Source organism: Rhopilema esculentum, chromosome 11 (genome assembly GCF_057945365.1).
Source record: "Rhopilema esculentum isolate cy_ngs chromosome 11, ASM5794536v1, whole genome shotgun sequence".
NCBI lineage: Eukaryota > Metazoa > Cnidaria > Scyphozoa > Rhizostomeae > Rhizostomatidae > Rhopilema > Rhopilema esculentum.
In genome coordinates, this window is record NC_142825.1 from 10,534,917 (window position 1) to 10,664,162 (window position 129,246).

Genomic DNA, 129,246 nt, shown 5'->3' on the forward strand with positions numbered 1-129,246 from the left:
CCGCCAAATTCCTACAGTGTCAAACTATTTTACGCAACGCATTGAAATCTTCACCAAACGATAACATTCACTCTTTATGGAAAAATACCAGCAGTAGCACAAATATACAATATGATATATATAGGAACACGAAAGAAGCATTAAAGGCTGTCCAGCAAGAACATAAAGATCGTCTGCAAAACATTCTAACTTCCCAAGGATCTTTATTGTCACATCTTTTTAACCAGGATCTTTCACAAATAAACAAACTTTGGTCCAAGGTGCAAAGTAGCATGCCTCAGAATATTTTCAATTTCACCATAAGGTACCTAAACAATACCCTTGCTACACAGAAAAACTTGAAAAAGTGGAACTTGGGCCAGACTTCTGACTGCTCTTTCTGTTTTCTGCCAGAAATCCTCCTTCACGTTGTTGCTAGCGGCAAGACATATCTGGAACAAGGCCGATACACCTGGCTTCATAACTCTATCTTAAATTTTCTAGCTACGTCTCTTAAAGCTGTTAATGAATCTACCATCTACGCTGATATCCTGGCTTTCTTTCACCATCAATCATAACTGGAGAAAACCTTCGCCCAGATCTTCTCTTGAAGACTAACAACAATTACCTATACATCTTAGAGCTTACTGTTGGTTTTGAATCCAATCTTGACACAAATGCAACAAGAAAACACAGCAAGTATGCTCCTCTCCTATCTGACTTACAGCGAAAGTTCAAATGTGTCTCTTTTGTGAATCTTTCTTTGAGCTCTCTTGGCATCTTTGGCAATTCCTGCATCTCCTTCTTCAAAATGTGTGACTCTCTCTCCATCGATCAACAACAAAAACGGTATCTCATCTCTAAACTTTCCAACATTGCCATCCGTACTACGTACTACATATTTTGTTGCAAAAATAAACCATGGACAAATCCGGAATTACATCCGTTTTAATTTTGGTTGTTTTATTTTTCTCAGTTTTTCCTTTTATCTTACGATCGTTATAGTTTTTTTCTCTTGTAAAACCAGGCTAGCCAATTGCAAATTACCTTGTAATAGTGAGATTTGTAATTGTAGTTTAAGTTGAATTGAAAATGAAATGTTTCCATTATAAGGGATCCTCTCTTTTTGCCGATATACCTGGCTTCTCCTCACCATCCATCATAAATGGAGACAATCTGCGCCCAGATCTACTTCTGCGTACAAAGGAAAACATTCTTTATGTTTTGGAACTAACGATAGGATTTGAAACTAACCTTAACTGCAATGCAGAAAGGAAACGTTTAAAATATGCTCGCCTTGTCTCAGATCTAAGACCAAGGTTCAAATCTGTTATATTTGTAAATCTCTCCATCAGCTCTCTTGGCATCTTCGGCGACTCATGCAGCTCATTCCTTGAAATGTGTGACTCTCTTTCCATCGATGATCAACACAAACGATATCTCATTTCTAAGCTTTCTACGATATCCATTCGTACCACCTATTACATTTTTTGCTGTAGGAACAAAACATGGACTAACCCAGAGCTACTCCCCTTTTAACGTTTTTTTTTCTTTTCTCTTTACTACAATTGTAATAGTCTTATTTTGTAAAAACAGGCTAGCCAGTTACAAATTACCTTGTAATAGTGAGATTTGTAATTGTAGTTTTAACTGGAATTCAAAATGAAAAGTTTCCATTCATATTATTAATATTTTTATTATTAAATGTATCATCAGCATGTTTTGCCGATGACAAAAATGATTTCACACAAGTAAAAGTGATAAATGAACACCGAAAATAATTAAAGGGCCTCTCCAGCCAAAATTTGCAATTGCATTTTATTGGCTAATCTAAAGGAGGTGAACCTGCTGATCACGAATTCGTTATTTGTTTTTCGATATTTTGTACAGTTTGTGAGATATAAGTTCTTGCATTTCGATAATTGAATTGAATTAACCGACAAAATATTTTCGGTTTGGTGACACTGTGACGCAATTATGACGTCACAGTGTATTTCGTTAGTCTCGCCTCAAACCGAATCGCACGTCGGCGATTCGCAAATTGAACACTGCAATTGTTGGTGCTCTCAGTTCTGTTCCACTGGCTTTTAGTTTGAGCATTTCAGATATCAATTCTGAAGCCTTTAGTTGTTCATCGTTTCTGGAAAACAACTTGAAGTGTCAATTTCGATTAATTATACGCGAGGGAAGAGCTGGAACAGGAAGCCGTAGCTTTGTAGGCCTACACAGGTGATCAAAACAATGTCGTCACACAGCATGGACACTTTCCGACCCGCAAACTTAGAATAATTGTAAACATTTAATATTTTTCGATCCTAAAAAGCACCTGCTGTAGATTTAGATGCAGTTATCAACGCGTGACCATGACTCCTTCACGATTCGGTGGAAGATATAAGAAATTCATGACGAACGAGAGCCGCACACTGTGACGTCAGAATGTCACAAAACTGATTCGGCTTTTGTCGTTTTTTTCTCGGAAAGGTGCAACTTTAAAGCCTTATAACTTCTAAACTAATTGAAACTTTGCAAAAACGACAACTTTGCCATAATACACGCACCAGATGCAAACCTTTTAGTCAATAAAAAAAAAATTTTTTTTTTGGCTGGAGTGGCCCTTTTAGTATAAATAACTGATGATAAATTTATGAGAAGTTCGTTATATTGAGGGTAATTAGGAGGACCCGGGGTTCGTTTTATCGGGATTCCACTGTACTTGTTTTTCGTTTGTAAAATTGCACAATATTAATGACTCTTCGACTGATAATGATATGTGTTCATGACAAAAGAGATGCTGCCATTATCGACCTTGTTTCTAGGCTGTTATCCCCGTCGAGTCGCGTTCGTGACTTTTGTTAAAATATTATAAACTATCATACTATAAAAACCGAACAGAACTTTCTTATCTTTCGATAGCAACAGGTTAAAACCGAATTACGAGTAATCAATCACGTGTTCTCAGCGTGAAATGACCGGAAGTGAAAGCAATAGCAGTTCGAAATGTCAATCACTTAATATAACACGAGTCATAATAATCATAATCATATATTTTCGACAACTTTTAAATCAGGTAGTGGGGGGTCTAAAAAAAGTGGGAGGGGGAGCTAAAACCGTATAAAAAGAGGCTTCTCTGGTAGTTTGATACTTAATATTTGGCATTTTTTGCAAAAAGTGCTCCGCGGTGGCATTGTAGCCATTAGTTTTAATCATAAGTCATGTAGTTGTATGTAGTTTAACGTTGCCTGTTGGCCATGGGGTAGTCATTATCTTTCGCTCCCCTTGGAATCGTCCATGTGGTGTAGTACAATAACTCTAGGATAAGTATAGTGAAAAATAACAAGAAAAACATAACAGTAATATGTAATATATCATGCATTGAAAAAGAAGTCTAATTCAAACCTCACTTTGCTTCTTTTACATCTTTATTGTGTATTGTATTGAAAAATATGTTCCCTATGAATAATTCATAGGTTCAAAAGTCGGAAAATCAGATTTGGGTAGTGTTCAGAAACTTTAAAGATAAAATGAAGGAATTAAGAAACTTGAAAAACAAAAAGAAGTGAGAAAGAACGGATTAAATAAAATCTGATGGTAAAAGCATGGCAACCACGAATTTATGAATCTAGCTGACATAGGCATGTAAATTTGATTCGTCGTCATTTTGATGGTATTGTAATTTGATCTCACCGGAAAAATGTTGGAAAGATTATCTTGAATCTAAAGATCTGCACACTCGGCAGTCATTAACTTCAGGTTTTGATTCGTTTGAAAATATTTGAATGACCAAATAACCTGCTGGTATCTCGTGTGGGAATTTATTGATTTCAATCAAGACAATCAGAATCACATACTTATCGATGATTGGCTCTAGAACCAAAACTGTTGCACGTGATCAAAGCGTAAACTATGAAATTTACATATTCTGTTCAATGTATTTTTGTTGACAGTTCTTCTGCGTAGAGATAAGAAAGATATGGCGGATGCGGTGAAGTTAGACGCGAGAGCACCTCAGTATGGCAACATTACAGATGGTTTGTTCAAATTCCTTTTTCTCCCTGAAGCTAACATATATTTATGCTGTTTGACGTAGAACCCTTTTTGATTTTGAAAGCATTTTCACTTTATTCCGATTGCGTAGAAGATGAACCCAACTTTGACGAATAATTAAGACATCTTTACACTGTTTACGAAGAAATCAATTATTACCTACAAACATTTACGCCGAAATTTTGTCATATTAGGCCGTTTATTCTGAACAATACCAGGATTCAAGCTCCTGATCTCTTATAAGCACATTGAAAATTGCACGAGCAACCGCCCAGAAATTTCTCATACTGCCATTGTTTATAGCGGCCCGTTCAAGGCAGTTTACTAATTGATAGCGTGATTCTTGAGCATGAAGTTTGGTACTGAAAAATTTAAACTTGGCATGCCGATGAAACAAGGAAGAATCAGCACAGTTTTCTCAATGGTATTGTGCATGTTTATAATTGTTTGTCACAAACAATCGCTGTCAATCCCACACAGCCCAGTTTTCTTTTGAAGAATTCCTGAAATGCTTCTTAGGTGCGTTGAATAATTTCGTCATGATAATTACGTGTTGATTTGTCGAGGTAGGCAAAATTCGAAAATCTCTCAACTTCCAACGAGCCTTAAAAAAGCAGATGCAACGATCCATATTCGTCGCAGTTCTTGTTTGGAAAAAGGAGTACAGGTTTTTAATATTTCAACTAGGTTGATAAATTCCTCATTCTCAATCTCTTACAGACTGAACTTTGGTATTGTTCACGTCATTGACAATTTTATCAAATAAGCCACCTTGGAACTCAAAGATTTGCATTCGAAGAACTTGTTTATCTTAGAAGCTTTTATGGCAGTACCTCAACAGCTTAAACATCATTTTTGTATAGTAATATCATTAATATACAAGAAAGACAGTAAAGCAGAAACTTGGAAACTTTGCCTTCATACACATAGTACTAAATAGCTATTTGCAAAGCAGAGGTAATAAATACAACCACCAAATTTATAACAAAGTACTATGCTACATATATCTTACATCAAACCTCCAAAAGTTTAGGCAGATACTCAAGCAAATCTTTTTACTTTTTTTATCTCCCAGATTATGCAACTTTTGTGCTTCTGTCTGTTATTTGAATTGCAGTATAATTTGTCTGCTGAGGACAGGTTGATAAGAGGCATATCAGAATAACAAGGATTTTTACTTTTAAACAAAGTATTGTATGAAGAATACAAGTTGTTTCTAGTTTGAACACACAAGCTCAAAGATTTTGCTGTAAACCAGCTATTTGCAAGTGTCAAAGAAGAAAAGTGTCAGAAAAACAAATGCAAATTGTTGAGTTGTTAGCCCTATTAGATTTTGCATGACATTTGTGTTATGGGTGCCAAAAGTGATTTACTTTTTATTCCAATTTATTGAAGTTTGAATTAATTAAGGTCTTTTATAATCAGATAAGTGTCAAAGAAACACTGTGATATTCTTTCATTAGAAATTTGCATCAAATTTTTGTTGCTTCTCTCTATCTATGATTCAGTCAAAATGGAAAACAGCTGTTAAATATTGACAAATATATCAAACATGCCAATATTTGTCTATTTAATTTGAATCTCATTCATTAGAGAATAGAGGAACTATAAAGCATGCAATATGAGATTATGTAACTATATATTAGGTAGAGTTATGTTAAAACACAGGGGTGTCATCCTAAAATGTTGAGAAGGGGCTGTGCTGTAGGGAATTTATTGAAGCCACACCCTGGATCACACCCTATATACTTGCATTTGTGTTTAAGGTTCTCTATTGGGTGTTTAAATCATTCAAGCTATTCCAGGACACAAAAAGATTGATAAGTAACTGCTCATCCATGCTGGAAAATTCGATTTTTGCAAGCCATAGGTTTTACCCCAATAATTTTGGTTTTCAGATTCCTACCTTCAGTTTACCTAAATCCGAAAGGCATGTTATGTTAAGCAAGTCTTGAAGGACAGCATGGTATAGAATATTTGTCCAATGAGGATGTGCCATTTATCAGGGTATTGTTTTCGCTCAAATCAAATTGTTAGATATTGTATCATATTCAAATTAAAACAGTACGCAGGCATCAGTGGCATAGCCAGGCTGAGGAGGTTCTTGGCATGTATGAACCTAACAGGAGGCTTCCAAGGGTCTACCCACATGAAATGTATTGCAGACCATTTGTGAGTGACAAGTTAGCAGTTTGTGTCTTATTACATTTGCAATAAAAAAAATTTGTTTTAAGGGTGAAATGTTTATTGCCATTTTCAAATTTGTACTGTTTTTCAAAAATATGATGCCTACTACATTTGATGCCTACTACAGAAATCTTTCACTGCAAAGAGAGGATTGTAGTGGCATGATTTTCCATGATTTTCAATTAAGGGCCAGCATTTGTTTCCAGTATTTTTAGTAATGTGCTCTTTATATAATTTTTTCAGAAAAATACCTCAAAATTTGGTGTAGGTCTTGCTGAAAACCCAGGGCCTCAAAGAGGAGGGGGGCAAATGGCCTCAAGGCATAGCGGGCCTCGTAAGGTTATGAATTCTATTTTAAGTATATTTGGAATTAATCAAATGCAACATAAATTTGCTTAAAAAATAGTAAATTTTTTTGAAGTTGCAATGCTTCAAGGAAATGGCTGCAAGAAATTTTCGGGAAATGTATTTGATTCAAATTTTCTGCTTGCTTTGCTTGTAGGAGGCCTTTTCCTCCATTTTGCCACAGGGCCCTCCATGGAGAATTTGAGAAGAGCCAAGAAAGCACCATGTTCCCCTTTTATAACAATCCAAGTTGTAACACCAGAATGATGCCTGATGTCACATCAAAAACAAAGCCCATTAGTTTTGCACCACATAGATAAAGAACCGAAACCCCACTGGTTCAAGTATGATTTCACAATTAGCTGTTGGCCTTAGCTTCAACTAAAGTTATCATCTACCAAATCTAATACCCACGATCTCAAATGTATCCAATGATTTTCCATTTCCCCCTTTTTAGTGCAAGGTTGCATGGTAAAAAACAGTTAGCTTCTGGCTGTCCTTGCCAAATTTCTCTTTCCCATGACATTGTGAGGCAACATTTATTGCTGAGTATAGAAAAGCCATTGTTTCAAAAAGGGAAACATTAAGAAAATAAGGAGACGGGAGAAGCAGCTGAGATCAACACTCTATTTATATAGTATTATATATAATACTGAAAGATTTGCCCCTGTCTGTCCAATATGTTTTATCATTGAGACTGACTATTGCTTCAGACTGTATGCTGACTTTGTAAATCTTTTATTTCCAAATTGTTCACATTATCATTATGAATTATTGATAAACAGCAGGTTTGATAGCAGAACGATTTAAAATGTTTTTATTTGTGGTTCCTTCTCAATCTTAGGCCACCTGCTGAAATCTCACCTCTTGAGAAAAAGACTGTGTCTTATTTTTCCACATTTGATATAACAACATAAGTATTAAGAGAAACACAGTCCCAAGCAATTCATCCAAATTAGCTAGCAATTCAAAGTCTAGTTGTACAAACTGTGAAGTTTTTATCCCTCAATGTTTAATATTTTAGAAGATACTTAAAGACAATGACTCACTTGCGAATGTGAACCAGAGAAGTTTGAGATACTGATAATTCCATGTATATATAAAGTTAGATAAAAGGGTCTAAAATATATTATTTTTTTTAGTTGAATTAGGATAGGATAGGATACAGTTGTTCACACTTTGCCAGCGGAAATCTCTTAGTGCGGAAGTGGTGGTGGTGGCGAAAGTGCAAAGTATGTTTTGTGTGCGGGGAATTATTTTCTGCCGCTTACGCCTGCGCGGGAAAAAGTCATGTAGCAAAATAGCTGGTTAGAAGCTGCGGTAATTTTTAAATAGCATTTTAAAGCCTAGTGGCGAAGCTGTGTGCGAGATTCACTCGAAAATCGCTGCTTGAATGCACGGATTAATCTAAATTTGCAAAAAATGCGCGGACGCGATTTGAGGAAATAATTACTGCGTTCCCCGCGGCCCCGCGCAAACCCAAAATTTTACAGTCTGGGATGGGGGGGGGGGGTGTGGGGGTTAAACCCAGGTCCATTTTCCGAGTTGGCTGTGGCCTGTTTTCTGTAGTAGGTGCAGTGAGTAGGTGTATTGAGCTGAGAGGACACCTCACCCATTTCTGACATCACTGTCGTACACCTGCACGTTCCGCTGCAAAATATTCTATTCATCTTACTGGGAGAAACACTTCACTTCCGCATTTATGAAGTGAAACCAATAATAGATATGGAGGTCCCAACTGACGAACGAAGCAGTGGTTATCTTCGTAAGACTATCTTTCTTTGTTTTTATACAATTAGCTATAATCATTAGCCACAGCGAGCCATAGTTCGGAAAAATTGCTATTGGAAACGTATGTTTTTGCTTTGTTAGCTTTACTGCGGCCATTTTGCTGTCCTGTTTAGGTCTCAAATACTGTTGATATGAGCTCACATGACCGTATTGTGTTGTTTACGTCTTCGGTTATTCTGAATAAAGTCACAAATATCTTGGCACTGAACCTTTTAACGATAAAAATGTCTAGAAGCTGAAATAATACTTAATTTTATAAAGACGCGCTTTCAGAGTAATGTGTTTAGAACACGCAGTGTTCATACGCGGTAAACCATGAAGAGAAGCAGGAAGATGATATCTTATTCAGGCCCGGTGCCAGGGGGGGGGGGGCGGGGGGCTGAAATTTCCGAATTATGCCAAAACTGTTTAAAAGCTATACTTGATTTACAAAAACTATGCTAGATTTACAAAAATTATGCTAGATTTCAAATCAAGGCTATCCTGCTAAAAGAGCTAACCTATCCGCAGAATCGCAAGAGTGTCTAAATGTGTTTGACAAATAGAATATTATAATGTAACTATATATTATGAAGATAAACAGCAACACTGTACTATCAATAGATTAATACCAAATATTTTTTATAACAGCCCATATTTTTTACTCACAGAACTATCTCTGGAAATCATCTACCCCCAGATACAGACATCATTATTGAGCCTTGCAGCCTTTCAATAATTTGTTATGATAAGATGATGTCACAGTCTGCTTTCATAATAATAGTTACACACAAGGATGTTAAGTGTTTGCATGCAGTTACAATAGACAGGAGATCACTTATCAATGAAAACAATGACTTTTTTAACAAAATATTAAAATTTAGCTGGAATTAAGCTAGATTTCAGATTATGCCAGATCTTGTGCTAAAAGACGATTTTTGGCGAAAATTATGCTAAAACCATAACATTTTGCCAGCTCTTGTCACACTGGAGGTGTGCCTAATATTACCAGGACTGCAGAAAGGTAGCACAAATAGCTCACAAATGACAATTTAACAGACAAAGTTTCAGGTAGTCAACAATTTAATCAATCAAATAAATGAAAATAACTTTGAATTATCAAAATTGCTCAGGTTCTTTTTTATCTTTCAGGGCTTGACGAAAATGCCAATCTTGGAATATGTGGATGGTTTTTAACAGGGATATCAGTCCTAATAACAATCTGTACATTCCCATTTTCTCTCATGTTCTGTCTCAAGGTAAGCTTTTGATATGTATCTAAATATATATGCCAACTGCCATCCTTGCTTTCATTGAAAGTAGTGTTTCACACTTTCCATTTTCAATAACTTTGTGGTAAGGATTGCTTCATCGCTAAAGACCTGATCTGATGCACCAAAAGACAATCAAAATAAAATACCTGATTTTTGTTGATTTTTGGCTGCAGTTTTTGTTTCATTGTGTAAAGATGATTTAGAGTTACTTTTAATTTTAGAGCAAGGAACTCCTCGTTTTCAAGTTGCTGTTTTATTTAGAGATATTGAAAAGCCACAAATAAATATACAAGATAACCTAATTGAATTTTTGATCAATTATTATATTGGATCTGGTTTGAAAATCCACTGCAGTTTCCCTCATTCATTCACTCAGAGTTAATATTAAATTTCTCCTGTAAAATGTTTGATTTGATGATTGGAAGCGATGAGTTTAGAATTAATTTTGTTTATTTTATAAATTTTTTATCAGATTGTTCAAGAATATGAAAGAGCTGTCATTTTCAGGGTTGGAAGGCTTAGACCAGGAGGTGCCAAAGGCCCAGGTTTGTTGTTATCCTTGTTCCAGTTATATTCTAAATAATTGTTTTGCCTGTTGTTTTTGTGTTCAAGTTTTGATGGGTGGTTGCCTAATAAAGGTAGCCTTATAGCCTTATACCTATATAAATAAAGCTCAACATCAGAACTCATATCACCAACGCTTATAAAAGGTACAATTATAAAGTTGCTGTTATTTGCTATATTTTACTAATTCTTCAGAGGAGACAAGTTTTGCTTATATTCCTAAGTGACATACTTGTGAGGTTGCTTTCATTTACATTTTGGTGGGAACTTCACTTGTTCTTGTTTAATTTTCTTTCAGGTATCTTCTTTATTCTGCCATGTGTGGACAATTATATCAAAGTGGATTTGAGAACAGTTTCATTTGATGTGCCACCACAGGAGGTTAGTTTTTTCAAAAACTTGATCACATTCTTATAGTATGATACAAAACTTAACAAAAGTCAATCAGTGTGTGATGAAATTTTTGTAAATGGATAAAGAAATGTTAAAAAGATGGTAGTCTAAGGCAGGTATAATGGCAACAGAATTGTGATATGAACCTGTCAATGTTATAAAATTTTTGAAGAAATCTTACTCTGGGGTCTTTGTTTCTAAACCCTTCAAGCTCAGAAATCTCAGACTTGCCAAAGTCCTAAACCACTTTCTATAAAGATCTGTTTTGAAATTATCAGTCATGCCATTTTAATAACCTGCTCTTTGTGCATTCTGATGCAGTTTTCTTTGAATGGTTTGGAATTATTCTAAAACTGCAGTTATACTTTGTTAACACCACAATCCATAAACCCACATCAATAAAACTATCCGTTGCATAGAGCTTTGGTAATTTTTTGCAGTTTTTCACCAAGTTATTGCAAAACTGCAAAAAAATTGTTTAGGCTAACCGAACGTGTAATAAATCTTCAAAGTCACTAAGAGTAAATAGCCCTATAGTTTGCGTGGTAAGATTTCTCAGGAGATGATTCTGTTCAAACGTGGCTAAGTTGCTCAGTATATAGTAAATATTTAATAAAGTCAATAGATCAATTATACGATTCCCCGTCGTTTTTACACAAATACTGATCCCATCAAGCACAACAAAACTGAACAAGCTTTGCATTTCAAGATAAATCGATTTGGTATATTGCCTTTTGCACAGATCGAACTCCTCGATGGATAAGCATTGTTCATGGTGTAAGCAAATCTTTTCAGCTTCTGGCGATTAAATCTCTTTGCATGTTGTTAATCGGTTACATCTTTGGTTTCATAGGCTTGTTGATTCATACGGTAACCCTGATTCAGCTTTCTGATTCTATCGTACAGTCATTCAAGAAGCTTTAATCGCTAATAATGTAGTCAAATCGAAGATTCTCATTCAGCAATTTCAAGTTTATTAAAAAATATTATCCATAAGCATTTTTCCACACCTAAACTGTTATTCCTGATGATTTTCCTTAAGTGTTAATAATTGTTCAAGCGACTGACACGTATATTACGGCACAGACCGTCTGAAACTTTTGTATTGTAGAATGCGTATCTTGTGCAGTCATATCTCCATTTGACAATCCATGTTTTCCATGTATTTTTATTTGTTATCACTGTTTGTTTTCTCTGTTACGCAGATTCTTTCGAAAGACAGCGTAACGATTGCAGTTGATGCCGTCGTTTACTTCAAAATCTCAAACCCAATTTCATCGGTTATTAATGTTGAAGATGCTACACGTTCCACCAAGCTGTTGGCACAAACAACTCTGAGAAACGTTCTTGGGACAAAGAGCTTGAGTGAAATCTTAATGGAGAGGGAACAAATCAGCCAGTCAATTCAGGTAAGCACCTCTATTCAACGGATACTTTTCAACAACGGACAAGTATTACTGTCCCAAATGGTCAAGACGGAATCTCTATAAAACGGACACCCCTAATTTCTGTCAAAAGATGTCGAGCCGCTCTTACAGGAACCTCTATACAATGGACAATTACACTGGTCTGAACGGTGTTCATTCTATGGAGGTTCCAGGATACTTTCAAGCATATATTTAAATTACTGCGATCACGTTTTAGATTTCCAAAAGTTAAGAATAGATTAGAACCTATTTTTGTCGTAGAATCTTATATCCTTGGTTTCATTTCGTAACTTGGATTCCACGACTTGCAGTAGTTTTTTTATTTCTTTTTGGCATTTATGGATACCCCCAGCTAACTAACATTTGAAAATGCGTCTACCCTTGATGTCTTAGATAACGTTGGATGAAGCAACAGATCCTTGGGGAGTCAAGGTGGAACGTGTTGAAGTGTGAGTATCCCTTGGGATCTCATTCCATTTCTTTTTTCACTCTGACATTTCTGCAATATTTTCACCGTCAGCAAACCAATAATTCATTTTTATGAAAAGGTAAAAAATTTACTATTTGTTTGATATGTATCTAACCTGTAATTACCCGAGTAAGTGTTAAGAAGTGTTACAATGTAACCGGACCTTGCCTGCAACTCTGCGTTGCATAAACCATTAATAAAAAACCAGCAACATGAAGGGTGAAAAATACTTGAAGTTAAAAATGGTGACATAAAAGACAGTTTTAAAGTGCAATTATGCAGCATTGATTTTTTAAGTACCTAAACTGTAATTCTCATTGACTAAGAACCTGTCTAGGATAAACAGAAAAACTTCAGTTCCTCATTTGTGGGCTTCTTTTGTACCTTATACTTTGCCCTCAATGTATATGTAGATGTTTTCTTCTGTTATTTAAATTAGACAATTTTTTTAATGAATTTCAGGAAAGACGTCCGTCTGCCGCAGCAACTGCAACGTGCTATGGCTGCCGAAGCAGAGGCATCGCGTGAAGCCCGTGCCAAGGTACGTTGATGTATTGAGTCATGCTGTATTGGAAAATGATCTAATGTCCAGTAGCAAAAAGGGTTAAGGTGTCGCGCACATAGGACAGTCTTAAGTCGCTATAAATAGTCGAACAAGGACAAGAACAAATAGGCAAGCATATTTTGGGGCATACTGTGTGCACAGATTCCACGCTGATTTAACACGAAAAGTGTTTCTATCAATTTGCTTATCTTTTACCAACACAAGATTCGTTTGTTTGGCGGAATGGAGCTTCTCGTATCGTAGTCACAGCGAATTTTATTTTGACTGAAATCATTTAAAAAAATTCTACCGATGTTGACCGTTTGAGTCCAATAGAACATATGCACGAAGCTAATGAATCTACGTTTTCTTTAATGGCTAGCCTTTGGAATTTTTAATAGCTTTATCTGCAATATCATTCGCTCAAAAACCGAGTCAAGTACGTTCATTTGCATAACAGCGCATATTTTGCGATATTGCCAGTTAAGCTTCACCAATTCTTTTGTCTACTTCATGAAATTTCCTCATTGGGTTTTCATTCAACAGCTAAAATATTCAGTTTAGACGTTGCTAAAATTCAATTCTTCTGATGTTTTCTTGGATTCGCAGTTTGCAATTCATGAATTTTTTATGAGTAATCAACACTGAGTTCTTTTAATAAAAAACTAACCTAATCAAAAACTAAAATCTAGCTTCTTTTTGTTTAAAGATAATAATAACTATTTTAGGAAAGAACAAATCGATGTAGATCTTTGTAAGGGAATTTAGGCAAATAAATTGAGCATTTCATTGAATATTGTCCAACATCAACATCGAAGTCTTGTCAAAATTCCAGTGCATTTGCTAACTTAATTCAGTCGCTGAAGATTGTTAATCGCTTGATGAGCAACATTCGTGCAGTTGCATATTTAGTTTATTTGGCCACCCAACTAAACATACACAAGTCATTTATCCAGTACACGCATGCCCAGATAAAAAATTGACGGCATTTCCTGAGAATAATCAAAATGGCGCTGCAGTCATCTGGAGCTTTCTTAAATTGGTCAGTAGAATGGCCACGCGTACGGCCACTAAGTACTGTGCATAGTGTAGTGTTCAGTTGCAAGTTTACTTAAATGTTCAGTCTATTTCCTCCAAGGTCTAAAAGCCAGATACCGTGATCAAACGCAAAGGCATCAAACTAATTTGCGGATAGATTTATCGGCATTAGATTCTTATCTCGAGGAAGCCAATATGTTTTGAACGTTTTTGTTGGAACGCCCTTTCAGGAGTTTTTCGATTGATGAAAATTTGATCGGTCTTCTATACCGGCTCAGATCAAAGCAATAAGACTTGCCCAGATCACTTTTTTGACGGGTGCCCAGATCATGTTTTTCACTGTGCTGTTTCATGATACCGCAATGTTGGGCCAGCGGTTAAGAAGAGGGGATCGCCCCCCTGTCAACGCCTAAACAGGATCTATTCTTACTTCTTGCCGGTTTAAATAAATAATTTTGTGAGATTTTGTGATGTTGGTTTCATGGCACTAAAAAGGAGCTTAAAATAAGCCTCCTCGCCATATCCCCCGAAAGCTATTTTGTTACTTTTACTGAGACCGGAGTAAGTGTTAAAAACAGTTTGCATGAAAGCATGAAACTGCTGCCAAGTAATTAAAGAGATTTCTGAACCCATCCCTGTGAACTGCTTAGCTACTACTGTATAAGCGCAACTGTGTAATTAAAAGCAGCGATTGCCGATTGCGTATTAAATTACTTATTTGTGTATGCAGGTTTTTCTAACCTGGAATTGGTTGTCAAGTATTACCGCAAGTAATTTTATTATAAATTTTAGGTAATTGCTGCTCAAGGAGAGATGAATGCTGCTCGCGCCTTGAAAGAGGCTTCCGAAGTAATTAGCGAGTCACCAGGAGCATTGCAGCTTCGCTACCTACAGACGCTTCAGGCCATATCGGCAGAGAAGAATTCAACCATCATCTTCCCTTTGCCTATCGATATGATCCAAAAAGTTGCAAATAAACTATAACCTGTTCTTAAAACACTTAAAATCGATGGGGAACACTTCTTAACAGAACCATATACGCGTCTTTGATTGTTTTGCATGTTAAAATCTAAACGAGCTGGATGTATAGCTTGATTTTAAAATAATAGCATTACCACGAGCAAGAGTTGTCTACCTAGAAACAATGGCATATATTATTTATGGTGGAAAGCCGCAGTTTGACAGCTCTCAAGCTCATTGAAGGATTTTTTGATTTGAAATAATTTTTTTGCTGAAATATCAGCTTTAACACGTCATTGATTAGCTTATGTTTCGCATTTATTGTCAATTCGTCGATGATCTATTTACCCAATACCACCTGCTGTGTTTTTCTGTGCGGTTTCTCCCTATTCACAAACTTCATTATTTTGTCTCCAATAAAATCAGAAATTCATGGTACTTACGTAGCTTTACCATTTATCTGTAAGAGGCTCCAGTGTTTGGCCGAATTTTAGGCCTGACAAAGCTAGTCGTTATAAATATTTGTGGGGTGATTTGCAAATTTTTAGGCAAATGGCCTAGGGAGGAATGCCCTGATCCCATGAGTCTAAACTCTCGTTGTTGTAAATTGTCAAGTGTATTCCGAAATTCCCACCGGTGAGTATTCGACGAGCACGCGGGCGCTGAGGCGCTGTTATAAATATTTGATTGGACGCAGATCAATTGATCCTCAATAGATGTATAGATAACTAACCAAAAAACAAGATAAAGTGATTGAAGATATATACCGCCAAAGATTCACAAACAATCCTGCTCTGCTTATAAAAGGATGGCGAAAAAATCACGATATTCACCAATGCAAGAATTGGCGTCAATAAATGCTCCACGCCCAGTAAGCCGTAGTCCCGACATTTTTCAGTAGGAAGTTTTATACAAAGAAATTGGTACTTATACTTTTATGTGCCCATACCTCGTCGAGGTTGCAGGCGTGACCCCAGAATACCATATTTTGTAAACCGAAAAAAAGTTCAGAAGAATACACAGCCATAGCAAGTTTGAAGAAGTTTAGTGCATGGTCTAACAACTCATCCACGCCAAGATTGAACCGCTACTCAATAAAGTAAATCCCTTAAGGTTACGGTAAACGTTTTCTGGATGAAAACATCATTTTTTCGATTTTTTCACATTCAAGTAGCCGAACTTTCAAGGCACACAATGATACCAAATTTGAAACAAACAGAAATTTTGAAAGTGGAAAAAATCCCATGTAAACGAAGGTTTCCATAATTTCTTTATCAAAACTTTTAGTTGAGGCCTGAAAATCTCTTGACCTTTTTAGCCGATTATCGTTGCTTTGCGGTTTTGGTCGCATGTCTCATTTACAATATCGCATGGCACATCCATATATCCAATGTACGGCCGTGTTTATTTAAGCAGGCTTATTGATCTTAAATCTTCAAGTGACTTGACCCGGATTACACTGTGGTTTACGAGTGTATCTTGCAAGTGCGATCAGTAAAATCCCGTTTCCTCCGGACTCGAAATTCCTCTACATGCAGGTACGAAAAAGCTATTATGTACCCAAGGAACCAATCGAATGGCTCGAAAATTTGCACACGGCCAGGGCAGACGTTGGGCAAACAAAGTGTGTCTCAAAATTTTTTAATTTTCTCTGGTCCGTCTTTTATACCCAAATACAGCTGCGGGAGGGTGGAAAAATTATTTGCCAATTTTTGACAGGGTATAGTTTAAAGAAGAGGAGGAATTTAAAAAATCTGAGACACACTTTGGTAGCATAGGACCGGCACTTCCTGCTGGTCTAAGTCAGATTTTGTTACCTCAAACGCAAGGGTACATAATAGCTTTTGAAGGTGGTACACTTTTTGACCAGTAAATTCGCATGGAAAATAACATTTAACATTATTTGCCAATAATTTTTATCTGGCTAGATACGCCATAATCTTGTGCATCGAATGATATATAGTTTATCCAGATTCCTTAAGCCGTTTGGCCTTTAGGAAGGAAAAACCAATTTTCGTGTTCAAAACGTTTACCGTAACCTTAAAAGAAAGGAAAGATGTTCAAAACCCCGAGGCAGTTTTTCTTCGATAAAGTGTCTTTTTTTAAAAACCTTTGCTAGGCTTAGAAATTTATCATGTACCCAATATAAAACGTATCTTGAAGAAATTTTTCTCTGTTTGTCTTGCTTTCAAGCTATTTTATGTCATAGAGAAAAAAATGGATATAAAGCATTTTTATAGAAAATATTTTGCCTCTTTTCTCTGAAAACGTAAGAAATATACCCCATGGAATAAGAACCTTTGGACCTGAAAACACACCCCCTAGTAACGACATCGCTTGGTTTTGAAAATACGGCGGGAAAGCCCCAAATCATGAACTTTCGACGGGGATCACAACAATAAAAAAGGTGAAAATGTTTAACCCTGAAGGAATTTGTAATATTTTACTACAGGAAAGGAAAGATTTAGCAGGAGAAGAACAGAAACAAGTGAGGGGGTTTACAAGCCAAACATGGCGGGGCAACAAATTTTCTTGGCGGGGAAGCATTTAAGCGGGGTCGTTATTGAGTGGGGGTGTCTGAATTGACCGTAGGCACCTTTAAAATAAAACCAAACTGCAATGGAATGCAACGAAACGTATTGTTAAAATATTGTTGTGCACGACTTTATTTCGTCTGGACGACTTTCTGCAGCGCTGATTTCTCGGCAAGAGCTTTCAGAAAAACTAGGGAAGTGCTGTTCGGTACATTCTGCCGTATTTTCCACGATTTGCTCGATCGCCGTACAAAACATAAACAAGTGTTCGCGGGTTTAACTACACTACAATGCATTGCGCCATGACGTAATTAGGGAAGGTCTATTGAAAATCTTTTAATATGTTATCTAAGTTTAGCCTTGGGAATCGGAGTGTTATTTCTTAGTTGTCCTGCAGGCTCTCGCAACAAATATGGTTATTATCAGGAACATTAGAATCGACGTTGGTCGAATTGAAGAGTCTTTATTTTTGATGCTTGCTATCAAATGCACGTGTTTGCAGTCTCTGAAGGGCTGTAATGTTAGTGTTCGATCACGTTCGCCAGATTAGGTCAGCATAACGAAGATGACTCTCAACAAGGGCTTTGTATACTTGAAAAAGCATTGATTGTGGGAGAATGCCTTTAAATGTTTTATTGCTGCAAGGCCCCCAACAACCTTTTTCTCGACGGAATCGTACTGTTCTTCTCAACATAAGGGAAAATTAGTATAGTTATGTAAACCTAAGGTACCGCCAACTATTACCCTGAGATATCTTGTTTTGTTAAGTTGATTATTTTTTATCGGTTTATGTAAAGTTGCGGAATTGACTCTTTTTTTCTTCTACGAGGATGATTTAATATCACGTACTTTGTGTTTGGTGGAGTTGAGACCAATCCCCGTCCATTTTGCGATGTTAAGTAGCTCAGCTTGTGCTGTCTCTATTAGCTCTGTTTGGTTATTTGAGGATATACTTAACTCTAAACCAACCACAAAGTGAAATATTACCGGCTTTTTGCTCTTGATATAATTAATATGTTTACCAATACTTTAATAGCGTATTTTTCAACAGAAACCAACCTTCTGGCTTCTCAAGTCCCACTTTTACAGCCCAGACTCCCCGTAACAAAAATTGACGTTGAGAAAGACTACTATTCTTTCGAAAGACGTCGCTATTGGGAGTTTTAACTACTTTGCAACCATGTTCCTTAACATTTGACTTTTACCTCGATGTAGCCTTTCGATTAATCAAATTCAATTAGGTATCTTTGCAATCTTTAGATTACTTTTTGAACACAACCGAGTCACTTGCCGGCAAGTCCTGCATTAGGATCCGTGGTACATTAGCATCATTGCCGTCTTGATTTGTCGTGCGATTTGGAGACTAAAAGACCAACACTCATAAAACATAGAATTGATTAGAATGTTGTGTAGATCTTTGATTTTCCAATTTATTGTATGGAAATAGTTATAAATGGCACGGCAATTTTGTTGCTGAGCTTAGCCGTTGGTTTACTGCAATAATCACAATAAAAATAAGCCTTGTTGAGATGCGAGACTTTAAGCTAAAAAGGTGATTTCGACGTCACAAACCACAAGAAGAGAATCAGAGAGATCCGGTAAAGAACAAAACATAAAGCAAAAGAGAAATGTAACCAAACGAATCATCTCGTGACATGTCATTCTGTATGGTTGAAGGAAAATCTTTATCAAAGACGGCCTGGCCTGGCCGACGAGTCTCGTCGAGATCTATTCAATTAATTACACAGAGGGCCTCGAGCGGCAAATCACTCTAAGAAAATCTCGTACACTTTTTGTGAAAATCCTATTGTTATATCTGAAAGTCCCCAGAAATCCTTTTCTTTTAGGCAAAATCTCGTACGCTATTTGCAAGAGTGAATTGCCCCTCAGAGGGCCTGACATCTGACTTTGTCCCATAGTAGTATTCATGTTAGCAAAGAATCTACCATTATTGGCATTTATGACAGGCAGTGATTTCAGGGAGCAAAGGGCTTGGTTTCAGCCCCGATTGCTGTCCAATCAACAAGACAAATGACAAGAAAGCAGAAATCTTCCAATAACCAATGGTGGTATATTAACGATCCACTTAAATAAGTGAATATGTGCAACTTTCTATTTCATTTAAGCAAGCGAATAATACTTAATACGTTTCGTGCTGTTCTTTTTCACAATGGAAATAACAGAGGAAACTGACTGTATATGGCAGCCCTCTACAAAGTGATATTTGACTTGATTATGAAGTTCGAGCCATGCAAGGGGTATGATGAGTCGGTAGATGGGATTTTATATCGCTGTTACAGAGATTGCTTACAATATACATTTAGAGAAATGAAATGCAAGTATGAAGATAGAGCAATTAAGAGGAGGTGGGGAATGGATTGTAACCAAATGAAAGGTTCCAGGCTAGTTCCACGCAAAGCTAATCTATAAATACGTCTAAAGCAAATTCAAATATTGCCAAAAAAGGAAAAAGCGAGATAATACTAAATTTTAGAGTTAAATGCGTTAAATTTGAAAGAATAAAATGCATCAAAAGGTGGCCTATATACAATGGCGTTGTGTCAATCCGACTCATGACATTCAGTGCTAATCATTTTACAGTTTATGAGTGACTTGCTGGATCATGTCGATTGGTAGAGGGAAGATGATGGTGGAATTCTTTTCAGCAGAAATAGTCTGCAGTGTTTGCAGGTAGCGAAGCTGCAATGCTCCTGGTGACTCACTAATCACTTCTGATGCCTCCTTCAAGGCACGTGCAGCATTCATTTCTCCTTCCGCAGCAATTACCTTTAAAAAGACAGAGACGTTGAAAAACAAATGAAAAGAAAACAAAACTTCAGCCCACTAACAATCACACGAAACGAGGAGCTTAACTGTGCTGCCATGCTCACTCTACGGGACACGACAAGCGGGACCACCAAAAATGCGATCAGTCTGAAGTTTTTCATCTGCTTGGGGTCATTTCTGATGACCAGAAAAAAATCGTTAGCTTTCCGCACTTCCTTGATCATGCATAGGTTGCAATGTATACAGGCCATGCCCCTAGTTTTGTAGGACGAGATGAATGACTTTGGCATAAAACTTTTGTAGCTAGTTACTGAAGTATCCTTCTCTTATTTTAACTAGCACTGTTCTGGTACCTTTTATTGTCCGAAATCAATAGGTCAGTCGACTCCTATCGACTCTCATACATAGACCAAAGATGCTCATCGGACACAGCTAAGAAGCTTCCACAAAGCAGCAAGTTTTGTACCATGTCCTCTTGTTAATATTCAACGTACAAGCATCTCTTATATTAGCACACACTGCACAATATTATTTTTAATTATTATTAGAACTCCTCAAATGAAAGACTGACTGCAAGGGTGGATTTTAAACATACCTTTGCGCGAGCTTCCCGAGATGCTTCTGCCTCTGCTGCCATGGCACGTTGCAACTGTTGCGGCAATCGCACGTCCTTACTGAAATTGCAATCATAATCACGTCACTGAATAGGTATGGCGACGAAAGGGAATTTGATGTTTGTGTCAATCCAAAAATGATTTCTTTGGTGATGACGTCATAAAAGTATATCTTTAGATTCTCGAATAAGAGTTTTTCAAGGAATTTTTAAATTTGGCAAAAATACACGAAAGAGCCTTATGAAATACTTCTGAATGTGCCAAACCAGTTTAATTTGAAGAGATGTGGCCACGTGAGCATGGGCTTTTTCCCAATAGCTTGGTCTCGGTTCTGATAAATTTTCGAACCAAGTCAAAATCACGGTAAGCAACAAACATAAAATGTTTCATTGGCCATAACTCACATAATGTTTAACAAATTTTATGGATTTTGCAGTTTCGGTGGTATTTCATGGCGTTCTTTCAGTTTACATCTGTCTTTAAATCAAAGACAAATACATCTTTTTTGATCTCGCACTTAAGAAATCTGCTGTACTGAGAGATCCGTCGGAACTGAATAGGAATTATATTCGTTAGGTTGAATGGACAACATTACTCCATACAAGTAAACGATGGTAAAATCATGAATTTCGAAGCATGTACAATGAATGCTTAATTAAAAAGATATATATATATAAGCTGGAGATACAATCTGCTTGTTTGCAATGATTGCGCGGTCTTTGAACGACGCCACAATATATTGAATGCATCGAATTGCCTATTCTAATCCAATTGATTCGACTGATTCGAACAAGACCCTACAATAATATTCAAGTTGCTACATTGCAAAACAAACCTCCATACAGCTTGCAAATAGCTCAGAGAAGCTGGACCAGTTTTTTAATGATATCTCATGGCTGCTAAATAAAACATTTTTCGTGTCTTGGGTGCTAAGACCTATTTTGACTAAAAACAGATTCGAAAGTAGATCACGACGCAATACAAATTTGCGGCTGCACCTCAAATCGGTGGTCCATTTTGGTGATGGCTATTTTGATGCGACCATGCGAAGAAAAATATGACAATTTAGCATGTGTACCCGGCTGAAACAATTTTTTGCATCAAACCGGAATGAAAATATGTTAAGCTTGCTGTTTTGACTGGGCTTAAAAAAGGATTAGCGATCCCATAATCTCACTGTAGTTACAAAAAGAAATTGTATTTGGGTATGACATTTTAGGTTTTTTTGTTTTAGTTGGCCTTCCTCCATTTTTTCTAGGTTGAAGCTATTTTTTAGCAACAATGCTTTCTACAAGTATCTCAAGTGAAGGGAAAAAACTTACACTTCTACGCGCTCCACTTTCACACCCCACGGGTCTGTTGCCTCGTCCAGAGTTTGCTGAAAAATAAATATGAATCAGCTTTTATTACAATGAGAAACAGAAGGGATCCCTTCTATGAAGACCCGATACACCAAAGGTTCAATGGAGTGGAAATACCTTTCAAAGGTTCAATGGAACGCTATGCAACTTAGGACAACAAACCTGGATGGAATGACTGATGTTTTCTCGTTCAACCAAAATCTCGCTCAGACTCTTTGTACCAAGGACGTTTCTCAGCGTCGTCTGGGCAAGCAACTTTGTTGATCGAGTTGCATCTTCCACATTGACAACTGACGAGATCGGATTAGAGACACGGAAGTAGACAACAGCGTCCACAGCAACTGTGACACTGTCTTTGGACAAAATTTCTTGCGGTGGAACATCGAAAGAAACCGTCCTCAGGTCGACTTTGATATAGTTATCAACGCATGGTATAATGAAGAAAATTCCTAGAATTAAGGAAACAAATACTTGTGATGAGTCACATTCATTTAGCAATAGGTTTCAAACGGTGACCAGGGAGGCAAAAGATTCGTCCACATTGTAAGAATAAAGTGGAGCAGGAAAGCAGATTTGACCAACTATGACTAAAGTGTTTTATCCATTCTGGTAGCTTGCACACCAAAAATATTTTTTAAGAAACTTCTCTTTAGTGAAACAGCAGGTCAAAATAGAAGAAGAGAAGTTATTCAGTAGGAAGGTTGTCTCAGGTATTATAAAAGGTTAAAAAACTAAGTTAGATTGCATAAAAGTCTCAGTTAACTAAGGGTCATTCCATATCAAAGGGGGACAAAAATATTGGAAATGTAACCCACCCTCTCAGAATTGTCCAATTTTTTGTAGTGTTGTTCACACTAATGAGATAGGAGCTTCCTGCAAATTTCAGCTCAATACCTTCATTTGTTCCAGAATGAGAGCCACTTGAAATTTGCACCAAATTCGCTCGAACTTCTCAAATCCGCCATTTTGAATTTTTGCCGCAAGTCTTTTTGGCAAAATTTAATGTCTCTTTTGGAATTTTGCACTGAAAATGTCTCTTCTGGGTAAATCAATACTTAGGAGTTTGAAAATGACATCAGAAACCTGCTAACATCTACAGAAAAGCAATGAAATGTCTGTATCCAAGGGTTGCTTTTGTCCTTAGCAACTACGCTACCCCCATTTATGTCACTTTTTGACAATGTTGCCAAAATGTGACAAATCCCAACTTTTGTATATTGAATATATAGTGTCTTAGCTTAACAAGAGCAAAAAATCAGAGATAGTATTTTTTCTTTTTTTGAGATATCTTTGTTTCAAAATGTCAGATTTTAATGAAAAAGTTTCAAAATTTGTATGGTCTGATAAGGAGATTATTCAGAACAGAACATTTTCTTAAAAGTCCAAATACAAACTTATTGCTGGAAGTAAGTGGGAATGGTTTCAATATTGCAAAATAACTTGCCACTAATAAATTTTAATAACTAAAAGTACTTAATAAATGCTTTATTAATTAAAGTCTAACACTGGATTCAGTTGAAATATTCTTCAATTTTTACAGTGTCAGCAGTTTCTAAGGAAAAATTCTTTCCTGAGTTTGTCAGTGGAAATGGTGCACTCACTGTCATTAGAATATTCACATATGGAACCCAGCAATTAGTATCTTTAATATACTGAATTCCTCAGTCAAGCCTCTACCTGTTAATGAGGCCCCAACCCCGCGCAAGTTGGCAATAACCAATTAGTTTCTTAGATAAGACAGAATTTTGGAAGTAATGTCAGTATTTATACTTTTGTTTATATCTACCACAAAATTAAGTATGACCAACTGAATAAACCTCCTTAGAATAAGCCCTCTTGTAGAAGCCCCCTTTGAATAATAAGCCTTCTCTTGAATAAGCCCAAACTTATTTTGTAAAATTCATCCGGGGCCAATTAAAAACTTACCGTATGCAAAAAACGACAAGGTTTTATGGTATGCAAACAGTGGGTGGGGTTAGATCAGATAGTACCTTTGGGGAAATTATCTAAAAACAAAAGACAATCTGGAAGATATTTACTTTGAAACACAATAGAGTTCTAAAGTGATGACGTCATAAAATTTTTTTTTAGAATTTTCTAATTTGGATCCCATAACCTGAAAGAGCATCATGAAATACCTCTAAATTTGCAAAATCAGGCAAGTGTATTACGAAAGGTCAGAGATATGGCCACATGTTTATTGGTTCTCTCCCCATCAAACCTGTGTCTTTTGGTCTCTGTTCATAACTTCATGAACAGAGCCAAAATAACAGTGATTCGTTAGCAAACTTCAAATCTTTCATTAGCCAAATCTCAACCGATTTAAGACATATTTGGCCAATTTTGCGTATTTGAAAGTATTTCATGGTGATCTTTTACGCTATGTGGTTAAAATTCAAAAATTCTAAAAAAAGGTTTTTGATGACGTCACGCAGGTTTTTGATGACGTCTCTGTGCTGGATATTGACACTTCAGACTTGATTGAAGAGAAGGACCAATCAGAAATTTTTAAAGAGTTAAAAAGAGATTCTGAAGATTTGCAACACATGATTGAATTAATAAAAAAAAGCTGAAAGTGTGTAACAGGAGGAGACCTATACAGATTTTGACCTTGATTCCACAGTTTTGGTCAATCAGAAAAGCTGCAAGAGAATTCAAGGTGTCCAAGAAGACAATTCAAAAGGCCCAAAGACTTAAAGAAGAGAAGGGGATTCTTGAAATGCCTGATTTAGCTGCTGGGAAGACTCTCGACAATGATGTGATTGATGCTGTAGATGCAATGTATAACGATTGATGAATTTACAAGGCAGCTCCCTGGTAAAAAGGATTTTGTTAGCGTCAGCAAAAATGTCCATGTTTCTAAAAGACTGATGCTATGCAACATGAAAGAGCTTTATACAGCCTTCAAGAATAGAAATCCGCAACTGAAAATTGGTTCCTCAAAGTTTGCAAGTTTAAGACCAAAATGGTGTATCCCAGTAGGGCCTAAAGGAACGCATTCTGTGTGTGTCTGCACGATTCACCAGAACTTGAAACTGATGTTAGGTGCAGTCAATTTTGAAAAAAATTACCACGAACTAATTGATTTGATCGTTTGTGATAGGCAATCAAATATGTGCATGGTTCATCGGTGTCAGAAATGCCCTGGCATTAGCAACGTCAAAGATCTCCTTACAAGTATTTTTTTCGAAGGAGAGAAACATCGCAGTGTAGATGACAGTGATGAAGAAAGTGATGTTGAAAGGGAAAACATTGATGATATGGAAGAGTGCATAACATACAAACAATGGACCGCCACTGATCGTGCAGAATTGATTTCGGTTACTGCAACAGTGGAAGAGTTCATGGAAGTTTTGTGCGAAAAATTAGATGCAATAACAGCACACTCCTACATTGCAAAGTCGCAAGCAAATTATTTAAAAGAACTGAAAGATAATTTGGAACATACTGAGGTTATAGTGTTAGGCGATTTTGCTGAAAATTACAAGTTTCTGATTCAGGATGAAATACAAAGTTACCACTAGAATCAGAAACAATGCACACTCCATCGCATAGTGGTTTACCATTGCTTCAGTGATAGTTCTGTTCTTGTTTCGGACTCCATATGTTTCATCTCTGATGACTTGGATCATGACGTCACAATGGTTTATCAAATAATGAGCTGCACAGTGGATTATATCAAAAGAAACATTTCTGATACCATTAAATCCATTCATTATTTTTCTGATGGTTGCGCAGGGCAATATAAGAATTGTAAAAATTTCTTAAACTTGTGCCACCATCAGAATGATTTTGGAATGGATTGTAAATGGAATTTTTTTGCCACCAGTCACGGTAAATCACCTTGTGATGGCATAGGTGGTACGGTGAAAAGAATTGTGGCTAAGGCAAGTTTGCAGCGACACAAGGAGAACCAAATACTTACGGCAAGGGAAATGTTTGATTTTTGCAAGGAGGAGATTATTGGAATCCAATTTCAGTTCATAGGTAGAGGTGAAGTAGATCAAAAAAGAGAACAACTGAAGGAGCGTTTTTCGTTTTCTAGAACAGTGCCTGGTACAAGAAGCTACCACCAATTTGTTCCGCTAAGAATAAATGAAATTGGGGCAAAGAGGTTGTCTGAAGATGCCAACTATGGAATCAAGTTCAATTTCTCCAACCAGCCAGAAATAATTGAAATGCTAGATGACTTAAATCCAGGAAAATTAGTCATTTCACGATACGATGAAGCTATTTGGCTTGGTGTTGTTTGTCAAGCAGACAAGGATACCGAGGATGTCCAAATCCGTTTTATGCATCCTCAATTTCCCTCACAATATTTTGAATGGCCAAACAGAGATGATGTTTGCTGGGTTCCAAATGTGAATATTCTAATGACAGTGAGTGCACCATTTCCACTGACAAACTCAGGAAGGAATTATTCCTTAGAAACTGCTGACACTGTAAAAATTGAAGAATATTTCAACTGAATCCATTGTTAGACTTTAATTAATAAAGCATTTATTAAGTACTTTTAGTTATTAAAATTTATTAGTGGCAAGTTATTTTGCAATATTGAAACCATTCCCACTTACTTCCAGCAATAAGTTTGTATTTGGACTTTTAAGAAAATGTTCGGTTCTGAATAATCTCCTTATCAGACCATACAAATTTTGAAACTTTTTCATTAAAATCTGACATTTTGAAACAAAGATATCTCAAAAAAAGAAAAAATACTATCTCTGATTTTTTGCTCTTGTCAAGCTAAGACACTATATATTCAATATACAAAAGTTGGGATTTGTCACATTTTGGCAACATTGTCAAAAAGTGACATGAATGGGGGTAGCGCAGTTGCTAAGGACAAAAGCAACCCTTGGATACAGACATTTCATTGCTTTTCTGTAGATGTTAGCAGGTTTCTGATGTCATTTTCAAACTCCTAAGTATTGATTTACTCAGAAGAGACATTTTCAGTGCAAAATTCCAAAAGAGACATTAAATTTTGCCAAAAAGACTTGCGGCAAAAATTCAAAATGGCGGATTTGAGAAGTTCGAGCGAATTTGGTGCAAATTTCAAGTGGCTCTCATTCTGGAACAAATGAAGGTATTGAGCTGAAATTTGCAGGAAGCTCCTATCTCATTAGTGTGAACAACACTACAAAAAATTGGACATTTCTGAGAGGGTGGGTTACATTGGTGTCCCCCTTTGATATGGAATGACCCCTAAGTTAGATTGCAAGAACTTTGACAACAATACATAGTGATGGCCTAAAACATTAGGAGACAACTGGTCAAAGAGAACCAGAAACAAAAGGAGTGTCTCAGTGGGTATGTAATCTAATGTGTTTTTAACATGGCTACAAGTAGACTTGCACATAGGGTCATATCTAAGGTTAACATATGTTCATATGCAACTCACCAGGTCCTTTTGCTCCTCCTTTTTTAAGTCTACCAACCCTGAATATTACTGCCCTTTCATATTCTTGGACAATCTATAAACAAAAACAGATTTAAGCTGGTCTTGGCAACGAGAATGCTGTTAAAGTTCTAGATTGCTTTTTGTGAGGTATCTTAGCAAAAATGCTGATCCAATATATCTTGGTTTCTTATGTTTTAACAAAGTGAGCCTATATTTCTCAATGTAGCAAATAAGGAATACCATAACCTGCTGAGAACAAACAACAATAAACACAGGTAATTAACTGTGGCTAACATTTCGTCTGGGCATATGGGGCTTCAACTTCATCACAGCAAAAGTGTATATTTCCAAAGTTGCTTTTTTTGGTTGGTTGGCGATTTGCTAGCTGACTTAACTTGCAAAACATTAAATAAAAATATACAACACAAATCAAGTAAACCAAAAAATTTATGGTGAACATTTTTGGTTGGGGGAAAAGCAGCCCACAATCTAAACATAATTACATTTTTTACTCATTTTGGAATATCCATTTGATGTTTCCCACTATTGGTTCTTCAGTGTTGAGAATACTTAAAGTAGATTCTAAGATTAACTTATTGCAATTATTCTAACAAATTGTAGTTAAAAACATTTCAAGGCAGACAATATTGCCAATTTATATTTTGAAAATCAAGTGAAACCCTCTTTATGACAGAGACAAAATAATGTGGCAAATCTGGTTACCTTTATGCTGAAAAGCAAAGAAAATGGAAATGTACAGCAGATGATGAGGAACGACAGAGCCGTAAGAATCCAGCCACATATTCCAAGCTCATCATTGCCACGCTCAATTTCTAGAAAAAGAAATCACCAAAATATAGAATTTGAGATAATTTTTCTGTTCCCTGTTAAATGTCTTAAAGACTATATATATTATTTGTTAAAATATAAAGGGGAATCATTCTGTAAATGTGGCTGTGCATATAAGTAGATGTTGAGGAAAAAAAATTCACACTTGGCAGCTCAGACTTGTCCTAGCAGTATGAATATTTTGTTTTAAATATTATGGAAAAATAGAGTTTGGGAAAGTCTGTCTCTCTGTAGATACATGCTGCGAATTGCATCTACATGCAGTTGACAAATTGTATGTGGATATTCAAGAAAACTTCATTTAAAAGAATTTGTTGGTAGCAGGAAAATCTGATACCAAAAGGAAAATATAAAGTCAAATACATTCAAAAGTACTGCTCTTGGATCGCAATAATTTTCAGAAAAATGTTTATTCTCACATGATCTCAATTGATCCCTTTGTCTTCTTATTATAAGAAAACAAACAAGAATTTTCATCAAAATTTTAACAATAGTTAACCATCATGATGCTAGGCACAAAGTTTGTGTTTCTTGTTAGTTTTATAAATTCCACATTTCACATTAATTGAAACTTCGAGTGAGATTTTAAAGGGATGCCCTTTTAAAATAAAATATGCTCAGATAAACAAAAGGCAATCAAAAATCCTAAAACTTAAAACAACACTTAAAACTACTGTAGCTATAAGTGATGCTAGAACAGCCTGCTGTGGTGACTAAGCTGAGCCTGGCCTTTGTATTTCTATAGGCGAGCTGTGAATTGCTCATCACATTTGTTAAGGCAAGCCATATCAAGAACAGTGTGATTTATAATCATATTTAAAATGGCCTAGATGTCAATCAAAATTATAATAATCAATATAGTAATATTTAAAGAAGTTGTTGTTAAAGATTCCTTCAACCTCTAACATTGACATTTTTGTTTTTGTCTGTTTTCAAGTTACATCTAAACAGAACCTGCAAATGAATGGAGCTTTGTAGGAGCAAATTTCAAACAGCCAGCCCTGTTTAGCTTTTTGTAGAAAATATTGTAATCCTTAATAAAGCTATCTGATGACCTGACACACATTACTGGTTGAATTGTAATTAGCTGCTTAGTCAACAGAAAAATGGCTAGATAGAGCTACCATATAAAGAAACTCACAGAACCAATGACACAATAAATATTTATCTTTAAGGAGAAAGCACTATACAGGTGTGTACAACTGATTTTATCTTTGTTAATTACGTAAACCAACAGGTAAAACTTCTATTTTGGGAATACAAATTGTATAGTCCCCTCATTTAAGTAATTTTTCAATGGCATTCAACTTTTTATGCGTTTCAATATCTTTAATTGCAATTTCAGCAGTCAATGAATCTCATGGATAAAAATATGGGGATCTTTAACCACAAAGGTGGCCATTCTGGGCTAACATGCATGGAGATGACACTGGAAGATTCACAAAAAACTGCAAAATCTGCAATATGGTCAAACTCAGAAAAAAATGACCACAATGATGACACACATGACACAGATCATGAATGCAATAAACAATGCTAATTACGCTTTTTTGTAACCCTCCTCTTCTAAACTGCCAATAGCAACCAACTCCTATTGTAATTGGTAGGTCATATTATGTCCTTCTTCATTCATGGCCCAATTGGTTATTCCATAGCTGTCTATAGGGATAGAGCTATGAGATATCATTAACAGGTACATGGAGATACCATTTTGCTGATATTATAGTCATTGGAACATTTAATATTTTAGCAATGAAAGGAATGGTTTATATACATATATCTTAATAGTGAAGACAAAAAATAGAGAGCTTGGGCATATCCTTGCTAACAAAAATGATAAAAATTTGTCAAAGTAGTAAATTTTGACAAGAAAACAAAATCATGATATCAAAGGAGACAATTTTATTTCAACCAGGATGAGATTGAGGATTCAGATACAAACCAATCATTTTTCAGAAATTTATGACAAGCTCTTTTTTTTCTTGAAAGATGCCTTCCATGGTATTAGTGGAAATGGTGTGTACATCTTGGCATACATCTCTACACTTCTGGAAGTGTGGTTAATCATATACCTGCCTTATGTGTTATTTGTTTTTATTAGTGACAAATGAAGGGACAGAAATGCATTGATAAGCAATTGCTTATATATTTGCTAAAGTGGCAGACCTGTTAACAAGAGAACCAGGGCTAGTTGACATTTTGAAAAATTTTTAGCATTGAAAGGCTACATGATCAAAATGATTTCATAAACTTGCAAGAGGTCGAGCAATCCAATTGATTATACAAACTTGCCTAGATTCTTTTAAACAAGAATATTTTTAATCAGCATATTCAGACCCAGAATCAGCCAATTTTTAAAATTTTTATCAGATTATTGCTCAGCCTCAGCTCGCATAGGCTAGTTGTATTGCCTTTCCAGCAGTTGCCTGGTTTTGTCCTTTCATTATTAATTTTTTGTAATACAGAAAATCATCACCATTTCGGGAAAATAAAGCATTACGTGATGCCCTGTCATGTCCAGTACAAATTATCAACATTACAAGCATAGCAATCTATAAATATCGATTATCCCGTTATCTATTGTTTGCAGCAATCAACAATTGCTTACAAAGCAGAAATCCTTGTACCGTGACGACGCCTGCATCATCCAACGAATTTCTATCAATTCTAATTCTGTGAATGCAGTAATGCATGCAAATTTAGCTACCAACTTTGAATGGACGATAAATATGAATATTGTTATTGCATTGTATAGAAAGATAGCGTGCTGGTTGTGATTTCGGACATTCGTTATCCTCTCAACATCCAGTAATTCCACTTGAGTGCACTTATCCACTAACTCACACGTCTAGACGATTTGAAAAAATGAATTTTTCACCACAAATCTTTAATATCCTGTAACTCACACGTCTAGGTCAATTTGAAAAATTTATCATCATTGACTTGTTTTACCCTGTAAAAGTGGGTAAGCAAGCATCCATTTTAGCCATTAGCCAGCAGGACTTTGAAACTTGAAATAACGCCCTCAAACACAAGGGGTGGGTTAACTATGAACGGCCAAGGTAACGAATTCGTTAAAGGATAAGAAACCGACGAAAACAACTGAAAAATCTGAAAAATTATCTGCAATCAACCCCCTAATACTTAAACGATAAAAAGATCTCTTTCATTTTTTTACAACTCTACGGCATCCGAACTTTACATTAGCTGGTCACCGGCATACGAGGGTACATCCAATTCAGCTCATATCTATGCAATTATTTAATGGGTCATTTGCCAAATTACTTCGTTAGTTGGTTCTAAGAAACCTCTAGAGACTTCCTGATTTTATAGAAAAATATACTGGATACATCAGTTTTGAGGGAATATCTGTTTAAAATGAATTTCTGACAGATTTTGAACGGCGTAGGCCTTCTTGCTAATAGTGGATTATACAGCTGAGAGAAGAAAAACTTCAAAGGGATCAATTACCGTTGTCAAAAACAAAGCACCCCTAAGAAAAGACTTACCTTCTTCGTTAAATCCACCCATTTTCTCTGGCGAAACTTTAACGGATCCTATGCTTGCGTAATGTACTAACTTTTGCGTTTTGTTACGACCTTCACACCTCGGTTCCCGAATTGAAAACAGCAATAAATCTTTGTTGTCAACCACAATGTTTGATGTCTTATGCCGGAGCCGCGCGGGAAACACGCGGGAAAAAACGTTAACAATTGAAGGAACCTACATGTAGAAGACCGAAATATTTAAAGAACTTATACTAGGAAATCCCTAAGGAACTTTTCGATTTGAAATTTTTTTATAACTGCAAGCATCAAAAACTAAAAACCCGGTTCCATTCATTTGCAGCCAATACTCGCAAAAATTGTTTGCTATTCGTGTGTCGAGTGCTTCATTGAGTAGTTTCCGCATATGCTGTCTCGCTTTCGCCCCTATCTCTATTTAGTGTAAGTGTCAAAATCTGTAGTCAAAACAAATGAAGGAACTATTAAGAAACTTTTGGTACTACAATTTGATGATTTGAGGTCTACGAATAAGGAACTTTTGGAACTAGGCCTTGAGGTAGGTTCCTTATAAAAAAGCGTGTAGCCTGATATAACCAGATTATTCTAAAGGAATAATGGGCTGGTTATCATTTGATGTTCATCGGTGAGAAAGGAGTTGTACATTTCAAGGTTAAGTGACAAGAATTACTCAAGATGCTAAGAATGATAATGGAGAGATTTACAAAAAATGACATGCTTGAACCCAGGGGCGCCTACACCGGGGGGCTGGAGGGGCAGCTGCTCCTCCTGCCCTCTTCGAAGGGGGGCAGAGGGGGCGAAAAAAATATCATAGAATCTAGTCGATGATTGATGACTACTTTGACCACTCTCGTTATGTTAATTTCTGTTAGAAATGATCAGAAAGATTATAACAACAGCAAAAAACGCAAAGGTTGAAAAGTTTGCCTGTGACAAGGTGCCACAAGAGGGAGAGCGGCAAAGATAATAGTAGATAAACAAAAGACTTGTCCCCTCAGAAGTACTCCACGAACCTAAGGAGGATAAATCGGTATTGAATCTCAGCGGGCAATCAACATTTCACAACCAGTCAATTTATAACAGCCATAATTTTTATAAATCAAAATATTGTGAAAAGGTACAAGGCCATTCAATGCCCATTTCTATGTATGGATAATTTCGTCAACATTTTCTCTATGTTTAGAATCATCAAGATAAAATAAAGAACTTCTTATTTGTTTCTTTTTTCTTGTGATTCAAGTTCTTTATTTTATCTCGGAATCATTGATGGTAAAAAACCCAGCTGTATGGGCGGCACATATTCATGTTAATATGTTATTATGTTACCCCACACTCACCCCCCCCCCCCCGACCCAACCAGGAATACTCGATCATTTAAGTTGTAAAATTATACGATTTGCCCTCAGCACCAAAACTGCCCCTCCTGCCCTAATTTTGTGCAGGCATCCCTGCTTGAACCTGTAATGATGAAATAATAATAATAATAATAATAATAATAATAACATTAAGAAAAACAATAATGGTCAACCATGATTTATGATAATTGATCATTATTATTATTATTATTATTATGACTGTGAATTCTGTCTTCTTCCAGAAACACTTCTACACGTTGTTGCTGGATGCAAAGTGTACCTTGACCAAGGATGCTATACTTGGCGTCATAATTCTGCATTAAACTTTCTAGCCACTTCCTTCCAAGCAATAAATGGGTCTTCTCTCTACGCAGATTTACCAGGCTTTCTTTCCCCTTCTATCATAACTGGAGATCAACTACGCCCTGACTTACTTCTCAAAACTAAGGAAAACTGTCTGTACGTTTTAGAGCTAACCATAGGCTTTGAAACAAATCTCAACTGCAATGCTGTCAGAAAGTCAGGGAAATATGCCACCCTCGTATCTGACTTAAAACGTCAGTTTAAGTCAGTCTCGTTTGTCAATCTTTCCATCAGTTCACTTGGTATTTTGGCGACTCCTGCAGCTCATTCATCGACATGTGTGACTCTTTGTCCATTGATCATCAACAGAAACGCTACCTCATCTCCAAACTTACAAGCATCTCCATTCGCACCACATACTATATATTCTGCTGTAGAAAAAAACTTTGACTAATCCAGAGCTACACCCCTTTTAACAATTTTTTTTTCTCATTACTACGATGTAATAGTTTTTATTTTGTAAACACAGGCTAGCCAGTTACAAATTACCTTGTAATAGTGAGATTTATAATTGTAGTTTTAACAGGAATTCAAAATGAAAAGTTTCCATTATTATTATCATGAAGATGATGACGATTGATTATCATTATTATCATTATGTTGATAAAGATAAATGCTGGGAGTCATCATCATCATCATCTTTCACGCATCTAGCCATCTGCAGCATTACTAATAGCAACTAACGCGAGAATTATCTCCAAAAATATAAAAAAACACAACCTTAGACAAAAGTCAATAAATGAAAGATTGTTTGGACTGGCGGCACGAGGTATCTTGAGCTTTTTATAATCGAAAGACCTATAGAACGCATTTTCGAGGACCACAGTTGTTTTAAATATTTTATAAGAATATTTGTGCTGTTTTTGTATGGCAGGCATTTGGTTTTTGTATCAGGGCTTTTTTTAACATACTAACTGCGGGCAACGATCTTTGCTGCAGGGGCATTCGCCCTACCATCCTTCGACTTTGCCCTCGCACTCAAGAGATTTTTGACCCCAGAAAATAGTCCCTTGTTTGTCGCCACCACAACGTAGAATTGTGAGGCACACCTGCAAGAGCCATAAGTAATAGAAAAGGATTGGAATACGATATCATAAGTGTTTACATGGCAGTAATTTCATAAGTCAACATGGGAGACTTTTATGCAGTCGAAAACTAAAAAATTGAAGGAAATTAGGGGATCAAAACTAAATGAAGATGCATATTGGCACCCTTTAATATAGGACTCAAATCTTTAAAAAATAAGGCCCTTAAAACTACTGTTTAATTCCTTTATCACTGTGGTCATTCATTTCAGATTAGTTAAAGCAAAAAAATGTAAGGACTATAAAATACTTGTGATCACAAACTGAGTCATCAGTTCCATGCCACAGAAGTAGATAAAGATAAAGAAGGACCAACTTAAGGCTCAAATGGAATCTCTTTAACAACAAACCACATCCACATCAAACAAAGGAATACAGAACATATCTGAAATATAATTTCTTTTTATATTTCAAGATACGATTTGATCTTGTTTGGGAATAAATTGTTATCATTGAAAAATGATTACGAATCCCTTTTAGAAGAAAACGATCTTCGACATTACGGAAAGCGAATTGCTGATTGTGCAAAAAAGATAGCTCTCCGTTATCATCTGGAAGAGCACTTCAAAAATTATTTCCAATCTTGAAGAAAGTTCATAACAGATCTTGAAGAATTTTATAAAATGATACCATCTTTATACAGACATTAACACGATATACGCCTAACCTGATTTGCTATAAAAGAATCGTTTGGGTCTACCTATGGAACCCTAAATACAGCGGTACGTCTGATCTCTGCGGACCAATCAGAATAGTCAAACTTATGCTAAGTCCAACTTACACGTATAGAAATGTTATTGAAGTCCCAGTAAAAACTGATATTTGGGCTTTGGCGTTGAAAACTGTGTCAAGCACTAAACAACCCAAAAGGGTGTGAAAACTACCCACCCCTTTTAGAAAACGCAGAAAATTATTTCAAAAATATTTTATTTTGACCTACGGACCATAAAAGAGAAAGCCCTTAAAGTAGCTAACTAGAAAATTTGAAATGAAGGAATTTACAAAGAGAGAAGATGTATACCTTTCAAATGTCTAGCTAACTGATTCAACTCTAAGAGGTATGTTCACTGCTAGGCATCTATAATACAAAAGTTTTAAAAACCAAGCAACGCTAACAGCTGCAATTATTGTCAAGACCCAATTACCATTTTGTAGAATTAAAATTCTACAATATTGGAAATTCAGAAGGAAAACAAATTAGGATCATAAACCACAAATCAACCAAACTGAAAATAGTAACTAATGAAAATTAATATTGTTTTTAAAATGAAAGGCTTTGAATATTTAACCACTTTATGACATGCTTATTGCTGAATTTGTGTCAACATATGCACAAACGGTAAAACATTACATAGTTTACTTTTGGCATCCTATTGTCATGGTAACTGAATAACAATAATAATACATAAGATTGTGCTGAAGTATAGTGAAAACTAAACAGCATCTTGCAGCTGCTACCAACTTTGGGAGTGCCGTAAGGTATTATAGTGACATATAAATTCTATCAAAGGTAGTGTTTCCTCTTACCTTACATGCTAGAATCTAATTAGGCACCTTTATCATTTTTTGGACTTTAGGCAAAAATATTTTGCTATTATGTATATTTTCTATCTTGAGAAATCTTTACAAAGAATAGACATATTAATTGATCTCAGCTTACCAATTTTGCATTGAGGCAAGCAAACTTTAACTTTAAACTTTAAGCCCCATTCACATTTCAAAACAAGCCCAGGCCAAATAAGCTCGGGCTGAGCCTCAGTCTTTTCCATATTGAAGCAGCCCTTGTAATGATTATTCCATATTTATGAAAATATGCCTACTATGCACATGTGATGACATGCCATTATGCATGATACAAACTTAACAGCTTTTTATCTGCCATTTTCATTCCTGTTATAAAAAAATAAAGGGTGCTGCTTTCAAAGATACCTGGGAAGTTGGCGGAGAAACAATGCTTGTTCTTCTATAATGATGTTAAATCTAATTGGTCAATAATTCCCAGGAAGTTATTACAGAATTGCTTTGCAACCATTTAAACAAATGTTAAAATGTTGCCATGCAACATCACCAAGGGCCAAGATAGGTTTTGAAATATTGGTGGGGGTGGGGATCTGTTTTTATTAAACAAAGGAAAATACTGTTGCTCAAAACAAATTCTTTCAATTACATATCACAAAATAAAAACAACAAATCCTTGAAGAAATAAAACTGCTACCATGTCGCAAATGAAGTAGTTGCTCTGTGGTGTGTTGACCATAGACAGAGAAAAACTGTAGTGGTCATACTGCTTATAATTCAGTATACAGTAAACAACTGTGAACAAGCGGTAAACACATACTGGCATTTGTGGGCAAAAGGGGGGAATTACCCCCACCCAATATTATTGAAGACAATGATCTAGGGTTCTTAGACAAAAGATAAATTTGACACTATCTTATCAAAGCAATAGGCTTGCCCCCCCCTCCAATAATTGACAAAGTGTCAGCCACTGGATATAATCGTGGATATTCATCAATAAATATTTTGACTGTTTGATAAGGCTACCTTTTTCAAATAATATGTCAATGGTAGAATATGAAACTGCTTTGTGATGCTGTTGTTAAATCCTGATCAGGAATACATTAACACTTACTGAGAGAACTGTCTTTGCATTTGGCAAATTTGACTTCCTGGTGCTTTTGAAACATTGGACACACAATATCAAACTTTGAGGCTGTTGATTTTTTTAGAAAATTCTCCTCTGAAATTTCTCATTTCGCACATTTTATGTTTTGCATACATCATACTACCAAAAGACTGATTAAACATTGCACATTCTTTTAATGTAAAGACAAACCTGGACCCAATCCATGTTTAGCACAGATGCAAAAAAGGGTAATTAGCTATGTTTCTGCCAAAAATATTGACAAAAATTGATTTAAAGATTTTCAAAAATGTTCCTTTGCCAAGTTAAGCACAGTTAAGTACAGTTAAGCATGCATAACTTTCTGAAAGGACAAAAAAGAAAATTTAAATCATTCTAACCTAGGGTCAAATTATTGTAAGGTAAACAATCATTGGTACGCTGTATAAGTTTCTGTCCACATTGAAATAACATGGGTATTGATAAGGCTTGCCCTGGGCCTGTCCCACCTCAGAACCTGGGCCAAATTAACCTGTCTAGCCCAGTATTTTGGTGTCCACACTAGCCTAGGCCCAGGCTAGTTTGCATAGTGTGGATATGGCTTCAAATCTTTTCCTAGGACAATGCTGTTGGAAAAAATCATTTTGAATCATAATTATCAACAAATTAAAAGAAAACCATGTAGATAGACCAAAGACCTTTACTAGCTCAGAAGAAATAAGAACATGATTGTCAGCAAATGTTTGCAATCACAAAGTACACCTTAGAAAATGTTTTCTAGCTTCTTGAACAGGCCAAACTCTTGTGACTCACAGTTAAGAAAGCTTTGAGGCTCCCTCTTGCCACTATGGGCATATATAGGTTTGAGTCCAACATGGGCCAACAAATAAATGTATATAGGTCTAGAATGAATAAATGTTAAGGCTCTAGGAACCTTGATACAAAACCAAAAAAATAGCAAATCATATAAAAGATGAAGCAATGTTAGGATCAATATAATTAATGATTCTTATGCCACATACCCACAGCTCATGAAAATTGGTCTATCACCATAGGCTTTCCAAAGTTACTGGATTTTCCTATTTATCCCATTGATTTTACAATAAATCACTATTAATTAATTTGCAACTTTACTTTGTTATTTTGTTTGATTATGTTATTTTTTAGCAGTGAAATAAGTGTTATTTCTTACCCATGAATGCAGTAAAATGTTGTGCTTGATGCAAATTTATGACCGATTTCTTCCGACATCTAATGCGTGACAAACTTATTATTGACTATTGTAATTCTGTTGAATTGTAAGCACCATCTGCAGTCAGGGCCAGATGACTATATGTCCTTCCCCACTGCATGGTGCAAATAAAGTAAGTTGTTTTTTTCTTCAGGTTTTGCTGATAAAAGATAGTAATTTGTCTTCTCTAGCTTCTAAACTTAGATGAATTATTCAAATGTTTGTAAAATTGAGGAGCAGAGAGAGTGATTCCTCGATTCACACAGATGCATAGGGAGTAATTCCTTAACATATATATTCTCAAGTCTGGTTGAATATTTTATCTCATACAGTTTATATATGCTCTTTAATTAATTTTTCTATTTGTTGTAAGATGTCAAATACGCGAGTATTCATATGCAGAAGTGGAATTGCAGTTCTATTGACTCTATTGAAACAAAATTTATCACCATGGCGCAAACAAGGGAGATGCCATAGGTCTATCTAATCTAATCCTATTTCTCAAAGAGCTAATTTTGCATGGAATGGAAATGGATCATGGTTGAGTTTCTTTAAATTTTGATGGTTAAGCTAATCGAGAAGAAGTGGAGTATCTTTAACTTTATGTTAGTGTAATTGTTGTCGCTGAGAGGAACCGGTTTGTCGATCCTCATTGAGTACTATACTACAGAGCACTACGAGACCTCCTGTTTTGGTATCCCAAATCTGGCTTTTTCTCCTTGTCTTGTTTTCTAAATAAATTCTTACCCTTTGAATGATCTAACGGAATCTGTTCGAAAATTGTAAGAAAAACACACTGCGAAATTTACTAACGAAAGGCAGTAGGCGTTGTAATAGGACGATATAAGGGAACTATTCATACCACTACAGACTCTGAAAGCACAAAGTGATTGCAAGATAATAAATACATTACCTTCCTCTCTGAAAACTCCAGTTAGTGGCCTTTCACTGGAATTTTTTGAGGACATTTCTACATCTCCGATCATCTTGCCTGTTGCCGTGCTGCACTCATCTGATCTGATTTCAATAAGAACAACAACAGCGCACAGAGTGTTATGTTGACTTCTATAAGCGTACAAAACTCGGACCAGGGGTCAAAGCACAACCATTGGTAAGGAAATTTCAAGAATTGTCAAAATTTTGAGAAAATTGGCAGAAATTTTTTGCAAAATTTCAATCAAGCTGAACATTAGATTTGAATACGGAGAGCATTTCTTTTAGTTTTGTGAGGGCATCTTGTAAGGCTAGGTTTAGTAGGTGACCATAGCAGTGAGTGAACATAAATAGCCTTCTGAGAACATTATTTCATTGCAGGACTTAATTTCTGTAAGGATTCTCTTCAAAACTTGGCCTGACAGGATGACTATGAGCTCGTTTTGTATCGAAGGAGAGGTCCATTGTGCATGGGAATTGAGCTGATTTTGCAGCTTCTCCTTTAACCAAGGCAAATCTCGACACCTTAAATGTAGTGCTCCAAAAAATTTCCTCAATTGATGTCAGATACCTCCCAAATATTCTGCCTTGCTTCTTCGTGTCCACGAACATCAACATTTTGTTTTGCAGCAAACATTATGCATTCAATGATGATTTGCAAGTACTGACGATTGCTCTCTACCTTTTCGGAGTGGAAACCGTCCAATTGCTGCAGAACTGAGAAAGAATTATTCTTTGCGGCTTTGTACAGGAACCATTTTCAGGGGCGTCACTCAGGGGCGGACTGGCCGGTCGGGCTACTCCAAAAATTATTACAATTTTTTCATAATTTTGCTATTAAATGAAAACTCGTTTTGTTTGAGACTCTCTCAAGATTAGAGGATATAGGATGAATAAAAAGATCAATTTGCGGTATTTAAGTACTGAAAAAGCATTTTCAAAAATTTGGGGCCCCATGTAAGCAAGGAGAATCCTGGGCCCAGGGCTCACTGTCCCTAAGGCAATAATACGATACATAACTGGAAGTTCCAAAATCTGATAAATTTTCTCTTCAGGCCCGCAGTTTCAATGTTTTCATTTAATCAAAGGTTAAGGTGGTAAGGACATGACAATTTTTGTGGCTCAATTTCTAGGAAGGTACATTATTTTAATGCTAATCAAATAGATTTGAAAGTATAGATCAAAACAGCAGAATGGCTCAACCCCCTCAGCTCAGGTATAGAAAAAGCTATATTTCTATCAATGCCCCATTCCAGTTTAGCAGTCTACGGGCCTGCAAAAATGAATAAGTTTTAGATGTCTCCCATTGTAAACTAAACAAGAAAAAGAAACGAGATACAACTGGAAGACTAAGATGCATTACAAGCTTTATGCTCATAGAAATGTAGACATGAATTGACATCTAAACATAGAAAGGAAGACTCGTTACTCTTGAGAACATTTATTTACTGTCTTTAATAGACAAGACAGGATTTTTTATAATTGCATTCAAATTTGTTCAAAGTTATGTATTTCGGAAATGCTGGGCTTGTCGCTAAAAGTTGAAAACAAGATATTGGCTTTTTGGTAATTGGAAACATTAGAGAATGGGGATTTATTGTAAATGAAAGCTTACATGCATTGCCTAGGATCGTCCTTTCGTCAAACTTTTTTATATAGGCCAAATAAAAAAAATGGGACAAATATTCATCTGGTCCAGACTACAGATGGTGCTTACAATTCAACAAAATTACAATAGTCAATAATACGTTTGTCTCAATATTAGATGTCGGAACATTAGAGGTCGTCAAACTTAATGGGGCAAATAATGTAGATGGATTTTCTTGCCATCCCTGTAATGTCATATTTCGAAAATTTTTCTTGAATTCGGCCAGAATTCCTAACCATGGTGGTGGCCTTTATTTAAGCCCTGAACAATCTAAACATTTTACCCCCTCCCCTACTTCATTACAGTTCGCCATCCCTGCCTATGCTACTGATGTTCACATCTTGGCGGCTGCTAAACAAATTAATTCACCTGGCTGCTCAACCAATGATCGAAAAAACAACAATCTCTATTATGTTTTGACTGGAAAATTAGATATCAAGATTTTCTTGAATAACTTCGATATTTTATTAAGTTCTACCCTGGGTACCAGAGCCTCTAAATGCCATTCGCCATTTTTTATCCCTGAGGCCCCCCTTTAAAAGATTTAAAAGCCCAGCTAGTGAACAATAATTTCTCCCCGCAATGTCATGATTTTCTTTCCTCTCTTATCCTACGTCAGAATTAAATTTCCAGCGAAAATGATGCTGACCTGGGCTAAGGATTGTAGATCTCCTTGTAAATATTTTATGCCTACGCCTTCATCTCTGGTGGTTACTAATTAGAATTAATAGCAACATTCTAATAACGTTTTAAGCTAGTTTAAAAAGTGATACAACAAACAACCTTTAGGATACCTGAAACTTATCTTTAATTTTTGGGGCCCTTTTTCGACGAATTGGCCCGGGCCCTAAAATTGGAGCCAGTCCGCCCCTGGCGTCACTTAAGAGGGTATGGGGGTGGTTAACTCCCCCAACCACAAAAGTAGGACCTCTTCGCAGGGCAAAACTGATTTTTGCAGGGCAAATGTTTTCTACCAACGGATCTCTTTTGTTGTTTTCTTATGTGACTGTAACTTGTCTACTCCAAAAGTAAAATGATACAGACTACCAGTGACACGAAGTAGAAATTGCCAGAGTGGTCAGGTCTTAGGCTGGATGGAATAGATTTCTAAATTGATTCTGATTTCCTTTCACTTTAAGTGTTGCACCCATTTCTATAGTTACACCCTTGGTTGATATCTGTGTCTTATTTAAAAACCATGATAAAAGACAAGCACCGCTTGCCAGAAAACTAAGACACTGTAAGTGGGGCTATTTGTGTCAAAATTTGATGGAACAGCTTTGCATATTTGGGTCTAAATTTGCTTTGACTGTAACCAGAAGCGTGGTTTGAAGAAAGGAGTTGACTATATACGGTTTTTATATCTATTTTTTGTGGATGATATAGGGTGTATTGTGTAAATTTCTGTAGGTTTTCAAGCTTGTGCTTGCCAGATGAAGATTATTCCATCGATAAATCTTTTCCAAAATATTTGACTACATCCTAATGGGGCATTGCTCAGGATATGTTGTTCTATTGTTGTCATGAATATGTTGGCATAATTTGGGGCAGAGGGTTTCCCCATCGCGATGCATTCAATAAAATAAAATTTACCATTACATTCCTCTTTATAAGAGCCAGTAAATTGAAGTTCAGGCTGGTTTTTCTTAACGTTTTCGAAAATCTGAGGCTGAATTGTACTTAATTTGTTCTTAAATTTATAGGGTTTAAGCAGTGCGATTGCTAGCTTTTTACTCTGAGGAGGTGTCCAGGCCTCCATGTTTGAATATTCACCATGTTTGAATATTCATTTGCCACCATGTTTGAATATTAATTTGCCGCCATGTTTGAATATTCACCGAAGAAGCATCCTAAGATGGCAAAAAACTCCTCGTTTTTGAGATGAAACATTGTTCAAAGTTACATTTTACAGTAACTCAGCCTCAGCTTGTCCTTCATTTCTTCTCAACTTTTGACAAATTTTGAAGCTCGCGTTCTTATAAAATTGTTCTTATGAAAGGAGAGTGTAAAGGCAATATAATTATGTTTGAGAATAAAAATCACCATCTGTTGTATTTTATATGCAGCAGGGTAGTTTCCCCATAATGATTTTTGATGACATTGAGGGAAGCTTTGATACCCTCATCTTGTGAAATGCAAGAGTGTGTATCGAAAGTGTGTTGTAAAAAATGAGCGCATGCTCTTTGAATCGAGGATGGAGGGTGTCCTCATTAATTAAAAAACTTTCTCTTGTTCGTCTCTCCAAGGTTAGGCAAACACATCGGTGAACTTGTGGACACACTGAGCAAGGACCTAAGCAGGAAAAATTTACTTTAAGAAGTTATGGGAAATGAGGGCCCGTTCCCAGCATTTCCAACTTTTGCCAGGGCAAATTTTTTCTGTAGGGCAAATATGCAGCCACCCCCTCCCCCCAACAAAAAGTATGAAGTGACGCCCCTGCCCATTTTGTCATCGAATCCAGATGCTTTTCTCTTGCATTGTGTTTACTGCCTTTGTATGGCTTCTTCCAGTTGTTAAAAACAAATTAACTTCCTTTGCTGAATCTTGAACATGCAAAACAAGTGCTTTCATCTTTTCCTGCACTGTACGATAACAAAGTATACATCTTGCACTATTCAGGCTTGAATCTTCGTACAAAGTTCTCACTGCCAAATTTTCATCCTGGGAACTGTCGCAGCAGTGGCAGTTGAGGACCTTCAAGGTCAAGATCCTGATTCACAGTTGAGTCCAGGCTACCATTAGATTGTTGCTCATCTTGACTAGAGGTCTCATCGTAATCATTCCTTGTTAATGAAGTAGACATCTTGATTTCCAGGGCCGTCACGAGGCAAGCCTTGTTGGGGGGGGGGGGGTGTGGATTACAAATTAATCTGATTAAAAACTTTTGGCCTGAAATTCTTTAGTTGCTGTCACAAACCTCTGCAATGCATTTTGTCAATCTAATTCTGTATATAATTCACAACTTTCATTTTAATTTGATAATAACGGAATTTTCCTAATAGTTTTGTCAAATCTCTATATCGAAACGGGCAAAGGATATAGTTACTACCCGAGGCGGCACCATGGTTGCCGCCGCAGGAGCAGGAAATTTTCTAATTTTGATGCTTCTAGTTCTCTGGAAAATGCACTCTTTCAAGCAGATTGCACTAAAGAAATCCTCCTAATCCTATTGAAAATGATTTTTTTTGCAAACAAATTGAACAGCAGATAAAAACAACTGGTACAATTTCGCCGTGGTCTTGAGAAATACCATGTTGTCAGTTACTTCTGAAGATAGGTAACAAGCAGCAGTGGTTGTCAATTTAGATCCCTCTTTCCTTCTTAGCATGCCTTTTGAATGTTAAAAGATTTGGAGCTCGTAGTGAATTACAGTTGACGCTTCTACCGAGAAACTTAAGGGGAAATGGACACAAGAGGCAATTTTACCTAAAGAGGGCCTGGATTATTCGATTTAGTGCCAGCAAGAAATCTTCAAATATTTAAATCATTAGTTTGTTTACCTTCATTCATATCAAGGAATATCATATTTAACCAACGGAGCAACTACCTTTGCTTGAACGTTTATCGATTTTATGACATGAAGGTCTCTAAAATACCTAAAGCGTTTCTTCCACCGAGCGGATTTTACCTGAAATTTCCTATTGAGATACTTTGGGGGGGGGGGGGTGTGACAACCCCCCCCCCCCCACAACCTCCCGGTCGCGACGCCCCTGTTGATTTCTTTGTCACTTTTTCCGTGGGCTTGTTCGTCCTTGGCCTGCTCTTCTTCGTGTATCTCTTGAATTACAGAATGGTATTGTTTACTATCAGTTTGCTCTTGCTCTTGTCCGCTCTCTCCAGCAGCACACTTGACGGGAGCCTTGGACTTTGCAAAGAATCCACTCAGTGTTGACTGTGATGCTTCTAGTACGGCAATGCATTACATTCTTTGCATTCAACTGAGTAACGGTATTTTCGCTTTCCTGTTATCGAGGCCATGACTGTCAGATGAAAGTATCTTGCTCTTCTCAATTCCCTTTCTTATGAAGACTTTACAATACTCCACCACTTCAATTCAAATACTGAATTAACGCAAATAAAAGAAAAATAATAAAAATATACGTGAAAAATTTAGTAATTAGATCAAAGAAAATCAGCATTTTAACAGTTTACTCTCTTTTTAGTTCATGCAAAGTTAAAAATTAATAGAAAAAATGATTAAAAATTCTTATCTTGACCAAAGTGAGGCCTTCAGCCCCCTATTCCCTCCAGTGACGCCGTGCCTGTCATGAAAATAATTTACAACTTAAATTAATTTATATGGACTCAACCTTGCCCTCATAAACATATGTATAAATCATTGCATCCATTGACATACTTTCGCTTGCTAATAACGGGGCTTTTCCTTACATACCTGTTCCGTTCTTTAAAATGCAATATCAGGAAGGTAGGTTCATAACAAGTCACACCGGTATTTTCGCCCCTGGGTGGATGCCATTAAGACTTTGACCGTCAAAACATATTGAAAAAAAATCACTATGTTGGACTAATATCCTTGGACATTGCTCAGCCAAATTGCCGCCCCCCCCCTTCCAGCGCCCCTGGCCCGTACACTTATGTTCGTAGGTTTAAAATGCTGTTTAAAAAAGATTTTTCAGCTTAATTTAATTAATAGCTTTTTGCATCTGTTTCTTTATATTGTAATTATTGTTGTTTTTCAAGGGGGCCTTGAAAATCAGTTTCTGTTGAATGACATTGAATATGAAAAATACAAGATCTTTGCAAACAAAGAAGCATATCTAGACTTTAAAAGGAAAACTGGACAAGGGGAAGTTTTTAAAAGCAAGATCAATGTAGAATTGTTTAGGGGGCTCAGCCACCTAAAATCAAGAAAAAGTTTTGCAAAGAGGGCCTGCGCTCACTAGAATTCACCACTGTCCGATGTCCGGTACCCTTCTCTGATTTCAAAACAGAAATATGACTTTAAAGCCTGGTTTCCACTTGGTCGTTTGGGTCGTTTGAGTCGTCAGAGTCGTTCCTGAAAGACACGAACGACCCAAAGAAGACATTGGTTTCCACCTGGTCTTTTGAGACTTTCGAGTCGTTTGTTGTTAATGCTGTTCATTGCTCGCACCATGCATCGCTCATTTAATTTTGGCGGCATACGTGGAAGGAACGATGGTAGCATTTGATAAACAACAACGCAAAGTCAACTATTTCTACCTCTGGTGATTTTGTACAGACGACGATGTTAGATCACTAAATTTCAGTGCTATAGCTTGCCATGATTTGATATTTTTGTATTTATTTTTAAACTCTTTCCAGTAATTGTTAAAATGGCACTCGTATTTTTGAACTTCTTCCATAAAGCTTGCTGTGAAATATTCAGTTATCTTGTGCTTGTTCTAGTCAAACACGCGGTTGCAAGAAAATCTCATATTCTTGAAGAAAAAGTTTCTAAAGCGTGGGTCGTTTGTGTCGTCTGTATGTTAGAGTCGTTTGGGTCGCGGAGATAGAATTTTTTCTATCTCTGCGACAACTGTCGTTTGAGTCTTTCGGGTCTTTTGGGTTGTTGGCAGGTATGTTCCCACTGAGTCTTTTCAGTTGTTTGGGTATTTTCCAACGACCCAAATGACCCAAACGACCAAGTGGGAACCAGGCTTAACAGTCTCAGTCTGAAGACGAGGACCTATATTTTTCTTCGTCTGTTGGAGTTGGAGTGGTGTAGCTGAGGAAGGCCATTGTGGAGGGAATGTAATACCGCGTACCATTCAGCACCAGATTCATCCCCAGATTCATCCCCAGATTCATCCCCAGATTCGAAAACTTGCTTGTACTGCTCGAAATGTATCGAAATGACAATGATTAGCAAGAAAATATGTTATTTCCAGAGTTTCCTTTCTATTTCCACTCGATAAAAATTTTTTCTTGCCAATTTATTCTTGATGTTTTTAGCGGGCCTAGGCATGCGTATTTTCCATCCCCAAATTCATCCCCAGATTCGCGTTTTGTATAATATGGGTCTAAAAACAGCATGAGATGTGTCAAAATGACAATAATTCGAGAGAATGTGTAGCAATATGCGGTTCTCCGTCAATTTCTACTAGATAAATGTCACTTTTCTACCACTTTGTTTCCAATGTTGCTTGTTGGCCTAGGCAGTACTTTTCATCCCCAGATTCGCGGCCACAGGGATACCAACCGACCACAGGGATACCATTGCCAATATTTTTCTATCCCCAGATAGGTATATCCCCAGATTCGCGTTTTGTAAAATATGGGTCTAAAAACAGCATGAGATGTGTCAAAATGACAATAATTCGAGAGAATGTGTAGCAATATTACGATTGAAAATATATACGATTATAATGTTTGATTTAATTCTTTTTTTAAATATTATTGGTATCCGTTTATCAGTTTTGTATATAATTCCCAGTTTTGTTACGTTTTGTATATAATTATAATAGATACATTAGTACAAACATCGTAATCGTAATATTGCTACACATTCTCTCAAATTATTGTCATTTTGACACATCTCATGCTGTTTTTAGACCCATATTTTACAAAACGCGAATCTGGGGATATACCTATCTGGGGATGGAAAAATATTGGCAATGGTATCCCTGTGGTCGTTTGGTATCCCTGTGGCCGCGAATCTGGGGATGAAAAGTACTGCCTAGGCCAACAAGCAACATTGGAAACAAAGTGGTAGAAAAGTGAGATTTATCTAGTAGAAATTGACGGAGAACCGCATATTGCTACATATTCTCTCGAATTATTGTCGTTTTGACACATCTCATGCTGTTTTTAGACCCATATTATACAAAACGCGAATCTGGGGATGAATCTTGGGATGGAAAATACGCATGCCTAGGCCCGCTAAAAACATCAAGAATAAATTGGCAAGAAAAATTTTTTATCGAGTGGAAATAGAAAGGAAACTCTGGAAATAACATATTTTCTTGCTAATCATTGTCATTTCGATACATTTCGAGCAGTACAAGCAAGTTTTCGAATCTGGGGATGAATCTGGGGATGAATCTGGGGATGAATCTGGTGCTGAATGGTACGCGGTGAATGTAATTAGAGAGTTGTGCAGAAAATGCAGGGGAACAAAAGGACTCTGACAATTTTATATGGGTCTCAGACTGGAACGGCTGAAGAAGTAGCTGAGAGGATTGGAAGGGAAGGGAAGCGAAGACATTTTTTATGTCAAGTTTGTGCCATGGATATGTATGATATGGTGGGTATACTAATTAATTATATTGAAACGGCAAGACTTACAGCATCATAAAGGTATACGCTCCTGGTTTCTAGCACAAAAAAGGCTTTGATTCATCATGGAAGCATTTCTCAGTATGCTAGTAACACTAAAAAGGGATCGTAATTAATGGAGACCTGTGATGAGCCGGTTTGCACATTTGGGGGCTCTCAATTCCAGGGTGCATTCCATATAAACATCACGCCTAAGATGTGCCAAGGATAAGCCAGGTGACTGTTATGGTTTATATCCAATCATTACGTCAACATTTCTGGGGTTGGTTGGACAAAATCTTTAATGGTGGGTAAAATGGCCTTCTGTATCTATTCATTAATGGCCTAGCTACTGTATCTTGTTCATAAGCTGCCCTTGATTATAAACAGCAGCAAAACATAAGTCCAGGCTTAGAATGAAATAAATACAGTATCTGTAGATGAAAAAGCCTCTAAATTTGTCTTATGTTTGACTTCATCAGTAGATTTTACTCTGGGTGACCATCCACTCCCTAGTGGGTGACCACCCAACATTGTTCTGTAGGGGAGAGGGAGTGATTGATATTGAACTTGGAAATTGACGTCATTGCTCCAAGGTTTTTGGCATCAATTATAACTTCACACAGAAGATCTTCAGGATATGCAATTCAATGTAAGCTATCTTGAAAACATTGAAATGTGGAATGTTGGAATGTGAATGTTGAAATGTGGAACCTTTATAACTAACAACATGCTAACAAGTACAAGTACAAGTAACAAGTACTTGTATTTGATTTGGGTTCATTGATGCAAGAACTTATCATTATCGTTTGGTTCTTCTATTCACATTCCAACATTCCAGCATTACAACATTCCAACATTCCATGTTTGTGTAAAAGTAAGGAAATTTCGAAAATGTAGCATGCTCATAAATATCCATGGGGTATAAGCCCTTTCACATCATTAACATCTATCATATCAAGTCACGGCTTTGCATGCTTGCATGCTTCCCTGTTGGTGAACCCACTCTGGATCTTTCTCCAAGATCTTGGGAAAACCTAAGTTTGTTGGGGTTTTTCTTGGATCTTTATCTTTTTATCAAAAATATACTCATACTTTGAATCAATCAAGTCTATTCATCTACATGATACTTGAAAGGCTTTTCTAAAGGCTGACATACACTGTCCTTTTTTACGTCCGTCTTCACCTAAAAGATGAAAAAACTGATCGTGTATTTTGGAAAAAGGACCATCAGTCATAATTTTCCTTTCACCTATGCAAGTTGGAGGTGTTCAACTTTTGCAGCAAAAGAGGATAGGTTTTTCTTTTGTCTTTTTGACAAGGCGCTAAAACCTTTTGTCTTAAATGTCTCTATGTTACGTCATGACGTCTGGTTGGGCATCAAACAGTGCTGCAACCTTGATACGTGGTGGTATAGACTAGAGAATCTTTATCAACAGTGCATGGCTGAGAAGTTTGTTTAAAATTTCAGGGCTCATTCAAAAAACCTTTCATATTCGTCCTAATCTTTCAAGTGAAACTCATTCAGCAAAGTTGCAAAACCAAGAACTGTCTGTTTTCACACTCTGGAACCACGGTTTCACCCAAACTGCTTTGATTTTACCTTTTTTTGTTGCTTGGCAAAAAGTATCATTAGTAAACAGGCAGCAGCTATTTTCTTTGTTGGCCTACTCGTGAAAAGAACTAAAAGGAGAAGGGATCCCTTTTAAAGGATATGTGTAAACAGCTTACTGTCATCCATTTTTTTCATCCTTTAGGTGAAAAGGGACGTAAAAAAAGACCGTTTATTTCAGTCTTTAGAATGATAGTTTCTCCTCAATATGGCTTAAGATCTGTCCGTTTTTCTGGTGCCGAATCCTGGATTCCTACTGCCATGAAAGAATCTCTATCATTGGTTTGCTTTCACAGGCCTTCCCAGGAAAGGCATGCAATCGCACTGGAACGCGCTGGTACATGCCTCCCCACACCGAGGAGTGCATTTAATCGCACACCTATTTTTGTTATCCTTTGTTTGTTTTTTAATCAAAACGCTTGAAACTAACAAGGTGACAAAAAAACAACAAATTGTTTTGCGTTTTTTATTTTGATGTGTTTCATTGGTCTTGTCCACCATACTAGGTCATCGTAATCATTTTGAAGAGCTTTTCTGGCGACACTTTAATGCAATCAAACACATACCAAATACTCTGCATAAAGGCATGAAATTTTCAAGGGTAACATTTGGAAACAGAACGATAACGCTCTTGATTCAAAGAGAGGGAAATCTGCTATAGAATTGTTCCACCAATAGGGGCCTCGTCTTTCATGTTTGCCACCTTGGCTCTTCAAAACCCCACGATGACCCATCGGATGGCCCTGCATAAGCATAGAAAAAATCAACAGAGTGTATCACTTTTTCAAATGAAAGCATATGAGGTATTTAAGAGTGACCTAATTTTTAAAGAAATTTTACCAAAAGTGAACAGAGTTTTGTGGATTGATATGTCCGTCGCGAAATACAGCAAAATGTAGGGTTAACTGCTGTATATGCACTCAAAGATCCAACAAATTTCAAAAATTTCAAATTGTGTGATACAAAAGGCTGCACAAATTATAAAATTGTTAGTCTGCATTCCCCAATTGTTTTGTAAAATAGCCTTGTTCCTGCTGTCCTGTCCACTACTTTATTGACAATTTAACCACTCTTTAAATAGGTGTATTCAATATAAAGTCAAAAACAGATTCAAACGGATTTTAAAAGATCCAAATTTTTTTTGCCAAGGTAAAAACATCTGGTAAAAACATCTGATAAAAACATTGAAGAAAAACCCCAACACACTAATGATTTCCCAAGATCTTAGAGAAAGATCCGAAAAATTGCAACACTGCTAGTGGGTTCGCCAGTAGAGAAGCATGCAAGCATGCAAAGCTGTGACTTGATATGATAGACGTTAATGATGTGAAAGGGCTGATACCTCATGGATATTTATGAGCATGCTGCATTTTCAAAATTTCCTTACTTTTACACAAACATGGAATGTTGGAATGTTGTTATGCTGGAATGTTGGAATGCCCAACCCAAGTCAAGTACAAATGTACTTGTTAGCATGTAGTTATGAAGGTTTTAGAGTCCAGCATTCCAACATTCCACATTTTATGTTTTCAAGAAAGCTATTAAATGCACCCTAGACCCAACTGGAAAGAATGGGAAAGTTTTTCTGCAATCTCCATGACCAACCTGAGACCAGCCTCACTTTTTTCCAAACAATGGAGCTTTTAACAAAATGTTTTGTTAAGGGTCTCAAATTTTCCCTTGGCCCTCTTCTTTTGAACTTGTGTCATAACCTCTGCTGTATATAATATTTTGGTCATACGATTGAAAGCTGAAAGAAAATTTGGCTACATCTATTAGATTGTTTCCATTTAAAATAACCTCAGAACTTGTAAATTGAGGTTGGTAAGTGCTAATATTTATTTTATTTTATCACAGACACAACTGATTAATGAACAGATGGTAATTCTTGTTGCTGCTACTTGTGGGCAAGGAGATCCTCCAGATAATATGAAGGTAATGCTTTGCCAATTAAGTAAACAGAGCATACTGTTTTTAGCATTTAATACCTTACCTGTGTGCTGTGAATGCTTGTGCCTGATCTTGAATAGGGATTCCAAAGTTAGGGTTACAAATTTAAAGATTTTGAAGAAGCATACTTGTTAAGGCTTCTCATAACATTTTTTTGGTGGTGAATTGCAGCATTTCTGCCGCACTGATATTGAATTTTTAAAAAATCATTAAATTTGTCATGAGGTTAAAGATAGTAAAAGATGTTAAATTTTTTTGAGAGACAAAGCTTGAACAATTGTCATGTAAGACGGTCATGTTGCTTCAAGATACTTGCAAGCCTAAAATATCTGTCTACTTTATTTTTTGTCCAGAAAAATAGTTTTTGGGTCTACATCGTGAACATATCAGTGAACTGTACCTTAAATAAAGTGAATGTATTCATCATACCATTTTTAGAAAATGTGGAGATTCTTGCTGCGAAAAGATCTACCTTTAACATCACTTCAAAATGTTAACATTGCTGTTCTTGGTCTTGGAGATTCTAGCTATGTAAAGTATGAATCATGGTAACTTTTCAAAATTTGAAGCTTAGAATTTTTACCAAATTTAGATTAGCTGGGTTTGAAGCCTCAATCAGAACACACTTTTTCAAGATAAAATAGGAAACATTATATGGAGTTTTCCTTGTATTATCTTGCTATGATATTTGTTTTTGAATTAGCAGCACAATTTTATCATATAGTTTTCAGTCTGATACTTTGTGTGTTATTCTTTTGATACCCTCCAAATTCTTAGGAGTTGATGAAAGTTACAGGAAATTTTTAAAAAGTTCCTTTGTTTCTTTTGGTTCCTATCTCCTTAATATGAAGAAAGTGCAATTGTCGGCAAAGGCTCAAGAATTCTATTTAAAATTCAAAGTTAGATGAATTGTAATTTAATATAGCATATCAGTACAATTCTATCATGGTGCAAAAGAATATATTATGCAAATTTTAGCACATTTTTATTATGTTATTTGATAGCATGCCTTTGCCTTGACTGATACACACAAATATTGGCACTAGACTCAACAATGTTTCAAATGCTTACCACCAATGGCATGGGAACATCATATCAAGTGTTATTTTGCAAATTTATTTGATCATTATTTTTAAAATAATGTTTTCAATTGTTTAGATTCAATTTCATTGCTAAGAAGCTCTTCAGGAGATTAACGCAACTAGGAGCAGTTTCTGTCACGAAACCTGGATATGCAGATGATCAACATGACCTTGGGTATAGATAAATCTTTGTATTTAAAAATATTTTGCAACTCGGAAAATATTCTTATAAAATTGTTTAATGTTTTATTTGTATGCTAGAAGCTACTGAATGGTTGAGAAATTTCAAATAATTAGTTCCCTAACAGCACTTTTTATACATTCTCCTTTCTCTGATATATGTCTTCAAATAATTAGTTCCATAAAAGCACTTTTTATACATTTTCAGTTCTCTGATATATGTCTAAATATCACAATTTGTGCATAATTTTTCTACTTTATCATTAATCTTTAAATTTGGAGTGTGGATTAAGCATGGTTGTATTACAGTTTGCAACATAATGATTATATTAAACATGCAACTTAAAATGAGTGTAATGTGCTCCCTATACAGTTCTTTATGACAGACCCATAAAAAAGGAGTTTCATTTTTCTAAAATAGCTGCAAAGCTATGTTTTCTCTTATTATATCCACTTTTCGTCTACATTTCTTGAATGTACGAGGCTAATTCGAAGTAGAAAAACAAAGCAGTTCTGCTCTATACTGAAATGTCTACCCCCTTTGGTCAACAATATTATGTCAATTACAGGATTGATGGTGTGGTGGATCCGTGGCTCAAAAACCTCTGGGAGGGCGTATTAAGACTATATCCATTGCCTCCTGGTACAGAGGTAATTCCAGCAAATATTAGGTATTAAATATGTTCTTTCTAGCAGCACTCTACTTAATATGCTGTTAGGTGTTTTGTATAAATTTAAACATTGTCAGGAATGAGATTGCCATTTTTTAGAAGAAATTGTTCCTACCTAACAACCAAGCAACGTTTTATCATCAATTTGACAGTCCAACTTCCATTTGTACTGAATTGTTGAGTTGATAATTCATTGGTGGAAATTTTTGTTAATGGATAAATTTTTTAACTTGATAACAGCCGAAGTATTTCCAGAACAAAACCTTAACCGAAAACGTCAGTTCTTTATGTTTATCTCAAAAAGTCTGTATATATATACTGTATTGACAGTAGGTTGCTATGAAGGACAATGACACTAAATGCAACACAAAGCTTGCAAGAAGGTTATTTATCATCTACAAAATGATTAATGAATCAGTATGTTAATAGATTATCATTGTTAGCGGGTTGTTGAAATTAAGAATTTCGGGGATAAAGTTGTGAGAAATACGATGGACATTTGAATCCCCTGGATGTTGGACATTTTGAAACAGGCTGTAATTATATTTTTCAGCGTAGCTAATTTCCGTTAAACTTCTCAATCCATTTTAAAATGTTTTCCAGTTTAACTATGTCTGATTTTGTCAATTTATGACAGAACGGTAAGCTGTAGTTTTTCAATATCTTATCTATGAAGGAAAAAGTCATCCTATGTCCTTTTCCTTCTAGTAATTGAAAGCTAAGAAAACAAGTTAGCAGCTCGTCATTTGCATTGTTGCTCTACGAATCCTTATCTTTTTACACTTTGCATACAAATATTGCATCTAAATAAACGAGTTGCATTTTAAACACAGACCACCTTCACGATTCCAAGTAGAGATTTTGCCTTCTGAAGGAGACTCTGTCTGTTCCAATGGTGCGTCGAGTTCAAACAGAATTGGCGATACAGGCAAGTAACATTTTTAGGTAACCTTTTTATTCTAAAAAATGAAATGTCTACTGTTCATTAGGAATGACAGAGAATATACCGGCTCCACTTTTTGGAAAAGCACAAGACTTAGGTAAAGCGCATTTAGCAATAGGTTTGTAATTTGCACGTAGAATCCCGCGTCCATTGTCAACCTTTCAATTTGGTAGTGCGTTGCTATTGTACAAAACTGTGTCAAGACATTTCCCACATTTCTGTACTTGGTCTTCTAGGTATTTGAATTGAGTGCCACCTAGCGACCAAACAAAATTGAGCAATGTTTAGGTTATTTGAAGCGTTTTGTTAAACTTTCTCTTTTTAGTTAAGACAGGAACTTCTTTCAATATTAGATCGATTTATTCCTAGGAAAACAAGGCGATTATTAACATAGAACATTATAGGTACAAAATAAAGTGGTGACTGAATCACAGATTCCCCACACGGAATATTTATTTGTCGTAATCTATTAAAATCAGCAAAATGTAGCTACTTGAAATTAAGTTTGTAAAATCATGTTTTTATTCTTTTTTTTTCATTTTCTGTGATACATACCGTTATTGATTCATAGAGCATGTCAATGTATGGTCAAAAGACAATCCTTTTGAAGCAAGGATGTTGTCAAATCAAAGAGTGACAGATACAGACCATTGGCAAGATGTAAGATTAATTGAATTCGACATCAAAGATTCAGGTATAAGGTAAATAATGATTTTATCCCTTACCTTATAATGCAAAATTTCCTTTAAGAAACTTCCCAAAAAACAAGCGCGAATTTTGGAGAAACTACCTGGTTCTAAAGAAAATTAATGCTCTTTGACCAAAATACATTCTGCTCTAAATTTTTAATCGATAAATACATATATTTTATTTAAAATCAGCACAAGAAAGTAATGCTACCATAGGCTGTACGTCAGACTCTAGATTATTGCATTATATTTGATATCGACAAGATGGAATATCGCAAAACGGCAAAGAACCATTCATTAGAACGGCAAGTGATTTTATGGAACGTAATTATACAAATGAAATAATTAATGTTATATAGTGTAATTATTGCTTATAGTTTGTTTCAATTTATACCTTAACCTTATCGCCAAACGATATTTAGAAGTATTTTTTGATACTTTGTTTGCTACTAGTTAAATTCAGGCATCTCAATCAGAATGCTTATGTATACAATATTTGCTGTATTTATTTGAGTAAAATGACAATTGTTTTTACAAATATCGTTATTGCTTACTATTTTTGTTCCGAGCTAAATAGACTTTGGGAAAGTCTAGTGGAATCAAAAATATCAAAAATATAAGAAAGTATCGTGATAATTTATGTAAGGCAAAAATGCATATGCTAGCTTTATTTGTCACTAATCTATCGAAGTGATTGCTGTGGTGAGTTACAAATAGTTGAAACGAAAAGAAATTAGATATAATAAACACATGGGGCATTTTCCATTGTATAACTTCAAGATAGATGATGATCCCGAGTCGCAGTTCCTGTTTGTTCTAAAAATAGCGAAATGCGAGTGTTTATGCCGAGGCCTCTTGTGTTTTGATTGTAGTTATTCTCCTGGTGACATTGTCGTAATTCAGCCAGAAAATTCAGATACTGTTGTTGATGAGTTTACTCAGCTCCTGGGTTTGAACCAGAACGAGACTCTCAAATTCTCATCAAGTGATGCTGGTAAGCTACGCACAAACTTTTTTTGTCTCGTTTTCATGCATATCGAAGTATATAGCATACGTCTGCCTTTCTAAACATGCCTGAGTATTTTTTTTACAGTTTAAGGGATATTCCGTAAACATTGATGTTCAACATATGTGACATGAGCTGCTATAAATTCGCACACAATACCGTTTTATGCGTCTAAGTGTCTCGATACACTCTATGTCTCTGTAGGTCTTAGGGCTGGATGGGACCTCGATCATTGTATACTGGTTATTACTGGTTATGCATGAAGAGCTAATATGGCTAGTATGGATGTAGAACAAAAAAGAGGGGGGGGGGGGGGCACTGCACCGTTTTACCATCAAATCCTGTGTAACAAAGCCAGGGCATCTAGCATCCCCAGGCATTGCATCATTTAATCACCTTATATATATAAAAATTTCACTATTTCAGCATAATTTAAAGAAATGCTTATATCCTCTTCTAGAGAATCCAGTTCCAGCTGTCTTGGAAAGGCCCCTCACTATAAAAAGGTTGGTGAAAACCCATTTAGATGTGCAAGGAGTGCCCAAGCGCTATTTCTTCGAGTTGTTGTCGTTTTTCACGCCATCGGAAATGGAAAAGGAGAAGTTATTAGAGTTTGCGTCAGCCGAAGGTCAGGTAAATAATTTGACTAAAAATTCGTAGAAAAGGCTGTACAAAATTTATTGTGGGTATTCGAAATGCACGCGTCAGAGTTGCACAAGAAATCCAAAAGCAAATATAAAGTATAATGGATATTACCCTGGGTGACACAGCCACATGAATTGGAGCGTGTAAATAGAAGATAGGAGTGGAGAGAAATCCATGTCCCTTCTTCTCTGCTCGACGCTTCTGTACTTCTCTGCATGGATTTAATGTTGCTCTGGTACCCAGGGTAAATGGATATGCACTTTTTCTCCTTTTTTCACCTCAGCAGAGAAAAAGAATTTGAATTTTCGATAAACTTTCTTGTAACAGTGAAATTACAAAACGTATGCAAAACACGCATCTATGAACTCAAAGTTGCAAGAAAAAGCGTTTTCCTCCAGGAGCGAGCTCTTTGTGATCGATCACCTTGTTGTTTCCCAGCCGCAAGCTTTGCAATGATTAAGTGCTACTTTTTCTACATTTTAGTATCTTGATTAAATCTTTTCTTTTACTCTGCATTTCCTTTACGTTTTAGTATCATTTATATGTATCAGCCACATCTATGTGTATCATAATACTGAAAGGCATAATTATATCAAACAACTGGAATCATCTTACTGGATATCAAAATCTATTTCTTATTTTTGCTGCAATAGGTTGTTGCAATAAACGTATGGCCTTTCTGTATGTATTTACATCCATGCTTCATTTAATAATCATCTAAATCTGATTGTTTTCTCTTGCAATTTTTTATTTGTTGTTTAAAGGAAGAGTTGTACAGCTACTGCTACAGATCCAAACGGAACTATTTCGAGGTGAGATAACCGTATCTACATTTTCCTCATGTTCGAAAGATTTACTAACTAACAAAAAAACTTGTGAGTGAGAATCAGGGTTACAGACTACAAAGCTATTCAGTCTTAAGTTCGAGTCACTGCCATCACCAAACTTTCGGGATCTGAATCACGTGGTGTGATCACATTGAGATGAAAGACTAGGCACTGCCTGATTATCATAGCTTCTCTTTGTCTGACCCCCAAATAGGCCCTTTCTAGCTTACATCTACGTTTGAAGTAGCCCCCTTGTGCTAATCGTCTATCTTGAAATGACCTTGTGTTGAAAACCTTGTGGATTTGAAGAGATGACTTTCTTATTTTGCACTCGCAAAATCGTCACTGTCTCACAACTGTCTAGTATCTTTTAATTCTTTTTTCTATATAATGAATTATTCACCGACTCTTTGCAGTAGTTAGCAGCCATAAATGCTATATGACTCTTGAGGGCCGGCCAAGTCAATGAAACAGCATTGAATATTAATCTATTCGTGGCGCGACAGGGATACTTGATTCATTAGAACAAAGTAGCGCACCTGTTCAACATTTTGTTGACTTCGACTGTCTTGCTTTCAGTGGATACTAAAAGTGTTTGTGCTGTTAGATTTAGAAAAGAACGGCCACGGAAACCCATATCTCAAGACATTGTACATTTTTCTTCGAAATGTAATTTACAGAAGTTGAATCTTCCTAGCCAGCAGAACCATTCACATCCTAGCAAGCAGAACTGTTTACTTGCTAGCCAACAGAACCCTTTACTTCCTTAGAATACAGACCTAGTCTTCCTTTAAACAGGCACAATCCTTGTCAATAGTCAGTGAAATGCCGTGTTGCTACTCTAATAGGAACCATGTTTTATTCACTGAAGTTCTGAAAATTATATAAAAGGTGGATTTATTGGGGGTAGGACTAAGATGCTATTGACAATTTTAAGAAATCTTCTCTAGTAAATAGATTTTTGGTAGTGAATTGAAGACAAGTAGCAAAAGCTTTTATTTGCTGGTGGAAAAATTTTTCGTGAATTTTCATATACTTCTTTTACTGTTGAATCCGCGGTTTGTTAATTTGCCAACAAATACATCAATTATGTGTATATGTATATTATTTTTCTAGTCAGCTGCTTTTTTACTAACCTCTTCTCAGTTTTACCATTCCTTGGTCCGTTTTTTACAGGTATTTCAAGATTTTCCACACGCTGCAGCAAGCATTCCAATTGAATACTTAATAGACCTGATCCCAGCAATAAAGCCTCGATCGTTTTCTATCGCGTCCGCTCAGCGGGTATGTTTTTAGACACTTTACTTTAGTGGCTTGTATAGAATACATTTCGCTGTGATAATCACATTTATTGATCGTGTAGTGATCATTGTATGATTTATATTTGATTCATCACTTTCAAATTGACGGTGCAATAAGGGTGTTATGTAAGTTATCGATGGAGATTAGGGAAACTATGTCACAACGCATTTCGCTGGCCATTTAAATTTCCCTTTGGTTGAACCATATCAACTATGGTTGGACAACACAATGTACCAAATTCATAATGTTTCTCGATCATAAACGTGCTGCCAAACCTATTGTTAAATCTGAACGGCTGACTGACAGTGCCTTTAAGCTTGGTATTTAAAGGAAAGTTTTCAAGTTCTTGTTTTCTTGCAATCCATTCTCACCAAGACAAAACTTCCAATAATGTATTTGGTTTTTTAATATAACAGGTGGCAGCCACATTTTCAAAGCCCTGCATTTAGATTGGCTACCTTCAATACTGAATAAACCAATCACAATAGACTTATTTTTGAAGATGCTGAATAACCTAATTTCCTTACTTGTTATCATTGTCTGAAATCTTTTGCCCAGAAACATAGAAATATTTAATTACTTACAGTTTCGGCACATGTGATAAAAGGATTAATTTGGCACACGTTTGCGACCTCAGTCTTATACCGCATTCAATTACTAAATTCGAATTAAGGCAGATGTTCGCGATATACGATTTATGTAGTTCATTAAGACTATCGGCATACAAAGCACGGTTATACTGCAGAAATAGTAAACATGACAAAAATTTATTGTTGGTTTACTGCTTTTTCGCACTGAGCTTGATTGTTGAAAGAAAGCCCACACCCTAATGCTTAGATTAGAAAACTTTGTTGATGGAAGGTGGTTTACAAGGCTGAGCTTGTGTTATTTAAAATTTGATTTGATCCTTTAAATAATTTAGTGTCTAAAGGCATTTATCTTTAGTAATTGCCTATGTCTGGACAGAACCTTTGAAAATCCCAATCACGTGAGCTATTAGATAGAGTATGAACCTGTTTGGTTGAAATGTCGACGTTTTAAATAACAACATGGTGACTTATATGACATGATCGGCCATAATAAGGATACGGTCTTGCCCTAGGTATATATAAAGATTTTTATCTTCTGGATTAGCAGGCTTCCGTGCAAAAAATTATGCAGAATAGAACAGAAGACTTTGAATATATCGAATAAACTGACACAAGCGATAAGTTTGCTTCATATGTAAAAAAATCTTCAACAAAGGCAAAATTCTACTTAAGTTTATGTGAAATATGTAAAATATAACATATAAACAATTATACTTAAACTTTCGTCGTAATTAGCTATGTCGAACTAATTTATTCCACTTTTTGCAAATGCATCAAAGTATGGATATGGGTTTGGCATGGATTTTTATGAAGTTGCAAGTTAAATAAACTGCACGAAGTAACTCTCTAAACTGACAAACGGCCTTGGAAACAAGGTGCTGTAATTTGTGTCAATAAAATGATACGGTAGCAAAGCAAGAACTGTGTTTGCCAAAAGGCTGCGTTGGCCGGTCAGTATTTTGACACTGCAAAAATCTCTAGAACTGTACTTTTAACCGATAACCAATTACTGACGGCACATCTCCCTTGCAGGCACATCCAGATAAAATACAGATATTAATGGCAGTTGTCAAGTACAAGACCAATCTTCATCGGCCTCGTTTTGGGGTTTGTTCAAATTGGTTAGCCTCGTTTAGCGAAAAGGACATGAAAGCAAAGCGTATACGACTGTGGGTGGCAAAAGGCACCATTACAATGCCAAAGAGCCCAGCAACACCAATTATCATGGTTGGCCCAGGTAGCTATTTAATTTCATGTGCAGATTGCACTTGAATTATTTCCTCGACTGTAAGGCATGAAGGGGATACTGGTACTACAATTAGCCCCCCCCCCCCCGGTGCATGTCTGTTACTTATGACTAGTTAATTTAGGTTCAAAGCTGCACATATTTTTACCTTGTCCTTTGATAAGTCATTTATTGAAACTTTGAAATGTCTGTTTAAAGATCATAGTCATTCAATAAATAAAAAATTCAGTATTTTAATGAAAGCTATTCATTCAAAAAGATTTTCGGTTATATTCGACGCATATCAGGTAACAGTGTTCAGGCGTTTTCATTATTTCTCTAACAATCATCGACAAAATTTGTTCAATACTTGTTCAAAAAGCTAATGTGAAGCAAAACCATAATATTTTTCAAGCAAGTTATTTTTGAAATTTTTTTAGCTAATTGTTTCAGCTAATTTTTTAGCTAGTTGCATCACTAATAATTGTGGCTACTCCCATTGCTGCAAGCAAGGGCGCAAGTTGTTGTTTGCCGGAAGCAAAAGGAAGATACCATAAGCGAGGCAAAAAACGTTTTGGGTTTTTTCAAACGTTCCAGAAATAAAAGCCATAGACTTAAAGCATTTAATTTTGGTGTCTGTTTTAAAATTTCTGCCTTAGATGTTGCGAAAATGATATGAATTCGATAAAAATTTCTCTCTTAGGTACTGGAGTAGCACCCTTCCGAGCGTTCCTAGAGGACAGGGTATCGCAAAAAATCAAAGGTAACTAATGTAAAATTTGCATCATTACAACGTCATTCTTTTAGACCGTTTATTTGTTGACCTTTGTTTCTTTGTCATTGTAAACTTAATAAAATAAATTCAATATACGTGATTTTTATACATTTAAATCACTATTAAAGCATGGAGAAGGTAGAAACTAAAGACTAACTAGCCAAGTTGTCTTTCTGATTTTCACAACATTTCTTGATTTGACGACAATGATAGGCTTGATATTTGTTGACTTTTATCTGTGGTTTTATGGAGCTGGAAGAATCCAGTATTCATTTTATTACCGTTATCTACAAGCACCATATTGTAATGAAGTCATGTGACTTATCACACCATTTGTTTGAGAAACAGCCCAACAATGAACCTGACGAAATGTGGCAGTAATCTTTTAAACGGTTAGTTTTAAGGCCCAGCCCAGGCACCCCGTATACACTTTTTTCTTATTTTCATTAATTCTCAAGAATGCCTTAATTCTTGCTGAGACTCAATGTTCTTACAAATTCGTGATCCTGAGCCTAAATTTCTTCTTAAATCATTCGTAAGCCCTACAAATTTGGCAAGAATTGAGAATAAAGCACGTATATATATTTACTAACAAGAGCACATTTTGTTCTAGACCAATCAGCGAGTTTGTTTACAAAATGTCATTAGCCAATCACCTGCCTCCATTTCGAGCTTGATTTTTCAATATTTCAAACCAAAACACAGTTGCTGTGGAGAAAAACATACCCCTATACTTTTACCCGGGAAAAAAATTTACGTTTTTCTACGAAGAAGATTTTTTAAACTTACTTTCTAAAGTAATTTTTTGATACGAATCTAGGAGCCCTAAGCAGGAACACAAACGGTTGGTAAAATATCTGCAGTGAAACATTACCTATTTTCTACCTGGGCCCTACTGCCAAAAATGCCCACCCCCTAATTTATTTCTTATGAAGTTTTCGTTAATCAAACAAGGAATTTTTTTTAAGATTTAAGTTACCTGATATTTTGCACAAATAAATCACCCAGCCATCACCTGGGAATATTGTATTTTCCAAACAAAACTAGGCTTTATGATTGCCTTTTCCTTCCTCTACACTACCGCACGGGATGCCTAGGCCCTTTCTGAACCTCCTTTCTGAGCATCATAGTTGATGAAATTCAAACCACTTTTGTGAAGCCATCAGTCTATAGTTCGAAACCATTAAAGGCCAAAATATTGGCAATAGTTCAAATTTGATATCTGAGAAAAATCAACTTTTTAAAAAGTAACAAAGACCCACTTTTTGGAAAGTCTTGAAGCCTTGAAACCTTGATGAGACTTGCTAAAAGGTTTTATGATCATATTGACCTTAAATTTTATTGCAAGCCATATTCTAAATCCAATCCCCTCCAATCCGAACGTATCCGGAAAGTTTCGGATTTACAACTTACAGATTTGAACTTGCAAATCTGTTGTTAGAAAAAATTGTTCACAACTGTCATAGCCATATTTTAGGGAGGACTTTTTCCTAAATTTACTCAAACTTTTTCTGTGGGTTTCTTCGGCCTTTGAACTATCTATTCGTCAAATACATTATAAAGAGGCAAATACAGAGGTACTTCTAGGCACAGTGCACACCTGTCATCATAGCCCAATTTCCGTGCTTTTGCAATTGTTGATGTTTGTAAATAGAAAACTTTCATATATTTGTTACTCTACCTATATAGATCGTTCATTATTCCCCATCTAAACAGTTAAGAACTCTTGCAACTGGTCACAGCTTTTTTAATTAGGTTAGTTAAAAACATTTTGCGGCAGAACTGCCGGTTTGTTGTGTACAGTACAAAGTTTGGCTCACCTAGTGTACAGTAAATATAGCTCAATGTGCTTTTTCCAAAATTTTAAGTTTTTCCAGCTTAGGGCAAAGAGCCATATTTCAAAAAGTGCTTGATAGCTTAAATCTAAAGAATATTCCTTTTACGAGAAAGGGCATTCCTGTCGTGGGTCAAAATCGATGGAGGTTCAGAAAGGGCCTAGGCATCCCGTGCGGTGGTGTAGAGGAAGGAAAAGGCAATCATAAAGCCTAGTTTTGTTTGGAAAATACAATATTCCCAGGTGATGGCTGGGTGATTTATTTGTGCAAAATATCAGGTAACTTAAATCTTAAAAAAAATTCCTTGTTTGATTAACGAAAACTTCATAAGAAATAAATTAGGGGGTGGGCATTTTTGGCAGTAGGGCCCAGGTAGAAAATAGGTAATGTTTCACTGCAGATATTTTACCAACCGTTTGTGTTCCTGCTTAGGGCTCCTAGATTCGTACCAAAAAATTACTCTAGAAAGTAAGTTAAAAAAATCTTCTTCGTAGAAAAACGTAAATTTTTTTCCCGGGTAAAAGTATAGGGGTAGGTTTTTCTCCACAGCAACTATGTTTTGGTTTGAAATATTGAAAAATCAAGCTCGAAATGGAGGCAGGTGATTGGCCAATGACATTTTGTAAACAAACTCGCTGATTGGTCTAGAACAAAATGTGCTCTTGTTATATTTACTAATTTTTTATTCTTCAACGTGAAATATTTCCGAAAATGGAACATTCTAGCACGATACGAACTTGGCGATGATGAGTGTACTTCGAAATGTTTGCGTCAAAGTTACTGTTGTCTTGTTTATTCAAATTACTCACTTAGGTACAAAGGTATATTTGCAATGAAATTTGAGCCAGGTATTTATTCTAGATAATTCTTAGATTTCACCGATTTCGAGACTCGAGAAGAAAATTGCGTGCTTAAAAAACGAATGCCTTTCACCTTTCATAGTACTGTCATTGCAATGCATGAATTTGTGTAAAAATGCGTTGATGAGTAATTATACTTTTCACCTGATTACTTTATTGCAATTATTGTTTTTCATTAGGTAATGTTCTTTTCTTTGGCTCCAGAAACAAAGAAAAGGATTTCTTCTTTGAAGGACAGTGGAAAGAGTTTCAAGAGTCTGGGTATTTGCAACTTTTTACGGCATTTTCTCAAGATCAGGTGAGCTGCAGTTATATCAGTTTTGTACTGAATGCATCAGATCACCGTTTTGGGTCCTCTGATATGAAATTTATTTGCCATTGACTGTAGATACATTAAGAGCCAAATATTTCAGACGCTAATATTCTCAGAAAGTAGGTGCATGGCCAAATTTTACCGTCTGAAATATTTTGTGATCCTAAGTTTTCACCATTTGAATTTTTTTGCGCTAAAGAAAAGTCAGAGAAAGGCTTTTACCTGTTTGTTAATTGAATGTTTTGCTCATTAACATTTAGCATATAAAGAAAATGTGTTGTAAGAGCTAGCTACAAAATGAAACAGTATCATAGCTTTCAACTAAACACATTTATCAATCACGAAACATCCTCGTCATCCTCAACAATTATTTTATCGTCCTTTGTCATACTGTCTGTCAAACAAAATTTATGCTTTAAGTGTTAAGCACAGGACGGTTCTAAGTTGCTTAAACTGGATGATACTAAGTTTGTTATAGAAAGTTATGCGCTCTACTTCTGCAGAAACAGTTTGAAGCAGCCACTTAAAGGCAGTGTGTCCCCTCCGTGATTGGTTAATTCTACCTTGAAAGCCTCGCCTTAAAAGAGGGTCTTCCTCCGACATTTTAGCACCCGACATTAGTTTTGTGGGTGACAATCTTTATTTCTTCGAAATATTCCACTCCAAAACAAAATTCACAGCACCTCGCCCAGGGAGAGTACGCTATTGTGGTTCTTCATTCTGATTGGTTACGGTTCTTCATTCTGATTGGTTATTTGTGCATTAAACCAACGTTGCATATGGTGGCCATGAAAAGAGATTCTGAGAACAATGTGGACACATTGCCTTTAATGTCACCTTGAGTATTAATTTAAATTCCCGCGAAATCATTTGTAATAAAACGGTAAGCTTGTATGTCTTGTGTGGGTTCGCATTCCTTCACAGTCTTGCTTTGAAAAACCGACTGTTTCCAGCTTATTGATTTCTTGCCATATAATATTGCTTAGTATCAACATTTACTTAATTGTTGTACCTGACAGTACCAAGCTTGGAATGTTTATTCCAATATGTGGTAAATGTACGTGCTAGAGTATTTCAATATTGACTGTCATCTCGCTGCAAATTACACATAACATTAAAATAGCATTTTGTTTGACTGTCTAGTACACAAATGTCAAGTTTTTGCATGCACTGACATAACTTTAGACAATCTTTTTGTGGTACAGAATTTAAAAATTAGCTTTTGAAAAATTAAAACTCAATCCTTTTATCCAGAGTAAGGAGAGTCACAGCGTGGGAATTACGAGGTGTGGTCACATCGAGATGAAGGACCAGAACACTGCTTGATAAGCACAAGCTTCTCAGTGTTTTAAACAATTACTTTTGAATGCTAGGTTTCTATAGGCATAGAAGGTAAAAACTAAAAAGCCATTGTGTGAATAAAAGTGTAAGATCCAAAATGATGGATGGTTATGTGTGCCCCTTGTATGTTTTGATCAATTAGCTTGAAAATGAGCAGAAAGTGATAAAAAAGCAACTCATCAGCCAGAAACCCATGAGGGACATTTCGGGGCTTTAATTCGGTATGTCCATTTTTCGTAGGCGCCCCTCGCAATCCTGCGTCCAGGACCACGATTTCAAATATTAGGAAATACAAAGAAAAAATATGTATATTATAACGATCAATAAAAAGTTGCAATCGATTCAGAGTGCTTATTAAAGATTTTTATGCCGGTAGAAACAAATACTTTGAGAGTGTTAAACGAAAGCTTTGGTGTTGTCTCTCAGAATGTTTGCTTTTTTCCAAGCCATTTTAAAACATTTTCGACAAAGAGCCTCTTGAGGTTCCTCAACTTCGTTTCATAACCATTAAAACTGAGAGCACGACTGGAGGTAGCCTGCGTGCAGGCTCTACGTTCCTGACAAGGAGGTACCTCTGGAGGAAAGTAGGTTAAAGGTGGCAGTTTGTTGGCAAAGTTATGTAAACTAGAAACCATCTTTAGACATATGAAATTGCATAAGCTGAATTAGTCCAGACAAGCAATTTGTCTTCCTTATCGTAATATTTGATATACACTTAATTTTAGCAGGACAAATATTCACAAATGGCAAGTATATGTCATTTGTGAGAACGATTTAAATTTTTTTCCCCTTTTGTTACACCAAGGAATTCTTAATTAGGCACTGTGACAATGTTGAGAACCATCGTTTTGGATACCATGGATCGGTACTTTTTCCTTGCGATTTGAATGTCAGATTAAACAGATTCAACAAAATATTTTTTTGATGTCAGTCTGTGTATTATATACAGCAGAAGGAGAGCGCTTCCCTCCATTCACAAGGATTACTATCCAACCAGAAGCATGTAAAGCAAGGGAAAATTGGGGGTCCAAACCCTTTTAAACACCATTTTTCAAGGACATTTTTACCATTTTTAGGGGGGGGGCGGAACGTCTGCCCCTCTTGTCTTTGCTATGCCGTTTGTTCCAACCGCCCAAAAGAGTTTTATTATTTATGAATTTATGTGACAGCGTGATTCTGGCTGCGTAGAACACTGTGTTCTGAACACACAATGCAAAGATTTAGAGAAGAATGAAATGGCATGTCCCTTACCACATTAGATAAACTGTCCCCAAGCCTATTCGGTCTTGCAAACAAAAAACAACAACGAACATGCGATTTTGCCATCAGGATTATTTGATTTGGTTTTGGTTTTGGATGCGATTTGGATTATTGGTAGAGCCAAGTCTCTGTTATATTTAGCAGTTTTAGAATATATTCACATAAAAACAAGAACAGGGTATACAAAAGTAGTTCGTTTTCACCTCAGGTCTCCACTAGTAACATTTCAATGGGCAAGCTGCACTGATTGGAAAAAATTTGCAGTTGTGCTCAGGTTTCTGATTGGCCTAACTCAGCCCATAACTGGGTCCCATCTAAGTTCTAAAATTCATAATCCGAAGAGTCAAACGAAACCCTTCAAAATGTTTGCTTTTTTAGTGTCATTTAAATTTTTGAACAATCAAAAGATCAATGATTGTTTTTCTATATCACTTATGTTTATATTTGTGATTTTGTTATGCAGGAACAAAAGATATATGTCCAACAGAGAATAAAAGAAAATGCTACCTTAATTTGGAACATCATTCAGTCGCAACAAGGATTCTTTTACATTGCAGGGTAGGTTTTGAACTTTCAATTTCCAGACATGCAAAATAAATATTTAAATTTTTATGAACCCACTTATTTTTAAATGTTTGTTTTGCCAGGTGGTGCAAGGCATGCCTTGTGATAGGAAATCATTGCCTTCAACTGATCATGGATGTTGAAACTTCTAGTCCTTTTTCTGTTCGTTTTGTGATTTCTTTGGTCTTTGGTCTCTCTCTCTCTCTCTCTCTCTCTCTCTCTCTCTCTCTCTCTCTCTCTCTCTCTCTCTCTCTCTCTCTCTCTCTCTCTCTCAAAACCATTTGTTCTTCAAAGGACATCAAGAACCCATTATTTTTCTTCTCTTTCCAGCTTATTTATTCTTTTGAGTGATCTTGGTCACATTTACAGAAACTCTCCTAAGTATTCAGCAAAATCAATGTTGTCATTGCCAAAGTCAATCCTTTTGTCAATCTTCTTTCAGTTTTCTGCATCAACCTGCTTCGTGATATCATCATTGCTCCTATAGAGCAAGATTTTTGCATCATCTAATAATTGCAAATTGTTTAACTTAATCGCATAATACATTGTAGCATACAGTTGCGTGATCTTATAAAGCACAGGAGTTAGCCTAGCTCCATACCATTCTATACACCAAATCATTAACAGCTCTGCCTAAACAGCAAAGAGCATGGCAGTAAATAGTTTTTTTTCATATTGTAGTTTATATTTTTATATCTATAGGAACGCAAAGGATATGCCAACTGCAGTTATGAATAGTTTAAAGGATATAATCAGAAACGAGGGATGCATGTCCACTGAAGAAGCTGAAATGTACTTCAAAAAGTTAGATGCTAGGAGGTATTTGCAATGTGAGACATGGTCATAGCCTTAACTATAGTGTAAGTTTAGCGCCAAGAAAGCCAAAGCTCTGAAAATATCAACAAAACACTACAGATATTTCTTAAACCAAGGGATTGAATTTACTTAAATTAATGGATTGCTTAAGCGTAGCATCAAGCTTGTTGTACCCAGTTGCGAGGTGACTGCTTTTTTATCATTATCAGATATTCTATGGTAACAGTCAGGGACGCCTGAGAAAGGGGTGGGGGCCACCACCCCCTTTGCCTTTTGATAAGAGGGACAAGGTGGCTAGAGTGCCATTTTCATAGAAGTGCCCTTTATGCCGGCCGTTTGTAGGAAATCCATGAAATTCATATGAAATCCTGACTGTAGTGTCTTGTTTATGACCAAATTTCTCAAAACTTGTCGAGAAATTTCTTATGCCAAAAGTTGGCCGATTTTTAAAATACTAACAGAAGATCGGAACAAAATGACTGTTACGAGAGAATTATTGGTAGCTGAAAATTAATTTTTTCAAATGCCCTTTTAATTAAGCCCGCCCCCTTGCCCCTTGGTCGTTCCGGCATCCCTGGTAACAGTTGGGGTCAGCTTGCAGATAGTCGCCTTTTTGCAAAAACTTTAACTTCTTTCATGAGAACCACTTGCGACTCAAAGTTTATTCATCCATTATGTGCAATTTGGCTAACTCTTGTCATCTTTTTATGTCAATTTTTCATTAGCAGTCAAGCGCAAGAAAAGAACTAGATTATTCGGTTAACTAGATTTTTCGTATTGCATTATCTTAATGCCATGACTTGAGTAAAACAAATAGTTAATCAGAGGAGTTTGTTTTAAAGTTAACTACTGAATCACAACTCCTTACTTTGTTGCTAGCTTCAACCCTCACAACAGGCATAATTTTGAGTGAAGTCTACAACTAATGTTGTGGATGTAAACTGAACCTGGGTTTATAAAAAATCAAAATTCTAGAAAATTCCATCATATTAAAAATTTCAAATCTCTAATTACCTTACATAACCTACATAAGTCATACATTTTTTAATTTTGACCCAATATTTTTTACAACCACATGCAATAATGCTATATTCAACCTCAATTTTGATGTAATCCATGGCGTTTATCACTAGTAATGGGGTATCAAAAAGCCTCAAATTTCTAAAATGGGTCCCTTTTCCTACAGAGATGGGGCCCTTTTGCCAGATTCTAAAGGGGAGCTACCGGCAACGGTGCGGTGGGCCAGTCTGCCACTGTATAGGAACAAAGGCATAGGTGGTATTTTATTTCCCTTAAATCTTCAGACAAATATGAAATTGATGAAGTGCCAATTGGCACCTTCCTAAATATGGTTCGAGAGACAGATTAACTGAAAATATTTTCGCAAAATTCTTTCTTGTCTTAAAATATGTCTTCCTTGCTTTCTTATGCAGACAAAAAACACATAACTGTATATATACTGCTAGAATTTTCATCCATAAGGATATTGCACTTTAAGTCAAAGCACTTGTTGTCTAGCATGTTATGCAACTTCTTTTCAAGGCATGAATAAAAAAGACAATTATTAGATAAAAAATATCAATGATTATTGAAATTAATTTCTCATTCTAATTATCTTTAAGGCTCTCCTTATCTTTATTATTTTAATGATATAAAAATATAACATAGAATTCGTTTATTTAGACCCACTAAATTAATTACAGCAAAATAATAATTTCTTGGAATTTTTTTGAATCTACAAGGGGCCTTTGCTAGCAGCCAATAGGTTGTTGGCATTGTTTATTTGAAGATGAATGCAAAATAAATTGAAAATATGTAATCAACTCAGGGTTGCAATTTAAATTAAAGTACTGCATCATGTTTTCTAGTTTTGTTTGGTTATATTTACCTAATCCTCACATAAGTTGAAAATATCAAAATTCTTTTTTAAAACAAACCTAGCATAAAATTAGTTCTTGCTGGCATAATCACAAGCTGCCATTAAAATCAGCTATTGTATACCAAAATATAGTTTGGAACTATCTTAAACAATTTGTTTTCTGGCTTCAGTCCATAATTGCTGGTTTTTCGTTTTTAGTGATTTATATGAGACTTTTTATGTTAAATTTTGCTCTATTTTGGTAAAAACTAAAGAATATGTTACTGGTGATTACAGAGGGTAAATTAGCAAAACGAAAAGATCCAAGTTAAATTGCAATGCTTTATGTATAGGGAACTAAAAATAAATAAAGTCACAATCTTATAATTGTGCCAGTTTGCTGACATATTTTTGCGGTTAAAAACGAGATCACTGATGCTTCCTATTAATTACAGAAAAAATCTGATTTAGATATAAATTCATAAATTGGGAATTTGGGCAGGTATCTTGAGTGCATATTACAGGATACAAAGGTATTGTTTACATGTAGACAGAGCTGAACAAAAAGTACAACAGGTTCTTTTGCCATGTAAACAAAACTCGTGACCTTGCATTGGTTGTAAGAGATAACACATCTTGTGCCCATAAAACGATACCAAAATAGCACAGACATCGTTGTCAAAATTCCAAGAACCATTTCTCAAAAAGTGTTTGGGGTTCAGAGTTTGCTTTTGAAAAAGTTGGTAACATGATGTTTACGCATGGCGTCATTTGTGTAGCATGGTATATCCTAGTTGACCTGGAATTTTAAAATATACGAAATGAACTGATTAAGTTGACCAGGACTGCTCCCAAAATGTAACTGGGAAAAATGAGATAAGAAGGTCTGCTTTTTGACAAAAACTAGGTTCAATTTCACGTCGTGGTATTGTAGTTCCGGTTGTAGCAAAGCCCCAATCAAGTGTAAAATTGTCTTCAGCTTTTAAGGCTTAAAGTTTGGGCTTTTGATGTTTCTTTGTATTATGCTGACTTCCTTTGCAATCATTATTTCGTCCATTTAACTCAGCAAAATATCCATATTGCAATTATCAAGAATGCCAGTGTGAAATCCATGTAGTAAAACGACAGGAAACAAGCAAGGACCATCGCGACAAAACAGCTTGCTGCCACGTGAAGCTGAAATTGACGCTTGTTACCATCGCTGCCATACGTAAAGTCAGTCGCAATCGTGCGAAGGACGAATGCTAGCTCGTCTACTGCCATTTCATTCGATAAACGAGGCCACGTATCTGTGTTACATCAGAAGAAAGCTTTCAGTCGATCACTTGACGTCCCCATAAATTTGAGCGGAAATCTGTTGTAGTTGCTATGGTGAATGTTTTTCTTGAATCGGTAGCATAGGCTGCCCAACCCAAATTTATATTGTTCTGCAGACACAGGTATACCTTCACGAAGTTTGAGGACCTCGAAATTAGAGTACATTCTCTCAATGAGATTTAAACTAATTAAGAAATCAAGCCAATTACAAGAGATCGGGGGTGAATACTTAGTTACGATGCATTGTTAAAACATAATCTGGTTCTTCTGCGCCTTATTTTCAACGATGTATTTTGAAATTTGAGCCGGATCTTGCAGCAACCTCAAGAGGCTGGAAAATTAGACACTTTGTGGTAAGATCCAAAGGTCGTCACCCTAACACATCTAGCCGATGACAAATTGCCCAATGGACCTAGAGGTCCAGTGGGCCTCATAAAGCAATGAACTATCTCGAGGATGGAATTGATCAAACGTATTAAAAGTATGCCTAAAAATAATAAAACGGTTAAGCACGAAAATAAATTAAGAAATTTTCTGGAATGTCATTTCAGCTATTATAAGGACGTGTTCCCAAGAGTTTTTCATCTTTCAGTTTTGCCCCAGTGCCTTCAAAACCCTCTAAGGGGCAAAGGTTTCTTCTTTGGATTAATAAATGTTCTGACTGTTGTTTTTGAAGAACACGTTAAGAACTTACACTGGTGTGATTTGAGGAATTTTTCATCATACCTAATAAACTGAGACTGTTGACTTTAGTAATTACTTTACTGTTGGCAATGGTGGATTGCACTATACTGTACTTTTGAAATGTAACAAATTTTTTATTCTTGGACACACATTTTGTTTTAATTTTGCAAAAAGAATATTTAAATAACTTTCCTTGCCTGCCACCTTTCCTCCAGATGGTAGCACTTGGAATAACCGCCACCGATTCATTAGCATTTTGAAGGGATGGTGATAAAACATTGGTAAATAATAAAACATCATGATCAAAAGTAACTTTAACTCTATCAAGCACTTTATATAATATCTTATTTCTATACAAGCCCATCACAGTTCTCTGTGACTGGGACTTTACATCCTTCAATGATCCATGAACCATGAATCTTTTAACTTGAATTATAATCCTTTTAATGGATTAACCCCTTCACCCATTGCAAGCAATGGTCCTTTCTCTTCATGCATCCTGCTAATTTTCCATAAAAATACAGTTAAACTCCATAAACTGGTTGCATCTGCATTCAGCTAAACTTATTAAGGGATCTACTAGTAAACATAAATAGTCTTACCAAAAGCATGGGGACCAAATAAGGGCAACAGTGAAAGTATTACATTAGCTATAAACATCAATTCAGGTCATGACATAACGTTTATATTTTACAAATATATTTTACACTTAAAGTTTAGTCCTCCTCTTCTGGTTGTGCTTTTATAATATAAATATCTTGTGTTGGCCTGTAAAAAATATTGGAAATATAACAAAAAATATATAAGAAAATACAGAAGAGCTTTTTATTTAATACACAGTTCTATTCTATATTTCGGAATTAATTTACATCATTATAATTAATGATATCAAGGTATTACAATAAATAAGATAAAAACATTTTTAAAAGTTGGACTACAGTGAAAGGTTGATTAAAAAAATCATTATGCATAATATGGTTGTTTAAAATTATTTTGAAAAGTACTTGAAGATCAAATGCAAGCAAAAGAGGATCACATGCCTGTCCCCATTGTCAGTTGGCACTTGTCCAAGTCTTTTAACAATTTCCATTCCTTTTGAAACTCTACCAAATATTGAATGTCTTCCTGTGAATATGCGCAAAGGGAAATTATCAGATATAGCAGTTTGGAAATCACAGATCTCCTTGCATTACATGTGAATAAAGGATTTGATAGAAGGATTTTGGAAGGGTTTTCTATAAGTGGACCAAAAGGGAAAGAGCAGGGAAATGTTGAGGCCTGCAGCTATATCCAGGGAGGTAACTGACTCTTTGATAGGAGAATCAAGAGGGGAGTGCCCTTGACATCATCCTTGATTACATCTTCTAAACAATTAATAACATTAAGAAGGCTAAACTTAACATTTAACAATAAAAACCTTATTAGGGGTATTTTCTGTAGAATTATCTAGGAGAAGTGAAAAACCATGTCTTACCATCTAACCACTGGGCTGGAGCTAATGTAATGAAAAACTGACTGCCATTAGTGTTTGGTCCGCTGTAAGATAAACATTTGACTGGGGTCAACAATTTGGTTATATGTTCCTACTTTCTTAAATTTTAATGGGAACCATGCCACCTGGGTTGATCTATGCCAATTTTCAACATCTTGATCGCTGGAATTTTAAACATCCTTTATACCCTGGCTGTCATTATATCAACAAAACTGAATATATGTGTTTTGTTCAATTACCAGTATTTAAATATTAGTCTAACTAAACCAGTGGAAATTAAACTTTAAATTACAGCTACTTTCTTAGTCCAACAAATAACAATTAGTTGACTGTGTTACATTCTACAAAAATAACATTCTTTCCTACTTAGAGAAGTTTGGATTGTTGCAATCCATGGTATTCCCCCTTACAAAGAAACTGTCCTGTCATAAATACATCTTATCTATAGCTAAATGCTCATCTAGAAAACCAGCACAAAATTATCTAAAAAGAAAAGAAATCCAAAACCTTTGGAGAATAGTTGCCTGTACCTGTTTGCCATTGATAAAATACCAGCTCCTGTGTGCTTTAACTCTCTGTGAATTTCATCTTCAAAAAGAGGACTAAAAAAGAATGCAGGAATTTACACATGATTGAAGGAATTTACAAAAAAAGGCACGAAGGCAAGCGTAGTATTGAAAAGAGAGCAAAACAAAGTGCCAATAAAATAAGTCACATATACACAAGGTTATCATAGTTATGTTTGCAGACTTACCCATAAATTGATGAGCCACCTCTCCCTGTACCTGTCGGATCTCCTGTTTGCAGCATAAAGTCCTAAGGTTTAAAACAATTATCTTAAAGCAACCGCAGATGATAGAAATATGTTTTCCAATCAATTTACTGCAGTAAAGATCCCTTTCACATGAAAGTAAAGTATATAGATTTCAAATAGCTAAGTTTGACTTACACGCAAAGCCATTCAGCAATTTTCAATGACTTTGTTTAATGATAAATAAACAAGAAATTACAAATCAATTTTGAACATCCAGCTAATATCATACAAAATTGAAATTCTGTTACTAATCAATACTCAGAGCTTAGTTGTTTAGCATTGATAACATTTAAATGCCATTAGGAACAATGGAATTTGGTTGCTGGTGACTAGTGAAAATCCATCACTCTTATAATCACAACTATTCATTAAAAATGCTGTAAGATTGGATAAAAATAAAAATGTTCATATTATGTTCAAACTTGCAAAAAGAGTAAAAACTTCAAATAAATTATCAATTTTCAAATAAGGACTTACCGAAACCACTCTGTGAAATTTAACATTGTCATAATAGCCACGCCTTGACTGAAATACAACATTCAGAAAGGCATATAGAAATCAATCAACTGAGGCATAAATAAAAATGAATGCTAAATAAATATTGTTCAGAACAAATTGCTGAAGGTGCTCGTAATATTCTTTTCGTTGCTTTTATCAAGCATCCAAAGGAGGTTTCTGGTAAAACTGAGAACATTTGCTTTTCATATGCAAATACATATTACAGATTCATCTGGCCTGGATTTTTGGCTTCACCTGACTAGGTTTTAGCATAGTATCTTAAATACTTGGTAAAATGTCTATAAGACCATTTATCATCAACTTAAAGATGAAAGAGAGTTCATAAAAATCTACATATAAATACTAAACAGCTATAGATGCAAATTTATGGTTTATGATTAAGAAAATGAGAAAAGACAAGGATGAAATTTTGATTTACAAGTTCTGCAAAGTTTCGGCATGTTCTTGGGGTGTGATTCCAATACAATTCTAGCTGTATATCTCCCTGTATAAGAAAATCATTACCAAGATTAGTCATCAAAGAAAATCATTAAAAACACTTTGTAAGATTGGATTAAATGCATAAATGTTTTTTGCAAACAACAATCAGTATGATTTGATGGAGCATAACCTAATTATATGATTAGAGGATAAATAATACAATATGGTCACATTTGAAGTTAAAAAAAATAGTTAAAATTATATAATTTTTAGGACAATTTAGCCTGCATGCAGTCTTTTCAAATGGAGGAAAAGGTGAAGTCTGTACAACACAACTTGTATCTTGCATCCTGTACGTCAGCACTTCTTTAGAGAATCATATTCTTTTGAAATCTTTCATCTTTGGCACAATGGCTTTGAATGGAATCTTTTTATTGTTTGTCAGTTATTAGAATAATGGTAACATGTCTCACATGATCAAACTGATTCAATGACTACACTACTACACTACACTACTAAAATATGAGGCTGGATTGTTCTTGATTTGTTCTTAAATTAATAGAGTGTAAGCAGTGCAATTGCTAGCTTTTTTGTTCCAGGGAGATGAACAGGCTTCATTTGTCAACAAAGTGACTGAGACAACCTTCATTTGCCTACAAGTTTCAAAATTCACTGTGAAAAAGCACCTACACATGGCAAAAGATCCTTGTTATTGAGATGAAAAGTTGCTTAAAATTACATTTTACAGTAGCTCAGCCTCAGCTTGTTCTTAATTTGTTCTTAACTTTTGACAAATTTTGAGGCTTGTGGTCTGCCCTGCGGCACAGATTTTACAATTACCTGTATTTTTAAAGTCTGCATGAAGGTTACTGAGACTTGTGAAGACAATGAATTTGTCATTGAACCATTAAAAAGGTAGCGTTGCACACCTAAGAACTCCTAAAACATGTTCAAATCTATATGTTTTCCAGCAGTATATTTAGTAGTATAAAGATTGTGAGCACCTGAAACTGACTTCAAAAGGATGTTTCAGTGGCTACATACCGTTTTCCTCTGAAAAATTTCACTACAGCAACAAATTCCATTGAAATGTAAAGGAAAAGCTTAATTTTGAAAATGGGGAAGTTCACTGCCAGCATAGTCCAGTCAACATGAAATTTTCGGCACAGACTAATTTCAACATGAAGATCCCATTTCTATGATCAATTTTTGACATGAGGATTAAATTTGTTCGGAACAGAGAATTGTTCATTATGCATACCATTGCATGCATAATTCTAAATACAAAAGTCGTAATTTTCCATTTTTACCTTATCAGTCTGCTAATCATTCCCTTATTTTTACACCACTTCCTTTATTTGCATCTTTAGACATTTCTATCTTTATATTAGACATACTTATTGTTCAGTGTTCATGATGTTGTTAATTTTCGAATTCAAATACTGGAATGTGAATCGATGACCATACCGGATAGCTAAGTTAGTAAAAGTCCAAAATTAGACACCGTAAACATACCATTGAAGTTTGCATGTTGACATGACGAGGCCTCCAGTTTTCAGCTGGCATAGTCATTATGGAAAATTTGATAATAAAAAATAATACAAAACCGGCCTAAACAACGTGAGCCATTTCTACTACAAGAAAGCGAGACTGAATGCAAAGCGCCTCCACAGTTAAACAAGCAATCATCCCAAACGAGGCAAATCAACAAGCTTATCGTCACTAGGCAACAATTATCTTGTGGTGGAGATTTTCACAGTGGAAATGACAGTGGTAACAAATTTTATGAACGCTGCTCTTTATCCGTCACTCATATAAAATATTTAAAGGGAAAACGTAGCTAAAGATATTTTCCCAGTTTTAAGAGGATTTCAGACCGCAAACGCTGGAAAAAGACCCAATGAAATGAAACGATTATCGCCAGCTTGATGAGAGACTGGAGAAAGTGTGAACGAAGTTGAGCACAAAGAATAAAAACATAGTTTCTCACCAAGGACGAATTTATAAAATGCCTGTTGCCGAAGATCGCTTAGAACAACTTCAAGTGTTGAAATTGCTGCAAACAGTGCGAAGAGAAGATACGGAACAAATTGAGAAACTTGTACTGAATGGAATTCCCAATCTTGTAAATTTTTCAGGTAGTAGAAGACTTTGTTTCTTTTCAGATACTCCTAATATAAATCAATAATCTGTTATATACGCATATCCACGAATAAGTGGGTTTTATAAAGAGTTGATACCATGTCATCAATTGCTTTACATGAACCATAAGCATAATATATGCAAATATCTGTCAGATGCAAAAAATGAAGCAACACTGAAAGTTGACAGAAATTTATCTTTAATTTCTCTATATTATGCTGGTTTGAAATAGAAAAGTGTCAAATCACAAGCTTCCTTTTTTTCCCTGAAAATGAGCTTCAGTATCACTTCAGGGCTCTAAAAGCTGTAGATGCTGCCCACCTCCAATAATTTATTTAGTATAATGTCTGCTCTCAAAATATTCAGCAAATTTTGTGGAATAATGTTTGAAAACATTGCTCTATTGATGTAGAATATAGCATTTCAAGAGTGGTAAGAGAGGTTGGTCTTCAAAAAGATTTTTTTGAGAATTTGGATTTAATCTATCTGTTTAGCCTGCCCCCCCCCATAAACATTTACTCTTGCTATAGCTCCTAGTCTAGAAAACTTGCATATGCTTGCAGGGATGCTGGAATTCTTGTGCTCACACCTTTCACCTCTCATCAGGTACCATCTTCTAACAGAACCATGACCCTCCAACTATCCCAAAATCTGAGTTTTGGTTTGTTGTCATGGTCACAGATAAAACTAAGGGATTAATAGTAGAGATGGACCCCCAGAACCATCTTTACAGTGTTTTTAAAGGGAAACCGTCCCTCTTTCCAGGAGTCCTTCCGCCTGAAGCTGTTGACCCCTGGATTTATAGCTCATCCGCCCTTCTTGCCGGTCTCCCGATGAGTTAGCCATTGGCCATCGCTCGAGCCCTGAGCTAGGGAACCCTGCTAGGTGGTACTAGTTGGGTCAGGCTGGACCTGTAAGCTAGTGGAGGGAAGGAACGCTTTAATTCCCCATTCATGTCCTGTCAGAGCATGCCACTGCCTTGTTTCACCTCTAGTGCCCCAAAATATCAAGGAATTCATACAACATACTCTTAAGTAATGTATATATGGGCATCGTTGCTTGCAGCTTGAATGCTTTGCTCACAGGCTGCAGCTGTCAATGTGCCGTTAGTCGAATTGATGCATCCGCAAAATCAGACATGTTTTCCAACCTGGTTTAGCTCTGCAAATCAATGAGCTATACCCAGAAGTCAACATTATAAAAATTTGTATTACAGTATAATCCGGTTATAGCATACTTTAAGGGACTTGCAGTTTAAATCTGTTATATCTGAAGTACATTGTAACCAGGGTAAGTAAAAATTGATTTAAATCAAGTTGTAAACAATTAAGCTTTTTAAAAACCACACTTTCAACTAAATTTTTATAGGCTACATAGTTGAAGAAGTCTGCAAAGCGTTTGTGAATATCGTTTTTCATTCAAATGTTCTTCACTGCTGCATCAACTTTGCTCAACTTCTTCAATGTTTCGTTGGCATTGAACAAATCTGAAAACTTAAAAACCTTTGTGGAACTTTGCCAGGACCCATTACTCTAGTATGTTATATCCGAAAGTACATTATAACGATATATACATTTCAATGAGATTGTAATGTATATAAATGTTTATTTATGCAAATTTGCCAAAATTCTGGCTGTTATAAACTTCAATTGAATAACCTTAAGATAAAAGCAATTTAATTCTAGGTTTTTGTCAGTTCATCCTACAATTTTGGCTTAATAACTTATTGTTTTTCTTAATTCCAATCCACTGGAATTTGCATTCTCCCATGTCAACGTTTTAAAAAGTAAACAATTTTTTTACATCAGAGCCTGAGAATGGGGAAACAGCACTTCATTTAGCTGCATGTGCCAACAATGAGAAGATCATTTCCCATTTGTTGGGCTTAGGAGCCAGTGCAAATGTAGCGGATGATCTTGGTCGAACCCCTGCAATGAGGGCTGCAGATTATGGTCATATCCAGGCATTAAAACTTCTTGCTGAATCACATGCTGATTTAACAGGTAGAGTTGATATTCCCATGATGCTATAATGCTAATATAAAATTTTTTGTTTTTTTCTCATCAGCAGTGCAATGAGATACTGCAAATGTAGAAAACAAAATGTTAGTGCCTTCTTGACATTAAAATTTGGTGCAGATAACTGCTTTTTTCACCTCCACTGGGTACTGGTTGTAGCAGTACAACAGATGTGACAATTTCCATGAGTACCAGAGTACCTGAGCAACAATCTCAATATGTGAATCAGCCAGCTGGTAGCTGCAGGGGGCAGGGGGCTGTGCCCCCTAAATGAAAATTTTGACAACAACTTGCCCCCTCTGGCAGCAGTTTTTCCAAACGTTATTTTGAAAAGTTGGCATAATTATAATTCTGTGAGCTTGATTTAGTCTAACTATATCTGTTTGTTATATATCTGTTTACTTGTTTTAAAGCATGCCCCCTTTGGTATGGTTCTTCCTTGAGTTTGCCCACACTAGCAGACATCGACAGCTGCGACTAGCAGACATCGACGTGCAATTCATATAAAATTTACAAAAATAATATTGAAATGGGGCAGTGACATTAATTGCTATCATATAGGATACTGTCTGTTATAGAGCTTTGACAGTGGGAGATTCAGTGGTAGCCATAATTTGCAATTTGAAAAGGTAAAGGAATGAAATATCCCTGCAGAAAGAGTAACTGACTATAATTTTAAATGCAAAATGTTTTATGTTTAACTAATAAATAACTGATAATTATTCTTCATTTACAGCAAGAGACAGGGAAGGAAGGAATATATTATTTTATTGTCTTCATTCAACGAAACGACATAAAGAGTGTTTGGAATTGTCTCTCAAATATGGTGCATATCAGCATAATGTTGTAAGTGACTTCTTTTAAGCTTGTGGGTCTGAAATTTGTCAGGTTCGTCAAATTTTTTGGCAAAACATGGCAAAAACAATACATCAACACACAAAATTTGCTGTCTCTTGAATTATAAATGCTTCTACAACTATTAAAATAATAGAGTGACAATTTTTCTTTGACAAATTTGCTCTTTACTCCCCTTATGCCCCCTTGAATTGATTTGTCATAACAACTTTGCTATGCCCAGCATATTTACAATGTGTAAGGAGCATCTGCTTCTGCTTCTCATTAGTACTCACAGTTCGTTTGTCGAGTGACCTTAGCGAGACCTTGGCAAACATCTACTTCCCTATATGTATCCAGCAACCTCATTCTGCCGTATCCAACATGATTATGCTCCTATGTGGATCCCTTTCCTCTGCCTGAATTGAAGTCGTGATAGAAAATATTATTGACGCTTGGATGTGATTCTTATTATAGGGTACAGATGGTCAGCCGCTTGTAATTGTTGCTGCAAAAGAAAAATTATCAGAGCACATGCAGATCCTTTTAGCATCCGGTGTTGATCCAGACAATCGATTTGAGGTACAGTACACTAAAATGTTTGCTTTCGTTTCTTCTACATATGCTAATTTTATTGAATGTCTTGTAAAAAAGCTTTTTCGTCTTGAATCCTCTTACTCTTAGATTCAAATCTGCTTTGGTTCTTCAAGCTTAAATATGTTGTATGTTTTTCAGCAAACTGGAGAAACTGCCCTTCACTTGGCTTGTGGAAATGGCTCAATTGAATGTGTACGAGCGTTACTGGAGTTTAATGCTGACGTTAACCTTCTTGATAATGAAGGACGCCATTGCGCTCACGCGTAAGTTCAAACAATCTCTTTGGTCCTTTAGGGTTCTCCCATTCACCAGAGAAAAGTTGTGGGGAGATGAACAAGCAAAAGTGCTCTTTGAGTGAGCCATCACCCCTTTTCTTGGGTTTGAAAGCATTTCTTTGACTTCTAGAAAGAAGGCTGTCTCTCTATCATCCTCACTCATTCTCTTGTTCGTTTCCCCAGCAAGAGAGCCTTTGCTTAACTTTCCAATTTGCTAAGGTAGCTATAAGTTTAACCTGGTTACAGAAAATGTTTATCACATTGAATCAGTACTGCGGAAATTTGATGCCTGCTTACTTACTTTACTTTATGCCTGATTACTTTACGAACAAATGATCGATAAACAGCAACCAGAGCTAATTTTATCATAATTCAATTTTTCGTGATTTTGTAATATCAACCATCTTTTCTCGTTTTCTGAAAAGAACTTGGCTTGCTTTTCAGAATTTTATTTTTTCTAGCGTTATCGAGTAGCAGTGCAGGATACGTTGTATGTGCTGATCTTTTTAAATGCATTTAATCAGAAAAGATGTGTTTGCCATCTAGTAGTAGTTATGCATCTAATTATTGAAGCCTCGATGTTGGCTCAAAACTCACTCTATCGTCTGATAGCATTCGTGAGTTATGCACCTTATGTTCCTTTCTGTGACGGTCGATATATACTGATCTCCATCTAGAGCTGCTGTGAATGGCCATTTGCCGATCCTTAGAGTACTATCAGCTTATGGAGGAGAGATGGGCACAGTAGCTAACGATGGAGACACTCCAATACATTTGGCTGCAACACAAGGATATGGGCCAATATGCAAGTTTCTGGCTCAGAGAGGTACAAATTTCCAAATTTTATTTGAAATAATTATTTTTTCATTTTCCAAATTTGTTGAACGATGGCGTACCGTAATTAAGAAAAAGTTGGCTGTATGATTTCATGTAATCAGGTTGAGTTTGAAGAAATTTGTAGACTAAAATCTCAGGCATGTTTCGTCATCATGCAATAGTTTCAGTTTTTTACTTTTGCAAGTTGTGTAAATATATGTTGATTTTGTGGCTAGATGGGCGTAAATTATGGCAATAATTAATTCTTAAATGCATAATTTTGCGACACATTTCTAAAAATTCTAAATGCTGGCATCGTCCTTGTAGTGTCGTTAAGTATTTTGAAGGTAGTGTAACTAGTAAATTTGTTTTGTAAATTTTTATTGGAATGTAAAAAAAGAAAAATGCTAAATATCTACGCGAATTTTCGAAAAATCTTTGAAATAATTAATTAAGTTTTATTTTTGTAAATACAGGATGTCCTGCTGGATTGAAAAACAAGGAGGGTAGAACCCCACGATTACTGGCTAAGGACAACGAACATAAAGATGCAATGAAAGAGTGCCGTAAAGCTGAAAAGTTGAAAGCCGGGAAGCCTGGAACCGACAAATGGGCTGTTAGAGTACGTAAGCTTTGGGAATTTTAGAAATCATTCTATTAGTTGAAATTTCCTCTTGTTAAAGATATGCATTTTATCAGAAGGTCAAAAATAACCTTTTTTGTTTCTTTCCTTCATAATGTGTGTACGATCAGTTCTCCCTTTGTACATACATTTCTTACCTGCTGTTTTTGTGTGTTTGTAAGAGGTCAACGAATTTGTCAATTTACTGATTTAATTGAATTTGACAGTTTTGAGGTATAATTTGCTTTCTGTAACACCACTTCATTAATATTTGGCTGTAGTTTTCGCAGAATTAAATTACAAAGGTCAGAATTCGCCTAACCTGAAGTAGTATGATTTTATGTTATTCAGTTCATATGAATTGGTAATACGCCGATGAACGTATTAAAAACCAATGCATAGTTAAGTAATCACTCTTCTCCATCAAGCTGAAAAATTTTTATTCCCAACATTGAGTATCTTTCTGAAAATTTGTCAAAGTAATTATGAGAATATTTGTGACTTCTCTCAAGCTTTTTACTTCGTTATAAAAGCTTGTTGCCTCGAGGTTAGATTATTGTACACAATTACTAAGACATTCCAATCTTCTTGTGCATTCCGTCTTCAGTCTTCTTGTGTTTTCATTCATTCGTAATGGGTAATTATGCCCTCCAGCTGTATGACTGGATGATCGAAAAAACGAAATCCTTGACTGAGCATTTTTGGAAATACGATCCTGAAGTTGATGGTGCCAGGAAAGGCAAGATAGGTTTACAGGAATTCAGTTCTGTGCTGCAGTCAGAAGGTATGCTTCTTTCTATGGTTCTGCTTATCATGATTTACTCTGCTGCTACCAAGTGTCATTTTTTGTGATCTGTAAGATGCGACGTAGAAATTGCTTGCTATCTTTATGTATAAAGGCAGCAGCTTATGAAAGTCTTAACTTATTAGCAGAGGGAGGGCAAATATGTTCTTGCTGACTCGCTTGCTCTGTTTTCTATCTAATGAATTACCCTGAGGAAGTTAGTTAAATTTCAATTATGTGAAATAGACAATGGTTTCTTGTACTAACTAGCTCTCCAAGGTATCTGGTTACTAGCTAGCTTCCTAAGATAGTTTTAATGGCATTGAGAAGCAGTGTCTACTTTGCAGTGTCCTAATCTTTCCTATCGATGTGACCATATCTCGTGATTCCTACGCCTGAAATTACAGAGAGCTGGCGACTAGAGTATAAATTTTTTGGGCTCTGGAGCATAAGGTTTAGTGTATACACTATAGTATACAATTTTTAGCTTCATTTGCACTTTTTCAGATATATTTTATTTGGATATGGTAGCAATTATGTTGAAAAAAGATCAGATCGCATTTTATAAAAATTAAATTGATTTGAATCTATCTAATAAGCAAAAATGAAATTTCATCAACCTTTCGATTGCAAAAAAACTGTAGCACATCAAACTTACCTACTGTTACTCTCGGTTGAAGTATCATATATCATATTTCATGAGCGTATTCCACCTTCCACCGCTGTCAATGGAGGCAGCATCGCAACATTAAGATGTTCATTATTTACATTGAATTGGTGACCATCAAATACACGTGAATAAATCAGAGACAGTCCTGAACCCCAATCCTCTCACCTGTTTTCGAAATGGGAGTAATATGTCTGTAAGCGAGGATGGCTCAGTTGTTAGAGGCGCTTACTACAGACCCAAGGGTCCGTGGTTCGAGTCCCTGGCATGACCAAACTTCCACCCAGAGTGAGGAGAGTCGCCAGCTCTCTGTAATTCCAGGCGTAGGAATCACGAGGTGTGATCACATCGAGAGGAAGGACCAGGATACTGCTCGATAAGCATAAGCTTCTCAGTGTCCTAAAAACTACCTTCGGATGCTAGGTAGAAACAAATACAAATGTCAATAACTTTTTAAATCAGTAGCCAGGAAGTGTTAAAATCATACTCAATTTATGTACGTTATTTGTCTCAAGATTATGATAACCCGTTTGCTGTGGCTGAAATTACTTTCTCGAAACAAAACTAGCTTTTAACTGTCATTGATGAACTTCGTTATTGAAGTTAATACAAACTTTTGTTTCTAGTCAGTTTTTGCTTTGATAGTATCTTTCTCATCCTCTATATAATTTTCTCATATTTGTTGTCAAAGCCATGTAACATTAATCAATGGTTCTATCCCATTCCAGATGCACCCCTTACCGAGGACAAGTTAAAGCACATTTGCAATGTGCATGACACTCTCAAGTCAGAGATCATCGATTACAACCTATTTCTGACAGGAAAGAAGTTTATAAACAAGGTACAAATCCTTCATTAAATACTGCAAAATTTCTTATCAATGTAATCTTTAATTGCATTTTTCACTGTCGTTGATGACTAAACAGTAACCACAGTACAGCCCACTACAATCTTGTTAATGCAAGGGATTAGACTTTGATGGCTTTATGTAATCCAATTCAATGTTATTGGTGCCTCAAATCAGGAGTACCATCATAACGAAAAATCGATCGCAGTTGTTAGTTGTTAGTAGACAGTCGACAGTCAGAGTCTGGAAAACATTATGGTCGCACGGCCACTGACCGGAGGAAGGTCCACGAAAAGCAATAGAAGCTACTATGACACACCCAAACCACGCCCACCTTTTATTGTTTTGTGAGGAAGGTTTGCTTTCTGGGATGTTTTTGTCTGGAGGAAGGTTAACAACTTTTTTGGACTCTGTCGACAGTTTCACTCTGGCCTCTGCCTAAATAAAGAAATGCTACGAAGACCTTAACAGATATCTCATCTCGATATAACCATTAAGAATCCGTTGGGAAAATCGGAAATATTTCTGTTTGTTAATAGCAGTGCTATCAAATAATTAAATATAAAACATAGGAAAGAAGATTTTAGCTTGTCGATTCGTCTGCAACAGTTACTAATCGATCTGAAGCAAGCTTTCAAAACTAAGACGAAAAAAGTAACAATTGTAAACCCACACCTCTTTCCTTTATGCTGGTTTATGGTTTTATTAAACCCCTTCCAAGTTCTTCTGGATTGAGGACGAATATGAATATCTAAATAAATAATCAGGAAGAAAGCAAATTACCTCTTTGATTGAATTAGTTTTTATCAAGATTGCCACGTCTTTCTTGTAAAGAGCTTTGAACACTTTCAGATAGGCTGTCGAAAATTTCATTCTAGTGAATGTGGAAAAATTGAATATCTATCCAAATTCATACTATTTATGGTATTTTATTAAATTTTCGCTACCAATGCAATTCTAGTTTCTTGATGTTTGTTTTCCAGTATAACAAATATATACGTCATCAAAAATAGACTTATTTATACTGAAACTGCTTAGATATATATGCATCCGTTTGAGGGAAACCAATTACTTTGCCCCCACAAGGTAGTACCTGTCCGTAAGAATAGGATCCATCTTGATGTATTTGTAATGAAATTTCGCTTTGATGATGTAATTTCGCTTTCAACTCCAAGTTCCAGGCTTAATTCAGCTTAGTTCAGTTCATATAATCGCTTCATACCATTCCTTTTTTTTAAACTTAAAGATAGGAAATTATATCATCAGCCATCAAGGAATCGAACAATAATGGATTTTGTTGGGAACCAAATTCACGACACCAAAGCTTTGTCTTAGAGATCTGTCTTGAATCATTATGTACAGTTTATCATCGTTCGATATTTTTCAAAGCTATTGTGTTATGATATCTTCTTCATCAAGGGCTGATAGCTGATATCAAGAAGGTTGTTATCATTCCTTTTCACTTAGCTATCATCCTCCAACCCCCATATATTTATTTCTGGTGATATCTTTAAATTTATATAGTCAAGTCATTGGGAACGGTTGAAAGGGGTGTAGAATTTTGAGATTACAAATGGTGTTAGGGTCTGCGTAAATTTATTTACGGCATACCTATACGCCACAATACTGGCTGCGAAAACGATTCAATCTTTTTGATTAAGTTCCTTCTGTGGCACAGTAGCATTATTGTATTTTATTAACTGATATATCTTATAGCGCACCTTTCAATTCAGTATTATCTACCACAAATGAAATGTTTTAATTCTATGAAACCGAGAACAAAGTCTTTTGTAAGTGAACGAAATTTGGTTTTTCTTTCAGCTCTATTCAATAGACGGAGGCAAGGTAATCTTTTCACCCTTTCATAATCCATAACTTTCAGTTTTAAACCGATTTAAACAGCTCAACATTTCTCGTACACAATTCTCCTACTTAAGCAGTAAGCCTGTCTAGCATTATCTATCAAAAATGTTGCTTAGATAATGGATTGCAGTCATGTTTAAAAGAATTTATGTCTTTGGTTTCATTTTATGTGTAGGGTTTTTAGTTGAAAAGATTTGGTGTAAATGCAACAAACATAATTTTTCGAACTGTAGTCAAATTACTATTGCTAGAAAACCTTAATTGTAAAAGATTTCGAATATATTTGCCCTCCTGACAACTACTGAAAGCAGTTCACCATGAGAATCCCCTTTAGAAATAAAATGCATAAATTGTTGCGGTTAATGAGCAACTTTTAACGACCCCTTAGCAAAAACAGCTTTGTCAGAAGGACAAGCAAGCCAAAACCGTGATAAAAGTGTATCATACTCGTAAGCCCCCGTATTGGCGTCAAAGATCATACGTAATCATGATAAAGTTCAATCCGCGAGAAAGGGGGTTGCTTCCAGGCAGAAATTCAACGTGCAGTGATGACCATGAAAGTCGGATTTGTGCAGTGATGAAATATTTAATTTCCCTTTCGACACAGCAAGTTATTTGAAATAATCGGAATAACAAGACCCTTTATCTCTATGTCGCTGCCTATCCCACCAAAAATAAAAACTGGCAGAATTGACCATAAACCTGAATTCATGTTTTTTATTTTCTATCATGAATGGGCGTAACATACCAAGGAACCTAAATAAATAAATTTGTCAAAAATTTTGATCATTTTTTATACTTTTGCCAGTTTTGAGATGTTTGAAATCAATTTACGTGTAGGCGACTTACTATTTTTGTAGGTAGGGGAATTCTTCTAACATAAATGAAATGACCTTAAAGTAGATAGAAGATGATTTATTCATCAAAACAAAATTCATTTTAGAAAAAGAAGAAAGGAGGAGGTGGCAAAGGAGGAAAAAGGAAAAAGGTCTTTATAAACTTTTAATACTTTGTAGTTTTGAATTTCTTTCAAGTTTTTTACTCTTTGTTTGATGAAAGTAGTTAAAGCCTCGAAGTTGTTAACAAAGCGCCTCGTGTAAGTTAAAGATCTTTATCATTTCCCTGAAAACGCGCCAAATTATTTATCTTTAATATAACTGTTTTGCAAGATCATACTCACTGTGTTGAAATGAAAGGCATTTGCTATGTTCAAACATTTCGAGGTGGCTAGAAATTTTGAGATACTGAAGATTTTTGTGCATTCTAGACATGGTTTTGCTGTCATCTTATTGAACCAGTCTGTTCTTTTTGCTTCAAACGATGATTGTTAACCTTTTACTAGTTAGCGGCCATATCATGATTTTCAATCAAAGTATCTTTTCTTGCTGCTTTTGGTTTACATCAGCTCAATATTATGTGTTGCTCTGAAACATATAAACTGGCATTCCCGTGCCTTTTTTTCTTAACATAAAAAATTACCTGTTTTCTTAAACAATTTCATCAGATATATAACTTTTTCTATAGGGAAAAACGAAAATTCTAATGCCCATCTGCACTACACCTGATGGACCGAGAACCAAAAAGGGAGGACCACCAGCCTGCTACCTTGAAAAGTATATTGTACGTAGATATTAACTTTTTGATCTGAAAACCAAGTTGATTTTCATTCTCAGTAAGGCTAAAACTACCACTAACCGGCTTGTAAGGGGTTTAAAGGGGGTTTAAAGGGGGTTTAAAGGGGGTTTAAAAGAATTCAGCTTCAGGTAAGGTATTATAACTTGAAATAAAGTCTTTAAAGTATTTCACTTTTTCATAGGGATTTTTAACTCCTTATCAGGTTTATGTCTGCCTCTTTAAAGGCCTGCAAATACAATTCTCACTGAAAGAAATAATTTACTAGCTGGAAGCGTTCGCATTATAAATGAACGGCAAAAGAATTTGAAGTATATTGTTATATATTGTAATAAAAGAACACTGATAGTTTTCGTAGCTTTCATTGGTTAACCTCGTTTTTTAGCATTTCACTGACAATACGAGGTTTGATCGTGACAACCCACCGGAGCATCCCATTCACGATGACTCAGCTTGGTACCTTACATATCCAGGTAAATTTATTTCCATGATTGATTTCCATCCCTTCATTCGAGTCCAAAAAAGCTGACACTCTCTCTTGATTTCTCTTTTTATCGGTACTTTGCAAACCTCCCATGTCTGAATTTCAAGTAGGTCTTTGAAGATTGTTATTTCTTTTAGGCAACGGCAACCCATCATGCTTTGTCAAGGGTGATAAAATTTTTCAGTAGACATATATTTCTTTTGTTTCAGAAACTGAAAATTTATACAATAACTGGCTTTTGCTCACGATGCTCCCCTCGAACGGGACCCTTGTATTGGCAGATCTATTAGCAACAATCAATGTATAAAGTTTGGAATTCATATTGCTAAAAACATGATAAATTTAATGGACGATTAAAGACCAGGTCTTTAGTGAATGCGATATTTAAACATGCGAGCTTATGTGGTATTGCCAAAGTGACAAGTAACATGGTCTTTGCGTTTGGAACTAGCATTCTTATTTTATCAGGTCTGTTTATTTGAAAGATTATCATAACTAGAGCAGTTTTATGTAAACCATCTCCTGATTCACAGATAAGACTTACATGAGTGTAACTGGTGCTGCCAAAATAAGCGATTTGGAAACGTTGAAAAATGCCTTTCTACGAGGCACTCCCGTTGATCAGAGGGACAAATACTACAAGACGCCTCTCATGGTAGCATGTCTTGAGGGTCATATTGAAATGGTGAAGTTTCTCATAGAACAAAAGTAAGTGGATGTCTTTACAAGCCTGCCTGATGCTGGTTTTTTACTGTTGGTGAAAAATACTGAATCACAACATATCTTTTCTTTCTTGTTTGTTTTTAGGGCTTTCCTTTAATTCGTCTATTTTAAATGAATAAATAATATTGATAAGTGAACAGGATTTTGTAATTTCCAACGTAACTGGTATTAGTATAAGTTTCGTGGGAAACCTTTTATGAAGGCACCAATTTGGTATAGAAATTTCGTTATGTTTACACTTGGCTATTATGCTACCCTCCATCGTGAATCTAAACGTGAACCATGTCTGTAATTCGCGACTAATTGAAATTTAGAGATTATGTCATTCATGAATTTATTTTCATTAACCATTAGTGCTGATGTGAATGGGAAAGACCAGTTCAAATGGACACCTTTACATTTCGCCTGTCACACAGGGCAGCTAGATGTGGCTCAGTATCTTTTGGACCATGGCGCTGAATTGGATGCCCAAGCAGCAAATGGTGGCACACCGATCATGAGGGCAATTGAAAGCTCCAGAGAAAATGTTGTCTCATTTCTTATAGAAAAGGGGTAGGTGACTGGATTTTCAAACTATACTGTTTTAGGACGGACTTAGCAGCCAAGGACAACTTTTTGTCACTGGCCTATTTTGATCCATAACTGGATATATATGCTTCTTAGTTTGGAGTTTTCAACCAATGTTATAACGGTTCATACTCTGAATAGTGTCAGATGAAAGGTTTTAGATTGACATGAAAATTGTTTGAAATTTTTCAAGATAAGCCATGAACATAAACCATGCTTTCTGAAAACTTTCATGGCTAAAAGCTGCGTTGAATTACCTTTTTGATTACTAAAAGAATCATCTGATTATACGTTGCCTTCACCGGAGTCTTTTTCGATATTCGCCTTTCCTTTTTTGCCATTCTTTGCAAATTCCTCATAAAAATTTTAACCCTTGCAGTGCAAAGATACAAGTTGAGAATAAAAAGGGTCAGACAAGTCTAGATATCGCAAAGGCATACGCGGATCCGAGAATCGTTGCAATCGTGCAAAAGAGATGGGATGAAATACCTCCACCAGTGGATAAAAAAAGTATGCTTAGTGTTGCGTTGTATGCGTTGATTTAAGATTATTTCGTTGTGTGATTCTCTACAAAAATTACAATAGAAGCATAATTTTGAGGACAATAGCCATAACAGATTTTAGGGAAAATTCCTGGCCTAATTTTGGAGGATTTAGGGACGATTTAAGGGCAATTTGTGGACAAACGGTTTTTATGATTTTCCGGGACAATTTGTTTGGATGTGTCGGAGAAGGTCATTTGAGTGAGACCAGGTATATTGCATAAGGTTATCTCGTGATAGAGTTTGTAACAAAATAACAATTTTAGTATAAAAGATAGTTTTGTCGTATTTGTTATCTTTTTGGTAAAGGATTATCGAATTGTTATTGCGCTTTGTTACACTCATTATGCTGGATAAATTAGTTTTAATCTTCCAGTATGCTTAAGAGGTCATTTTGATAAGCAAGTACCCTTGTAAATCATTTTCATTAAAATATCTCGTTCCCATAATTCGCTTTCATTCAACCAACACAACAAAGTCATCACATCAGTTCACTTGATAAAACTTGAGATAGAAGTTGTAGGACGTTTTAAAATAGGCTAAGAATGACGTCACATTTGGCTGTTATTTTGTGCTGTATGGTTTTGGGTATGAGGTCTTTACAGCAGCATGTCTTTACAGAGAAAATAAACGCAAATATTGCAAACAGCTTTAGTCGTTTGCTTTAATCGGTTGATAATTGAAACTATAAAGGAAAAGTGAAATTTGTCATTGGAAATAGGTTGACTTACATCGTGATGGTCATAAAAAGAATGCTTCGAATTAACTGGGATTCAAACTTTCGGATTTTGTCGTTTTTAACAGTAATAATGTTTCGGCATGTTCGTCATAATGTAATAATCGGCTGCTATTGTGCAAACACCAGTATCTCTTCACTTTGGACCAATTTAAAAGTTTTGAGTGAAACAGGGCGTATATTCCATTCATCGTGCGATTTTTAGGGAGTTTGTCAATTGGGCGTCTAGCACTACACAGAGTTTCATATTTTATGTGTTTGTATCTTTGCAGGAGGAAGAAGCAAAAGTCCACGTAAAAAACCTCCAAAATCTGCTTCAGTTGAGAAGAAACCAAGTGCAGCGGCCAATTCAGGCGACCAGGGTGACCAGGTATTAATGGTTGTCATTTTGTATTGTTTTACCGCAGAACTGAAGTTGAGCAATAAGCCCATTGTGGGGATGCTACACAAATACGTATAGCGTTTAATTAGGCGGTTAAAAACTCAAAGTCCATGAAGCTACACGCAAAAACTGCATTATGAATTGGTATATATTTTGAGAAATACTTTCTTTAGCCAGGGACACCGTAATGACCAGGGAGAAAGGGCACTACAGTCAGGATTTCATACGAACATGCATTAAAATTACAAAAGGCTTATATCATGGGCGTTTCTATGAAAAGGGTATTTTTGCCCCATTTGTCCCTCCTATCAAAGGGCAAGGGAGGATTAATTTTCAAAAAGACATCGAGTCCTTTTCTGGTTTGGACAAAGACATCTTATTACCTAATTAGATCAAAGTTCCTTGGTGTACCCACAGACCAGCATTATTCCAATTTCTAATGCTCAAGGAGCCCCTGCAAGAATTACAACTATTGGTAATCGACATCTTTCTTCCATTTGACTACATCTGTATCGTTGATCAGCTTCAAATATTTTAAACGTAGACTCTATAGAATTTTTCTCTTACGACTATTGGAAAACATTTTGACGCTTTACTTTGGTTTTATCTGTGGTTCGACAATCCTAGGATTTAACTACCTCTCCAAAATCCCTCTCTTTCTCCTGTCTAATGTTGGTTGCTTTACGAAAGATGTTTATGCATCAAATTCCAGCCAAATTCTCACCAACAACCCACCAATATTTAACCATGTTTGATGTTTGCTTGGTAAATCTTTGAGGATTTTTTTTCATTAAGGTATTCACAAATTAAAAATAACTTTTGAACGGATCGCGTTTTTGCTACACAAATTTAGCTACGTTTTGGTATTAACAATGCAAATTTCAAAAGCCATAAAGGAGTTTCTGGTACTTATTAACTTCAAAACGCGTATCGGATGAAAAAACCGAAAATTAACGCACATTCTCCTTAGACCAGAAATTAACGTAGAATACCTTAGACCAGTTAAGAATCCTAGCTACTAATTTCCCCAGCAATCCGCCAGCAACCATCGAATATTGCTAAATGTCAATGTTATAAGGAAGAGGAGAAAAAATGTGTGAATCTGCAAAATATTTTGTTCAGGGACTACAACAGTTCTGGCAAGGAAATTAATTTGAAATATAATCGCCCAATTTTAATTATATTTAAACTTAGTATGTCAAAGCCATACTCAAGTCAAGTACAAAGATTTTAAAAATTTGAAGTATGACACGACATTGTCTTACTTACGTGTCATAATTAGCACAAGCAAACCGATGTTAATGACAGCGATCTAAATGTATGCCCTGAATAGGACTTTGTGGGCAATGTGCAATAAGATTCTACGCCAAAACCATGATCCCATAGCCGTTTGTGCGTTGTGGCTTTCATCCATGTACTTTACTGCTTCTTTTTTAAGAATATCTTACATCTCTTATTGGAATATCCAATTCTGTGACAGGGGGCTTATCATATTTTCTAATGCGAATTAAACCATGGTAAATTTTTAATCTATAGTAAAAAAACCACATTAGTACCAATCTAATTGAAAATTCTTGACCAGTCATAGTCAAATTGATATGCTAGTCAATTCATTTACTTCTCTTACGAGGATTTAACATTTAAAAAACTTTCAAGAGCTTTTTACAAAGCTTTTCTATAAAAAACCATCGGTTGAGCCGATGTATTTAAACATGTTCTGATATAAGCATTATCAATCTCCGTTTGCATCACACACCTTACTCACAGCGTCAGCAAATCCTCATCAAAGCCACGGGTTATTGATAACACCAGATAAGCCACAATTTAATGAAAATACAATTTTCTCTACAATGCCCACTTTTATTGACTTTTTTCTCTCTCTGGTGTTATGCCTTCTGACACTAATCCAACTACCAATGAAACACCACCCGCATCGCCATAAACCTCGTGTATCTGGAGCCTTTTCTTGATTTAGGCTGTGGTGAAATTTTTGTCCATGTCAATTTGTTTTTACAGGTCCCTCCTATTTCTGACGACCTGATCAAAAGGAAGAATTCAGTCCTAAGAGCTGCATCGGTGATTGGGATGGCTCACGAGCAGGAGGAATCAATCACTTTTGTTCCCAGACGTGTTTGGGTGCCACAAAAAACAACGGTTAGTGCCATCATCAGCCGTTTGAAAGCAAGGATGTAGTCCATATGAGTGGTTTAGGGGGTTAGGGACTCCTTTTTACGGTTAGGCTTACTGAGGGATTCAAAACATTTCATTTATAACGATCAATGTCTTTATCTTGGCCCTAAGGCATTGCATGTTAGAATGTAGCAAAGAAGCTCTACGTTTACCTTATATAACATACCATATTGCATATTGAATGAAATATGTAAAACTGTAAATGTTTTTCAAGATCTTGCCATTTTGGTATTTTGATTATATTTTCCGATTAAGAATGCCATCAAAGCATTCTTATGCAGTGGTGTAGTGTTATCAAAATAATAAGGGGGACTCTTGCATAAAATGTTGCGAAAAACAATAGCAAAAGTAGAAATTTGCAAATTTTTGGCATTAACAAGGGGGCTTAGCCCCCCAGAGCCCCCTAGCGCTACACCCCTGTTCTTATGATACATCTGATCCCTGCATTTTTTTACACAAATTCATCGTCCTAGCAGATTTTTGCTAACTGTACTTTCCAGTAACCGTTAGTAAAACGCAAACTCTTGTAGAAATTTTCCCATTGACATTTCTTGCCGCGTAATTGCACACATGATTCACATGAGATATTCATTTCAGAAATAAATGTCTTATCAAATTTTGGTCTAGGTCAAATTTAAAGTATTCGTTGACAGCTCTGTTTTGCTAATGTACTCCTCGTTACAGTGATCGTAATGTCTGTGGCCTAACTAGAAACCTTTTAATGTGCTACCTAGCCTATCTAGCCAGCTGTAGGTCCATTTTTGACATGCAAAATAGAAGTGAGATTTTTTAAAACAAATGAAGTTAGACCACAGATTACAACAAGTAAATAGTTTGCCATAGGTAAACTTTTCGTAGCACAAACATTAATCTTATCGTGCTCTATTGGTAAGAAGTAGTGACAGAATTTCTTCATTCGGAAAACTGAATTCTTTGCTAAGCTCTATATTGCAATATTCTAATGTTTATATTCGCTCATTATAGACGGACCTACTCATCGCGAAAGAAATCCGAAGACAGAGATATGGGTATGAAATTGACTTTCCATCTTTTAAGCCTCCTTTTCAAAAGTACATCGACGAGCGAGCGACTGAAATAGAGGCAGCAGATGATGCCCTGTGAGTGTCAAATTCCATGCACAAGCTGTACAAGGTTCTGCAGCTCCAGATAGCGGAAATGCAAAGTGGTGTTCCGGTCGCATTATTAACAAAGATGAAGCTCTAAACAGTAGTGAATTCATGCTAACGTTTCATATGAAAGGTAATGTGCACAAATATTTTGGATGTGGAGTTGCGTTTAAAACTACAAGACAAGATTGCCCAAATGCACAGAATATAAAAGGATGTTCATTGATTGGTCATAGATTTTCATAGAAAACCGACATGACAAAGAAGAATTCAGTAGTAAGATTGACATGCTTTTGATTGACATGTTTCTTTGTAATTTTGAATAATAGTTCTAATTTTTAAGCATACGCCGGGCCTAGGCCAATCAGATTTATTGTTAAGAGCCGCTGAAGTTGTGAAGTTCAACTGAAGGTCATGCTGTAATTATATAAAATATTTTTTAACAAAAGCATGTCTTTTCAGGTAATGTTCATTTTTTCTTAGTTTTTGTTGCATTTTTCAAGGCAAGGGTTGAAGTTTTGGAGCCTGAAGGTTGAACTGCCTCTTTTTCAAGAGCTCCTTTGGGTTTTTATTGCATGGCTCAGCTTTGCGCATCCGACTTAACAAAACAAAGGTTCATTTATCTTTAAATCACTGGAGAATGATTTATTTAAAAGCAAATTATGTAAATGCAACTAAGATGCAATCACAAAAACAGCAACAAAATACCAAGGTTGGTCTAATTGTATTCGCCTGTAAGACCTTGGAGCAGCTATAAAACTAGCTAGACAACTTGAAGTGACGTCACTATCTGAGCTCATTGGCAGCACCGGACCATTTTCAAGAGGCTTTCACAATGTTTATGTGGTGCAAAATACTGAATATAGAATTTGCAATATCTTTACGCAAAGATCCATTGTATTGTACACTCTCGCTTTGTAGAAGATGCCATGCCATGAGTTTTACTTCTCTATAGCCTTGTCCATACTCATAGCTTACCCCGGTTAAACCCAGCAGTGTTTATATTGAACTGTAAACGAAAGACTCTGCCGAGCCTACTTTGCTTTGGTTTAACTGGGTTCAGCACATGTCGGGAGGGGAAGTATCGTAGCCCGGGTTCAACCCAGGCAGGTTCCATGTGCTCTACAAACAATTTTGCCTGGATTCGCTCACCATCGTTCAACCCGGGCTAGTTAACTTATTATCTTTATAATAGTGCTTAAAAATGTGAGCGAATCAGAAAAATGTGATCATTTTTCTGAACAAGAAATTAGGAATTATCGTCCATTTCCGTCTTTATACTTTACATTTTAGCATCTCAGCCTTTTTTTGCTGACAATGGATGTTCTGAATCTCAACGGAAGCAAATATTTGCTTTGCCTATTCTTTAAAAAAGTGATGATGCAGTATTTCAAGAATAAAATAGAGGCGCAATTTTATTTGCGATAAACTTGTAATATTCGACGCTTTATTCATTGAAGTGATCGTTGATTGCCATTTTTGATCAGCTACTGTGTAATAATTATGACGTCGATCGATAACACTATTCCCATACCCCTTTTTAGAAGCCAACATCATTTCTCACAGACAGTTGCACTGACTTTTTTCCACTTTTCATAGGTTTTCATAGCGTTTGAGATTATACCAAGGCTTAGATAGATCCCCGACTACTATTTCCTGGCCTCAAAGCATTCCTTAAAAGGCATTTTCTTTGTAAGTTTCTCGTGGCATCCACGCTGTTCTAGAGTCTAGAGTATATGAGATCAACGAAACTATATTTATTTTCTCTGAACACCCCTATACATGTTTAATGCGGGCTGTGTTAGAGGAAACAAACATACTATGGAATAAACAAAACAACACATTGTGAGACTGTTTTGACCTCTCTTGCAATAACATCTTCGCTTTATAATCAAGTGAGTAAAGAAAATCCTGTAAGAATATTTCTCAATAGGAATGTTTAGAAGTTTCATATTTGCAGCCCCAGACCAATTAATCTCCGGCTTCTCTGCCCAGTCATGTAAATAGCAAAGTATTTCTTCAGGTACATTTTTCTGTAAGAGATGTTCTGAACACGAATGCATGTTTGACCTTAACGTCGTTTGAAATATTTTAAATGTACATTTCGATTAAAAGTAATAAATTTCTAACACTGTATTTTTGTCGAGGGATGTTTGTCCTGCAAATATTTGTACACTTTTTAACGATATAAGTACTTTGTCTCATTAAAAAGTTAAAGGAAAGTTTTTTCAATTTATTTTGCATCATAGCTGCGCATGCGTACAGCCTCGCTTGGATTCAGCCTCGCATGAAATACACCTTTCCAACCTCCGCGTTGGTACACAAAACGTGATAAAAATGCGCTTCACTTTGCCTGTGCAATCCAACATAAAGCTATCATAACGCATGTTACGCGATGAATGCGATTAGCGCACGTATCGTGTATAAGAAATATTAACATAGCACAAGGGAACATAACACAACTTAAATCTTATAACAGGGTTTATTTTAACGTGCAATGATAACCAATTTGTGTAATGATAAATCGTTATTGTGCAGTGATAAACTCAAATTTTGTGCAGCGATAAAACTAAAATAAAGGGATTTGGCATTGAAAAAACAAAATTGCAGCAACTACCAGTAGACACCTATAGCTTGCAAAAGAGAATTTCAATATTAAAACGAGAACACAACAGTAACAATGATCATATGAAATCTCTTGAAACGTGGTCATGTAAATTTTCAAAAAGTGACACCCAAGTTTTCAAAAATTTTGAATATGTGCAGTGATAAAAATTCCTTAAAATAAACTCTGTCTTATAATGAATATAATAACAGATCTTGAAGTAACACAACACAACAAAACAGAAGATATGTCACTGTTTGTGAAGATGTGCCGTCGCTCTGCGGAATGTTGTTCTAAATATATCCCAACTGTTCAAATTACAATCCTGACCTGAAATGTCCTTATTATCAATAAACTTGTCACACATGAATACATGTCCACATTTGTAATTTGACCGAGAGGACGCCACTTGCCTGAAAATATCTGTATGTATGCTTTTATGTTTAATGACATCCTCATCCTCAGATAATAAAGATACAACTAGGTAGGTCAATAGGAAACGAAGAACGGTACCAAACGGTTTCGTGTCTGAAAAGCGACGATAGGCCTCGAGTTTATATTTTTCCGTGCTAGTTAGTGAACAGGTCCGTTCTTCATTGGGTTTACTGAAATTTGAAAAAGTGCAACTTTTTTCCCGTTCTCAAATCGTGCTTGCATTTTCCAGTTTAAATTCTCGAGAAAGGAAAAGTTAGATTACGATTGCAAACGCGGTTGATTTTGGCGTAGGAAAGAGGCTTCTGCAAATGACTTATAAAAAACTTTCCACGCATATCATGATTTCAGCTCCTGCGCATGCTTCAGATGCGTGTCACGTTTTTGTTATTCAAGTGCAAACTGCGTTTATTTTGGTTCTATTCCTTTTTTCTTCGATGTCAAAGCGAATAATAAATGCATCGTACGCTCGTACGTCGTACCATAAAAAGAGCGAAGCCAAATTGTAACCGGGGTTATTAAGAGAACTCCGCTATTGCACAATTCAGCAAAAGACCATCTGGCAGCCGTGTGATTGGTACCGTCACTCTATTGCGCTAAAAAAGTAGCTTGTTGGAAATGCTATGGTATATCAACATCGCCATAGTCACGAAGTTCTTCTTATATCCTTAATACCTAGGCTACCATCAAATGCGAAAATTCAAGTGAATCAATTAGATAGCGTATGACCAGTGCACAAGTTGTAGTTCAGTTCAGTTGCATAAATTGTTAAACTTTTATCGCCAAACCCTACATCATCTAACTGGGAAAACACGGTCTTATTTGCTGAGGCTTCTCTGCATACAGACGACGCAACATCAGACCACCAAGCCGTGTCTCCTGAAGAGTCCTGGGAGTCAGTTTCGACAAAAGAGACGTTTTTAACAAATATTTGAATTTCATGACATTTCACAATTAGCAAACATGGTAAATATATTTTGTTAAAATTCGTTCATCGCTTAAAAACATAAGATAAAACATTTGATTTCTGAAGCGTCTGTTATATCTGAAGTGGCTTTACGACTTCAAGTTGGCGCTTTAACAAAGTTAAAAGTTTTTTATATAAAATATAGTGATTAAATAAAGAATTATATACCAAAATCTGCGAGAAAGTTTAAAAGGAACGTTTGGCAGGGTCCCTTTCGAGCCTTCTAACTAGGAGGCAATGGCCTTTCCAGCCCCAGTTGTATTTTTTAAAATAATTTCTGTGGAACATTATACATAAAAACAAAAGGCTGGGCTTTCAGCTGAAGTTCTGTTTAAGCTTAGATATGCTCCAAGCTTATTTAGTGCTTGAGAGAGGTGTATTTGTTTCCTTCCTTGATGCCACCGCTGGAAAAAACAAATACTCCTCTCTGAAGCACGAAATAGACTTGGAAAAAGTCTAGTTCAAGCTCAGATTTTTACATAAGTATGGCCTGGTATCTGTATCAAGGAAACTAAGCAAGCTGTACCAATATCTACGTCAATGACCGATTTTCCCATCATATTTTGTCTGGTTTACCACAAGAACTTTCTTTATTTTAGATTAAGGATTCTGTCAATGCTTTTTGTCAATATAACAAGGCATCGTGGAGGCTATATCAACAAAATCTTATCTTACTTTTGAAAACATTTGGCCTAATTGATAAAAAGTTTTGGCAGCTAACTAAGTCAAAGGGATCAATAAAGCTGGTTACCATCTCAAGAGTAAAGTTTGATATAAAAATGTTAAGCGAAGCATGTAAACAGCTGAATTCTTAGTTTTATAAATAAGCTGCGGCCTTAAGGCCACAACCAAAACAGTCGTGTAAACTGGGTTTCAATCTAGAATAATTTTGAATGGGGAGATGCGTATGATTGGGAATACACCGTTCGAGATGTACTATAATGTTGAAGTATGGGACGTTTTTAGCCATCTAGATACATGGCAAGCAAAGTATGGCACAAGCTCTTTTTTCATAAATACAGGTTCGCTCAGCATGTTCTCCGAGCTTAGAACTTGCCTTTCTTAATACAGCCATGTTTTTTCCTATAATACCAAACAGTAGATTCATACTTACAATTTTTCAACAAATTGCTAGTAACGTATATATTTAATTTAAAACTGCTGCGTCAAAATAAGATGATTGGAGTACGCCACTACGTCAATTACAGTAGAAATTCACAAAGTAAGCAGCAAAGAAATATAAAAATATTTATTAAATAACATTATTAAAAGCATCGATTAGCACTGTCTATGAGTCATTACGTCATTTTAATTATAAAGGGATAGGGGAGAATGGATGGTTGACTCTCTCTATCTACTCAGACTGCTGTGCTACGACGCTCTTGGCTGTCGTATATAAAACCTTTAAAACAGATCTGTGAGTGGTTCATAGGAAAGGTATGCAGTAGGCTACATATCATGATACCTAATGCTATTCGCTGCCCAATTTTTTATTGTTATGTAAAATTCAAGTACCACCAGAATACCAAAGTTCACTTTAGGAATACCTCTTAAAGTTTTACAGTGATATCTATAAACCTGCACTAATAAAAGTTAACAAACATCTTCCATTAAAATGGTGGTCATCTGGAAACTAATTGGAATTTTTTTCACTTTTATCACTTTCAGTTTTGTGACGGTTTTGCAACAATTTGATACATAGGCGCAGCAATTTTAATGTTGTTGCTTCATACAGTAGTTTGCATTGAAATACCTAAAAATGAAATCAACTTAGTTAGCTTGTTGGGATTTTCGTGTCTCGTTTTAATAAGCATACCACACACTTGATCGCTTTCTCATCTAAATCTGTACCGCATGCCTTTCCGTGGCAGCTAGCTTCTAGGGCCGTTAATGTTGCCAGTCTGCCGTCGAATGACGGAGCATTAAGTTTCTCTGCTTCCATATCTACGCAAATGTTTTCACTTCTCAAATGATTCCAATTTTCCGACATGACGTAACCTCTATAAGCTAGTGTCCAGTCTTCCGGACATTGAGACGTTCCTTGAAGCATTAACGACGCTTCTACTTTCGTAGCGAGACATGAGATGCAAGGAACCTCTTTTCCATGCAGTTCGTCTTTGTTTTTAAATGGAGAATGATGCCTAACTCTGTATTTTACACTGTACATCGGCGTTAAAAATTGGAGGCCTGGGAAGAACTGAAACCCGGGAACTTGCTGTTTGACTGGTCCCTTGTGTAAAGATGAGCACTCGTAGTGTGGGTTCATTTTACTATAGTCAATGGTAGTGCGACCTAGAAGAAAACCAAGGCCTATTAGAATAGATACTTGTGCAATCTTTTAAACTGCGCAGTGCTATTTCTGTTAAGCATTACGTAGCAAGGGGAACACGAGGCTTGCTTTGTCTTTCCTCTGGTTCCAGGAATCCTGTATATTTGGTGCAATTGACCTCAAATACTTGTTCACTGCAAAACATCATACCAACGTGTTCACTTACCTCCGGTAAGAGACATTATTCCAACCGCAATCGGACAAGTCGCTTTTCCAAACCGGATGAAAGTCGCATTCTTCACTGGTACAGTAACAACAGCAGTTCTCTTATTTCTGGGCGAAAACGAGGATCCGTACTTTTCTTCCAGAAGTTGACTTGCGCTAAGCCCTTGACAAGGGCAGTCTCGTCCATCGCGACCTGGGGCACCATCTCTGCCTGCTTGACCGGAAAGGCCATCTCTTCCCTGCTCGCCCTTTAGGCCCTGGGGTCCAGCATGTCCCCTTTTCAGCTTTGTCAGCTCAGAGCACCTATGTGTCAGATCGGCAAGCCTAAAAGAGACAAAGAAGATGCAATCACTTTAAACGGGAGAATTCAGCCAGTCCCCTACATGGCGTGAATTCGTTGATAAACAACATCATCATCACAATCCTACATTTATAGCATTGAGCTCCTAGCTGAACAGATGATCAAGTAAAAGAACACAAGCTTGAAGTTACTAGTCAACAGATTCAACTCTGTGCTGAAACCGAAAGTTTGTGAATGTAGGGAAGGGGGTGGGCAGCGACATTGCACAATGGCGTAAACGAATGGTCATGGTTCCCTATAATAAACCGGTAATACATAGTTTATCATTCCAAGTTGTTTGGGGAGGGAGGGAAGAGACGTGTAATTTAACTCATCATCGTCATCATTTTCAATTATTTCAGGCCAAAAATTGATGATGATCGCTGATGAAGATTGCTATGATCACATCGATTGATGATGATGGTGGAATAAACTCCGTTTCCATGCATAGAAAGAGCTTTTACGAAATTCATATCAGTTAAGGGTAACATCTTACTCCATGACTCCAGTCATCTCTCCAATGCCCTCCTCTCAGTTACTATGTCAAATAATGTCTCGTTGTCTGCCTTAAGACCGGTTTCCACTTGATTCGCTCTGGTCGCGCGACTTGGCAAAATCGAATCAAAAAGTCAGCGAATCGGGGGACGCGACCAGTCGCCCACTAGTTCAACTGAGTTGAACTACTCATCGAATGGTTGTGCAATCGCAGCGAGCGAGGAAGTTCAATTTGCGGATGCCCCAATGTGCATTCGCTCAGTCGCGCGACCAGAGCGAATAAAGTGGAAACCCGCCTTTATCCCTCAAACATTGCATGACCCATTTATCTCTATTACCATTTCTTTGTCATGTTTATTTACAACACAATCCAATGTTGGATAAACATCTAATCTTACTAAGTTGATTTTTCTTACTTATCTTGAACAGATACAATCCCAGTGATCAACGAGTATTCAATGGCATTAAATGCCGTTTCAGATAAACCCCGCCTTGCTTACCACGCTAACGTGAATCAATGTTCTGTTGATTGCAAGAAAGTATCAACATTTTGTTTATCCATTCGTTTGAATGACTACGGTTTTGCATCCTTTTATTCTACCATCGCCAGTGGTAATGCTTTCTTTCCTAAATAAATTCACTTCACAGTCTTTAGCAAAAACAAATATGAATGTGATAGCCACTATTGAGTTGTGTGACGCGGGCTAGGAGCAGTGGCGGTTTTAAAAGGGGCCCAAGGGATCATGGCCCCAGGCTCCGCGCTTATGGTAGCCAAAAGGGGCCCGAAACCTACGCAAATGTAAGTTAAATAAATTAGGAAGGTGGTAAAACTCTTATAAGAAGATGTAAGAAGCTATTTCACATTCAAAGCTCTTTAATGTTTAGAAAACTTGGTGCAGCCTTGTCCCTCGCTTGCCAGAAGTTGTATGCTCTGTACATGATGGGTCGAAGGTTAGTGTCTGAAGCTTGTTTGAGTCTTTAGAGGGATAGCGTTTTTGAGTAAATATGCTTTGCAGTTTAGATAAAGAAAACTGCTAGACAATTCCGTTAATCTGCAGAGCAGGCGCAGGAACAATGCAGCTGATAGAGTTTCATAATAAATGAACTGAAACATATAAACCGATGGCAAGCATTTTGTACAAAAGTGGAAACACTGATGGACAACATATTTCAAAGACACATTCTAAAGATCTGGGCCCCAAAAGTCGCCTCAAATGATGGAAGAATAACTCAGTCTTAACAGAAACACGGATGAAATAAAATCTTAACAGTTGTATGGGCTGTCGCACTGATCTGTTCAACGGACAAGTCCAAACAAAGAATAGTGTGCTTCATTTTGTTTTTCTGGTGATTGGAGCCTCTGGCATTTCGTGGCTTTACGAAAATGCAAATCTTTTTAATAAGAAAACGGTTAACCAAAAACTGGCATAGCAGGGAACAGTGTTTTGTTCAATTAAAGAATAAAGCCAGGAAATTATTCTTTCTCCACCCAAGTAATATATTATAAAATCATTTAACAATGTGTGTTATATCAAGTCCCTAACGACCTCTGTGTTTCTAAAAAGAAATCTAAATACTTAGCCTCGATAATGTGACCTCTTCATCTGAATTCAGTTGAAATAACTCATGGATACAAAATCGAATTAAGAAGAGATACAAAATTTACTTGGCTAGACTGGGATGCATTTTGCAATCTTGTTACAACAAGGGGTTGAGGTAGTGTTTTAATCTAAATGAAACACGAAGGGAGGCATGTCGTGTTTTTTTGCTTAAAAATGTAAATGGTATTTTGAGTCCGAGTTTCGAAACGGGGGTTTAGTAACACTAGATCTGGGGGGCTTCGTATCTTCAATTTAGGTGCTTAAGACGCGCAAACAGCACTGTTGTGTCTTTCAAATGACAAAAACATGCAGCAAAACTTTGCGAAAACAACACTCATTCACAAACATTTACAATAACTATTAGAAAATATACATTCTTTATAAAAGTGTTTTACCGCAGTGTGTACTAGACATAACCGAACTTTATCCTGGCTCTTAACAATGTTTTTCCTTATAATAAAAGAGATTAGGAAAAATGCTTGTGACTTTAACATTATCCAGCGACAGTCATGTCGGCTCTAAACCTCATTTGAAAAAAAATAAGTATATTAAATGTATTAAAGAGCGCTTTTGTGAGTTGTACGATCACACGCAGCTAAGGTGTCGTAACCTAATCCTGGCAACAAAAAAGAACTGTTTTTATAAGTAATAATGGAAAAAGTCATACCGCTCAGGATGCTAACCCTATGACTATAGATGTGTTTAGAAGTGTTAAGACAATCAGTTTGAAAATCCCAGGGCAAGAGAAATAGGTCACACACTCGGTCATAAAACATGGTGTTGGTGGAAATTATGGTTTCTGAGGTAATTCGAACGTAGCAACCGTTTAAACTAAACCAGGACTGTTGTAAGCCGGTAGCGTAGTGAGGGCAGGAAAGATGGGTCGGACGCCCCTGATTGGCAAAAATATCGATGAAACGAATTTTTTGGTGTTTCAGAGGGCGTGGACTTCCTTTTCCTTTCGGACTCACCTTCCTCCCAAATCTTGCCACCCCGGCTACGCTACGGTTGCACACCTTCTCAAATTTAAGTCATGTAAATAAAGCCTTGAAATATCCTGGTGAAACCCAGCAACATCCTAGCCAAATCATGTAGCAAAATTCTCAAGCGTCACGATCTCTTTAAAATATAGAGTTAGACCTGGTTTACACGGTGGTACGAAGTCCTTCGGTATTTCCAGTGACGATTTTAAGGGGGGTCCGGGGGGCCATGGTCCCAGGCCCCCACGCTTATTGTAGTCAAAAGGGCTCCCACACATCGGAAAAAAGATAGAAATTGTAAAGAACAAGGGCCCGCAAATTGTTTAGCCCCGGGCCCCGCTGTCCCTAAAACCGCTGCTAGGTAATTCCCTTCCGTTCGCGTCTTTCGGAACGATTTAAAAACGGTATTTGATTATTTCAATGCAAAAACGGAACAATTACCCTCTGGTCTTTGAATCCAGCTTCAAATGTCTTATAAACGGCATTAATTTTTGCAAGGCCTTTTAACGTACTAATTAAAGACCAACGACGTCTTCCTTTTACAAAGACTTTCTACCAACATAGCCAAAACTATCTCTTGAATCTTTGTATGGCTAGAGGTAAGTTAGTTGAGGCTACTTAATTTTCTATTTCCCGACCAGAATCTACCACTGCAAACTATAAATACTGCGAAGGCGCAGATAAGGGTTCTAGGCCCTCAAAAGCGGTAAATACAAACAAAGTAGTTTTGAAAATAAGAGCGCCGAAATGACAAAAATTGACACAAGTCACAATGAAGTTCAGGAAACCAGCAAACGAAGTAAATATTCTGAGAAAACAAAATTAAGGTAATCTCAAATCTCTTCGCTCCTGGTCGAGTTTTTGCCCACTGGCTTATCGGCCTATAGTATGGCCGCCATATCTTACATGCATTCGCTTGATATAGCAAAGTGATCTTTTTAAACTGTTTTATTATCAGAGGCCTCTCCTAATATTGCAGCTGGGTCCAGAGTTTGAATGAAAAAATATGCGCTTGTGGGAACTCTTTATTATATCAAAACATCCTCGAATAACTCAAATTTTCCTTTGGAAAGGAATAGCGAAGTTGATGGGGAAACTTACAGGGCCTTGAAGTTATGATGGAGAAAATAACCTTGTAAATATTTTAAATCATGCACTTTTTTCATCGAAAGGAAATTTTGCGAGGCTTGAGTACATCCAGCTTGTCTCGTCCAGCGACTCGTTTATTCGGTTCCTGGGTTGCCATAAATAAAATTATTTCATTTTAACGTTGTTTGAAGTCTCAAAATTTTTTAGGTTGAATCTCATACAAGAACTTTAGCTGTTGATCTGCAGATAAACAGAAATTTAAAATGTTTTGGTTTAAGTAAAATGGATTTGCCAATTTACGAGTAAAAGGAAAGTCGAGTTTTTGTCAAGTGTGCCGATTTACGAGACTGCATGCAAATTGTTCATCAATCCGATGACTTTCACTACAAACAAGCTAAACTTTTACTTGTGCTCTGCATATTTTGGCATCTTTACAATTCTTCCAATTGCAACGAAAATTTTGTCTGGTTAATGGAATTCCAGACATTTCACATTGTACATTGTCTGACAAAAGACGGCTACGTCAATTTCAGAATTATATTTAGCAAAGTACGAGTGCCATCTGTTAAGTATCCAACTTTAAAATAGTTCTTGTTTGTAAATAGCGTTTTCATTGTTTAAAGAAAATTCCCATGACCAGTAATTCCCAGAGGTTCTTTCACAACAGGCTTGAGAATGAAGGCATGCAGTCATGATTTCGAGTGACCATTTTGCTAAAATGGAACTTACGACAACACCTTTGCAGTGGAGATCTTGCCACTAATCCCAGAGCGTATCATTGACTTGGAGACAAAATGTATTTTTCTGGGGAGAGGGGGGAGGGGAGGGCTCAACATGTTATAAGCCAGAGGATAATGACTTATTGTATCTTTTTAAGCAGATGTTGAAAAGTATTGGGGCTAAGCCCCTCGGCTACCTTTCCCATCACAGTGGCTTCTGGAACTTGTACTCAACTGAGACAGCAGAAGAAAAATTGTCAAGGTTCTATGTTGATGCAGCTTCCTGGCGACGCCTTTCGTGCCTATCTAAATAACAGCAACACGCCGAAAAATTTTCTTCAACAATGTTCATTGCATGCAACACTGAACCATTTGCTTTGAAATTACTTTTGAATGGTGTGTTGCAGGGGCTGACTGGCGAAATCCTCGCATATATTTGGTTGAAACGAAATTATCTCATGAGATACTACAAGGCAACAAACCCCAGCCCCCATCTTGAAATTAGGGCGTCCTTGAAATATGTGCATAGATAAGGCTTGGCTGGCGAAAAGTTTGTTTACAGGAATTCAGGACTTGGTATCATATATCGAGTTAAATGTGATAGAGGTGAGGTAATTTAACATAAGAGGGGTGGACAAGACGCCACGACAATGGGTAAATCAACTTAAATTGCCTTCTGTAAAGGTGCTTTCGAGTTTTGTATTAGATATTTCATTTCACTATGCCTATAGACAATAAAACAATCGAAAAGGAGCTGATAGCCATGTAATTGTAGTGGTTTTATATTGATAAGGTAAATAGACCAAATTTCTGTGGTCAATATGATATCATTGAAAATAATAGCAGTGGTTTTTACATTATTGCACGGTCCATATTATTACATTATTACACGGCCATGGTTGTTGTAGTCGTACGTTTGTTCCATAAGAAAAATCTACCAGGAAACCGGTTTGTACTCCAGAACGGGATGAAGGGGAAAACTCAGATGGGGGTAAAGTACAGTGGTGTGGGGCAATTTAAATGTGATTGAAAATTTCTTAAGGAGGACCTTTAGGCTAGTGATCGGTTTTTTGAAAATCGAAACAGATTCTCACCTGAGCAAAAAATGATTTATCCCTGATGGAAATGAGAACGTCATTTGAGGGGAAAATTGAGAACTCACAATGGAAGATTCAAAATATTGTTTTTGCCATTGCTTTCGCCAAATTTTGCCACTACCGTAAATCTTCGAATTGGCCCCCTTCGAAAAAGCCCCCCTCGAATAGGTCCCCATCTCAGAGTTAAAAATTATAAATAATTTCATGATTTATGCCATCTGTGGTTGTGGTTTTATATGCCCCCTCGTATAAGCCCCCCTCGGATAAGCCCCCATCCAAATACATCAATAATGAATAAGCCCCCAGGGGGCTAATTCGAGGATTTTCGGTATTCCTATAACTTGAGAGAAAAATCGAGTGAACCGCACCTTCTCATTCCAAACCCGAGCATACAACTTTTGGCATTTCTAGTTATCTAAACAATTTTCACTAACATTTTTAATGACACACCCGGCTTTGGTTTCTCGAATCCTAAAAGTTTTCATGAAAAAAGGCCAGGTTGGCTCCGGCGAAAGAGCGGTGGGGAATTATGAGCTGACCGGCTTTTCAAGACCTTTGCTTAATTATGCGTCTTCAGCTTGCCATGTAAAAATTTTTGGCGTGATTTGGGACTAGAGTTTCCATGGTTTGGGACTATGAGACTAGTTTAATCGTCCCTGTAAGTCAGCTTTGTTGTCCAGGAGTAATATTTTGTCACTCATTGGGAACGGGCAGATCCCAGATATGTATCATGGCTCACAGAAAAGAGACGACTATTCTGTGGCTGTGTTTCAACATTTGAAACCAGATTGAGCTTTCGATCTCATCTGACAGGGAGAATTCAGTTTAGAATAGACATTAAAAGTACCCATTAAAAACCGGTTTTTCACAATCCTATCTCACCCTCTCTCTCAGATCCACGAGAACCAATAATTTTCCAAAAACTAAAAAATCTTATTTTAGTATTGTAATATTTGAGAAAATTATGGAACAATTTTTAGGTAAGCAATATCAATTACGAATGAAAGCAGGCTATAGACACAATATCGTTTTCTCTTGAGCTAGAGATAATCGTGGATATACGTGATGATTGCTACCATATCGAATTCCTTTCGACCTTTGGTGCTGAACCTAAAAGAGTTCATTGGTGAATTCAGTTGATTTCAGACAGTCAGTAACCTACTGGAAAATATGAAAACCTACCTTTTATCCAAGATGTCGATCCTCTTTGTTAAGTAATCAATAGAGTTTATCATATGCGCCTGTTTTCGTTTGACATGCACCAGACTGGACCAGCCGATGCCAAAACACGCAAATAGAAAGACCAGACTTGTTGGGCAACTCATCCTAGGTTTGTCTTGGCTAACAGAAAACTACAAATTCTGCTTGTGGTTTTATCCTCATACAAGTTGATCCACTGTGCGCCTCTAGCGGTTTCTCCGGAAAATTCCCTTGCCCAGCCAATGGTACGTCGGTATATACGATGTGGTGTCAGCCCTAACTCAGACTGTAAGAATATCGAAGTGGCTAGATGAAGCTTTCAGTGTCTATAGCTGCCGCCGTGTGACTGTACATCGATTAGTTGATATACTCAATTCTATTGACTATGACTCAATGAACCCGCATTATTGCAATGCGCATTCGTTTGCTGCGATTATTGAACGCATGATGGCCCACGCGAGACTCATAACACGAATCGAATCAAATATACAAACCAGTTTTATTAAACGTTTGCTCGGAACAATCAGGACGACGCATAGGTTTCAAATAACCGGATAATCTAGCCTTTTGCCTTTTCTGCAAAAATGTCGTTTAGCGTTCTCCTTTATCAGGGCTTTTATCTCTGATCACAGTGCTTTGATAAATCACTTTATTGTTCCATTCATTTCGTTTGGTATCAATCCTTCAATTTAGGGCTGGCCAATAGGGGTTAATCAAAATTTGAGATAGGGGCTGACCATACCCTGGGGTATTTTCAAAAAGTCCCACTGATGTCCACAAAACTAAATGAATTTATTTGAAAAGATGAAAAAGTTTTCAAATTGCATCCCTCTTTACCTGTAATTGTGTGCATGTGCTTAAAAGCTTAAAGTAGATCCATTCTCCTTTTCATTGACCTCTCTTTTCACACGTCAATATAACGTAAAATTTTAACCATTGGTCTCGAATATTGTCCACATATTTACTTGGGGAAGGTAATTTATTATAAAAAATCTGCAACAGCTGCAAATAAAATGTGTTTTTTATAAATATGAAGGATAAGAACTTGATGCTTTGGTTGCCCTATCCTAATTTGTTCGAAACTTCACTGCAGACAATCCAACTTTCTGAGGCCAGCGCGGTGTCTAGAGGAACCAAACCAAAGATTTATAGACCACCAAGGGAAATATGGCTCCTTTCATTTTTTATTTCGAAGACAACAATGAACATCGGAACAGCTTACAGGAAAGCAAGAAACCATTTTTTAAATACCTAAATTAAGCGGACAAGGTGTGGTACCGGTTGAATTTAGAATGAATCTTTGTGTCATTCATTGTTCAAATCCAGTGATTGCTTGATCAAAAATAAGCCAATTGCTTTTTTATCACCTAGCAGTTTTCATTTTAGGTATTTGTAACAAAAACAAAGAGAAGTATTGAAGGATTTGTGCCAAGGAATAGAACCACAAAGTAACTTTGCTTTCTCAGTTGGATCAGGCTCTCAGATTCTATAACACTGGAACTTCCTCTTTGTGTGATATCGAAGCAAAGAAATTGACTGTTGCATCATTGTTTTGAAATGCTTTTTTATGCAAATCATCCAATAAGGATATGACGGGTTTCAATAGAGTTCTTTATCAACGCAGGCTGAAGGTGAAAAACAGCCATGATGATCATTCATTCTATTTGTTCCAGTTGTTTGCTCTTCATCCGCTCTCCTCTTTTCCCGTTACTTGTTTGCAATGTTGAACTGTTCTCCCTTTCTGTCTAACCCGAGTAGAACACAATTCTGAAAGAAGAGATTGTGTAAATATCCAGCCTCGCTTTGGTAGCATAAGGATGTCTCGCTCTGGATTTTTCACCAGTAGATTCTTCTTATACATGTGTTTCGAACAATAAGGTGACATTGGTTTGCACACAGATTTAATTTCAGGCAGAATACAATGATACTTGGAAGGGTTATGATGGTTATGATGCTTTGAAAGTGTTCATCAAACCCTGAGCGGATACTTTTTGAAGCCCACTATAGTTCAGGGCCTTTTTTAACATACCAACTAGAGGGGCATTTGCTATTGTCTTAAAAAATAGGCTATTGTTCTTTTCCCAAAATAAACAAAGGTTTGCCCCCGCAGCTTATTTCCCTTGGACTAGACTATGCTACAGTTTATCTTAGATTTTTCTATCTTGAAGATTTCCAACCGTATCTAAGGTACAAGAGTATCAGCAGAGGATGTGTTCATGTACCTTGAATAATCGGTTTCTACCGTTGATCTTTGATGACTATCCGTGATTTTGTAGACGTAATCACTTGATTTTAGACTATGATAACACTAATACCGGAGATGCGTTTGATGTAAGACTGTTTTCTGTCACAAGTTTTGATTTAACTGAGTATTTGCAAACCGCTTACAAATATGTCATTTGTATCATTTAGTCACTTGTTATTGTTGTTTAGTCACTTTGGTATTAGGTGCACAAGGCTACCAAGATTCATGCTAAATGCAACTTTCACTGTTTGTGGATGAATTAGATCATTCAGGGGGCGGGGGGGGGGGCTTAATTCGCAGTAGGTGGTTTTTCCTTGCACAAACGAATCAGATCTTTTCAGTCATCAAACGAAAAACCAAATTTTGCATTTCAATGCTTTATCTTTCATCCATGTTACGCAATAGCATCTTCCCTTCCTGACAATTCAATCTAAATGCTACCTCAAATTTAACGCCTCTTGAAATGTTTACCAAGTCACTCTCTTGGACCCCGTTTACACTGTCCCGTGCAAGTTTGGAACCGTGACAAAACTGTCACGGTTCACCCTTCCGTTTACACTAGCACTGTGGAACCGAGACGATTTTGCTCTGCTATCCGGAACAGTTTTTGACCCTGCTTTGAAAGCGAACGAATTTCGTACCGTCACGGTTCCGTTTTTGAACGGGACAGTGTAAGCACCTATCCGAGACGATATTGTCACGGATTCACAAAGAGGTTTTTTGTATGGCTGTTTCAGGTTATCGAGGCTTTGATTGTGGCGTAACTACGTTGTCAAATTCTGAAGAAAAGGACATTCTGAAGACAAGACGACGACAGAAAAAGCTTGTATTGTTTCCCAGTCCAAGCCTTCATTGGACTTTGCAGTTTTGTAGTCTAAAATAACACTGAAAATTAAAGCCACCTTGTCGTCCATCCAAGTAAAGTTTTTATCGGCCTTCCGCTCCATTTTAGCTCTTAATAAAATTTAGATTGTTGACTTCGGCGGCAAAATGAAAGCCTCGGTTGACTAAATACAGCTTCTTCTAAACATTGTTCTACCATTCAATTAAGGTCGTACCGGTACAGTATAAACGGAACGGCTAAACGGAACTATTTGGAACCGCGACAGTGTAAACACTTGCGAACCGTAACGGTACAAAATTGTCCCGGGACAGTGTAAACGGGGTCGTAATCTTCTACAATTTCCTGACATATTAACCTTACTAAAAGTCCTGACCCTGACCTATTCTCTTTTAACGCTATTGATATCAAACACCAACAATACTCAAGCCAACCTCAAACCAAACGCAACCCATCATAAGAGAAATCATTTGATTTCTTGCTTTTAATATTTCCTTCCAATTTGTTCTGTCCATGTCCAACTTTGTCAACAATTTTGTGGCGGTACAGTGCAGAACTTGAAAATGGCTTTGAAAAAAGCAAACATTTTACGACATACTAAAAGCTTTTTCGTCTGACACTCCTCGTAGTATAAAACGTCAGAATGAGAGTCCGAAAGAACACGATGGAAAATATATACCCAATGGTGGATCGAAATAGGCCAATCAGAAAAACGCAAGCACAATACAAGACCAGTCAGTGCTGCGTGCCTATAGAAAAATTACCACTAGATTCCAAGAGAGAAAACGAATTCCATCGTTGTGACAAGTTACATGTCTGCTCAATTTCATGGGTTCAGAGCAGCTTACAGTGAAAACAGGCTTGCTTTAAAATTTCCTGGGTAGTGGGATAGGAAAGCTTTTAGCTTCAAGTCTCAAAATTGAGATTTCACTGTCTTTATTGTTTGTTGCTGAGGGGTGGAATATGGGTATGTTAACGACCTGCTTTTGCATTGCATTGCAGTCAAGCAATGCATTCTGATTGCCGCTGGAATAAATTTTAGATACTTTGTAACGTAGTAAATTGTCTCTGTATTCTAGTTTTTTCTAGAAATCTAATACCGTGTTCTGCAACCTTGTCCTGGGTATGACTCAAAACTGCATCCGATGTTGAGGCCTCAGTTTCGGAAGTTCTGGGAAAGTGTGGAGCCACCCCTTAGTCACCATTGCTCTCGTGTCCATCCTGGCCCGGTATGGTAGTACCCGTCAGGGTCCCAGCTATGGGTGAATAACTGTGTTTTCGAATGAAACCATGGCGGTCCCACTTTGTCAGACTGACAATCGTTCCGGCAACTGACAGCTCTGTTTGTCAACCTGGCAGCAGTCCTGGTGAAAAACAACAGGATTTTTCTACGGTCGTCTCAGCTAAGCTGTGCCACCGAACTACAGACGAATCCTGCCAAGGGACACTGATTAGCACCATTTAGTGTCGTCATCTATGGTGCAGCCTCACTTTTTGAATATGGATACAGTGAATGGTAGTTATGGAAATCATGCTACTACAAACGAATACCGTGCATTCTACCGAAAATAAGCGAAGACCGTGCAAGACAGCAAAAGAAGCTCGAGGAAATCATCCCTTAATTCTCGGTGCATGGAATGTACGAACAACTAATGATGATGTGAACTCTGTAAAGCCTGAACGTGCAACTGCCATCATTTGCAGGGAGCTCGAGAAAGCACAAATAGACATCTGCGCACTGAGTGAAGTTAAGCGACCTGGCTCAGGAAACGTAATCGAGAGAAGCTGTATGTTATTCTGGAGTGGCGGCGAAAAGAACGAAGCTGGTGTAGGAGAAGAAGAAGAAGAAGAAGAAGAAAAAGAACCGTTTTATGATAGGCTTGGAGACTGTCTTGACATGGCAAAAAATGATAACACGCGTCGGGAAAGATTGGAAATCCTGGCCATCTGTAATTGGGAAAGATGGGGTGGGAAAAATGAATTCAAATTGAATTATGCTACTAGAATTATGTGCCAGATTTCAATTATCTATCATGGGTACAATATTTCAACTGAAAAATCGCCTTGAAAGCACATGACAGCATTTACGCTCGAAGCACTGGCACCATCTGGATCATGAAATTGCCAACAAAGAAGCTAAACAACACATCACAGTAACTAAGGTCAACTTAACAGCCTGCTTGTTTGCAAATGCCGATTCTCTATCAAACCAAAGAGAAAAGGTGCTAAACCACCTAAGAAGCTTAATACTAACGCGAACAGTGAAAGAAAAGAAAAACTTGAACGCTTTTTAATGAGAGACTACCTGCAATGCCTGCCAAAAGTCTTAGAACACTGACATCAATTTCCAAGGTCAAAACCATTCATCCCCCTCTCCCCCACGGAACAATGTTGGTTTACTATCAAACGGGTTAGGATTTTAGGAAGCACTTTCTTTTGTCCTTCTTTTATGATATTTTTCTAAATCATCAACATTGTTTGAGGGGGAAGGGGGCGGAAGTAGCAATTTTTTTTCATGAAAGGAATGAAAGATATCAAATGCAGCGTAAATTACCGGGTGTTCCAAGTACTTTTGGCAGGCATTGTGAGTGCAAAACTGGTTGGGAAGATTTTAAGCTGCTCCCCCAGGAGGCGGCAGATCACAAATTTGGAAGGAAAAAGCTGTTTCAAACGACTGGTTTGACGATCAGGACGAGGAAATACAAAAGTTGCTCAAATAGAAGAAGCCAAACAGGAACGCACTTAGAGAACGCATCAGAGCAATGAAAAGCATGTGGTTTCAGATAAAAGCTGAACAAGCAGAGCAATGTTCATAAGAAAGAACCATCTTGAATTTCATGCCACGTTAAAGTAGTGTATGGTCCAAAAATGGAAAATTCACTCCCTATAAGATCTAAACGTGGGGTCATCAGAAGAAATCAAAGATAGATGGTTAGAACACTTCAGTGAACTCCTAAATCATCATACAGAAGTGGATCTGAGCATCGTGAAGGGTATTGAACAACATCCTATAAAAGACTCATTAGATGACCCAATCATTGAAAGGGGCCTGGATCAAGCGCTCAAAAATATCAAGCTTGGAAAAAGCCCTGGTTCAGATGGAGTGCTAGTGGAAGTTCTTGCGAATAAAGTTGCCCGATTGAAAGTTGTTCTCTTAACAATGGTTATCATTTTTTATATGAGTCTTTGACTCACATGTCCTAACCTATCTCACAAAAGTCATAGTATACAATCAATGTCTCACGCCTGTACTAATGTACGGCAGTGAATCGAGCTATTTACAATCATTAATAGAGAGTGCGGGAAAATAACCGACCCGAGCGAGGCTCGAACTCAAGACCCCTGACTTTTTACGTCAAGTGCTCTACCGCTGAGCTATCGGGTCGTGCTTTTAAGCCAACACCCAAGGCCGAGTCATTCACCCGAATTGCCCCTCTCTTTTACCAGATACACAGGGGAGCCATCGCAGCTCCATCACAAAGTGCAGAGGACCTGAAGAGTGAGAGAAGACTGCCCACACCAGGAGGGCCATCGCAGCCCCAACACTGGATAGGGTTGAAGAGAAAGTTTACAGACAACAGGATTTCGAAGATATTTACAATCAACATATTCAGCGTATACTAGCAACCTCATAACTTGTCCATATCTAACATCAAGCGTGAACAACTGACTCGTAATTACATATTCCGACGTCGAGGTCTCGGGACTAGTGAAAGGATTAACCGGATGTTTCTCCTTCACAGCATACTCCCCCATTGATTTTGCTTTTAAATCATTACAATACATTAATTATATAGCATAACATAACTTCATAAAATAAGCATAAAATTAATGAACAGCAATATCTAAAAATTAATAGCTTTCTCTTCTAAGCAACTCTCCTACTACTGCGGCATTACGTCGAGGGCGAGTGCTGCGGGCTTCGCAATGCTGCGGGCTTTCCTGTTGCGGCTTCGCGTCCCTTACATTGTTCTTACTTGCGTTAACGCTGCTGCTGTGATCCTTAGCAGAGATTTCTAAGGGAATCAATAACTTCAAAGGTCTTCTGAAGATCTTACCCTTGCTTTCTTCTACCTGTACCTTTGCAGATCTTACATTTCCATCAGCTTCAACAATCAACTCCACAACTTTGCACAACTTCCAAAAGGTCCTTTTACTTTGTTCATCCTTCAAAAGAACAATGTCTCCACAATTAACAATAGGTTCCTTTACATGGCCTTTTGGTTTGTGACATTCCATTAAACCTAACAAATATTCTTGCCTCCAACGTCTGCTTAATGTTCCAGAGAGCAAGCGATGATATTTGGCCCTTTTTGACAACGTTTCATATGTACTGACGATTTCAGTGTATCCATCTTGAGGCATTTGAGTAAGATTCCTACCATTAATTAAATGAGATGGCGTAAATGGATACGATCTACCATCCGCATCGTCGTATAAATACGTAATAGGCCGGGAATTAATGATGCATTCAACTTCAGTTAAATTGTACTCGATTCTGCATCTTTTAAAATAAGCGACCGACAATTTTACTAGGCAACGTTCTATACTCCTAATGAGTCTCTCCCATGCACCTCCTTGCCAAGGGCTGCGATCGACAATAAATTGCCATTTTACATCCTTACATCCAAAGATTTCTCCTAATCTGGGAGAGCGTATCAAACATTGGATTTCTTTTGAGGCAGTCTTAAAATTCTTTGCGTTATCGCTAATGATTTCTTTATTTAGTCCTTCCAAAAGTAACTTGTTTTCGTTAAGCGTGGTTCCGATCGATTGCAGTTTGATAGCTAAATAGGCGTTAAATTCATTTGTTCGTAGTTCATCAATAATTTCGTTTGCTTGCGTTTGAAGCTTTGTTACGACAATTCGATTCCCTCCACGAAGAGCAACCAACTTCCTCAGTTATCTTGTATCTTCATTTGAAATTTTCGAATAATTTTCTTGCGCGTAATTCATCGTCTTCTTACTGTGCCCTGGCCCTCGCTGAGCGCCTTTTTTTGGAAGAATTTAGGGCAGGACATTCGAAGAAGACACCATCTTGGGTTTTCACAATTCTATAATAACGGGAACAGAATCGAACTATTTACAATCAACATATTCAGCGTATACTAGCGACCTCATAACTTGTCCATATCTAACATCAAGCGTGAACAACTGACTCATAATTACATATTCCGACGTCGACGTCTCGGGACTAGTGAAAGGATTAACCGGATGTTTCTCCTTCACAATAGGGGAAGGGACAGAAGGGACAGAAGGGACAGAAGGGACAGAAGGGACAGAAGGAGTTCGTTTTCACCTTAGGACTTCATTGGGATCTCAATACCTTATTTTTAAGTTTTGTACCACCAAAATATTTCTTTAGAAAGGGAAAAAAGGAAAAGGGGAAAAAGGGAAAGGAGAGGAACTTAGCAGAAAATGAAAAGGAAGAGAATAAAAGAAGAGGAAGGGAAAGGGATTGCGTTTGCAAGTATATTCGGGAGGAAATAAAAAGGGCCATAAAAAAAGAAATCGTAGGTTTCAGGATCCGGCTAGACGCGGATTTTTCCAGATTCGTACAGAAATCCGGCACGATAGTCTAGCCTTAGTTTGCCAAATAATTTTCCTGTTATCGGATGTTCTTACTACAAAAATTTCAAGTATCGTTTGAAAAAAGAGATAATGATGAAAGTCTTCTTTTCTGGTGACGACAAATTCACTGATAATAAATTTGGTATTCACTTTTTGCTAGTGCAGAGTTGCTAGAAAGTCTGTAAAGAGTATTCATTTAGAACAAGCAATACAGAACATTTCAATTTTCTTTTAAAAATATACATTGGGCCTCGCCACAAAAGCCTCGTCAATGTTAACAGAATGGCACCTTATGGAACTGTCCTGGTGGATTATTCACGAGTTATTCTTCATGCAAAGCAACAAAACAATTCTCGAGGCACTCGTTGCTGGTGGCAAGAAATATCTGGTGGTGTTCTAAATCTGTTGGTTAGTTTGGCCAAAAGAACGGTTTGTGGCTTAGATAGCTGTACAATGGTGCCCTGTCCGGTGTGTCCCTAAAAAGAAATTGTCGATATGCAATTAAAAATACATCTAATATTATTACATCACGTCTTTAACACCCTCTTTACACTGTATGATTGTAGGATGATCAGATTTTTTATTCGCATTTTACAAAGAGATCAAAACAGAGATTGGCAAAGTATGCGAAGGTTTTTTGCGGTGGTATAAGCTTAATTTAAAACACCCTTCAAATTTAGCATGGAAGCGCCAAACACTCCCACAAAATGTGCTCTTTAAGCAATCACTTTGCTTTTACAGGCTTTTTATCCTTAAAAGGAAAATATTGCAAAGGAAAAATGTCAGTGAACCTGGTGGATGTTTTGAATGTGGTGGTATCACCAACCTCTGTCCTGATCCTGAAATCTTCTGTTTAATACATAATCTACAGTATAATTTTTTATATCAATAGAACACACACACTGCAACCTTTCTAGAGCATAAACAGAAAATGTAAAAAAAACTGTTTATATTTGAAAATAAAAATCATTCTAGTTTCGGACCAAAATTTGTTTTCTATAAAATGAACCCTATTTGGAGAAAATGAGGCCTGTACAAGGGGGTTTCTTACATGTGGGTACTTGCTGTTTGGCGATGGTCTCAGTAATTATACACTACTACCAGTTATATTGATTGCACGACAATGGACGGTGCTGTCATAAAGCTTGATTTGATTTGACTTTGACAGTACCTACTGATAAGAAACTCATATCCTGATGATGAAAAGTCTCTGTTGTCTGTTCATAAGAAACTTTCTGAGACCTCAGTGTAGAAAAGCGGTTTTTAAAATGCGGGTACTTACTGTACTTAAATCTAGTTGCTCTTGGCGTTAAAATTGCTTTTGCAGACGTTAGGAGACCACATCACTTTGGGCTCTTTAAATGTAGACAGACCGGTTGAAGGAGACGTCCTTCAACAAATGTCTGTGTGCTATTTATCAGAGTACAAGAGAACCGATGGGATGAGTGATAAAGAGAAGAAGACAGAGACGCTGTCAACATTTATAGCAAGTGTTGAGCATTTCTAGGACCAATAGAAACGACCCCAAAAAGTTAGTTTCATATTTTTGGTCCCTTGAAACTAAGTCATCTGATACCATAATTTGTCGTTCTAATCCTTGACATTACATCGGGATATTGTTTTTAGTCCCTCATAAATCCTGTCCTTAGTCCTGTTTTTAATATCTTTTTGTTTTTTCCCCGTTTGTCTTGATATTGGCTTTAGGGAAGTTAACTTATTGACTGCATTGTACAGACTTCATCAATATGAGTATCAAGCATGAGACTTTGAAGTCACATGGCTTTCATCCTTTACCTTAAAACCATTACTCATTCCAAACTTTTCTATATGTTTACCAATTTCAATGATAGTAGCCTGAACATTATAAGAGTTTGCAGTCAATTTATTTAGTTTCAACTATTCTAGGCAATTTATTGTCAGATTTAATAGTTATTCAGCAAATTTGCAAAGTGACCCATTGCAAAGTTAGTAAAAAATATCACTTATAGAAAAGAGATGGCAAAGTACTAACCCTTGTAATACTCTCTGTCCAAGCTTACCACTGGTGCTTACCGTTGACTCTCACTGTTCATATTCTGGCAGACAACTAATCTTGTTTAGTAAGGGGATAACTTTTTCTGCATCGCAGGTGAGTACCTTTGCCAAAAGAAGATTTTTTGAAGAAGGTCAAAGGCTTTTGAAGAAAAGAAGATGAATTCGTAAGAACAGCATTAACTTATTCATGGCTTTTCAAACCCATTTTCTAAGCACCAATGAGCCTTAAACGAGGATACTGGGAAAATATGTCTTCTTTATTTGCATATTTGAGAATTTGACTTTCAAGAAAGGGTGAAAGTTGAAGCTGTGTTGCGTTTTCAAATAATTTTGAAAATGCTGCCAGTAGACTTTCAGGTCTATAATTGTGAACAACTTTTTGGCGATACAGAACTTGAAAATGGCTTTGAAAAAAGGAAATATTTCACAACATACTACTTAAAGCTTTTTAAAAATTAATGTCATTAATAAAGAAATTGCTTTTCTTATATACAGAAGAATGGTTTTCTTTAAAAAACCTTATAGGCTGTAAGATGACAACAAGAGAAACTTTAAAGACTTTTGCATTAGTTATTTCATTTGTATGTTCAAGATTAGAAACTATATGTCGTGTTTCTCCTGTAGTTATCAGCTGAATCGTTTATCGGGCGAGTGATCATTGCGATTTACCCCTGCATTCTTATATGGTAAGTACCATCTTCAAAATTCAGACTTCATTTCACGCTTTTTGTTATAGGAACATTTGGCTTCAGTTCAGCCTGGCCTATCTTATTTTTTCGCAAAATTTCAGCCTCGCATGTTTCTAATTTTGTTTCTTTATTTTGTAATGGAATTTGAAAATGGCTTTGAAAAAAGCAAACATTCTGACGTTTTATGCTCTGAGGAGTGTCAGACGAAAAAGCTTTTAGTATGTCGTAAAATGTTTGCTTTTTTCAAAGCCATTTTCAAATTCTCTACCGCAAAAAAATTGTTCGTAATGGAATTTCCTTTACATGGTTTTGTCTGGAGTAAACCTGTGTTTGATAAATTAATTGATGCTATTTTGAATATCCCTTTCGGTTTGCTATCTTTCATTATTCAATTTTTGTTTGTAATTTATTCCTTAAATTTAATTTTAGTCTGCCTTGTTTCTGATGTTGTTCCTATTATTGGGGCAATGCGCAACCTGATATTTCTTTTAAGGCTGTTCTTGTAAAAAGAGCGTGTAATGCACAGTGCATTATTGCTAGGGTGGCACCATCTAGGGGAAATAAACACAAAATTAAAGTCACTTCTTTTTTTACTGTCAAAAAGGCCCGTTTACCAACAAGGGACGCTAATTTTGCCAAAATGGAAGGCCCATAAGCAACTTTTGATAACGTAAATACAGTTTCAAGTTTTAAAATCATAGGATTACATCATAAAATGACAACGCCAAGATAGTACCCCTCCCCTAACCTTTTCTCGTAGAATTTAGACGATTACAATATCGATCCTTCAGAGAACTGGGGGCGTGTCCCCCCCGCCGTTACTGCATTTTTGCATATGATGAATCAATCTTGCAGATAGATCACCATATGGGCCGGATGACAAAGGGAGCCTGAACATTGGCCTAGATGGCTGTCCCATTTGAAAATTTTCTAAGACTGAGCAAGTTCAGGTCAACATCGAGGTATTCAACAATCATTTGTTTTATAAATTTTCATTCAGAGGACAGATGAGCTGTCTGAACAGAAATGTCTTTACACGATCGGCCAGTGTCAAAAGGTCTTTAGGGCGGCAAAAAAGGTTGGATCGACCTTTCCTATCATGGTCTGCTTTAATCTTATAATGTTTTGTTATTGGTATGCTGTGGTGAGTAAATCGTAAGAGTTACAAATTCTTCTAACACCAAACAGTAACCTTTTTGACGTGTTCCCGAGACATACTAACAAATCTTGTTACGATTGGCAATGCCGGTTTTTTCAAGAAGCTGTCGAAAAGCCGATGAACGAATTAGCTACAATGCTTGTTTTTTATCAGCAGCTTTTTCGATAACCTGTTGCAAATCGTAGTTATAGATTGTCATGCAGCAATGAAGTAAGATGGTTTTAATTTGTAACAAAGGCCGTCCCTTATCAGTGCCTAATTCAAGTTTTTTTCCAAGACCACTGAAAATCTTAGTGTATTCGCTGAATGCCCTTGATACCCAGTGTGATAGATAAGCGCCTCAACAGGATAAGTATCAAAACCAAATGAACCTAATTTTTCCCCACTGATTCTTTTTCCAACACCACTTTTTAAATTTCCAAGACCACTGTTAGTGACAAATAACACTCTAAATTAGGCACTGTCCCTTATTATAAAAAAGCGTTTGGCTCTTTCTAAAATGAACAAAATGAACAACTTTCCATAAAACCTAGCGCACGCGGTAGACTTTTGTCTTTGAAAGACGAAGATTTTTGTCTCTAGCATTCCAAAGACAGAAATCTGCCGAATGCGCTTGTCAAAGACAAAGGCAAAAATCTGCGGGTCCAAAAGACAAAAATCTTTCGAATACAGATTGAGTGGCCAATAAGCGACTAAGTTTTGATCATGTGAAGATGTTCTCTTGTAACTTCCCGCCAAGCAATTTCCTGTCTGTGCTTCAAGGACGAAAATCTGTCATGTGCGCCATCTATGAAGGCAAAAATCTTCGCCTTTCAAAGAACGAAAATCTGCCGTGTGCGGGTTAATGGAAGCCAAAAATTTTTGTCTTTCAAAGCAAAGTTTGCCGTGTGCGGTGGGCTTTATAAGCCGTCTCGTTGTTACTGATAATAGCCATCTCGTAGTAGATTTGCAAATTGCAGACACAGGTATCTCATGCTTTTTTACTCTCAAAATCAAAATTTATAGCATGAAAGCTAGAGTCATTTACACAATAAAACAGCAAGTCTCATGCTGACACGTTTGACTAGCGGTGATATTCTTTGCTAACTTTGTACCCGGGGGTATGAGCCCAGGTGGCAGTCAGCTTTCATAAAGATATTGAGAAAGCTTAAAAGACTATAAATGGTTGGCACTAAAATGCTCAATGGAGATTTTCAATTGCAATACCATAACAGGCAAAAATGCCTTCGACCCAGAATAAATTCCTTCTAGGGATTAATTTAACTGAAGAAGGTGGTTCGACTGAGGCAAGTGACTGTTTTAGTTTCAATGTCCTTCCAGGTATCAGTACGCAAATTGCCAGATTACTTCTTGGGGTAGTAGTGGTCTGTGAGACTGAATATATGCTGAAAGTTTTGCCTATCTAACTTAAATCCTCCCTATGAGGGTGGCGTATTTTCAGATCTAAATAAGTAAATGCATTAACTGCTAAAGGTTACTATTTATTTGAAACTCTTTAATTCAAATGTTGAAGTTCTGAGTACAATTTCAAACACGGCACCAAAAGCCTCTTTGATTTTACAGCCTGCAGTACTTTGACAATGCAAGAAGAGCTGAAAAAGCAGGTCGAGGCCTGAAATGCTAGAAATAAGTCCTTGTTAGCTGTGCTAAAGGGACAGTGTTACCCACAGGTGGAAGATGCAATGCGAAAAAGGCACTCTTGATGACGCTCCAAGACATTTTATCAACAAATCTTGTTACAAATTTATACCATCCAGGATACTTGCATGGCAATAATGTTATGGCAGCTCAAATGGTGGCATGCAGCACGAAAGATTATTCCTTTAAGTCGCTTTAGATTCTTTGATTACAATTATTGTCTATGATTTTGATCCTCAGAGCAATCAATGTTCAGTAAGCATTCGTGACTCAGAAGACAAAAACTCTTTTCTTGTTCTTTTTCAGTGGCTCTAGGGGTAACTGTCTCCCCTATTTAAACTAAATTGGATTGTTGTTAAGAGATCAGTCGTTGGTCATCCCAGCTTAAATCACACTAGGATTGCTGTATTGAAGTTATAATTCCATTATGTACGCAAACAGATCTATATCTCATTATAAACTCAGTCATTTAAAAACATAAATCAAAATATTGTTTTGATGGATTAGCTTAAATAGCAATTTCCTTAAGAATAACGTACTTTTTCTTTGAACAGGATGGCGCACAAAGCAAAGATTGGGGGATAGAATAAAACAACATGTTCCTTCCAGCATTAGAAAAAAACCTCCCCCCAAAAAGAACAGCCTTCTCGGTCTTGCAGATCAAAAAAGACAACTACAACATGCGATTCCGATATCCGGCAGCATTTATTGAAAAGCCCAGATTGTGATGGCTACATGTTCCGGATTATTGGTAGAGCCCAATCGTCGTTCCATCTAGCAGTTTTGGAATCTATCTACATAAACATGAAAAAGCCAGTATTGCGTAGACAGAAGGAGTTCGTTTTCACCTTAGGATATTCTCTATAGGCAAGCGGCACTAATTTGGCAACCTCGACATGTGCTCGCGTTTCTGATTGGTCTATTTCGACCAATAACTAGGTATATATATTTCCTAGCGTAAAGTTTTCGATCGAAGTTCTGATGTTTTATACTCTGAAGAGTGTTAGACGAAGACTTTAAGTATATTCTAAAATGTTTGCTTTTGTCAATGCCATGTCTAGGATTTTACATGGGTTAGGTGGCGCGACTTGTGCCGGCGAATTCCGAGAATCAGGAGCTATCTCCAGTGCTAGCACAATAAGTCCGATGCAAAGAGAGAGAACAGAGTGCAGGCGTTAATATAAATTGAACACGGATTTACCCTGAAGTCAAAAGATGCTTCCCAGCTATGTTGTTTCAAGAGCTGGAAATTAAATTTGTTCAGAAACACTTTGACTACTCTAATCGCATCAAAATGTGTGCAACCATTTATGTGTCCTCCTTGCTGGTTGCCGAGTGAATTGCTTCATTTAACCTGATTATCCAGGCGGTTTTGAAACGGTAAAGTTCAAATATGCGATTTGGATATCAAGCTGAATCAATTAAGAAAAGAAAGGAATATATATACGAGATTTAAAGACAAGGGCACCAGGGAATGAAATTATTTCTAGATTGAGTAAACTAGATCTCAAATCTCCCGTACTGGCTCCACTGATCCTTCGGCTTAGAGATGAATTTCTTTTCAATTCGGTAGCTTTATTTTTCCGCATGTAGGTGATAATTGACAGGAAATTGAAATAACAAATTAAAATCTCAAAGGTGCATTGTATTTTTCTAGCCCCTGGCCAACCTCTAGCGGAACTACTGTGTTGGGTCTTAACAGGGTTTTACTGATAACCCTTAATTCTGATTTTCTAGAAGCAATGGCTTCACCAGATTAGTAGAAGTAGAGTGACCAACGCCCTTGTGGTGGGCACTTCCATGACATTAGTAGCTATTTCTATTTTGAAATCTACAAAGATGTATCGTTTTTAGCAATGAATTCTGTATTTTCTGGGGAAAAGGGTGTTACCCGAGAAATCTATCGTCTGGAAAAGGGCCACTGTTAAAAAGTAGAAGGTTGCAATATGAATCGTAATGTGAAACAAAAGGGACCTTAATTTTCATATTGATTTTTACATTGATTTTGCTTTAAATATGAGCAGCTTTATAGCTCAAGGAAATATAAAATTTTGGAATGTTTTGGTTGAAGTTTTAAAAAAGGTCTCAATCCATACTAAAGCAGTGTTTAAAGTTTCATGTAAAAAAGCGTTAGCTTTATGTTTGCAATTTTTGCAGACTTCCGCTCAAAACACAAAAACTCCTTTTTTTCCTAAAATTGTTGTGTTTAATAAACAACCAAAGTGCTGTAAACGAGATGTTAGTCGTAGCCGTGGCTAGTTGATTTATTTACAAGTTACACGTGTGTTTACAGACTGTAACTCCAGCACAAGCTTTTTAATACGATATTTGAGTAGACAATTTGCATATGCCATGTTTTGCATATGGTGTTGTCATTTAAATACCGTGCAAAGCAAAAGTACTAGCCCAAGTAGATTGTTTCACAATCCAATAACCTGCATGAGAGCCGAATCAAGTACAACATATCGAACTAAAAATAAATGATGGCCATGGGGCCATGGCCTCTCCAATTTTTTCTAAATAAAAAATTAGAATCAGCTCAAATTTTTGTATAAAGCTAAATCAGTAGGTTACCAAATACATTGAACCAAAGTCCACGAGTAAAACAGCAAGATGTTTACCTCGACTGGTGCTTGAAGGGGTAAGAGGAAACTTTCTTTACATTGCTGCCCTCTCCAGTTTCTGTTCTTGACAAAAAATACTGCTTCCTTTAACTTTGCAATCGAAATTTAGGCCTATAAAGTAAAGAAAGCTTGCCTCATAATTCTCTTATATGTCATATGGTTTTGTCTTCTAAGCTTTTAAACGAAAGGAAGGATTTTGAGGAAAACATTGTATTTAAAATATCAAGAATATGTGTGCATGTTAGTGCCATTAATAATATTTTAGCAAAGAAATTTGCAATGCACCACTTCATATCGACATTAAGAAAAATGATTTAACATGCGAAACTAGTTTAATACCACTCTACAACAACCTTTAAATTTTGTGAAGAAAACGATGTTTTTTCTGCTTTTCATTAGAAATTAAAAAATATCTTAAACTCTTTTGGAAAATTTTGCAAGCTTTCTAAGAGAAATTCTCATTTAAAACTTACCGTGTTTTGAGATAGTGTCCTATATTTCCTTTAAAGTTATTGATCAAGTAAATTACACAGTTCAAATAACTAATATGAATTTGGCATCTCCCAGTTTATAGCTTCTTTAAAGTAAGCTGACTTTATATTTGAAATGATTGTTTTCTCGAGATTTGAGGCTAGCAAAATCTTTTTTCAATAAGCAAATGTACATAAGGATATTCTTGAACATTTACTGATCCAAAATAATTTCATAGTCCAATTTATAGAACAGGGATTAATGACCTTTTTCGACCTTGGGGCCAAATTTACAACTTTTTATACGATGAAAGAGCGGATTTGGCCAGGAAGGGCTGGGAAAAATATGAGAATATCATTCATGATAAAACTAACAGAGCAGATTAATGCAGAGCTTCAACTTTCCTGGTTCAACATGATATCTCACTAGAAAGAATTGTTTTCTTTTCTATCTCTCGATTTAAATAAACTTGAGCTAGGATTTCAAGGGAACATAATTTTCCTCATTTGTGCTGCAGTTTAGGTCTGTCCTGTACTAGCAATGGAGCTATTCTCCTTTAAGTGTGTTACTCTAGCCAGCTTTTCAGAATTAGGTCAGAGCGACTAGAGAAAACGTGCATCTACATACATGCCCATTGCCTGAATGTTTGGAAAATTATAGCTAATAAACTTGATTTGCAAGAAAAAGCTGCTAGGGGTTGTGGAGGCCTTGGTCCTTTTTGCCTGGAAATGAACTTAAAAACTAGAGATACGAAATATTTCACGTTGAGCGAAAACATTTTGCAGCAATATATCACTTACACAATACCTTTTCATTCTTTTGCTGGCGGGCCTCAATTGGCCTGCGGGTCCTCGGTTGCTCACCCCTTTTATAAAACAATCGAAAGGAGATTTTTTATAAGGCTAATTATCTTTCTGAACATGTTATCAAAGACAGGTCATTCCATGAAATGAGAAACATGTCATTTCACGGCAAGAAAACACTTGAACTGGGTCATTTCTGTGAAAATTTCAGAATGTGACTGGTTCAAGCGCTCGGCAGATTTATGAAAATTTCTAATCTTCCTTTGATGGAAATTTGATGTTTGATCGCGAAATTAATGTTAAACGGTGACACTATCATTTTTCTTGAATACGAATGGGTGGACTCAGCGGCACAGCCTGAAATATTATTTCTTTATACAGAAGCAATGGTTTAATGCATACAATCATCTGTCTGTTCCGATAATCAGAGCTTCTCATTCTAGAAATGGGGCGATTTTCCTGTCACGAGAAGCTGGTTATGGTTCCAGTAATTACGTTTACAGTAATTACGCAGATATCAAAGGCCCAGACTACATCCTGGCGGGAATACATTGAAAAAATTGATCAAACCACTAGTGAATTTACCTTCAACTATCTTCCAAAAAGACATAGAAACACTGGAAGGTGTACGAAGGGGAAATTTTGTGTTGTATACATCCCTATCTGTATGCGAACCAATTTATATTAACTGTATTGTCTGGTGTAAATTGGTTTGTCAATTTCTATGACATACACTGTTACACCAATCAAGCATCTTAGATGACTGTTTTAAGATTAACGTCGGCTCTTTGTTGTGATTTAACAGCAAAGAGTATGTTGCGAAACAATTAGATTTCATTTGAACTTCAGTACTGTAGCGCAAGTTGGTTTGAAAGATCTTAAGGATATTACATCTCAACGACATTAATAAATAAACAAGCTGGGAATCCAAGCTTTTCTCGGAAAAAAGGGTAAAACTTTGTGTTACATTCAACAAAGATGTTAATCGAATTCATAAAACTCCCGCATCCCCACCCCCTAACTAGCTGCCCTGATATTGTATGTTGGCGTAATTCTACATATGGTCATAAGCTGTTGATACAAACATTTTAACACATGCCAGTAGCATTCACAAGTTCTCTCTGCCCCTATCCCCTTGAATCAAAATAGAAAAGGTAGACCTAATTCTAAGTGTAT

General features: G+C 36.5%; 7 protein-coding genes, 1 long non-coding RNA gene and 1 pseudogene across 11 annotated transcripts; 5 read left to right on the plus strand and 4 right to left on the minus strand.

The window, feature by feature from the left end:
- Positions 1 to 3,847: 3,847 nt before the first annotated feature.
- On the plus strand, positions 3,848 to 15,351 carry LOC135693976 (stomatin). Of its 2 annotated transcripts, none has more exons than XM_065212590.2 (8): positions 3,848 to 4,007; positions 9,478 to 9,584; positions 10,072 to 10,144; positions 10,462 to 10,544; positions 11,762 to 11,965; positions 12,377 to 12,432; positions 12,915 to 12,993; positions 14,827 to 15,351. In XM_065212590.2, exons 1-8 carry the CDS (start codon positions 3,950 to 3,952, stop codon positions 15,016 to 15,018), a joined length of 852 nt encoding a protein of 283 aa, XP_065068662.1. In that variant the 5' UTR covers positions 3,848 to 3,949; the 3' UTR covers positions 15,019 to 15,351. The 2 variants fall into 2 exon arrangements, with proteins under 2 accessions (XP_065068662.1, XP_065068663.1); XM_065212591.2 differs by lacking the exon at positions 3,848 to 4,007 and adding an exon at positions 8,142 to 8,320.
- Positions 15,352 to 19,579: 4,228 nt separating this feature from the next.
- LOC135693975 (mechanosensory protein 2) lies at positions 19,580 to 39,770 on the minus strand. Of its 2 annotated transcripts, none has more exons than XM_065212588.2 (7): positions 39,635 to 39,770; positions 28,415 to 28,524; positions 27,692 to 27,764; positions 22,453 to 22,739; positions 22,252 to 22,307; positions 20,911 to 20,989; positions 19,580 to 20,315 (listed from the first exon to the last, which is right to left on the minus strand). In XM_065212588.2, exons 1-7 carry the CDS (start codon positions 39,705 to 39,707, stop codon positions 20,124 to 20,126), a joined length of 870 nt encoding a protein of 289 aa, XP_065068660.1. In that variant the 5' UTR covers positions 39,708 to 39,770; the 3' UTR covers positions 19,580 to 20,123. The 2 variants fall into 2 exon arrangements, with proteins under 2 accessions (XP_065068660.1, XP_065068661.1); XM_065212589.2 differs by lacking the exon at positions 39,635 to 39,770 and adding an exon at positions 32,050 to 32,208.
- On the plus strand, positions 22,737 to 29,831 carry LOC135693977 (uncharacterized). Its single transcript, XR_010517074.2, has 2 exons — positions 22,737 to 23,012; positions 27,505 to 29,831. It is a non-coding gene; the product is annotated as an uncharacterized LOC135693977 (long non-coding RNA).
- LOC148958990 (uncharacterized) lies at positions 24,035 to 29,831 on the plus strand (annotated as a pseudogene).
- An 8,101-nt stretch (positions 39,771 to 47,871) lies between the features above and the next one.
- On the plus strand, positions 47,872 to 69,297 carry LOC135693225 (NADPH-dependent diflavin oxidoreductase 1). 2 transcript variants are annotated; one of them, XR_010516949.2, is made up of 16 exons: positions 47,872 to 48,527; positions 52,008 to 52,085; positions 52,539 to 52,636; positions 53,259 to 53,357; positions 53,932 to 54,033; positions 54,867 to 54,961; positions 55,548 to 55,677; positions 56,538 to 56,659; positions 57,132 to 57,304; positions 58,081 to 58,128; positions 59,320 to 59,427; positions 61,068 to 61,272; positions 61,964 to 62,023; positions 64,935 to 65,028; positions 68,108 to 68,202; positions 68,911 to 69,049. XR_010516949.2 is itself a non-coding variant. In XM_065211637.2 (16 exons), exons 1-16 carry the CDS (start codon positions 48,387 to 48,389, stop codon positions 69,053 to 69,055), a joined length of 1,818 nt encoding a protein of 605 aa, XP_065067709.2. In that variant the 5' UTR covers positions 47,875 to 48,386; the 3' UTR covers positions 69,056 to 69,297. The 2 variants fall into 2 exon arrangements, 1 of the variants encoding a protein (XP_065067709.2); XM_065211637.2 differs by having other exon boundaries at positions 47,875 to 48,527; positions 64,910 to 65,028; positions 68,911 to 69,297.
- A 4,221-nt stretch (positions 69,298 to 73,518) lies between these two features.
- LOC135693227 (uncharacterized) lies at positions 73,519 to 77,784 on the minus strand. Its single transcript, XM_065211640.2, has 8 exons — positions 77,644 to 77,784; positions 76,127 to 76,192; positions 75,667 to 75,714; positions 75,130 to 75,191; positions 74,906 to 74,977; positions 74,358 to 74,419; positions 73,924 to 74,008; positions 73,519 to 73,651 (listed from the first exon to the last, which is right to left on the minus strand). The coding sequence occupies exons 1-8, from the start codon at positions 77,698 to 77,700 to the stop codon at positions 73,600 to 73,602; spliced, it is 504 nt and encodes a 167-aa protein (XP_065067712.1). The 5' UTR covers positions 77,701 to 77,784; the 3' UTR covers positions 73,519 to 73,599.
- Positions 77,785 to 77,880: 96 nt separating this feature from the next.
- Positions 77,881 to 100,245, plus strand: LOC135693224 (ankyrin repeat and EF-hand domain-containing protein 1). Its single transcript, XM_065211636.2, has 19 exons — positions 77,881 to 78,266; positions 80,079 to 80,273; positions 81,025 to 81,134; positions 81,600 to 81,704; positions 81,858 to 81,982; positions 82,672 to 82,820; positions 83,287 to 83,432; positions 84,087 to 84,216; positions 85,612 to 85,724; positions 87,552 to 87,575; positions 88,537 to 88,581; positions 89,118 to 89,213; positions 89,611 to 89,698; positions 90,243 to 90,417; positions 90,787 to 90,984; positions 91,379 to 91,509; positions 92,550 to 92,647; positions 94,676 to 94,813; positions 95,834 to 100,245. Exons 1-19 carry the CDS (start codon positions 78,137 to 78,139, stop codon positions 95,969 to 95,971), a joined length of 2,334 nt encoding a protein of 777 aa, XP_065067708.1. The 5' UTR covers positions 77,881 to 78,136; the 3' UTR covers positions 95,972 to 100,245.
- A 231-nt stretch (positions 100,246 to 100,476) lies between these two features.
- On the minus strand, positions 100,477 to 111,747 carry LOC135693226 (uncharacterized). The gene is made up of 3 exons (XM_065211639.2): positions 109,978 to 111,747; positions 102,476 to 102,798; positions 100,477 to 102,272 (listed from the first exon to the last, which is right to left on the minus strand). Exons 1-3 carry the CDS (start codon positions 110,118 to 110,120, stop codon positions 101,755 to 101,757), a joined length of 984 nt encoding a protein of 327 aa, XP_065067711.1. The 5' UTR covers positions 110,121 to 111,747; the 3' UTR covers positions 100,477 to 101,754.
- A 5,186-nt stretch (positions 111,748 to 116,933) lies between these two features.
- On the minus strand, positions 116,934 to 118,244 carry LOC148958991 (uncharacterized). Its single transcript, XM_089111238.1, has 2 exons — positions 118,169 to 118,244; positions 116,934 to 117,868 (listed from the first exon to the last, which is right to left on the minus strand). The coding sequence occupies exons 1-2, from the start codon at positions 118,242 to 118,244 to the stop codon at positions 116,934 to 116,936; spliced, it is 1,011 nt and encodes a 336-aa protein (XP_088967364.1).
- Positions 118,245 to 129,246: the final 11,002 nt, after the last annotated feature.

Excerpts from the sequence above, each read along its gene's own strand:
- LOC148958991 (XM_089111238.1), bottom strand. The coding sequence starts at position 118,244 with ATGAGTCAGTTGTTCACGCTTGATGTTAGATATGGACAAGTTATGAGG. Across the intron at positions 117,869-118,168 it reads ATACGCTGAATATGTTGATT|CTATCAAACTGCAATCGATC; the intron begins GTAAATAGTTCG and ends ACGCCTATTTAG.
- LOC135693226 (XM_065211639.2), bottom strand. The coding sequence starts at position 110,120 with ATGAGTTGCCCAACAAGTCTGGTCTTTCTATTTGCGTGTTTTGGCATC. Across the intron at positions 102,799-109,977 it reads ATCGACATCTTGGATAAAAG|GCTTGCCGATCTGACACATA; the intron begins GTAGGTTTTCAT and ends TGTCTCTTTTAG. Across the intron at positions 102,273-102,475 it reads AATAATGTCTCTTACCGGAG|GTCGCACTACCATTGACTAT; the intron begins GTAAGTGAACAC and ends GTTTTCTTCTAG.
- LOC135693976 (XM_065212590.2), top strand. The coding sequence starts at position 3,950 with ATGGCGGATGCGGTGAAGTTAGACGCGAGAGCACCTCAGTATGGCAAC. Across the intron at positions 11,966-12,376 it reads AAATCAGCCAGTCAATTCAG|ATAACGTTGGATGAAGCAAC; the intron begins GTAAGCACCTCT and ends TTGATGTCTTAG. Across the intron at positions 12,433-12,914 it reads AAGGTGGAACGTGTTGAAGT|GAAAGACGTCCGTCTGCCGC; the intron begins GTGAGTATCCCT and ends AATGAATTTCAG.
- LOC135693224 (XM_065211636.2), top strand. The coding sequence starts at position 78,137 with ATGCCTGTTGCCGAAGATCGCTTAGAACAACTTCAAGTGTTGAAATTG. Across the intron at positions 81,135-81,599 it reads GTGCATATCAGCATAATGTT|GGTACAGATGGTCAGCCGCT; the intron begins GTAAGTGACTTC and ends TTCTTATTATAG. Across the intron at positions 85,725-87,551 it reads GAAAGAAGTTTATAAACAAG|CTCTATTCAATAGACGGAGG; the intron begins GTACAAATCCTT and ends TTTTTCTTTCAG.
- LOC135693225 (XM_065211637.2), top strand. The coding sequence starts at position 48,387 with ATGCAGGGGAACAAAAGGACTCTGACAATTTTATATGGGTCTCAGACT. Across the intron at positions 54,034-54,866 it reads GTAATTCCAGCAAATATTAG|ACCACCTTCACGATTCCAAG; the intron begins GTATTAAATATG and ends TTTTAAACACAG. Across the intron at positions 59,428-61,067 it reads CTATCGCGTCCGCTCAGCGG|GCACATCCAGATAAAATACA; the intron begins GTATGTTTTTAG and ends TCTCCCTTGCAG.
- LOC135693227 (XM_065211640.2), bottom strand. The coding sequence starts at position 77,700 with ATGACTATGCCAGCTGAAAACTGGAGGCCTCGTCATGTCAACATGCAA. Across the intron at positions 76,193-77,643 it reads TCAACATGCAAACTTCAATG|GGAGATATACAGCTAGAATT; the intron begins GTATGTTTACGG and ends TTTCTTATACAG. Across the intron at positions 73,652-73,923 it reads CCAACTGACAATGGGGACAG|GCCAACACAAGATATTTATA; the intron begins GCATGTGATCCT and ends TATTTTTTACAG.
- LOC135693975 (XM_065212588.2), bottom strand. The coding sequence starts at position 39,707 with ATGATCGGAGATGTAGAAATGTCCTCAAAAAATTCCAGTGAAAGGCCA. Across the intron at positions 28,525-39,634 it reads TGGAGTTTTCAGAGAGGAAG|AAATTGAGCGTGGCAATGAT; the intron begins GTAATGTATTTA and ends TTCTTTTTCTAG. Across the intron at positions 20,990-22,251 it reads AAAGTGGAGCGCGTAGAAGT|TAAGGACGTGCGATTGCCGC; the intron begins GTAAGTTTTTTC and ends TTGCAATTTCAG.